The sequence below is a fragment of the Podarcis tiliguerta genome (assembly GCF_965153285.1).
Source record: "Podarcis tiliguerta genome assembly, chromosome: 12".
NCBI classification, from domain to species: Eukaryota; Metazoa; Chordata; class Lepidosauria; order Squamata; family Lacertidae; genus Podarcis; species Podarcis tiliguerta.
In genome coordinates this window covers 28,348,066-28,474,879 of record NC_139545.1, presented here as the reverse complement: position 1 = coordinate 28,474,879, position 126,814 = coordinate 28,348,066, and the positions used below count along the sequence as shown (strand labels likewise).

Sequence of the window (126,814 nt, the reverse complement as noted above, 5' to 3'; positions counted from 1 at the left end):
GGGAGAGGAAGGTCAGGAAGTGTCAGAAATAAACTGGCATGAGGCCAGGAGGAAAAGCTCGTAGTATTAGTGCATGTTGGTTTGGGGATTCAAAAGCTGACACGTCTTCCCCTGAGTCAATATTGATCTAATATCCTGGAGCAACAGAGCATCTCACATAGGAGATGTAAAACTTAAGACCTGGCAAGGCAGGGCTGTTAAGAACACACTGATCATATAATGTCTGGAGTCCTTAACAAACACAGTTGAATTGGTACACTTCCATAAGCTAGTTCACATAGCTCTTATTCCACCCACATACATTGTTTAGTTGGATGAGCAATATAGTGTGAGCCCATAAACCTCGAGTGCAGCAACTTCAAGGTACACAGAAGATCCTGCAGCTGAGAATTGCAAAGATAATAGTCTCGTCATTTTGATTAGTTTACTGCTCAACTCCTACTTTTCCTGTGTCTTCACCCAAAAGCATAGCAGTGCCCAACCTGTTAATAACAGAATAAATGTTGCAAGGAGCTCACTCCCTGCAGCCCAAGATAGGAAAAGATGTGGTAATGGAAAACCTAGCTACTTTAAGTGAATTCAAATCTCCAGGGCCTGATGAGCTGCATCCAAGGGTACTAAAGGAGCTTGCAGATGTAATCACAGAGCCTCTGTCTATAATCTTTCAGACTTTTTGGAAAACAGGTGAGGTTGCTGCATACTGGAGGCAGGCAAATGTTGTCCCAATCTTCAAAAAGGTAGGGGAAGAAAAGTCCCAGGTAATTACTGAGCAGTCAGCTTGATATCGATACCAAGAAAGGTCGCAGAACAGATAATTAAAAGGTTGGTCTGTGAGGACTTAGGAAAGGATGTTGCGATTACTAATACCCAGCATGGGTTTCTCAAAAACAAGTTATGCCAGATGACTTTCATGTCTTTTTTTGATAGCGTATGAAGCTTGGTGAATCAGGGGTATGCTGTGGAAGTAGTGTATCTTTATTTCAGCAAGGCTTTTGACGAAGTCCCCCATGATATTATTGTGGAGAAAGTGGTAAAATGCCAAGGGGATGAGGTAACTGTTAGGTAGCTTTGTAGCTGGTTGATTAACCGAATCCAAAGAGTACTCACTAATGCTTCCTCATAATCCTGGAAAAAAGTGACAAGTGGGGTGCCAAAGGGGTGTCCTGTGCTCATTTTCTCCTGCTCTGGAGGGTAGGACCCAAACAATGGTTTCAATTTACAAGAAAGGAGATACCGACTAAACATCAGGAATAGCTTCCTGACAAGTAGGAGCTGTTCGACAGTGCAACAGACTTCCTTGGATGGTGGTGGACATTAGACATTACGTCTACCAGAAGTTACCATATTTTCACTCCATAAGATGCACCCGACCATAAGACGCACCTAGTTTTTAGAGGAGGAAAACAAGAAAGCAATGCAAAGCCTCTTAAGCAAAGAGGCAGGAGTGCTCCGGCTGCGCTCAAGAGGCTTTGCGTGGCTATCCCTGAAGCCTGAAGAGCAAGAGGCTGGCTCTTCTGGCTTCAGCAATAGCTGCACAGCCTGCATTCGCTCCATAGGATGCACATACATTTCCCCTTACTTTTTTGGAGGGGAAACGTGTGTCTTATAGAGCGAAAAATACAGTATAACGCTGGGAAAACCTCCACACCCTAAACAATGCTGGTGTGCAATCCCGCATTGTTGGTAGACATTGGTAGACATTAGAGGCTTTAAATCAGGGGTTGGATGGTCATCTTTTGTGGATGCTTAGTTGAGATTCCTGCATTGCAGGGGGTTGGACTAGATGACCCTAGTCCCTTCTAACTGTAAAATTCTATCATTCTATGGTTCTTTGATTTATTTACTCAATTTCTCTTTCACCCTTTCCAGCAAAGGAGCGCAAAGTGGCAATGAGAGGGTCCTGTAAATTGAAGAAGCAGCCCTCTAAAAACATGTCAATTAGATCCAAGATTCCAGGAGTAGTGAGGTGGTTTTATTTTGATGAAATTTATGCTGTGCGCTGCCTTGAATATATTTATCTAGAGAAGCAGTGTATAAATTGTAAAATACTTACTTTAGAGTCTGCTCTGTTTTATGGGTGTAGGTCAGCCGTAGAGCCTGTTCTTTTCATGCATGTATCACAAGCAGCAAATTCGCATACTTCAAGGGATTGCAGGGAGGAAGTCTGGAAATATGAATAGCTATGCTTTTGCACATTTATTTGCAGAGGCCCTCCCACCTAGCCAAGTGTTTGGTGAGCAATAGTTTCACACAGTACATGTCCATAAACTCTGGCACACAACAAAAAGTTGCAGCCAATTCTGGGCTCACACTGCACTTACTTAGGTGTACACATGGAAAAGATAATGTCTGAAGAGGCCCTAGGAGTCTTGCATCTGGAGGGTTCCCATTGCTCTCAGAGGAAGCAAAGATTAGACAGTTCCTACCAGCGGAAGAAGCTAAGCCAACTCCTTTGCTAAGGGTAGACAGAAATAAATCAGGTTGGCACAAGTCCATGGCCCGGTGGATACAAAATGCTACCCTGAATCTCAGTCAGGAGGCAGCGGTAGCATCCACATCTAAGGTTTTCTCCCCTGGGAATACTTGATAAGCCAGCCACACCTGGAAGTGGGTGTATGCTGCACTTTCACAATCACTCTGTACAAATGTTAATCTGATAATGTACACAACATTCAATATCCATCTACACTTTACAAGGAATATGAGGGACTCCTCAGCATGTATCTCACTCAGGGTGTACATGAGCCCAGATGGTAATCCTCTCTTTGAAGGTTTTCCCAATCCAGTCTGCGTTTGGGAATTGGCACATTTGACTGATCCTTCCCTGTGTGAGAGAATCAATTAGATGTTACCCCAGCCACATGTAAACTGCTTGCAATAAACTGAAACGGACACAGGGACAAATAGAAGAAGACACCTTCACCCCGGTATCACATACAAAGCCCACCAAGACAACGTCAAAAATCCACCAACAGCATACAAATCAATATGGCTAACCTGATCCAAAACACCCACCCACCCCACTCACACATGAAAACAAAGACCACCACAGCCAACCACAAATGAATAACCACACCCTAGGCCAACCCCAACCTCTCTCACCACCAAAGGAACACGAGTAAACAGCAAAGAACCTGCACAAGCAACACTGACACCAAACCCTACATGTAGTAAGTAAAATAGAAACATCGCCACCTGACCCCACCCATCTTTCCCCCCTCCACCTCTTTCCCCCTTTTCTTCCTAATGTCTCAACAAATGAAATTGATTTGTAAAAATGGTACATGGGGGGGGGAATATATGAGAGAGAGACATTGTACACACTTTTGTAAATTAAGAAAATCTTTAATAAAAATTAAAAATTAAAAATAAACTGCTTGCAGAAAAGCAACTTGCTAGGGTGACCATGGGTCCCACTTTGCAGAGGAAAGTCCTATATTTTAAGGCATCCTCTTGTTTGAAGGTCTGGTCCAAGTCCAACTTAAAGAACCACAAGAAGGGAGAGCAAACAAGGGCCTTGAAATTGCCCATCAGCAGTTACCACCTGCAGAGGCACACAGGTCACCTGGTCACAATCTTCACTACGGTAAGCTGTATTGCTGTTGAAATTCCTTAAATTATATTTATAAATTTGCATCTTCAACAGAAACAAATTATATGCAGACAGATTTCCTGGAGGCGTCATTTCAATCCTTGCTATTTTCCAAAGCTGCAGTAGCAGAAAAGATTATGCAAAATCAGTAAATTTAAATAAAGCCATAGTTCATTTAGTTGACAGAATTCATTCCCCCCCCCCCAGTCCTGTAGCACAGCACAGAACTTGGTTTTGCCCCCCCCCCTTTTATTTTTGTTTAGCAAATAATATATGGTGTGAAGGACATATATTTTTTCTCATTTAGCCATTCTTTCAAAGACCTCATGGCAGCCTGTATGGTTTGCCTCTCTTTATGCTCACAACAACCCTGTGAGGTAGACTAGGCTGCCTGAGGTAACCCAGTGGGCTGTATAGCTGAGTAGAGACTTCACTTGTACTCAGCCAATCCACTTCAAGTGACATTTATTGATGGTATATGTCTGTAAGTCGTAACGTGGAAAGGAGTCATCTGTTGACGGATGCTGGGGCAAGGGTTACCCACATTTTAATTGTTATACAGCTAGGAGAAAATAATCTGATGCATCCATAGTTGCACTAAAAAGTGCACATAAGTAGAATTACTAATAGTTGTGCCCTTGTGAGTGGCCTCAGAAAAGTGAGTTCGCAGGACTCATTCCATAGATATATGTAAATCCTGGTCCCAGCATTTCTCTAGACTATTCTTGGTTTGTTTGATTCAATACCATTGAGGTAATTTGCTAAGTTTATCCTCACGCCGTCTGCATTTAATTTTAGTGAGATCTTGGCTCCTGCTTTAGCCAGGTTGTCTCACCACACATGTTGGCCTTTTTTATTCATGTTTTGCTCATCTTTGAAAAAATTCCATAGTAACTTTGAACAGGAATCTGGCATTGCCAAAAAGGAAACAATCTCAGTTGTGCTGCGTGCCCAGTCCTTTTGTGTACATCTCATTATCACAAGTCACTGAAACATTCAGAGGCTGAGTATATTAAGAACACCAGGGCCCATCCGGCATCGCATAAAAATAAAAAATAAAAATTCACTGAGGGATGGTAGCAATTTGAAATTAACCAGATGTGGGAAGGTAGGGCTAGGCAACAAAACAAACCAGAACCCTGAACTGTGCCTTATACTGTACACAGTAGGCTGAGTTAAATTTGCGAAAAGATAATACAATAAGTGTGTGCAAAACATACGCACCCTGCGCATGTTCAGAGGTTAGTATCCTGCCCTTTCTGTGTTCCACAGCTGAGCACTGAGATTCAAAATAAGTTAGTGGTTAGCCTGACTGGGACATCTTGTAAAACCCACTGACTTCCAGCCTACCTACCTCACATGATTGATTGTTTTGAGAATAAAACTCGGGATAGAGGGAACCATGTTTGCCACTGTGCTTCTCGAAGGAACGGTAGAATAAAAGTGCAATAAATAGTAAATGAGTTCTAGCCTGCTAAACTCTGGTTCAAATGTATTTCTTTGTTAGACTTATGTTCCGCCTTTCTTCCAAGTTTCTTCCCACAACACCCCTGTTGAGTAGACTTATTTGTTTTAGTTAATATATTATTATGTTAACCCTGCCCTTCCTTCAGCTTGCTTGCTTGGGCCTTTTAGCATAACAGCACCCTCATGAGGTGGGTTTAGTATTTTGTTATTTATTATTTTAAATGTTTATAGGCCACGTTTAGGAGTAAGACCCACTCAAGGCTGCTTGCACAAAAATGGATGAAATTGCATTCTCCAACAATAATAAAACAGAATACAATACAAAAATCACAACATTAACAAAACCAGCTGTATTAAACCCATATCTTGTCCAAAGATAAAGGTAAAGGGACCCCTGACCATTAGGTCCAGTCATGACTGACTCTGGGGTTACAGTGCTCATCTCGCTTTATTGGCCGAGGGAGCCGACGTTTGTCCGCAGACAGCTTCCGAGTCATGTGGCCAGCATGACTAAGCCACTTCTGGCGAACCAGAGCAGCGCACGGAAATGCCGTTTACCTTCCCGCCAGAGCAGTACCTATTGATCTACTTGCACTTTGAAGTGCTTTCGAACTGCTAGGTTGGCAGGAGCAGGGACCAAGCAACGGGAGCTCACCCCATCGTGGGGATTCAAACCACCAACCTTCTGATCGGCAAGTGGTTTAACCCACAGTGCCACCCGTGTCCTCTGTCCGAAGATAATAGTCAAAATGTTCTTAAGTGCATCAAACAAAAGGAGCTGAATAGCAGCACAGAATTACAGTTAATAAACCATTGCAAATAAGTGGAGGAGATTGTCAAAAGCACTTTGTGATGTGACCTGTCTAGTCCAGCAGCTTATTCTCACAGTGGCCAACTTCAGAAACTTGCAATCAGGACCTGAAGGCTATTTGAAAGTTTTTAGCAGTTAATTCTTATTTATTATTGCCTTTGATGTATGTGATATTTTGGATTTATTTATTTTTTATTAAAGGCAGTTTTAGACAACAGAAAGGTGGGTTTTAGACTATGGAAAGGAACTGGTGCCATGCTTTCTCCATGCTTCTCATCACTATTCAAGAACAACTATTCGAGGTTCACCTTCCACCTGGAGGGGCACGGCTCTGGGATGCAGGAATTTTATTTTAAGGTTTTTGAGATTCCTTGGAAAGCTCCAGCTGGAAGTTAAAGGAACCAAATTCAAGGATGTAAAAATGAACCAGAAAAGCTTCCTTCCGTGTTGAGAAGCTTACACTTACGAGCCAACTCACATCCTCAAAGTTTATTAACATTTTTTAAATGCATAGTACTCCTCTCCATTCTGTACAGCAGCCTGTCATTGCAGCCCTTTTAAAAAGCTCCCTTTTCTACCCTCTCTTTAATTCCATTTTATGTTCTGCTGTACTTTCCCAACTGAATATGGCAATTTTAGGCAATTCCAAGGTTATACCATGCCTGACACATGACTTCACTTTAACAGCACCTGCCCAGAGAATAATTAGCAGCCCACTTTTTTGTTTAATAACAGGACTTCCATATACTACAGATGGCATTTTTCATACCAGACAGCCAACGCTGTATGTTGGAAACCAGCCAAACTGTCTGCAAAAACTGAGAGAAATTCAAGACAGACATCAGGGTGGAAAGAGAGTTTGACTCCCCCCCCCCCCCCCCGCTTCCTAACTATATGGGAACATATGTTAAAACCTAACCTATTATTATCCTAATGTGAAATGATTTACTCTTTCTTACCTAACACAATACAATGGAAATGATAAGATAGCAGGTTTGTTGACTAATGTTCTTCTAGGCATTACGGTAACTATCTCCCTTATGATGATTCTATGCCAGCCAGGTGACTGCCTAAAGCTAAACTGAGAGTACACTCCTTTCAGTGCTCAAATTATGCAATGGCACAATACAAATTGCTTACACTCTTTAGCCTTTGAAAAACAGGCTATTGCCTAAGGCATGGGTAGGCAAATTAAGGCCCGGGAGCATAGGAATTCATTCATTATTTTTTTCAAAATATAGTCTGCCCCCCACAAGGCCCTCTGCTGAAAGTTTGCTGACCCCTGGCCTAAGGATTCTTAGCCAAAGTTTAGGAGACAGGCCCCCTCTGTCCCCCCTAATTAGAGCACTGGTTTCATTGAACACAGTGTGTCTTACATTTGAGTAAAATGTAGAACAGTGTTTGCTTAGAACAATGGTTTTAATTGCGCGGGTAACAGCCTTACTTGGAAGTATGACCATTTGAAATCACTAGAACTTATTTCCAGGGAAATATATTCAGAGCTGCAATTCCTTTGTAGATCCCACTGAACTCTGAACTGAATGAACTTATTTCTGAATAAATATGCATAGAAGTAAAAGTTCAGACATGAAACACACAACTGCCCCCTGAGGCTACCTGAAAGAAAAGTGGATGCCGGACTCTGCAGGGTTGGGGAGCAAAGTGGTGGGATGTGCCTGCAGTCTGTACTCAGCAGCAATGTCACTATGAATGTCACTAGCAGGTGTAAAACTCCTCACCCCATCCCTGGAAAGGTGCTTTTCAAAAGCGCTTGCAAAAGTTCACGCACGTGGGCCATGCAAATTTTCGCAGCATTAGATTTTGTTTCTGCATTAAAATGGCAAAGTGAAGAAACACATTAACACTTTTTTTAAAAAATTGAGATCTTTTCATGATTTGGAGAATGCATTGTGGTCAATGCATTTTTGACCAGCACAGAGAATGCATTGAAAGCACATTAAAATGCCATATGTGCACAGCCTGTATGTCTGTATTGTTGCTGCTGTTCTCCAAAGGAATTGCCAGATCAGAAAATTCCAAGTCAATTTTCTGAATGGCAAAATTATTGCAGAAATTGCTTCTGGGAGTCTTGTGTGCATGGTACAACCAAATGCTTAGGCAACTATTTTAGCATAGAGCAATAGGAGTAGTGTAATGTTTTCACTTCCAGCTGGAATGCTTTATGAATTAAAAGGTCATGCAAACATTTCCTCTCTAAATTGCTTATGTGTAAGCATTCATAAGAATCACAGAAATATCGTATTCTGTTCCTGTTGGGTCATATTTAGGTTTGGCTCCTTTCCTCAGTGGAATGTATATACTCCTGTGAAAGTTTTTATGAAGGTAATTTGAAAGATAAAATGTATCTTGGCAACCACATATTTCAACTGTTTTGTCAGCTGCACGTGCAAATAAAGTCATAAACGTTCAGAAGATTTTTTTAAAAAAGAAAAATTTATAAGTAAACACAAATAGGCGATACTGTATTACTAAAGAAAACAAGTTTTCTATAGTAATGCAGTTGTGGTAAAATGCCCAGTGAAGGTTATATGTTTGTAGATATGAAGGAAACAATGTTTATAACAAATTACTGGTATTTCTCGGCTGGTCCATGTAAGTACTGGTCAAAAATGAAATGTTGAGTACTGGCCTCCAGATGGCAGGTAAAACTTGCTAGTGAACTTAATAATGATAAAACTTCCAAATTCTGATCAAATTACTTCATATATATTATACACCAGCCCTCCAAAGGAGACCATTGCAATATTTCAGTTGGACATTTAGGGATTCCCCTCACTCTATATTGGAGCAGAGGAGGTCAGATCATTTGTCTATCAATTGCAGTACAGTGGTACCTCGGGTTAAGAACTTAATTTGTTCTGGAGGTCTGTTCTTAACCTGAAACTGTTCTTAAGCTGAAGCACCACTTTAGCTAATGGGGCCTCCCACTGCTGCCGTGCCGCTGGAGCACGATTTCTGTTCTCATTCTGAAGCAAAGTTCTTAACCCGAGGTACTATTCCTGGGTTAGTGGAGTCTGTGACCTGAAGTGAATGTAACCTGAAGCGTATGTAACCTGAGGTACCACTGTATTATCTACACCAGCTAGCAGTGGGTCTCCAGAGTTTCAGAACAGGCACCTCCTATATGAAGATGCTGTGAATTGAATCTGGAATCTTCTGCATTCAAAGCAGATCCTCTAGCACTGAGTTATGGTCCTTCCCTAAACAGGGAAATATAGTGACTGGTTGTATTGCTACACCCGTCTCAAACCATAGTTGCTCTGGGACTAAGGGGAAGAACTATTGATCAATGGGCCAGAAAAGGAGCAGTTGTAGGGAGTTTGCTTTCCTTCCCCCAAAAATAACATTCTCTTCTAAATTTCAGTTGTGCTGAGACTAGGAGAGCACAAGGGAAGTAGATTCTGGTGTCCACCAGTCCGAAAACTAAAGGTTGCTTGATGGTGTGGCTTTGGTATATTGTTTGCGTATTGGATTTCTGTGCATTTTCTGTGCACCCCCTCAACCACTGATTCCGCAAATCTGCATTAGTGGGGAACATGCAGAAAGCACAACACATGAAGTGCCTACGTCATTGTTACAGAGTCTTCATATCAAATGGTTACAAAACAGTTTGACACAATGGAAAATTTACTGGGTAACAAACTTACTGAATAACTAGAGTGATGCTTCACACAGTTAGCTTCACCTCTGCCTGAACACTCTGCAGCAGTGACTGGGACAAACTCAATCAGTAAGTAAGTAAGAAGTAAGTAATTAGAATGGGCATGAGAACAGAGCTTGCCTAAGATGTGTTGCTTGGACAATGGCGCCCCCTCTTCCATTCCACATACAAAAGCCAACTGAACTGGCACACACAACTCTGTGCTCTTGAGGAGGCTCAAGAGGAGTGCCAGGGAGACTGTCCCCCACCATCTTCTGCCTGGTGTAGGGCCAGCTTGAACTGCAACAAATTCAGTAATTCCTATAGCTGGAGAAGGGAAAGCATGCTGTCTTGATCGGAGAGATCACAGCCCCCTATGCTGTTTGTGCAGCCTGCTCTGTAGTGTTGCTCCATTTGTGCAAGAACAGACACCTGGCTGAGAGTGGCTTAACTCTAATGTAAATGAAAGTGACAATCAAAGAACTGACACTAGAATTCCTAAAAAAAAAAAAAAAGTCCTATATTAGCAGTTCAACATATCATTTGGAGTAACATCTATTCCTAGTCGGGGTCTCTCATTTCCACGACCAGTAAAGTCTAATTACAGTTCTGGAAAATATTAGAAAGGGCAATACAGTGGATAGGATCTACTAAAGAATGAAACCTGCTGTCCGCCATTGCACTCAGGGGACCATTAAGGAAAGGCCTGGGGTGCAACTCTCACACAACCTGGCTCATCCAATTTTCACCATTCTCCACCTCCTACTGCAGTCTTCCTCCAGGCCACACGCTGCAGGCCAAGCCTCGTTCTTAACCTTAGACACGACTCCGTATTCCAAATGTGCCGTTATCTCGTATTCAGTCATTTAAAACAAGCTTTAATGTTTATTAGCTTTATTTACATAAAGTATGTCTATCTCACATCTCCATAAATCAGCCAGCAAAGCAGATTAGAAACACTTGTAAATGTTCCAGGCTTTGATAGCTGTATTAGAAGGGGTTGGGTGGGGGGGGGGTTAGAGGGAGGAATTGAGAGCAAAGCAGTTTTGTAAATACTTATTTGACAGTAATTCTGTCTCCAGATGGAAAACTTCCTGTAAATAAGGAGACTTCTCACTCAAGGGGATAGATTTCTTTTTGTGGTTCTCCCAGAGATTTCCATGGAGCACGTGGAATTTGCCTGCCTATAAACTTAGTGGTTCCCTTGGGAGGTGCAAGAGGATTGAAGGAACAACAAAGGGGAAAGGTCGTCCAGATGGAAGGCTTGTGCCTTTGTGTAGTGACTGTGTTTTGGCTCACACTTCCCCCGCCTCCTTTCTCTCTCTCCGTTGGAAATAGCCCTGTTAGGGCTTCTGAAATTAGTAGCTGCATTAGGGACTTCATTGTACCGCTATGCTCAGCAATGCCCTGAAATGTTCATCGGTGTGTGTATATAAAATAAACTTAGTACATTTGCCAATTATGTACAGAATCCATCCAGTATATTTCCTTAAGTAATACATTCAGTCACAGCAGAGAAGTGGTTAAGCTTTACTGCCAATATTGCAAGGTGGTCCTAAATTGTATATGTGCATTGTTTGTGTAGACCAAAATATGTATTGACCCAAGAGAGATTGCCGGACAAAAGCCAGGAAATTCAACATGAATGCTGGGACTAATGCGTGGTTCTTAGCTTGTGTTGTCCGCCTTCCCCAGAAACACTGCATGAGTTCAAGATTTGAAAAACCATGCTGGTTTCATTTCCACTTAGTGATGTGGTGAAATCCTGCATGGATGCTTTGAGATATCTGGAGTTTCAGGCATGCCCACTTCACCAGATCCCAGTACAACTGGGTACAGACCGCTTTATAATGGGATATATGTGGCTGCCGACTCCCACTTGCACACCCAACATGAGATCTTATCTCTCCCTTAAATTACCAATGTGGAGAACATCAGGTTCTGTGGGAAGGACCTGATCTGCTCTGAACCAAAATTAGAGACCCGATAGGTTTTTTTTGACAAAAACAGATGTGGTGTTATTCACACAGCACTGTGCGATTTTGGGGTGTTTGATTTTAGAAAGTGACAGTTCATGAGAATTCGGGGGGGTGGACCCTGATGTGGTGGGATAGGTTGCTGCTGCTGTGGTTGCAGTCTGGACCCTCCCCTGTCCTGCATGCTTCAACTGCTATTTGCATCAGGGTGGCATCTTCCATTGGTGCCCAGGGGACCTCCCTAGAACAGGTATCATGTCAAGGGCAAATTTTTAAAGCCCACCTCCTCACCTTGCCATGGCCCTGATATAGATCAGCTCTTTCCCCTTGCTGCTACATACATACATATATACATGCATACATATATATATATATATACATGCATACATATATACATATACATATACATATACATATACATATACATATACAATTTCCTAGAGAAAAAGAATGAAGGATTTCACCCAGAAAATGACTTTTGAGCCCATATAAAACAGGCTCGTTCCTTTACCGCAAGTCCAATATAGTTTCTGCAACAAGGTTTTCATCCCGAGTATAGGAAAATGTCTTTGGGGTATTAGAAATTCTTTCTGGATTGGTGCTTTTGATTGTCAAAGAGGTTATGCTGCAACTCATGCAGCATAGAAAAGTTTCTGACTTGACTTGACAGAATACAGGTGCAGTGGAGAGCCTCAGACATTGGTTAGATAGATAGGGTGGACAATAAAAGAAAGATATTGGTGATCACCCAAGGTACCATTGTGATGAATGGAGGATTACAAAGGCAGGATGGTTTGTGGTTGATGATGATGATGATGCCTGTTGCCTCCTTGAAGCACTTAGCTTCAATGAGCAAGGACCAGACAGTGGCCAATTTCAAGCTTGGAAGCATGGTGGGGTTGCTAGACTATTGTCACTGTAAGGAGTTTATTTCAGTAGCAGTCAAGTTTTATTAATAATGTTCATCTTATATATTGAGTCTTTATTTGGGTGTGGGGACAATGGCTGTTCAGTGGCAGCAAAAGCATGACAATTGGCAAAAGAGTGAGGAGTATTGTGATAAATTGCTTTTATTTTTAGCATGTTATTCTGCATAATGTATTTGCCTGTTAATATCATCACCTTTTCTTATATGCCTTAGGTACTTATGTATCTTAAATAGTTTAAATTGCAATATATGTTTGCTTGGCCTACATCACATTTTTGAACACTAGCCGTTATTTCTTCTTCTTTTCCACAAGATGCCACAAAAAATATCCATTTAATATTTGCCTTAGATCTGGGAAAACGGTTTAGCGTGTTTCTTGTTGTTCTTGGCTGGAGACTTCTGTAGCTAAGGGTTGCTTTTTCCTGCTACAGGAAAGGATTTCCCCAATGTATCAAGGTAGAAGCCTCATCCAATATGGAAAACCTGGTTTGCACTATCTAAAGCAAACATAGGGTACATTTTTAGAGCATTTTACAGTTCTGACATTTTGAGTTACCTATGAAAACTCCAAAGGAGAGCAAGAATTATTTCCAAAAGGATCATTTATTAAACATTTCCTTTACAAGTACAATCACTGTTTTGTGTAAAATTTGATTGTATTATTCCACTGTATGTACACAAAAGCCTGGAAGGGGGAGGGAATGCCTTGACCTTTGCATTTTCTACACAGAGCTATCTAATAAATTGTGACCATTAATGGAGGCAGTTAACTCTGTCTTTATAATACCTGAATATTATTACATTACTGTAAATAAAGAAACATTCCAATTTATAGCACAGGCTACTATCCACAGTTCTACTGACTTTATCAGGTACTGCTCAAGAGTAGATGAACTGTGGCTAGCAGCTGAAATGAGCCAAGATGTCAACGCATGTAAAACATTTGTGTTAATGAATTCTATAAAAAATATGAATCAATGTTTCTTTTTGTGGACAGGCATGATCCTATTTTTTTTAAAAAAACTTTTGCTGGTATAAGATAAGAAAATTTGAAGAGCAAGGTTTAATAATTTCCTATTAGCAGCAGTTGATAGTAAATGCAACATAAGATTTGTTTTGTCTGTGGTATAAGGACATTCCATAGCAGACTCTTTTCTGAACACAATGGTCTGCATGTAGCTATCTCTGGGACACAAAACAAAATAGAGACAAAAAGAAGCCATTTTAATCTCATGAGTGACTATTGCCGTCAGCTAATATGAATGCGTTGCTAAAAATGAGTGAAAAGTAAAAATGCCGTAAAGTAGATATATACAGAGTTAAAATACATTTCTTACCCACTAGACCATGTTTCTGTTGGCACTGTGTTATTTATTTATTAGAATATTTATTTTGTTGAGAGCAATGGCATTTTTTTTCAGTGCAAGCTAAAGCAAAAAATACCTGCCCATTGTCATTAAAATGACAGTCCAATTTGGAATGTTCAAATGCAAGCTTGTCTTTCTGCTTCTGTTCACAAGGCAACTTTAAGGTGTGGCACTTACTGAATTCATGTAAAAAAAAAAAAATTAATTCAAGAGTAGCAGACACCGTAAGTTCAAGGTTCTGTTAATTGCGAGAGAGTCGCTTGCATCCGTCAATTACGTCCGTGTAAGGCTTCCTGCGTTAGCATGTCTTTCCTGAGAACAGAGCTGCAACTCCTTCGTGTCTTATCATAAGTGCGCATGCTCAGAGCTGTGGTCGCTGTCGTGGCTGTCGTCGTTTGCTAGTGAGTCCCCTGTGTGCTGGAGGCTGGCTGCGCCAATGCCAGAAAGCTCCGAGGGAAGGAGCGTGCCCTTTTTGACGTTCACCAGTTCCTTCTCTCGGGCAGCGGCTCCCTGCTGCCCTCCTTTTACCCGCTTCCATTTCATTCGCCTGTTCTGGAACCAAACTTTTACCTTTGAATCAAAAACAAAAGAAAACGGCAATGTAGGACATCAATAAAATAGTCACAGGACTGATAATGGCATGCTTATAATTTCTAAGAGGGCGGCTGAAGTTCCTTTGTGCCACAGCTGCATTCGGTATATGTTGGCTTACCGTTGATATAACTGGTGCACAGACATTCATTTGCACAGCTGAAATAGACCATTCTTCATCTCATTTAATACACATTTTGCTTACTGCAGTCCTGGAATATCAAAAAATGTTTATTTTCTACAAGGACTGCTGCATGGAAAAGTCTAGTGTGGAAAGTTTTGGGGAGGTTCCTGTCTCCTTGGCTATGGTTCAGACTTTTTGTTTCAGGGTTTTAAAAAGAAACACCAAGGATTAGCCACAGCATGAAACGTTATATGACACCAGTAAATGGAGCCATGGCATATTTTTCATTTTTCATATAGTTGTACTATTTCACAAATAATAAAAAGGAAATCAAGTCAAATTCTGCTGCAGATATTGTTTATAAACCTTTTCCCCCCTATGTAATTTTATGCTAAATTCAAACTGATGGCTTGTGTTGTTTTCATGTTGCTATTTAAACGCAATGTAAGTGTCTGGAATTAGGAGAAGGCGGTTTTGAATTAGTTAGAGGCTTCTCAACCTTGAGCAGCACATCCTTTCTTCTAGACAGCACATCAGAGCCAAAGAAGCAGGCTAGTAAAATAAACCTAATATAAGGAGGAAAGTATTTATTGCTAGTTGCTCTGATGTTAGGAAATATTGTTACGCCATCTGTCAAAAGCTTTCACAAAAACAATGTCAAAGGGCTCATAATGTTTGTACTCTTCATGCAGTCCTTTGTGGAAAATTATATATGACACTTTTCGCAATGAATTTCCTCTAGTAAAATAGCAATGTATTGCTAATGCCAAACACTGTATTAAGCTATACTATGCTTGGGACGATCATTCTGCTATAAATCCGATGAGTTCTTATTTTCTGTAAAATATCAACAGCTTTTTCTCATAAATATTATTTATGCCTAAACATGCATGCACAGAATGTAAAAAAAATTATCTATGGATGGGGGTGACAGAATAATATACAGCTGGGATGAGGAACCTGTGGTGGACTCTTAACTCCCATCATCCCTGACCATTAGTCATAATGGCTGAGGCAGATGGGAACTGTAGTCCAATAACACCCAGAGGGCTACAGATTCCCCATCCCTTTTAAATATTAGTTGTTCAGTGCAACACTCAACTATAACTGAAAGCGAAGGAGAAGCTGGACCAGGGATGCATTGCATCTCAAAAAAACCACATTCATCTGTGTTTAAAATTAGATCTTGCATATTTTATTCTCTGGAGTTGGGGGACATATCTAATCTATGGGGAAAGTACCACAAATTCAAATATCATTTTAGTAAAATTTAGTAGGCAATCAACCACATTTTGTGTAGTGAAACCAGAGCAAGTATACATAGACAGGGCATTTGAGCTAATGCCTATTTAACTCAAGCCCATCGGGTTAGCTGGTTTGTGAATTGCAGCCTTAAATATGTTCAGCAGTAGTTGGAAAGGAATAGTTTATGAAGGCCGATGAAGGCAAATGTGCTCAGTTCAGTGGGGTGGGGGGTCACACATAAAATTCAAGTTCAAGGAAGAAAAATAATATAGACTAGCATGTGAAAATAGAACTAGCACAAGGAAACTATGAATAATGCAATGAACCTAGGGGAAAAATAAGAAAAGATTATCTTAATATGTTAAATGCCTTTCACTCTTGGCTGCAATTTGTGGCACTGCTATATCTGGTCTGATTTGTAGTGTCTGGCAACCAAAGGGTGGCTAAAGATAGGAAAGTTAAATGTACTCTTGCAGGGTGGGGGATAAAATGTAACAAAGGTACACTGAGAATATGGAAATAGGATAGAAGTCTAGACAAATTCATAGGAAAGAAACTGTATGGCATTATTCTACTGGGGGTGGGGACTCTGCAGGTCATACTTATTAGCAATCTTTGTTTCTGCCTATAAGCGTACAAGTGTGTTTGAGTAATTGTATTTTTATTTTAGATTGCAGAGGAATGGCAACGAGAATGGAAAAATAGATAAAACTGCTTGAAACATAATAGGCCCAAATTGCAAAGGTCATATGTAAAAAGAGGTGTAAATTGGCAAGTGCCTGTGAGTCTGAGGAAGTGAGTAAGCCTGAGGGAGTCTAAGTCAATCTAAGGGAATCTACATTGGCTAGCACATACATGTAAGGCTTGGAAGAAAGCATAAGTTAAACCATCTGAGCCTTCCTCTAAATTTAGATGCCTTCTGGCAAAATTAAGAAGTGGTCTGTGTAAGATGAGACAAGCCCTTTCTCCCCAAGCCCTTCTCTTCACTTTTATTTCCATTAGCTTTAAGCTGTGAATAAGATATGTCAATTAGTCTCTTTTTTTTACCTTTTAGGGTGACTTTCGCTAGCATCAATAGGTTGAAGGCAAAAACTACTGGATGGCAAAATAATAATAAATCCCTTTGGTGAATACATCCAAGCAACAGTAAAACACTGTTTCTTTACTGACACCCTGCACCATACCACAGGTGGAAGGAAAGGGAAGAAGAATAGGCAATAAACAACTCTAGTGGGTTGTTGGGGGTCAATAGAAAAGAGGTCTAAAGCAAAATCATCATTTAAATTATCCAAAGCCAAACTGTACCCCACAAAGAGATATGAAGGAGTACAAAAGGGGAGGTTCTCTTATATTTAGGAAGCTGCCCAGCAGTATGTTTGCCAGAAAACTTTAAGGATATCCCCTCCACCAAGGTTCATGAAAAGTTGGCTCTCATAGTTTTAGTTAACATTTTATACTGTTCTTCCTTTTTTAAAAAACAAACAAACTAGAACAGATTACAACATATGCCAGTGCAATAAAAGCAAACAAATAAAGTAAAAGCAATAGCAACTGGACTGTGAATTGATAGCTATACCCAGCAGAGGGATGAGTGAAAATATATTTTTTTGGAGGCACCAAAAACTCAGCATAATTGCTGCTTTGCCTTATTTCTGGTTAGGGAGATAATTCTGCAAGCTAGTCTGCAATAGAAAAGGCCTTCTTGGTTGACACTAGATTGACACTCACGGGTTCCAGCACATCTCATTCTGAGATCTTAAGAACTGGGCAACCAGGTCCCAGGTTGTTTATATGTTTGGTAACTTGGTCTTGGTAGCAAATTGGTAACCAGTACTGTACTTTGAGCAGTGGTTTCATACATTTGCTGTAAACTACTCAAGTTAGCAGATGAACCACTGCATTTTCCACACGTTGCAACATCCACACCAACCTTAAGGATAGCTCCACGTAGAGCACATTGCAGTCTTGAGGTAACTAACACATGAATCACTGCAGCAATACTATCTGGAGCTGGTAAAGGACACTCCTAAAGCCCTCCAGTGGCAGTGATGGATTCAGAAGTGCCCCCAGACACCTACAACCCCAACCGGATCAGGCAATTTGCATAATTCCAGCAGGTGGCACTATGGGTTAAACCACAGAGCCTAGGACTTGCTGATCAGAAGGTTGGCGGTTCAAATCCCCGTGATGGGGTGAGCTCCCGTTGCTCGGTCCCAGCTCCTGCCAACCTAGCAGTTCGAAAGCAAGTCAAACTGCAAGTAGATAAATACATTCTGTATTTTTTTTAAAAAAAATGCATAATGATCAGATGAAGAGAATCAAACTTTATAAATGATGGAAAATCCATCTTTTCCTTTGGGTTTTAATGTATCACTTTTAAAATTCTAGTTTAACAGCTTTTAAAATGCAGTCTTTGTTACAGATGGCTTAAATCATTCGTTTAAAATCCCAGTTTCCTATGTATTTCATTTAGCACCATTAGACTGTCAAGTTCTTGTCTTTTACTTTATAATAAAGAACAACTTACACCATTATACTCTGAAACAGAAATAGTATTGAACTGCATATATCACATGTGCTAAATATAACAACCTGTAAAGGATGTTTCATGTGCTATTTCCTCCACAGATCAAATTCAGAGAGATGAAATCTGAACTTCCTTTGGATTTCATGACAAGTCAATAATGGAACTGATACATGATCCTGTTACATTTTAGCAATAGGAAGGATGTGTGAATTCTGAAAATCAATTCTCTTAAATTCTTAGAAGCCCACACTTTATCCTATTGCTAAAAGTTCCTGCATATCTGAAACAGTTAAGCAGCTTGCTTGAAAGTCAAAATATATATTGATGAGAAGTAGGAGTAGTAATATTAATAGTAGAAGTAAAAGTCGGAATATGAGAAAGAAATACTAACACTTTCTGAAAAATTAAACAGACTTTATTTTTATATAAAGTTTTGTATTCGATTTTGGTAAAGTGTTTGGGGCAAATAGCTGCTTATTAATTTGAAATTGGGATCTTTTCTAATACAAATCTAACTCCCAAATATTTATTTAAATAAAATGTATAAAATGGTATTTCTAAGAACGTTTTTGCTTAAGGCAATTTTACATTTTTAAATAATAATAACAAACCCTACAATTTAAACATGCAAAAGGTTATGGGTGGTATCCAGTATTAGTCATAGAACAGGCCCACTGCAACCAATGGACTTACCGTAATTAAGTCCACTAATCTCAATGGGTCTATTACAAGTATGACTTAGTTTAAGTCATGAAGTTAAACTGATTGACACTTCCCAAACATTTCCAGACCAAAGTGCTGTGCCCTGAATCTGCACATCTTACATCTGCAAACTTAATGTAATTTGTTGTTATTCCAAATGGAACTGCAGGATTAACATGGATAATGGCTATGCCAAACAAACAAACCTGCAGTAGGACCACACCCTAATGCTAGCACTTGCTTGAGATACTTCTTAATTAAGACCATTCATCTGTCTAGATACTTTACTTCCAGTTCAGCTTCCTGTAATGGTACTGAGGTATTGTTTAGTGATTTGGGGTGGGTTGTTGCTCTTATTGATATTAATTATTTTACCTTTATTTTAGATACTATTGTGATTTACGTGGAAACTGTTCAGCTTTCTGATGCTTCATTTATTGTTTATGACCACTCTAGTTATGTTTGTCATTATGTATTTTTTTAAAAATATTGTAAGCTGCCTTGAGCAAGGTTTGAACTATGGAAAGGCGGCATACGGATGAAATATTGACTGAAAGTGTTCCAAGCCTAACACATTTTCTTGGAAATCAATCCCGTTGTTTTTAATGGAACTAAGTACATATTCTTAACATATTAATGCTGTTTTAGCAGGCTTGGCTGCTTCATACCTCCAAAGCATCAAACCCCAGGCAGGTCATGTAGGTCACCATCTGGCATGTTCCAACAGACTATTCTAACCTGGGTTTAGTGGTGGTGAACTAACTTAGAATCAGTCTGTGCAGCAAATGATTCAGAGCACCACTTTGTAATGGTACGAAACAAGCAAGGCACACAGCAATCTTGACAACTGGACTTCCAACTGACAGACACTGTTTTGTGAAGAGAGATGTATGACCTATGGATCTGATTGAACTGGTGCCTGATTGAACCAGGAAAAACATTCCTCTTCTCCCAGGTCTTTGGCTAATTAAACAATATATGGCCTTTCGAACTGTGGGGGTATTGTTTTTGTTTGGTATTATGTTATGTACTTTTGTATTTTTATATTATAAACCGCCTTGTGATCCTTGGGTGAAGGGCAGTACATAAATTTAATTAATAATAGTGTACTGGACTACATGCACTGCCATAGAAGGATGAGAAAGTGACTTTAAAATCATCATATTTCTACATAAGAGGTTTGTGCATTTGACAGAAAAGCATGAGTTGGACCTGGATAAACCTAAACATCTGATGAAATAAAGTCTCCTCTTTCAACCGTTTTATTTTATTTTAATGAGCAGGTTCTTATTGTTTCTTTCAAGCACACATATACTCTACCATGCACAGTGGAAAAGGTGGCTGATCTAGAGAGGAGCTATTGCAGCACGGGGAACTATTTCTAAATCACCAGTTATGGACTGATCTGCTAGGCACATCTGCTCACTGGCGTGGTGTGAAAGCACAGCTTCCTTCCCCTTAGTCAACAACTTGGTTAGTATTTAGGTCTCCCAGACTGATGATTTAGCAGTTGCTTAAATAGGTTGAGGAATATATGACCGCACATTGAACATCTCTTTGGGAGCAGGCACCGGAGGAAAAGTCTCTTAGCTGTATCTGTTTTATTTGGAGGAGAGAGAGGGCTACCGAACTTGGAGGAGTGGGGGAAGAATATGATATGGGTACTAGAAACAAGAGGCATTGTTTCAATGTATACAGGACAACAGTAAAAAGGTAACAGTTTGAATCAAAGCTTTTTTCTACTCAAGACTCAAAAGCTAAGCTCACTTCAATGCAGGTGGCTCCCCTAAAAATAAATAAAGTTGCACGGTGTGTCAGTCGGTGGAGAATTTGCCTCACCGCTTTAAAATCAAGTCTGACATATATGTATATTTACACACACACACGATAGTTTTCTTTTCCTTGGAATAACGACTTTCTTTTAAATCCAGAGAAATAATGTGTTTGTGTATGTGAATATGTAGCTTAAACTGTATTTGACAGCCTCTCTTACAGGCAGCGCTAGCAGACATTTCCACTGGGACCATATCTCACATTCCAAGGCCAGAGCTGCAGGAAACGGACACCGTTTCAGAAACCAAATAAAACATAAAAACCCATACCCCATAATTCTTGTGATCTTTCCTTCAAATGTGGTGGTTTCCTGACCCTCCCAGCAACACATTATAAAAAACCTCCTGTATTGAAGAAGCAGGTGGAGTCTCCGCTCATTTACCAATGGACGGTCACGCAATTTATCAGAGCAGGTAAAACCTGCCTATCAAAAGAAAAAAGAGAGAACTATGTAACTTGAAAACTGGGACATTGTTGTCAGTAGAAAGTGGATCGCCCACCCACAAGCTGAAGAATCTATTTATCAAACAGGGAAGTGTAAAGTCCATTTTCTTTTTTTCTCATTAACTCCAATGAAACATTGATTCTTAATATTCTGTCAAGGGCAAAGCAGATGTGACACAGAAGATCTGTGAAAAGGATCTACAGCTTAAAAAAGCAATCAGAAAGCTGCAGGGGGCAAGGAGGGTGGGCAATGATTTGGATCCTGACCTCTGCATGGGGGTGGGTTGTGTTTTTCCCCCATGCAGCTTTTGGTTAAAATGCTTCCCCCTCATCCAGCTAGCCCAAGTTTCGACTGGGAAAATAGCATAATGGGAAGGGTTCCTATTCATTCTTGGATAGTGATATTACTATTTTTATCAAAAAAAAAATTACATAAAGAGTTTTAAAAGAATTAAAAGTTTTAGTGCTTATTATAGGACATTTTCTGATAGATAAATACATGATGTGTCTCATGGAAATCTGATAAGTTTTTATTCTTTCGCAGACTATGTGAAAAAGTAGTCATGCAGAAATGTATGCCTCCTTTTGTCACCTTTCTCCATCTTCATTTTCCCCTCGTCCAGCACTATGGCTATTATCTGAATTGCCCTCTAGGAAGTTTTGGTCTTTAAATAAACCCCAAAAGCAAGAATCTGTGTTTTCAGATGTCCTGCATCACTTCCGATTGGGCCCTAAAAATCCCTTTGCTTTAAAGCCAAGTGATAATCACAGTTAATACATAATTAAACCACCACAACAATATAATCTGAGAAGGTAGGAATTTGTGTAGGCAAATTAAATAAGTATATATTGGATTTCTGTAAAACACTCTTAGGTGGAGCTTCTCTTGCACCAGAATTGCAGTTAATGCAGAATGCTGCAGCACGGTTGCTATCAGGAGTGAGACCATGACAGCCTGCTAAGAGTTCTGCACTGGCTGCCAATTTGTTGCACAGTCTAGTTCAATATGTTACTTATTGGTATTGTATAAAGATTGCTGACACCTACTCATTTGAACACTGAATATGTCTATTGACACCAGGCAGGCGCTTTCGCTGTATCCTTTTCAGCACCTGCTTAAAACATTTGTTTATCCAGACAAGGGGATGTTGATGTGCTTTAATCTCTTTTTATTCTCAATTTCAATTACCTTTTAAACCTGTTTCCTCCTTTTTCACTTTTGCATTGATCACCTCAATATTTAGAGGTTTTATTACAATAAAATGGTGTGTGTATGTGTGTATATATTAAAACAAATAAGTAAATAATATTAGCTACCATGAAGGCCTAGAACCTTGCTAATTTTTTTATTAAACTTCTTTCATAAAAGGCTTTGTGAGTTTGGGACATTTGCCACCCTTTTCATACTCTGAAGACCCGTCTCTTCTCTTTAGCTCTTAGTAGCTGATGTATAGCACTACTGAAGTAGGAGCATTGGAAACTGCCTTATTATATTGACACAGAGTTGGTCCATCTAGCTCCGTATGGCCTATATTGGTTTCTTCTCTGTGGTGCAATGGGTCAGTGCATCTGGCTGCTAACCAGAAGGTTGGTGGTTCAAACCCACACAGGGATTGGCTGTGGGTAGGATTCCTGCATTGCAGAGGTTGCAAGAGATGATCCTTGGAGTCCCTCCCAAGTCTCTGATTCTGGGAACTGTGTGCTCCCATATATGGTTAGACTACAACCCCCATCATCCCTGGCCAATTTAGCCAAAGGTCGTGGATAATGGTCATTGTAGTCCAACAACATCTAGGGACGCAAGTTTGAAGAGTCTTAATCTGCATTGACTTGTAGCAGCACTCTGGGGTTTCAGGCCCTGGAGAAGCCAAGGTTTGATCCTGCTGGGATCTATGTGCAGAGCATGTGCTCTACCTACCGAGCAAAAGCCCTTCCCTGGACTACTACGCAAGTAAGTGGTTTTGAAGGGGGTTTATAGAAAAAGAAAAAGAAAGAGAAATGTGCAACACTTTAAACTAATTTAGTACAACTGCTATCCACCTTAAAAAGCAAATGAAGAAGAAGAAGCAGAAGAAGCCCAGCTCTTTGCATTCCAGATTTCCCTGGAGGCTGCCACAGCTATATAGCAAAGACAATTTAAGAAGCATCTTTGTCTTGGCAGTTCTGGAGGCTTCCCCCCCACCCCTCTTTTGAGAGCTCCTTTGGTTCTGTCATATCTCAAGCTATGCAGCAAAAATATGATCAATTACTCCTCTGCAGCATATTGAATTGAAGCCTTTGAAGAATTGCCTCTGGGAAACAGAAATCATCTCATCATGCTCTGCTCTTTTTAAGAAGAGACATGAAAAACACCAAGAATGTGCTGTATTAAGTGCCATTACGAAAGCAAAGGCTTTGTGCACATGCAACCTAATTTCCTCAAGCCGCATCAGTGTTGTTTGGTGTGGGACGTAGGTGGCACTGTGGTCTAAACCACCGAGCCTCTTGGGCTTGCCGATCAGAAAGTTGGCAGTTCAGTTCCGTGCCATGGGGTGAGCTCCCGTTGCTCTTCCCCAGCTTCTGCCAACCTAGCAGTTCCAAAGCACATCAGTGCAAGTAGATAAACAGGTACCACTGAGGCAGGAAGGTAAACAGCGTTTCTGTGCGCTCTGACACTCGTCATGGTCCTCCATGCGCCAGAAGTGATTTAGTCATGCTGGCCACATGATCCAGAAAGTGTCTGTGGACAAACACTGTCTCCCTAGGCCTGAAAAGAGAAATGAGCGCCACACCCCATAGTCGCCTTTGACTGGACTTAACCATCCAGGGGTCATTTACCTTTACCTTATATATTATCAGGAGAAGGTGGGGGGTTTTAAGAGAGAGAGAGAGAGAGAGAGAGAGAGAGAGAGAGAGGTGAACATTAAACACAGGATTAAGGGCAGAAACAGGAATGGGGCAGGTAAGCATTATCCACCAGTAGTAGCAGTTGACACCTGTTTTTAATATATATTTGGAGAACTTCCCTGTTTTCTGAAACTGTTCTCCCTATTACAGCACCAGATCATTTCATTTCGGTGTCCACTCTAATATTTCCTCTCACCTTCATTTGTCAAGAATGTTAGCTGTTAGCTGAATGTGAACTGACACACCGGAACAGTGTGCATTTGCAGAGCCTGTGAGCACACAACAGAAAGTGGACCTGTCCTCTATATGCTGGCCTGAAAACACTTGGACTTGCTGCAGCCAAATCACCTCCACGTCTTAACTCAATAAAGGCACCACCTTGCCATCTATGAATTAGTTGCTCACAGCACTGCACTTTTTTGTAATCTTCCCATTCATGTCAAAAACCACAGCCAACCTAAAGTCAAGCATTCCCTTACATCTCCCCTTCTCCCTCCCTTTGACACGCTTTGGACAGAGAATAAGGACAAACAGGGGTATTATTTCACTTAAGCACCACCCATCCCCCACAATTTATTCCCTCTTTCCCCACCTCTCCAGATTTCCAGGTTCTGCCACTTCAGATTCCATTTGTTCTGAACACTGAAGCATAACCATGTAGCCCCTCTTGGCTGGTTAGCATCTCCTCTCTTCCCCACCCCCTCACCATCTCTCTCACCTCCTCCATCCTTTCTGGGACATGCCTTGAGTAAATTTGGCTTTTATTTTACTTTCTCAATAATAACTCCCTGTGTACTTTGATGAATGTGGCCATTTCTGTGGTAGACGTACTGGACTGACAGCAGCCTAATCTCTTGCAGAATAGAATAAGGGCCACTTAGAGGAGAGAGAAAAGATTCTCCTAGCAGTTGCATAATCCTGCTCAGCAGTCATTCACATTCCAGAAGCAGGTTACAGACATGTATGTCCTGAACATGCCTGACAACATCCTACCCTGTTGTCACAGGTCAACATTATCACCAGTTTTGTTTGAATTGCTAGAATTAATAGAGTGTGCGTATGGAGGGATAGGGATTTATTTAAAAACGGGACTGGAGAAGAAGATAAATGCATTCATGTTGTAAATGCTTATAAAACTTAAAAAAAAAAAAAAAACCCCACAGAAGACAGGATGAATGTTAAAAGGACAATCTGAAAATGCATTTGTTCTATTCTGGCAGACACGGAACTGAGCTCATTAATTTTCCATGGCTGTTACAATGTGCTAACTGATTTTATAAGTATCTGTTTCAAAGATAACATTGATGTTATCCAGTACGTATATGCATAACATAAATGTCATGTTAGGATTTTATTCTATTCCACACATTATCATGTCTACTTCTAAATGAGATAGATCTGGTCTGAGGTAATTGCCTGCACTTAGAGCTCCATTAATTTATTTTCCATTCATACCTGTCTTTCAGTAAGATCCAGGTTTACTGCTATCTCATATCTCCGCAGCCTGGTGAGGTAGTTGTGGTGAGCAAACTCTGCTTCTAACTCTCTGATTTGCTCTTTGGTGAAAGCAGTTCTTTCCTTCCTTGGCTTACTGTTGACTTCTGATTTGTAATTTCCTTCTTGAGAATCTGAAATAAATGAAAGATCAAATCAGGAGCCATGATACGTTTATGCTTTATTAGGAAGCAAAGATTTAAGGTGAAAATATCATTCGAGATGGTATTGTACAGATAGGATTCGGAAAGTATTGGTATAGACAGGAAACGTCATGCAGGAGGTATTCTGTCAAATTCATGGGTGCTTGCAATGCTACAGCCTACTGAAGGCACAAGTGGGGCATGCTTCTAACTCTCTGATTTCCTTCTTATGTACTGCAGGTACAGCTCTGGCTGCTAGAGGCAAATACCTTGAATCACCTACACAGATGTCTTTACAAATATATCTCAAATAACCATCATGCAACCACCATTCAAACATCCCCTGTTTAAAATGAGGAAGAGATGTTTTTGTTGTTCGCGTTCTTTGCAATATGCAATATGACTGGATGCAATGATTAGCATCATGCTGTTTTATGTAAAGGTCATTTGGGATATGTCTGATAGAAGTTTAAACTTGCAACATTTAAATATAAGATTGTTCTAATAGTTTTTCCTAAGCATTCCTCCAAAGAAGGGCTCTATAACCTAAAATGCATTGGGATTGTGATCACTTTGGATCAATGAGTTGTCTGCCCATTTTATATTCTCTTTTTACACCAGGCAAGATATCTTCTACTATAAAATAACTTTCTCAATGAAGCAATGTCATAAGAACGGCACCTCCCTGAAGGCCTTTCCCATATTAACATTTGAAAGCTAGCTCATTGCTATTTGACTATTATTAGCTGGCTGCCACTGCTTGAATGAATTGGGATTTTCCTACATGGATATCACTGCCTTGTAGGAAAAACCATGTCCCCTATGACATGTGAAAAATACATACACATTTATTTTTCCACATATATTTTCCTACACATAAGAATCATATGCAAAGTGGCCCTAAAGCAAACTATGACCCATGTATCGGATTACCCTGCCCGCCCCAATTTTATATCCATTTGTTTCTAATCTTGGCATGCTGCGTGCTATAAATCCAAAATTAGCTAACGTTCAGCATGAGAATCACTAGTCAACTTTTGGCTTCATCAACCATCTTAAAAATGTCACAGATAAATTCACACTTCAGCTGCTGATTTAAATAGAAACCTGCATCAACTTCCAAGCAGACAAGCTCATAAGCAGTCTCTTTATGACTTTCGCTGAAGGATGAGTCACTGGCATGCCTGAGATGGCCTTGTTGGCCAAAGAACACCATAACTACAGCAGATCTTATAAGCAGACAAGAATGGTTTGGATTATAACCAGCTCCTATGGAGGGTAGAGTGAAAAGGGTTTAGTTTTCATTGAGAACTTCCAGTAATCATTGTTCCTACTGCCAAAGTCACTGGAAACTTCTATGAAAGAAAATTCATAGGCCTGTCTGCTGATATACATCTTAAAATTAAAAGAAATGTTGAAAGGCAAACAGGATATAAAAAAGACAAATATAACAAACTCTACCAATACGGCATGTAAAATGCTGATTATGAAGGCCAAAGAATGAAATTCAAAGGAACTCTGCACCTCGCCCTCCTCCCTAATGGCATGTACAAATAGAAAGCTTACCATATACTTCCAGGAAATGCCAGTAGGCTTTGGCAGTGCACCAAGGCAAGGCAGTTCCAACAGTGCAGATCGGCCTCCTCGAATGGCTGCCTACAAGCCCTGAGTATGCAGGTTTGCTTTGGGCATCATGATCCTTATCTGTCCTGTAGCTGCAACAACTGCTATGAGATCCTATGGGAACCAAGGAAGGCAGAGCTGGACAGCTCCACCCTGCCTGCCTCTAAATACCAGCGCAAAGATGTGCTTAGGAGCTGACAGACAACTCTGTTGGCCTGAGGGAAGAATGACAGGAACAATCACAGCCCCATCTTCCTCTTCATTCCTAAAAGTTCCTTGTGTTCTAGTGTCTTTGTAAAGGCAGTCCCTTGTGCCCCATTAGGCAATTCTTTGTTGCAGGATGCAACAAAGCCTGTTGAAGTTAGGAAACAGGTAAGCCTGCACCAGCCATTATTTGAGGATGTCTCTCAGGAACAGCTATTGCAATCTGCACTTTATCCTGGGTTGCATTTCTGGTTTGTTAATTATTTATGGGTGTTTTGTTTTGTTTTAATCAGGGAAGCAGGCATTTGATTAACTGTCCTGTCGTATTTTTTCCAAATCTCAGGCAAAGCTTGACAAACACCATTGCCATCCAGAATCTTACTATTTGAAATGGCACACTTATTTACTTAAGAACAGGTGCCCCCAGATTTTACTTTTTTTTCTTTTTATTTGTGTGTGTGTGTTGGTATAGGCAACATGGTGCTCTCCAGAAATTGTCCCATCAGCCCCAGCCAAGATGGCTAGTGGTAAGGGCAATAGGAACTGTAACCCAGTGTCTGATGAAGGGCAGCACATTGGCCATCCCTGCCATAAATGGATCTACGTATGAGTGATGCATTTCCAAGCCTTGTGACTGTTATACCAGATGAGAAACCTACTGGTAAATTCAACCTCCTGGTACGGTCAGCTAGGGAATGCGATGGGCTATCGTCTTCTGTCTGACCTGAACTTACTGGTTCAGATTGTCTCTATCTCAAAAAGGATATTCTAGAGCTGGAAAGCATGCAGAAAAGGGAACTAAAATTATCTGGAGCTGGAGCCCCTTCCCTACAAGGAAAGACTATAATATTTGGGGTTTGTTGTGTGTATGTGTGGGGGGGACTAAATCTTGATGTCATCCAGTGAAACTTAATTGTCAGGACAGACAAGAATAAGCACTTATTCATACCACCACATGACATGCAATTGATTTCTGGCATTGGCTCCCACGAGATGCAATGATGGCCACAAGGCTTGATCATTTTGAAAGGGGATTAGAAAAAAACGAATGGAGGATGCAGTCCCCAATGGATACTAATCATTGCAGGGGTTTATGGAACCTCGCAAGTTCAGAGGTAGCACATCTCTGAAACACAGTTACAGGTGAGCATCAATGGTAAAAGGCTCATGCGCTAGAAATAGCTGGGTAACCAGGATGCTAGACTGGATGGGTCAGCAGTTTTGCTCCTTATGCTCTAGCGCAAGAGTGGGAAAATCTGTGGCTCTCCTGGTATTGCTGGACCTCTGTGCTGGTCCCGGGGGTAAGGTACCTTGGGTGTAGCAGAGTCCACACGAAGAGGGGCAAGGTCCGAGGCAGAGTGCCGGGCGGTGAACAGGAACGCTGGAACAGGAGGCTGTGCAGGGAACAGGAACACCGGTTGGTCGGGGACAGGAGGCCGAGCAGGGAACAGGAGTACCGGATAGTCAGGAACAGGAGGCCGAGCAGGGATCAGGAACGCAGGAAGGTCCGAAGCCAACAACGACGTTGCTCCCGCAACCTGGGGCCGGGCTGACTGGGCTTTTATCCTCTTCTAAGGCCAGGGGCGGTCCCGGCCCCCAGGAGCCCCGCCTCCTCTGGCCTTAAGGCGAGCACTCCTCCTGGGGGCAACCAGTTCCCTTCGCCTCTCTGCTCTAAACCTCTGCAGATCAGGAGAGGCCGAAGGGTTACTGGGCCCTGGAGGAGGCTCACCTGTGGCCACTGAGTCGTCAAGCCTCTCTGGGGCCAGAAGGGCTTCACCTGGGGCCAGCTCCTGATGCACTGCCACAGGTGCAGGCTCTTCAGCATCTAGGCCTTGCCCCAGTTCAGCCGGCCCTGGAGGCGGGGACTCCTGTGCAGGCCGGGATTCCTCTGTTTCATCCTCCGAATCGGAATCCCAGGCCATCACACCATCCCCCCTCCCAGGCCCCCCCCTCAACCGAGGGTCCGGACCCGGCTTGCCGGGGTACGTCGCATGGAACTCTCGGAGGCAGGCAGGTGCGTGGACGTTGGCCGCAGGTTCCCAGGAACGGTCCTCCGGTCCGTACCCCTTCCAGTCAATGAGATACTGCAGCTTTCCCCTGCGGTATCGGGAGTCCAGGATGCGTTCCACCTCGTACTCAGGCTCTCCCCGAACCAACACTGGCTGCGGTCGGGGACGGTTCGGGTGGAACTCGTCGGGTGGGGCCACCGGACTCAAAAGGGACCTGTGGAAGACCGGGTGAACCTTCAGGGTTGCGGGTAACCGGAGACGAAATGCCACAGGAGAGACTTGGTCTACGATAGGGAACGGGCCGGTGAAGCGGGCGTCCAACTTCCGCGAAGGTCGAGAGGGGTGGAGGTGGCGAGTGGAGAGCCAAACCAGGTCACCGACGCGAAGTTCCGGCCCCACCTGGCGGTGGCGGTCGGCCTGGGCCTTGTACGCTTCCTTGGCCCGGTGCAGTTGCTCCACCAAAAGCTGTTGCTGGGACTGGAGCTCTTGAAGCCACTCCGTCACCGCCGGGACTGCGGATGTCGGCAGCACCTCTGGAAACAGCCGTGGATGATAACCATAACTGGCCTGGAACGGGGTCTGCTGGGTGGACGCATTCACCGCGTTATTGTAGGCGAACTCCGCCAATGCCAGGTGGTCGACCCAGTCATCCTGCTGGTAGCTGCAGTAACACCGGAGGTACTGCTCCAGCACCGCGTTCGCCCGTTCCGTCTGGCCATCGGTCTGTGGGTGATAGGCTGACGAGAGGCAGACCTCCGTCCCGAGGGTCTGGTGTAGTGCTTGCCAGAACCGGGATGTGAACTGAACGCCCCGGTCGGACACCACGCGCTCAGGTAGGCCATGCAGGCGGAAGACATGCTGAAGGTACAGCTGAGCAGTTTCCTTGGCTGTGGGTACAGATGGACAGGGAGCGCAGTGCACCATCTTGGTGAAATGGTCGGAGAAAACCAGAAGGCAGGTACAGCCACGAGACGAGGGTAAGTCCACTACAAAGTCCAACGAAACCGTGTGCCAAGGGTGCGGTGGAACTGGCAATGGCTGAAGTAGGCCGGGGGGTCGCCCGGTAGGTCCCTTAGCGCGCCGGCAGACATCACAACCAGCAACGTAGCGAGCCACGTCAGCCTTCAGGCGGGGCCACCAAAACTCTCGACTGACCAGATGGGTGGTCCGATACCGTCCAAAGTGCCCCGCTGCTGGGGCATCATGGGCCATCCGGAGAACCTCCAGCCGTAGTGGCCCTGGCGGGATGTACAGACGACCGTGGTGCAGCAGAAGGCCCTGATGCAGGACCAGCCCCGGATACTGTGGGCTGGACCCTTCAGCCAGCTCCCGGAGTCGTTCCTGGGCCCAAGCGTCGACCCGCTGCTGTTCCCGCACCCGAACCTGCAGTGGCTGCGCCTCCTGGGTGGCCAGGAATGCAGCCGGAGGTAGGATCGTGGTGGGTTCTGCTTGCTGTACCGTGTCTGCGTTGTCTTCAGGTTTCCGGGACAGGGCATCCGCCTTCTGATTCTGAGAGCTAGGGATGTAGCGGATCCGGAACTGGAACCGGGAAAAGAACAACGCCCACCGGATCTGTCTTTGGTTCAGCTTGCGGGTGGTCTGGAGGTACTCCAGGTTCCGGTGGTCGGTTCTCACCTCCACCGGATGTCGTGCCCCCTCAAGATGGTGGCGCCAGACCTCAAAGGCTACCTTGATGGCCAGTAGTTCCCGCTCCCACACAGTATAGTTACGCTCCGCTGGTAGGAGCTGGCGGGAATAGAAGGCACAGGGTAAGAGTGGCGCTTCAGGACCAATCTGTTGAGACAAGACGGCACCGAGAGCCGTACTGGAAGCGTCGGTCTCCACCACAAAGGGTCGAGAGGGGTCAGGATGTTGTAAGATTGGTGCCCTCTGGAAACAGGCCTTCAACCCCTGAAACGCCTCCTCTGCCTCCTTGTCCCAGGAAAACGGCGTCTTTGGGCGCAGTAGCCGGGTCAACGGGGTGGTGCGATGAGCATAATCAGCGATGAAGGTCCGGTAGTAATTGGCGAACCCCAGGAAACGCTGTAGGTCCTTGCGGTTCCGGGGTGCCGCCCATTCTTGAACCGCTGTCACCTTCCCCGGGTCCATTTGCACCCCATCTGGAGAGAGCCGGTGACCAAGGAAGTCCACAGTCCGCTGATGGAACTCGCACTTGCTGAGCTTTGCGTACAAACGGTGCTCACGCAAGCGCTGCAGCACGGTCCGGACATGTCCCTCATGGCGGGCCGGGTCACGGGAGTAAATCAGTATGTCATCCAAATACACCACCACGTACTTGTCTAACAAGTCCTGAAACACGTGGTTGATGTAGCGTTGAAACACAGCAGGCGCGTTGCACAAACCGAAAGGCATAACCAAATATTCGAACTGCCCGTACCGGGTCCCAAACGCGGTCTTCCACTCATCCCCGGCTCGGATCCGAATCAAGTTGTAGGCCCCCCGGAGGTCCAGCTTGGTGAACACCTGTGCCCCTTGCACCCGCTCCAGCAGCTCCGAGATAAGGGGCAAGGGGTACCGGTCTGGGACGGTAATTTTGTTCAGGGCTCGGTAATCATGGCAAGGGTGGAGTTCCCCACATTTCTTCTTAACAAAAAGCACCGGTGCCGCGGTGGGCGAGGTGGAAGGCCTAATGAACCCACGCTCCAGGTTCTTGCGCAAGAAGTCCTGCAAAGCCTCGCGCTCTGGCTCTGTTAGGGAATATAAGCGACTCACTGGTAAAGGCGCTCCGGGTTGGAGGTCTATGCCGCAGTCAAAAGGCCGATGCGGCGGCAGCTGGTCCGCCCCCCGTTCCTCGAACACGTCCTGGTAGTCCTGGTACGCGGCTGGGAGCGTGGGTGCTGCCTCCTCTGAGGGCGCGGACGCCAGCGTTCCGGATTGAGCATGGGAACATGGGACTGGGAAGTGCACGGTCCGTTTGACCCAGTCAATCTGAACGTTGTGGGCTTCCAGCCAGTCCATCCCGAGCACCAGGGGGAAGCGGGGCATAGAGGCAATGTCCAAAGTTCGCAACTCCCGGTGCTGCTGGAGACACAGGACCAGAGGCTGGGTCTCCTGAGTAACGGCACCTGACCGCAGAAGTCGTCCGTCAATCGCTTCCACCTGGACCGGTACTGGCTTGTTCCGAAGTGGCACCTGATGATGGGCGGCAAAAGCAGCGTCCATATAGGAGCGGGTTGCCCCTGAATCTACCAAAGCATGGGTGAGGATCCAGGGCCCACCTGGAGGGTATAAACGTACCGAAACCATAAGATGTTGCAAGTCCATTGGTGCGGGCCCATTCTGTACGGTTTGGGACCCCCGGTAGCTAGGGCCATCAGCTACTGGGGTTGGCGGTTTCCCTGCGGCTGGCGTTTCTCAGGGCAGGACCGAGCGAAGTGTCCACTTCCGCCACAGTAAAGACAGAGATTTCCATCCCGACGCCGCGCCTTCTCTGCGGGGGAAAGGCGTGGCCGCACTGCCCCGAGCTGCATAGGCTCCTCCGTTAAATCAGTTGTGACCGTGGGGCTGCCGGAAAAAGCTGGTGCCGTGAACTGGAAGTGTCGGCGACCCCGGGCCTGACGACGATCCTCCAACCGGTCGTCTATTTGTAGACTCCGTTGAATGAGAGTGTCCAGCGTGGTGGGGCGTTCCATTGTGGCCAACTGGTCCAGTACCTCGTCCGAAAGCCCTTCGAGATACTGGTCCCGCAGTGCCGAGTCATTCCAGGTCAAGTCCTGTGCCAACAGCCGAAACTCCGTGGTATATGTGGCCACCGTGGACTTGCCCTGTTTCAAATGCCGAATCGCCCGGTTGGCTTGACTCTCTTTCTGGGGGTTGCCGAACGCGGCCTCCAAACGATTGCAAAACCCCGTATAGTCTGCCAGCAAGGGGGAGTCTTGCCTGAGTAGCGGCAACGCCCACTTGGCCGCCTGGTCCTTTAACAAGCTAATCAAAAAGTGCACCTTGGTACGGTCGTCAGGAAAGTTCCGGGCTCGTCCCTGAATATACAGTTTGGCCTGGGCCAGGAACATGGGAAAGCTGGCCGGGGCTCCATCAAATTTCTCAGGCAAAGCCACTGGGTACTTGCCCGGAGCCGGGGCGTCGGCCCCAGGAGCCGGTAGGGCTTCCAAGCGTTGCTGAAGTGCCTCAACCGCGTCACTGAGCTGCCGCACGGTGTGAGACAAGGCCTGGTTCTCCTGGGCCAAAGCCACCAGTGCAGCCGCCTGTTCAGCCATGGCCTCTGGCTCTTCCCGAACGCACCCCTACGAAGGGGGAGTGCGGGAGGTGGCGGGAGCAAACTGTGCTGGTCCCGGGGGTAAGGTACCTTGGGTGTAGCAGAGTCCACACGAAGAGGGGCAAGGTCCGAGGCAGAGTGCCGGGCGGTGAACAGGAACGCTGGAACAGGAGGCTGTGCAGGGAACAGGAACACCGGTTGGTCGGGGACAGGAGGCCGAGCAGGGAACAGGAGTACCGGATAGTCAGGAACAGGAGGCCGAGCAGGGATCAGGAACGCAGGAAGGTCCGAAGCCAACAACGACGTTGCTCCCGCAACCTGGGGCCGGGCTGACTGGGCTTTTATCCTCTTCTAAGGCCAGGGGCGGTCCCGGCCCCCAGGAGCCCCGCCTCCTCTGGCCTTAAGGCGAGCACTCCTCCTGGGGGCAACCAGTTCCCTTCGCCTCTCTGCTCTAAACCTCTGCAGATCAGGAGAGGCCGAAGGGTTACTGGGCCCTGGAGGAGGCTCACCTGTGGCCACTGAGTCGTCAAGCCTCTCTGGGGCCAGAAGGGCTTCACCTGGGGCCAGCTCCTGATGCACTGCCACAGGTGCAGGCTCTTCAGCATCTAGGCCTTGCCCCAGTTCAGCCGGCCCTGGAGGCGGGGACTCCTGTGCAGGCCGGGATTCCTCTGTTTCATCCTCCGAATCGGAATCCCAGGCCATCACAACCTCCAATCTCTGGCTATGTTGGCTGGGGTTTATGGGAACTGGAGTCCAACAGCAGCTGGAGGGACTCATGTTCCCCACCCATGCTCTCACAGTATGTCACATTCCTAGATTCTGCTCTGACTCTTTAGTTCGTGCAGCCTGCCATTTTATCTGCTTGCCCAGGCTGTACTTGCCCTGCCTTGCCCAAAGGATGGTCCACTCAGTTACACTTGCCTGGACTGTGTTCAGTCTGCCCGCTGCAGCGTGGATAAAACTCAACGGGTTTTTTTAAAACAAAAATGGATTGTTTTATTTACATCGGATTTTTTAAAATTTAAATTGGATTTTTAAAATAAAATGCTTTGGGCAGAAAAATCTTTCTAAAGATAGTTTTCTATTTAAGTTACATGATAGTCCAAAGGCTATTCATTGAAATAAGGATTTGTTTTAAGTTTTTCATGTGTGCTAAAACTCAGTCTAAGTTTATTAAAAAATATATGTTTAACCACATCAGTTAACAAACATGGATACATGTGCTATAATGTTATTGCTTTAGTTAAATAAATTGCTTAAATTGTTATTAAGGAAATGATTGTTTTTCTTCTACCAATAAAGTACAGCAGAAAATATAAACAGTTAACTTACTAAACCTCACAATTATTTCATAATTATCTGTCTATGTATTTCTAATAGTATAACCAAATCAGTAATTTTTGAGATAACTGTAAAAACTACTCTGAAAATTTATTATTCCAAAAATGAAACCTTCATCTGGTTGTAAATATCAAGATTACACCAACCAGCAAGAATAATTCTTTCTGTAAAATGATTTAAATCAAGTCTGACTCATGATTTAAATCGTGATTTAAATCGATTTGATTTAAATCAAATCCATCCTGGCCAGCTCTGCCACCTACTCCCCCCCCCCCAAAAAAAAAGAACCCGCACAGCATTGCACACATTTCAGCATCTTGCACGAACTGCTTGTTCGGGAAGGCTACGTGGCTGGTGATAGCTTTGCAAGTCTGAAGCATTTTCTCAAGGATAAATAAACTGCTGGTTGGACAGTTACTACAGTTTGAGTGGTTTGGTTGTCACCGAAAAACGCTTTGCATATTGCAAGCAAGACTATTAAACTGAGTTGCATAGCTGGTCAGATTTTGTTAGCCAGAAAGATCCTGCATGAGACCTAAGCAACAGGGGAAGATTAGCTATTCAGACATTCTTGCCATTACTGGATAGAAACTATGCCGTAAAACCATTTTGGCAGCAGTGCTTCTATCAGCAGCAGTAGCTTTCCTTGGCAGACTGGCATATGGGTAAAGTCTGGGTTGCAGTTTTATTGCATATCACTGAATGTACGTGTGTCATACGGCATCTGCTTTTGGCAAAGCCCTCCGGGCTGAACTGTGGTGAGGCTGTTTTACCCAGCCTCATCGTTTGTTGGCTTCCTAGTCTCTCATTTGCTTTATGGGGCTATGTTGGGACACAATGAAATGCCTGGAGTAGAGTAAAATATCTTGCATAAATTATTGCTAAACACTGACTAATGGTAGAATTCAAACTGGTCTCTTTCATGAAAAAACAAATAATCGTCGCATCCACACACAGTTACAGCTACATCTTTTAAATATATCTATCACTATCTAGTCTCGATAAAACAAGAAGAGGAAATTCTTTCGCAATATCTAGCACACGTAAAATATATTAACACATGTTTTCTTGCTGCTAGTTGCTCTCACAAAGTTCTGTGGTGAAGAAAGATTATCACTGTAGAACAAATTATCATTCACTTTAAATGTGGAAGCTACTGGATTATCCTCTGAGATATACCACTATTGTTACATTGGCCGCACTGATTAGGGTGAGATTATAATTTGCCAAAGACCAGCCAGTAAATTCCTGAATAAAACTGGTTATCTCTAACGGCTGCTGACCATACCAAAAACATTATTTTCTATGCCCAGTGTATTAAACACTGACTAATCTATGACCTTATTGAAATGAGTTATTCTTGTGAATGTTTGGGGCTGTTAAATTTTTTAACTATATTTACTTTAATTTAAAATTTTCTGCCTACTTTAACACGTTGTAAAATTCAATACGGCAAGAGAAGAAGGGTATATATAAGGCTAACACAAACAAAATAAATTCTAAAATTGGAAAGGTACATAGAAATGTTAGACATTAACCACAAAGTCCTGGTAACAAGGCTTATGTAACAGAATTATAAAACTTTTAGTGACTGCGTTTCCACAATTATCTGGCTTTCTCTCAAGTTGCAGTCGCACTTAACTACTTCTGTTGCGTTACGCAGAACTTCACAGACCTACAGTACTTACAGGGATGTGCAAGATGTCTGCTTGAGATTCTCCGAGAGAACACTCTAAAAAGAGTGGACTTCAAAACATGATATATCAAAGACTCTTTACTTCCCCTGCCTCACAACACAAAACTTCTAAGCAGCTTCCACCTTTGCATCCCTTATACCTACCTGCCTACAGAAGAACATTTGCATGATGCCCCCATCATCTCTATTTCTTCAATTAACTTCCCAAAATGCCATCTTTCCCACGACCCTTTGCTTTCATCCTTTGAAACAGGTCTAAACTGCAAAGGGGGTCACTTTTCACAAACATCTTTGGCTGCTGTGAAAAGCACTCTAATTTTCAGGAAGATTTGCAAAGAGGAAGAGATGTGTTCGGCTTTCCAGCACCATTCCTGAGTTAGGACAATGCTTCAGCTGGCTTTGTGACATAATAAAATAAAATCTTAATGCTAATGTGGTGTTTAGCAATATCATTACACTGGCTATGTGATTTCTGCATGGCCAGTTATCCTAGGGGGTGGAGTTGGGGGGTAGGATCTGAGTTCAGCAACATCCAGGTTCCTTCCCCATCTCTGCTATATGAGCAGCCTAAGCTACCTCTGGCTAAACCCAGAGAGACTCACAAGCCCCATTAGTACAATATGGTTCACATACCTGACAGCAATAATAATAATGGCAGAATTTCACTTGGATAAATAATTTTTTGTACTGAATGAACAGCAAAAAATGCTATGCAATTACAAGCTATGGGGGAAATGTGCATTTAGCAGATGTCTGATTTTTAAACTCCTGCATACATTTGACTGGTTCCTGTCCTTCGTTTCATGGCCTTGTGTTATGTTATGTGCAACTCTTTCCCCGTTGTTTTCTATTAAAATCAGCTTTCTCTGGATACTCTTTAGGTATGTTGACTCTGTAAAGTTTGATTGTTTTGATTCCCAAAGCAGTATTTTGTTTTATTTTTTGCAGGAATTTATTTTCCACTTTCCTAACAGCCAAGATTAAGAGATTCCATCCCATCTTGAGCTTGGGATCTATATTCATAGTATCACCTAGATTTGTTTTCTCTTTGGTGGAAAATGGGTGGAAAACCTAGAGGAGATTTCTGGCAGATTTCACGTCAGCTTCCCATCTGTTTTGCAGCTGCTGCAACTGAGGCAACCCCCCCTCGAGTTTTCCTCTGCTGCCTGTATCCTATGCCAAATGGTAGGTGTAGCTGCAAAAGGGGGGGGGAATCTGAAAGGGCCCCATAATGCACTCCCTTTTCCCACATAATACTTTAAGTATTAACATATGGTATATAACACCTGAGGTTAAAGGAAAGCATTATGTAAAGCTTGTATTGTTCTCCACACTCGCTGCTATATATTTCATAAAATGCAGATGAGTGATCAGGTGATGCTTAGTTTGATAGCTTTTAGTTCTGTAAAACTTTTGGGGATTTTTGTAATTAAGCTAACTCAAGAAGACAAACAGGAAGTATGGAAAAACATGCACACTTGCTTCCAAGCATTGTTTTCTCTTTCAACACCCAGAGAGGATCTTAAATTTAACAAGTATAGTAAGGGAGAAAGGTTGTAATTATTTGCAGAGGGACATACAGCTTCTTTTAATATAAGGAGCACCAGGTCCTTCATTTGCTAGGGAAATATTCAACCTTTTAAATATATATGAAGAAGTAAAGTATATAGAAAATAGATTATGGTAATGATTGTGAGAAGATTAAACCAGAGTACAGTGGTACCTCAGGTTACAGCTGCTTCAGGTTACAGGCTCCGTTAACCCAGAAATAGTACCTCAGGTTAAGAACTTTGTTTCAGGATGAGAACATAAACCGCGCCGTGGTGGTGCAGTGGCAGCAGGAGGCCCCAGTAGCTAAAGTGGTACCTCAGGTTAAGAGCAGTTTCAGGTTAAGAATGGACCTCCAGAACGAATTAAGTTCTTAACCCGAGGTACCACTGTACTTGGTCGCCACCATTCACAATAACCCTTCTGCCATTTTGATGCAGATATCAACGGCACAACTTCCAGAGTCAAAAATACATAGCATAGTGACAAATAAAAACAATACCCCCCCCCCAGTTTAAAAGGCCATAGTTTATTTAATGAGCCATATGCCTGGGAGAAAAGTTATGTAACGAAGGCATCAGACCTATCAGTTCAATAGCTTGTACTTCTCTGTTCACAAAACTGTGCCTGTTGGTTGGAGGACCAGTTGTCAAGATTGCTCTGTACCATCCTTGCTTCCTCACATTACAATTGGTGATAACGTAGCCTCTGAATCATTTGTCACACACACTCATTCTAATTTGGTTCACCAACACTAAACCCACATTAGAATAATATGTCGGAACATGCCAGGTGGTGCTCTCTGCAACCACTGGTTTGTCAGTATATATTTGGATATGGAGTGAGAATGCACACACCCTTTTCAGAGTTATTCTAAACTTTCTTTGTCTACATTCATAAGAAAGGTCTTTTATTTTCTTAAAATTAACTTTCTTAGACTGTTATGAAGAGCCCTCCTTTCCACAAATACGAGTGTGCATGTTAACTCAGACTTTGCTGGCTTTCAAGTTTCCATTTCTTCCCCATCCACAAATGCACAAGCTCCCATCTGACCAAAAATAATAAATAGCTTGCATGTAAGCCAAGGAATGTAGGCTTTAAGTTTTCCATACTTAGCAATAAAATTGAAAAGCTCACAAAGTTTAAGGCAGGTTGAGTTTCTTTATGGCTTTATTACTTTTTCACTTTTTCCTTTTTGTTCTGTAGAAAGCCAGCTCTTGAGGTTGCATTTTGCAAAGGACAATGGCAGTTTTGTATCGGCAAATCAATTGTGCTCAAAAGCATCAATGCTATACGACAGCAAAGATGGGACTGAATATTGCACAGCTCAGTCCCAATTCTTTGCAAGATGAAACACCCAAGAAAGGAGTCATAAAGTTGCTTCGTTGTGAGCTCTAAGGCTCCAATGGTCAGCACGATGGTTCTTGGAGTCACCAGGAATGGCAGCAGCAACATTCACAATCTAGGCTGGTGGGTTTTCTCAAAATCATATAGTATTCTGCTCCTCTTAAACACTTGCTTATGACCAACAGCATGTTAAGCAGCAAATAAATGGAAGGAGGCTATGAATGAATTAAACCCTTCTGTTTTAGTTGTGAAAACAAATGGGAATGCATATGACTGATTTCCAAATGAAATTTCCATTTGTGACCTGTTAATTTATTCAGAACTCATTCATTTGAACTGGAGTCCTTGCTTGGAAGTGTGCAGGTCATAGAAAGGTTATGGGGAGAGCAATCAAACTGGCTCATTGGAAAAAAAATTGCATCATCTCTAAGGAAGTATCCATAAATCTAATGGTTTGTATCCACATCATTCCACACAGAAAACGCCAATCCCAGTGGCAACAGCAAGGAACGGGAGGGAAGCTATGAAAGAGGTTGTCACAAGCTTCATTGCTTATATTATCCCCCCCCCCCAAATCTGTGGGTTCCCTTTATTTTGTTTTAATAATTTATAAACCACTTAACATAAAATATTTCAGCAGTGATTAAAAGCATATCAATATATGAAAGATAAAAATCAGTTACCACTAATGTTGAAAAGCATTCTCTTAAAGCAAGCAGAACATGAACTCAAAGACACTCCCCACTTGAGCTCCACAGCAAGAGGTATTTGCAGGCATGCTGCCTCTGGTTACTGAAGTAATACAGAGCATTCATTATAATGGATACCCTCCATGACTATCCAATCTCCTTTTTAAAACCATTCAAGATGGCAGCCATCACAACATCCTATGGTAGCAGATTCCATAGTATAGCCATGGTGCTATGTGAAGAAGCACTTCCTTTTGTTTATATACTTGCTTCTGCTTAAGACTAGTAAGGGTAAAGGGACCCCTGACCATTAGGTCCAGTCGTGACCGACTCTGGGGTTGCGACGCTCATCTCGCTTTATTGGCCGAGGGAGCAGATTCCGGGTCATGTGGCCAGCATGACTAAGCTGCTTCTGGCGAACCAGAGCAGCGCATGGAAATGCCGTTTACCTTCCCACCGGAGTGGTACCTATTTATCTACTTGCACTTTGATGTGCTTTTGAACTGCTAGGTTGGCAGGAGCAGGGACCGAACAACGGGAGCTTACCCTGTCACAGGGATTCGAACCGCTGACCTTCTGATTGGCAAATCCTAGGCTCTGTGGTTTAACCCACAGTGCCACCAGCGTTGCTTAAGATGAGCTGGCAGCTAAATCTGCCTTGCTGCTGAGTTCTTCTGCACCTGCAACTCTCTACTCTGGATTATGAGGAATACAGTCTCACAGATCACTTCTTTGCTGTGCCACTCTGTGGTTCTGTTGGTTTAGATAGCAGTTAGGGTACATCTGTCTGCCATTTTATTAAAATGCCCTTAAAATTGGGACCTTTTATTCCATCTGATCTTTGACAGATATGGGCTTTGAGTAGGTTCACAGAATGAAAAAAAAGAGAGGAAAATTAGAGTTAAGAAGAAAGAAACTGGGTCTACCACTGAAAGCAGTAAGGAGCTTTCAGGATGCACACCTTTTAAAATTGCCTCTGAGGGCCAAAGTAAACATGGCGTAAAATGCCACTTTGCATTTAACCTGCACATTGGAAAATTAAAAAGCGCATGACACCTGTTTTGGGGGGTGGATGATAATTAACAGGATTGCCGCAGGCACAGGACAGGGGATGTAACACTTTCCTCTCTTTCCAAAGTCCTAAGGAAAATCCTTCCTTTCAGTCTGTTATTTGCATTGGGAGGAAATTCCACTATTGACACCATTTCTTCCCAGTGCAACTAGTAGTTTTGGAGAAGGGATTTTACTCAAGTCTTCAGCAGTTATGCCTCATGCTACTCCTCCTCCTCCCTTAAACGTGTAGTATAGACATGTTTGTTTTTCTGGTGGAATGTAAAACTGAAATACCTAATCCAGCAAAGAGGTTCAGTACATAGATAAGGGCAAACTGCAGACAAGACAGGACTGGAGCTATAGGCAAACTCAAGCTTTTGAGCCTGATATTTCTGGGCATCTCTGGGAAGGATGTGCCAATACATTACATTAGACTTCACTCACAGAGAACAGTGAGGGAACAGGATTTTCCAACAAGAATGCTTTCAGAAACATGAATGGTTAGGGTATTCTGCATCAGCTGGTGTAACTTTCTGCAATGTTTGTTGGAATTTCCAACCAAATCTGTCAAAAGTGCTTGAAAAATCAAGTGGCTTTCACAAACATGCTACATCCATGGTCTATATTTCAACAATGTCTATATGGCATGAAAAAGAACCTCTTGATATTCTCTTGTTCACTGTATCCTTAACATCCTTTTTCTTATGAAACAAAAAAAATGCCAGTCATTTAATTCCTGGTGTTTGTACTAAAATTTCTGTTAACATGACCTTTATAAAGCCCTTTATATAGCAACCTATTTGCATGTAGGAGTGAGAGGGAAGGTCACTCTTTTTTCCTTCCCCTGGCCTGGTCCTCACATCCTCTCCACCGGGAAAGTGAAGGAGATGGGCTGGTACTATAAACACCCACAAATACTTCACCAAGAAATGTGGCTGCTCCAACTCAGAAGGGTGGCTACAGGGCTGTTCTGATGGAAGCCCAAAGTCTGAAAGAAGCAACAATGCATTGGAGACTATTGTAGCAGCAATTAAACATGAATGGTCTGACTATTATCCAACATTTCCGCATCGCATTGCTTTCTCCGTCTCTATGGTAAGCAGTTTTGCCTGGTGTTTGTTTTCAAAAGCTCAGATTACACATTAGTAGCATACAGAGTATCTAGCTTAACCATGCATTCACAAATCATTTCCCATTTCATGGTCTAGACTCAAGTTATCTGTTTTCTTTCTAAATCCTTTCTTCCTTTCTTCCTTCCTTCCTTTCTTTCTTTCTTTCTTTCTTTCTTTCTTTCTTTCTTTCTGATTTTGTCTGTTGAATCCAAGCTAACCTCTGTAATAGTGCTAGGAAGAATTACTGTAGAAAAGAGTCTGCCTTCTCTGGTTTATCATATATGTGCACCTATGTCCGCTACATGTGCTCTAGCCACATATTTTATGTTTCTTACTACTCCTCAGAAAGCATTAAAACGAAACCTAAAAGGGCCAGCTGTGCTCATAAATGCAGGTTAGTAAATAACCAGACGTTATCTGTTTTTCTTCCTTTTTTCAGACTCCACAGGGCTGCCAGTGTATGTGTATTCTACTATTTCATTCACAGTTTACTTTTACAGCATCATCCCGAAGTGCAACACTCACCATAAAAGAAAAGGAACAGTGGAAAGTGCTTTCCCACCTGCAATTAAATGGAATTACCTGTCTTTTAGGAGAAGGCAAAATAAAAAGGGGTTGTAAAATATTAAGAGTTAAAACATCTGAAAAAAAGATTTTATTGCCCATGTTCATGTGAAAGAGTCACACATTTGTTTTTGGGGTCCCCCCACAAAAAAGACTACCTGCAACTATGAGACAGATAAATCTAATGAATAGACTGGGATTTCAGCAGTGCAGTCCTATACATGTTGACACAAAAAGTAATGTCTCGATACCTTCCTTATAGCAAATTACCTCTTATTTGGCTCAGATTGAATGATAACCTCACAAACTTGTTTCTAGGCTCAGTGGAGGAACAAGCTAGCATACACCCCATGAACGCCTTCCAGACATGCCTATACCCCACCAAGAGCCCCAAATGTCCATATGTAGGCATCATGTTTGAAGAACACGTATGTTTGTAAAATGCACACCTTGAATCATGCAGTCATTTCCCAAATTTAAGTGGAATCTCATTAAAAACAAAAAGATTGTATGGAAGAAGGAAAAAAAGAACAATGATCAGAACTGCCCTGAGAATTGGGGATGTTTTGGATAGAAGCCAAACTCTTCTTCTTCTTCTTCTTATTATTATTATTATTCATTTAATTTCTATATGTTTAAGGAAAAAACACTCAAAGCAGTATACAACCGATATTAGAACATCAAATAAAACAATCCAGAATAAAACAATAATGAAGAAAGCCAAATATAACGTTTACATCCAAAGCAACAAAATTAAAAGGAAATTAAAATATTATCTTAAACATTTCAAAATAAAACATTACTAAAGGAAGTCAAATATAAAATGCTCATTCAAAGCAGCATAATGAGCAAGAGAATAAAATTTGAAATAAAATTGGGACGGGAATAAAACTCTCCCCTGTTCAGTATGTGGTGCTTTTCTTTTCCCTTTCCCTCATCCCATCATGTACCATGAGGCAGAGAAGGAGATATACATCCATTTTGGGGCACAATAGAGAGATCCTGAAAATATTAGTAGCTGATCATTAGCAGTCGATGATGTATCCCTATCTTAATCAGAAGAGAAAGTTCATTCTGTTGACATTCTCATTTACAGCTTTCCCATAGGAAAAACTTTTGGGTAGTTATTAAATCCAGATTTGCATTTGTTTTTATATCATGTGTATCCTTTATTTTCCTGGTATAGTCATTGTAATCTATACTGCAAAGGCATTAAAAACAAATCTTTCTCTGGCAAGTACAGTAAAGTAAAAAACAAACAAACACACTCATCTACTGTTAAGATGCTTTGAAATTTAACAGAAAGCAATATACTAATGCATAAATGCTAAATCAAGTATAATTTACAAAATATATACTCCAAAAGTAATAACTAGCATAATTTTTTTATTAATTGCAAACTTGTACCAGCTTAATCATGCTACACATTTGTCCATTTGGCTCTTATTGGAAGATTTCTTAACTTGTTTTTCCATAAAGAGTTTAGCATTGTCCCTCTGCACATCCCGCTGGGTACTAGGTAAAGGTAAAGGACCCCTGGATGGTTAAAGGCAACTATGCGGTTGGGGCACTCATCTCGCTTTCAGGCTGAGGGAGCCGGCGTTTGTCCACAGACAGCTTTCCAGGTCATGTGGCCAGCATGACTAAACCGCTTCTGGTGCAATGGAACACTGTGACAGAAACCAGAGCGCACGGAAACGCTGTTTACCTTCCTGCTGCAGTGGTACCTATTTATCTATTTGTACTGGCATGCTTTCGAACTGCTAGGTTGGCAGCAGCGGGAACAGAGCAAAAGGAGCTCACCCCATTGGGCAGATTCGAACTACCTCTAGGTACTCCTGCCAATGTGGCAGTAGTGAATCATAATCAAACAAACAGTCATGAATCTCAAATTTTAATATGAATTAGCTATGGGATTGTCCTCCTGACAAACCATGTGCAGACTTTTTAAAAATATAAAAATCTATCTCCCAAGTAACTTGATTCATATTTAATGTCTGTACAGTACCTGTAAAGACCCGTGTGAATTACAGTACATGTATATCTCATGCATTCTGGTTAACACAAGCAACTCGGGGTTAACTTAGCTGCCAAAGTTCAGGAATCGTATGAAGTCCTATGAAATCCTATGGAGACACTGTGAATTTCAATTGTGCAGTTGGCTGTTTGGTTAATTGAAAGTTTTGTCATGTTAATCTGAGGGCCATCCAGGGCTGGCACTGTTTCAGAACAGATTTACACAACTGCACTTCTGCACTTGATGAGTTGCTTTCTCTTTCGGCCTAGATTGTACCTTTCATGTGGCAAATAGCTCATCTGAATCACTCATCAGAACCATAAATCATGATTTGGCACAGCACCAATCAACCCACATTAGGGTCATTCAACCCACATCTTACTCTCTTTAAACTCACTCCAGCTTTTGATTAGCTAGTAAAATATGTCAACAAATTAGAGCTGAGTAAGTTAAAAAGGGTTATTCCAGGATGACTTATCATGTAAATAAGTCATCAGAGCTGCTGACCAGTTCATTATATTCGCCAAGAGGTTTGCTTAGCCTGCCTCACAGATTCACAGGCCTGGAGCCTACAGCAACGCTGTCCAGAGTGTTTAAGGCCCAGCCACATTACATGGCCCCAAAAAGACATTTCCCTGAGAAAGGCTGTTCATCAGTCCTGCCTAATACTTCAGGGCTCTGATCTGCAGGCTATAAACTCTGCCCACAATGCAAATGGCCAGAAGCAGCAAGGCTAACCACTGCTCTATTTCATTTTTCTTGGGACGCTGGGTAGAATTTTACTTGATGGGAGCAATACCCAACATTATACCAATATGTAATAAATTTATGAATTGCAAGATCAGTGAGCTATACAATGGAAATTGTGATTTGCAACCCCAAAATTTAGACTGACAAAATAACAGGAACAACTTGATGTTGATTTGTGTTCAGCTGCTGTCACCTGTGGATCTAAGATTCACAGGAGATCAGCTAACTCAGATTTCCACTGAAGAGCAGAAATTCCTCTGCTCATTTTTTTTACATGGCTTTGTCTCATGTGCCTATGTCTTCTGAGCTTAGCAGAGATTCCGTAAAAAGAATGACACAACTTTTAGAAGACACCTGTATCAGGAGGTTTTTAATGCTTGATATTTTTATGTTTTTAGATATGCTGTAAGCCATCCAGAGTGGCTGGGGAAACCCAGTCAGAGGAGCAAGGTATTATTATTATTATTATTATTATTATTATTATTATTATTATTATTCACAACAATGCTGTCCTCAACTGTGCACCTTCAACTCTGAATGATCCAACTGGCAATCTCAGATCCAAAGCACTTCCACTATATTTTCTCAGCTCTGTCCCACTAATTCTGTCCCACTATGTCCCCCTCCATTGGGTAGTTGGAATGTTCCAATGTGACCAAAATACACCCCTACTCATATACACAGCCCTCTAAAGACCGTGAAAAGCAATGCAAAGGCATAAAGGGAACTTTGGAATGAAGCATCAAACCCCACCCCAAGCTCACAAATTAAAAAGATTATCTCTCTACAGATAAATGTAGGTGTAAATATTATTTGTGTCTCTCTGTGTGTTTATTATATCTATAGCCCACCTTTTTCTCGGCTATGTTTTGAAGCAAGAGGAAGAACAAGGAAGTCCTCTGCATGGAAAGGACTGAGAAATATTCTTGGGTTGGATGGCCATAGCCACTTCCACCCTTCCGCCCAGCCCCCTTGTGATTAGGGGGATTCCTGGCCACGTCACCACCTGGCCAGCCAAGCAGCTGTTTCTGGGGGTGTGGCCTGCCCTATTTAAGGCAGGATGCGGCCGGGGACCTCCCTCTTTGCTGCCCTGCATATTGAAGGGTAGTCCAATAAAGGATTCCGGGGGGCATGGCCCTGTCCGAAGCCTAAGGAGGTGAGGGCCTAAGGCACGCCCCATATCGGTGACCATGGGGGAGTTCCTAGTTGATGTGCATCAGCAGGACTCCCTCTACTGGTGGTTAAACCTTCCCGGACTTCAAGCGGATGGGCTGAAGTCGGATATAGTCGGTTAGGACCAATGCCTAAGCCAATACCGCTCATCACTTGTAACTAATAAAGTTGTGGCCTTTTTTTTAGCCCTTTAACCTTAATAATTGTGTCATTATTTCCACCTGGGGGGGCGGGAATTTGCCACGCAACTGTCAGCGATTCTTTATATGTGATTCCTGCATTGCAGGGAGTTGGAGGAGATGAACCTTGGAGTCCCTTCCAAGTCTATGATTCTATGATAGAACCTGCTCTGCTTCAGCAAGACATCACATGTCATTGTATCCTCCCCTTGGGCCAATATGCCCTTGGGAAAGAGGGTGTGGCCTGGGAAGGGGACATGGTCGTGAAGGTAGGATAGAAAAGCCTGGAGGTACCACCTTTGGACACTGGCTTGGAGGTTTGCCACCCCTACTTAGCATGCAAAGCAAGTGTTCTGCCACTGTGCTATGTTAGACAACTCTATGGAATCACAGAGTTGGAAGGGACCACGAGGGTCATTTAGTTCAACCCTGTGCAATGCAGGAGTCTTTCTCCCAACATGGGCATCAAACCTACGACCTTGAGATTAAATGTAAATGATATTTTCAGGCAATAGTGAACTTTCCGTGCAAGTCTTTTTTTTTTCATTCAGCCGCCTAAGTTCAAAAGCCTGATTTTTCTTTGGAATGCACGGTGTTGTGCATAAATTAGCAAGACCTATGGAGAATTCCTTTTCCTTCTCTCGCTCACACACCCTGCTGCCACCCAACTAACTCTAAAGTTTGTTTAAAGATTTGCTTGAATTTTAATAATACTTCCACAATGCTGAGTGATTGTACTTGGCTTTCGACATTATTTATAGGCCTCTGGAGAAACGAAGAAATGTAGCAACGACTCCTTTTGCAGATGTAAACAAGGCTATGAATAAACAGATTACTTGTATTCCTAGTATTCCACCATTTGTGAGTGGAATTGTAAGGCAAAACATCCCCTTGGCCCTTCCTAATCTGTTTTTTTTTTTTTTTAAGAAATGTTACATTCCCCACCCCCACCCCATCTGAAAATTGTCATTTGTGGAAGAAAAATAACCCCAGATTTTTGTTCATTCAGAACTGATGAAAAAGGAAATAGTAAGATTGGGAAACGTTAAAACAGAAAATCAGAAACAGAAAAAGTTAATAGTTTTGCCTTCACTTACAGCCACACACATGCACCTGTATATATATGTATGTATGTGTGTGTGTGTGTGTGTATATATATATATATATATATATATATATATATATACACACACACACACACACACACACACACACCACCTGAAGTCCTGTCATCAGTTCACTCAACATTCTGGGATTGTGCACATATGTTCTACATCTGACAATTGGTGATTGGCATGTGTGAATATGTTATCACAGATAAACACCACAAACAAAACTTTTACTTCACTCCACCTGACTTCAGTGCTTTCCTATGTGTTACATTGTCAGATCCAGAACTAGAAACATAAACCTAATGCAAGCATGTTGTGCAAGATGTACATCCAGGACTATCTCCTGTAAAATTGGACACCTGGCTTCCTAATGCAACCCATTGCCCAAAACTTTTATGAAATCCAGGGGGGAAATGGATGGTGATGCAGTTCAGAGATGTTCTCACAGTAAACTGATGTAATGGGAATCTGGGAACTAGACCGATAGCATTTGAATGACTCATAATAAATAGAAAAGGTTAAAGGCTTCTTGTAAATAATAATAATAATAATCTAATCTATTAAGCCTCATTACCTAACTTTTAAGTGTGAGTGAAATAAAATCTTTGAATTCTCTATAGCAGAGAAGCAGAACCTGTGGCTGTTTGGATGTTGATGGGCTACAACTCCCAGCATCCTTAATCACTGGCCAGTGCTGGTCAAGGTGATAGGAAATGGAGTACATGTGCAGGATGATACCCTTACTCTCTACCAAATACAATTTGATTTAAGATAGTTACAAACATCTTTGTGCTTCTCTGTGCATTAAAGAAGAACATTATAAGTTACTGTGTTGCTGGTTTTTAAAACTTGCAAGGAAGCACAACAAAATGCAAAAACAATGGCCCAGTTTTGCATTTACCCCTTAACTAAGCCATGGCTAACCATGAACTGGCGAGTGCCCCGCTGCTTTGTTCTTCCTCTGCTGGTGCGGCATTCCTGTAGCCAAGCCAAGGTTTGGATTAGCATTATATTGAAACCCAGGATTCTGGTTTGTCTCTCCGGACAAACCACGAGTAGTAAAGCAGGAAGAAATCTTGTCAATAGCTCATGGTTCATGAGAACTGAATCAGTCGATGTGTGCTTATATCCCTATGAGGCAGCAGGCATCCTTACCTACCGGTCAACGAAAAAGCCAACGTTTTATTCTACTTTTTGTACAAGCAGAGATGTGACAAACTGAACTGTATTATATTTGTTCCCTCAAATAAATATTAGGTAACATATCTTTAAATCTTTGGAAGTAACAAAAACAAGTCAACGCAAAGGACCCATGATGACCCATATCTTTGCCACGTAAGAGTCTGCAGACATACTATAAGGTTTTGTTTTAGAAGAATCTGCAGACATAAGAATCCTCAAGTCTTTTCAATACACTGGCAGCTCTGTGCAGATGAGTGGTTCTGCATATACAGAGACACACAATAAATGCTGAAGGTGTGACCATATTAGAGTAGAAGTTTTTTGAGAAACAAATTATACTTGAAATTTATTGTTTCTGCTTTTCTATATTATTTTCAATCCAATCTATACTATGTTGGGGCGTTTAAGTAACAGAAATCTCATAATTTCTGGAAAAGAAATAATTGCAATGGCCTAGGTCTACTTTTCATTTCTGAGTGGTGAAATTCTTGGAAAATTGCTAGATGGTGAAATTGATGAATTACTTAAGTATGAGGAAAGGTTAAACAAAACACAAAACACTTTGAAAGGGTATGGCTTTTATTAATTGTTGGTCTGTAATTCAAAAACAAACCATTTGTAAATATCTTATCTTTAATTGCAATGTTTTGTTAATTTTTTCTCTTGCATGTATATTGCATATTCTGAGTTCTTAGCCTATATGCTTTAGAAAACAATAAAAGATTTAGGGGGGCATACACATAATTTATTTCAATGTAGAAATCATTCTTTAGATGTAGCTCAGTAGATGAATTGCCTGCACTGGAAAGACAGCCTTTGAGATTATCTAGGTGACATGAAAGCTTTCTGGTGTTTGGAGTATTATGGCTGCTTCACACGCAAGTTGTCACTTGGCAGTGTAGTCAGAAGTCAAGTTTGTATGTAACACTAATTTAATGTTATGTGTGCAAGACCAGCTCATGCATGCTTTCCTTCTCCTCCTCTGACATGATCATGAGGAAGCTTTTGCTTCTGTTTCAACTGGTCATGGTTCCTCATTATGCCTGAACACAGACAAACTATGGTTAGTGTCAACTTTGGTTTCCTGAAATAGAGCAACTTCAAACTGTGGTTAACAATCATAGCCAATTTCAATTGATTATATTTAGTCTTTCCAACAATTACTGGTTTAGAGATAGCAAGACATAATGGTTTGGAGAAAAGGAATAACAAGAAACCATGGTTTGTTCAAAATGGAAGTAGAAGCTTCCAAGCTCATGGCCATGGTGGAAGACAGGAGCACATGAGACCTAGATTTGTGAACATGTTCTGCTATGGTTTAGCGTGTGCAGGCCCTTGAGTGATAAACATGCTTGTGTGAACACATCCATAGAGAAACAGTTTTCAGCTACAGACAAGGTACTCTGAAATAGTGCAGGAATATGTTTCTAAGGAAACCCTTTTCCTTTCCTTTGATTAAAGGATATAGAAATAAGGCTGAATTTGAAAATGTCATTCAAATCTGTTTCCCAATTAAGATTTTAAAATATCTTTACTGATTGTCATCTTTCATGGCCAAGATCCAATTACTCCTTGGCAGAATCCTGATCAGAAAGGAAGAGACTTTGTAGATCTGGTGTATGAAGGCCATCTGTATTTCTCCTTATCCTGACTTTTTAGTAGGCACATATTGATCTCATCATTCCAATAAGCTGAAGGATGAACAGACATCTATAGAAATGACAAGTCCTTCCTCTCAAATCTATTCATTATGAAATCCTGCTAACTGAATCTCTACAAACTCCTTTCCCCAAGTTATCCAACTGCTGAAGTGCTGGAGATAATTCAGCTTCTTGTTTCTTTGTGGCTTTTATATCAAAACCAAACATGCTCTCAGATTCTTCCACTATGGGAAATCAAGAGGAAAAAGCAAGAGGTAAACATAGAAGGAAAGGCCTTGATTCTTGATGCTGGATGCCTGCTCTTGAAGTTTTCTGAAGATCTGTGGCAACTACAGTCTACTTTATATCCATGACACAAAAGAAGTCTCATTTTGCTAAGTTATTGAATGCCATGTCTCTCTGCACATATGCCCAGCACCTGTAATTAGGATTTACTATGGGTTGGCTTCATTACTTGAACACACATCTGGAAATGAAGTCACAAATGCTGAGAAAGTTCCTGCTGATAATAAGAACAACAGAGGTCTGCCAGGCAATATCGCCAACTCTCAGATCTCCTCTCTGTATTCATTGAAAAATGGAGAAAGCTTTCCATTCTAAAGCTTATCCAGGACTCACCAGGTATTTAGTTCTAGAACCAAGACTTGGCCTCAGGTCGTATGAAGGTGCAATAACAAAGAAGTGTTTCTTTTGCCTGTGAATAATCACAACTGGCCTTTGTGTGTCTGGGATTAGAGATAGTGTGGCTTCTAGATCAGAAAGAGGTGATTTTTACAAGCACATCCACACGTCCCCTCTCGCATCTCGGCCTTCCAAAGGTTTGTGTGGCTGTTTGTTACATCAGCCTTGGCTACAAGCTCCCCAGGCATATAGTGCCTCTGGGGCTGGCTGGGGGGGGCTGGTTGCCGGGAGCTGAGGTGCCCAGCGTAAGCAAGTGAATGAGGGAGCTCAGCCAGCCAGCCAGCCAGCCCCAGGCACCTTTCTTTTGGGCAGGGTGGAAGCAGCTCTGAGACCAGAGGTGGCAGCAGTGGTTGCCTGGAGGGTTCCTAAGGAGCGGGGAGAGGAGAAGAAAGGGGTGAGAGGCTGCCAGCTCTGACATAACTGTGCTCCTGAACCCTGCAGGGGTGCCGCAGGGAGAATGCAGTTAGTCAAGGGAGCTGTGAGCTCAAAAGGGTTGAAAACCTCTGGCTTAGCCATTAGGTATGCTTCCTGATTGATACTCCTGCCATTGGCTTGAGATTTTCAGGGTCATGCCTGGGTTAAGGACCACCTCAAGACATGGGTCAAATAAGCTAGGCTCCCCCCCCCCCCAGCCACCATCTAAACATTCTATGGCCCGTTTGCTCCCTTCTGAGATCAGGTTGTGAGTAATGCATGAGAGGTGTTGGCACCCCATTTGTGAAACTCCCTGCCCCAAGAGGTTAGGCCACCTTGCTATTTATTTGTGTTCTACTGAAAACAGAAAACTTTCCTTTTTTAAAGCAAGCTTTTGATTCTCATGCTGTTCTTTCTGTTTTATTTTTTGCTGCTGTTTCTGATCATTTGTGTTTAATAATGTGTGCTTAATTGCGTTGTTTTTACGTTTGCATTTCTATTTGTTAGTTGCTTTAAGCAACTCCTTTGATGGTGGGTATATACCATATATTTTGAATTATAATAAAAAAAAATCTTTAAATATGCTGGTTTTGAAAATAAAATCCAGATACAATGTTATCTTAGAAACAAAATACCCCAACAAGCAAATAAAAAGTTTGCTTAAGAAAGACATTTTTCACAGCTGCCCAGTTTACAGCTTAAAAGATGCATGGCTAAGCACATCAACCGTAAAAAGACACCATTTATACATTTGGTTGAAATTGTGACTGTCCCTTTGTTGTGGTTGTGTGTCCAATGCCCCATGCAGTTCATAAAATAAGATGTTAAGTGTTTAATAGTCCTTAATTTTTTTCTTCCTTCCTGCAGTAAGGTGGTTTAGCAGTTACACAAATAAATCACCCAAGGACATGATTCAAAATCTTTAAAGGATCGCTTTCATACTTCCTGAGAAGTGCACCTGTGCTTATTTAGATTTCTTTGTTCCTTTTTTTCTACATTTATTTTCAAGCCATTTTAAAGAGATCTGGAAATATATGTTTAAATCATTTGATTTGTATTTCAAAATGCCTATAGCAAACACGGCAATGCTCGGTGGAAATAAAAATAAACAGAAAAGAACAAAGAAACTGCAAATGGACATGCTACATATTGAGCAAATTCCAGAGCAATGAAATCATGTACATGAAGCATTCCACAACATCTTTCACAGATTGCATTGCACTGATAACTACCAAAAAAGTTAATGAACATATTCTGCATTTACCTACGTTATAACACCAGGTGAAGTTTATCAAGTGTTTAGCTTCACAGTATCAAATGCCTCAGTGCCTTACTTAGACATGTAAAGTGTATAAAGTTAAACAAAGAAAGAAAGAAGGCAAAAAACAACCATTATAACATTAATTAGAAAATTTATTTCAAGTCTTTCAAAATGTTCCAATGGGCCAAGCTAGATGTGACAGCGTTATATTTTTAAACCCAAGTATGCCTCAATTATGTATAAAGTATTCTTTTTCCTTTTTAAAATGGAAGAATTGTGGTAAATCTTCTCTTGCCTATGGCTGACTTTACAAAAGTCAGTTATATGTGTGTTATAGGCATAGTTGTCTTCTTAGGAGAGGTGCTCCCTTCTGAGTGAGTTGGTAAGCCACAGCTTACCATCTCCAGTTTTTATAAGCACATATATTAAAAAATAATAACTTTTTAAAAATAATTTTTATTAAATTTCCATTTAACAAACCAATCATATCATATTAATTATTCCAAATTATGCCAATACATATCACAAAGTCAAATCAAATTATGCCAATGCATATCACAAAAATAATAACTTTTTAAAAATAAAAATTACCTTTTTTTAAAAAAAAGAAGTCTGATTCATCAGGGGTACTCATGAAAGTTTTTAACCAATTAATACAATTGATCAAACAGTTAAACACTGCAACCTGACTTTGCCCCATGTATTTGTAGTTTCCCGGGATGCTAAATTCTGTATTCAGCATTGTGTTCCATAATTCAGTGGTAAATCAATTGTAAATAAGGGTTGAATATTACTAAACAGGTGATTGCTTTTCATTCAGAACACTAATTTTGGAAACTGTATCACTTGCAATCCATTTTCATTATGTAAAGAAAATAGCACAAGGTAACCAAAACTGGCTCTACTGGAAACATTTGCGTAATGCGATATTAACCAGTGGAAAAGTGGCTAAAGTAAGTATTTAACTTCACAAAGCATATAGAAAGGGAGAACCCAAAACGGACCATCAAAATAATTTCCCAAACATGCAGAGCACCAATGGGCATGTGAAGGTACCTATTATTATCATTAGGCAGAGAAAATTGTGCACTGTTCCAATAAGTCTGATACTGAAATATATGTGAAGGCTCGAATACAGTGTAAAGAAAAGAGCAGCCAGCTCAATGGAAGTGACAGACCTAGCTGGGTTTCCTTTTGGATTCCTTTCCATTTTCACATTTCCTATGGTCCTATGGAATTGGCTTTCTTTTAGTCGTTTTGAAAGCTCTACAATTCATTCCTTTGGCTAGGCAAGTTGACTTTCGCCAAATGCAATGATCTGAGGTTTGTTTGAATTCCTGCTGTGTGGAAACCTACTGTACTTTCCAGCAGGTGCGAGGAACCCTCGGACTCCTTCAGCTGCAGCTCATTTCCACTTACTGACTATTTTATCTCAATGGAAGAAGCAAAAGTGACTTTTGTGTTTCCTGGAAGTCTGCTGCTTCAAAGAGTCTCGTAGTGATTTGTTTATTTCAAAGGAAATGGAGGCCAGTAGGTGATGACAGATTTATTGGTTATGCGGACATCACACACACAAACACACCATCCTGCACAGTCTGGATTCTAACCACACTAATAGCAACTCGCAGTAAAAGTTGGTGCTCTATATCTCTGAAATTCAGCCTTTCCCACTCTTCGCATTCATATAGTAAATTTTTCAGTTTTTCAGAACTCCATAAAAATGCAGTATCCCATATGCTGAAAAATCAAGTTAGCATTTCAGAACCTGTACATTTGAAGCAAAAAAAACCTCTTCCCAGCTGGATGACTAGGTCTCTGCCATGGGCATCTCTTCACTATTATTTTTGTAATCTGCTATTTTCTGTGTTCTTTTCAACTTTTTAAAAGCTGTTTTTATTGCATTTTGTGAATTGCTTGAGAGGTGTATGGAATTATTATTATTAATAATAATTAACTAAATAGCAAACAATATGTGATCTGGCAAAAAAGCAAACATATTGGGATCATTTCAGGCAATAAGGGAAACAACTAGACGCTCAGATTTTTCTTAAGGCACACACACACATACACAGAGATCCTTAATTGTTGGCTATAGACCCTTTCGAATATGGCATGTGTATCAGTAGTTCCTATAGCTAGAGAACCAGACAGTGGAGAATATTACATAGGAGCAATAAAGCGTGAAAATTAATATGAAACCTCTTTGAGAGCCAAGATAAATTGTACAACATAGCTGATCAAATTTAGACCGCAGAAAGCAAAGACCAGAGCTGTCAGCAGTTTTGAGGCGTTAAATGGGCAAAGGCCTATTAAAAGGGGACAGCACATTCTATGCGTATAAATGGCAGAGTGAAGAAAATCTACACTTTAAAGAATGTTTTATTTAGGACCTTATTATTACAGCACTCCAAGGAGAACAGCATGAATATTCCAATAGTTCTATCACTTGGGAAAAGCCAAAGAAGTTGCAGAAGCAACTGCCAGGTCTCCTCTATTTGGCAAGGACCACTTACCACCAGCTGAAGGGGAGCAGTGGCTGCGGTCCGGCGCAGGGGAGGCTATCGATTCCTCTTCCATTTCATTGGCTGTGGCTGCAGCCAATCGTAGGCGAGCTAGGGGGAATAGTTTAAGGAATGGACCAGAAGAAACTTCTTCCCTCTGTTCTGCTCCCAAGCCATGCCCAGGACTCAGCCACAGCTGGCACTGGATTCTACCCTACAGGTTATGTTGTAGGGGCTGCCCGTGGATAAGCAGGCAGGCCTCATGTAAGACTTTGCTATGGAAGTATTTGGTTGCTGTATTCAGGGCCAGAGAGGAATTTGCCTCCAGACAAACTAGGCCTGTCTGGGGGCTTTGCCTACTTCATAGCTCTCACAACTTGATGGCACTGAGATGGATCCTTCGTCAAGGGGGGGTATGTATGTGTTGGGAGCCACTCCACCCCTCCAAAGAATCAGGGTATCATCTTAAAGGGATCCAAGGCAAGGTGCTTCTGTCCAGATGCCCAGATGGAGGCTGATAGGCCATGACCCTTCCAAAATAACCATTTAGGAAGAGTCACTGCAATCTGATGTATGTCATAGGATGATTCTTAACTCTAATGATGCTAAATAATCAAGCAGCAGACAGGCTGATTGATACAAGATACACACCCAATGCCTGCTCCAATAAACCTGCTTAATCCAAAAATGGTTGTACTGTGTTTATTGCAGCTTCCCCTGGCTTGGCCATACTATCCAAGGCTTCACGGCACCTGGCCCAAAACTGCTAGTTTTCACTAAATATGAAGATGCTGTTTGGACCAGGCAATGAAAACCAGTAAGTGAAATAAGTGCTTTTTTCCCCTGGGGCGTACTCAAGGGCACGTAGTACCGGCAGCTCTTCCCCCCTAGAAGAAATACAGAGTGAAATAATCTTTGATTTAGATTAATTTTGTTTTGATGTATGCCTTCTCAACCAAACAACTGCAAAACTGGCATACGCTAGGTCTGCTGGAAATCCTGCATCACATCTATAGATAGGGTTAACTAAATTAGAACAATTCCTACCAACTATCCAAGCACACGGATTAGGAACACTCCAAGACAGACAAAACATTTTCCATATATTTCTTATTGGGTAGAAATTACTCATGCTACATTAGAACCACTTCTTAACTGAGCTAGGTCAGGATGTGGCCAGGACACCACTTCCATTTTCGGCACTTTTGCTAAGAAAGGGGATGGGATGGGGCTTCCCAGCAGCATTTTGGAGTAATTCTGTCATTACATTTTTGAGTTGCAGAAGACTAACCTGGAAGGAATGCTTATGAAAAATGCTCTGTTTAGCTTTGAGCAGCTTGGCTCCACCCCACTTGGCAAGCTTTTGTGTCACAACAAATATCTTCTATTTGCAGCATACTTAGCTTGACTATACTTTCATATTAAAAGCCCTCCATTTCTATCTTATTCCCTTACTATGAAAATTCAATGTAGCAGTATCGTGACAACATTGGCAGCCCTTAGGATAGAGTGCCAGAGACTGCTAGCAGCCTATACTAGCAAGTTTCCCAACAGCGGCACTAGTGCAAGGCAAAGTCCAACACATATGTTTGTTCTGTGACCCTAGTTATCAATTCTAACTACAACTTCAGTTGCAGAATGGAACAAAAGCATAACTAGTGAATGGCAATTCTAATACTTCTGCTTAACTGGTTTCTGGATCTTAAAATGAGGAACTGCGCAAATGGCGGAACTGAAATGTTTGTAAACCTGGCAGAGATCTTTTCCAACCATAAGAACCTGAATATTTAGGCTACTTGCTCATTTTCCAATGCGCCTTCATTTTTTTCTGCCAGCTCCTTCTAGCTTCTCAATTATTTAATACGCCGAGGTGAATAAAAATATTAGTTCAACAGCGTGTCCTTTCAGATATTTCTTTACATTTACTAGTTCTTGCCTATTAGTAGACAGCAAATTCAATAAGTACATAGGCACAGACAATTACAAGCCTTCCAAAATAAGTATTTAAGAGGTGTATAGACTGGTATAAAAAGTCTAAACCCACCTTACTTGGCAAATAACAGGATAAGAAAGTAGGAGGCCGGGTAGACTGAAAATCAACACACAAGAAAAATGCCATAGCTACGAGGCCAGGGAAAAGTCTGCTAAGATCAAAATGTGAAAAATAAGGGATAATATAGTTGCAGCATTTAAAATAAGGGTCAGCTGGAGCTCTGATACTTTGGAAGTACATGTGATGATCTTTTAAAATATGGGGGAAAGGGAAACCATAAAATATATGAAAATGAAAAGATACCATAATGTTAAGTATGCAGGAGTCATTAGTAGCAGATTGTCACATGAATGTGAAGGGAGTGGCTCCTTCTTCATTTCCAGGCTCAATTTAAGGGACTGGTTTTGACTTATAAATCCCGACAGGATTTCAGACCTAGTTATCTGAAGCACCATCTACCCATATAAGCCCTCCAAAACTTTAAGGTCAGTGTCTGAGGCCCTAACCTCAGGTGCACCAGTAAGAAAGTTTCAGTGGTGGCTTAAGAACTTTGGAATTCACTCTCCAGGCTAGAAAGTTATTAAAATAAATAATTGCATAAATAAATAAATATTATAAACCTCTATACATTGATGACAAGGCAAGGGACTGGCAGATTGTTTTTATCATCTATATGTGTTTAAAGATAACACCCTGGGTTCGAGAAGCTAACTATTCTGACAACAAATATTAGCATGAAGGCAAAGTAACAGTAACAAAAGTTACATACCTGAGCAACACTGAACCGCACCTGTAAAAATCACAGTGCAGTTCCTCTTTATAAACAAACTTCTGTCCCCATGAGCCCTTTTAAAATGGTGTTTCTGTCTACCATGTTTGAAAAGTAGAAGGCGCCTGAGAGCATTATTTATGAGAGGGTTGGGTAACCTGTTAAAATCAGTGGGCTTGAACAAATGTCATTCATGACAAAATCTGACAAACCTCCTAGTGAATTATGCATTAGATTTTTCATGATGTGCCTTTACTTATTTGCTCATTTGCTTTAAAGCTGTGAGTATGTGGCAGGGCTTTGTTGTTGCTGTTGTCTGCTTGGTTGCCTGATTATTTTTAAACAGTGATGGCAGAGTGGATGAGGAATGGCTAATTTCAGTATGACTGTGGCGCAGAAGACTACAATAAAGCCCCAAAGTCCTATTTTTTAGCAGGGTACAGATTTGAAAGCAGTGTTTTTCAACCAGGGGAGCATATGAAGCTCTTGGGAGGGGGGTGTTTGAATGTGTCCCCCCCCAAAAAAAACTACAATGTAACTTTTAAAAAATTAAAACACTGTGAGCAAATCATATGCAGCTTATTATGTGATCTGAAAGTAATAATGCATTTAGAAGTATCTCCTGAGCAACATGCTACACAATATACACGGCAGAGCAGTTTGTCATGTGTTGTGCGGTTCATTGATCTCATGTTTATTTGTACAGTTCATTGCCATTAAGTTTGAGAACTTCAAACATACTATAAGCTATTGCTATTACATATCATGTTATCCTCAAATTTAAGGCAAGGTCTTTTTAGTGTGCACTTGGAAGAAAAATGTTAGGAAATGGGCCAGAAAACCATAGAGGAAGTCACAATACCAAATATTTAATCAATGAAAACAGGGTGGGGTTTTCATTTGTTTTTTGCTTTTTTGAAGGAATGCTGCATCCCCCCCTCCCCTCCCCCCCGACACATACAAATGTTAGAGACAGGAGCGAGAACTTTAGCTGGATATGAGAAGCAGAGGAGATCCAGTTAATGAGTCAATCTAGAGATATACTTTTGGCTTTGCTTATTAAACTCCTCTATCTAAGTCAGGGCTTTCAGATTGACCTGGCCAATCATAGGAGTGGACTGAGTCTGAAATAGACAGTCTAGGGGACAGTCTGTCTAGAACAGAGTCTGATGTTTTCTGTGCCTCTCTCCCATCGCCTCTTATTCCTTCTTCTTAACAATGAAGCATACATTTGTGTGGATGTTGCGAGTCCACCAATCCTGTTTTTTCCTTTTCCTTTTGTAATCCCAAGGAAAGGAATTAGCTCCCTTGAACAAACGGCAGGGGGACAAAGAAGATTTACCTTGTCCTTGCTTCCTACTTCTGAAGAAGAGAAAGGAGGATGAGCTGCCTTCACCCAGCACAAACCCATTCTCAACAGCAGCAGCAGCAACAACTACGGGTTATGTTTTAATGCAATTGTCTTTTTCTATCCTTAGCAGCAGCTGCCCTTGCTTAGTCAGGGTAGAACAGCCCTTGTGTGAAATCATCTCCACTGGAAGCAATCTTTTTATAGCATACAGAATTAAGATAACAGGCAAGAGATGAGATGGTTGATAAGATTCATAAGTGGCCTGGCAGTAAATCAACTATCACCCAAGACGTGTCTGGTCTGAATAAAGCTATACTTGAGTGCCTCCCTTGCTTAAGTCCCTTTCATATGGACAAGGTGCCTACAAGAAATCAGTGCAGACCTTAAACATCTGTGAAATCCTTTTATTGTCTTTGGATAATGCCTTGATTTACTATCGTAGGCTGATCCCCGTAAGATTATTATTTTACTTCACAAAAGTTTGGCTTTTTATAAGTAAGATTAATTTAGCATTCATAAAAATTAGGTGATTTATTCCTGGCTAGAGCCAGGTGTAGCTCAGACAAAAAGTTGTAAAAATGTCTCCAAAGAACTGTGGAAATGCATCTCAATTCTGACACTCATTTCTGCCTGCTATTTCTGTCCTGGAACAGAAGCCTCTTGAGCTGAGTCTTTAGTTTGTGCCAAACAGTGTGGCGGGTTTTTGTGAGATGGAAAAAAGTCCTCTAGGGACTAGCAATAGACTAGCCAATGTATAACTCATATGATCTAATTCTCATTTCAGCTACAGTCTTCAGAGCTGAGACTCTTAATACCCTGATCCTAAACAAATTGGCCAGTTAAGTCCCATTGAAATCATTGAAGTACAATCATGTGTAACTCTGGACTGACTTCTGGGCAATCCAGATAAAATTAGGCGTGCCTAAATTATATTGAAATTAATGGATTTCTAGCCCAATCATAACCATTAAACTACAGGATTTACTTCTGAATATAAAAATGTACAGGATCTGGTTATTAGGCACATAGGTCTTATCTGCAAATATCCTAGGCGCTAACAATTTCGGCAGTGGTGGCAAAAATAAAACAATAATGAAGTAGACACAGTGCAGAGGTAGGCAAAGCCCAGGAATCTTATCGGGATGCAAATCACCATCTCCTTAATCATCATATTGATCGTTTGATGAGCAGAGAGGAGCACTAACTCGCCTCCTCAGCTGATCTGTACAGATTATTTATTTTATTCATTTATTTCATACCATTTATAAACCACTTGATTATTTAAAAAAACCCTCAAAGTGGTTTGGAAAAATATTAGCTGAGAAGGAAGGGGGTTGTCCTGTGTGTGCACATGTATGCAAGGTTGTGGTATGGCCACACACACCATTTTAGTCACATCTACCACTCATATGCAGCCCCAGGGGGTTGGCCATGGGTAGATGGGTTGGCCCTCAGGCTGAATCATTTTAGCCACTCCTGCAGCCGAAATGTATTAATGGGGCAATTGCCCAGGGATGGCAAAGTTGATGGGTGGCATTTGCAACAGTGGCAGGGGGACTGAACTCTTAAGCTTTTTGGTTTTATAAGAAAAAAAGTGATGTAAAAAAAAGTAAAGGACCTCTGACAGTTAAGTCCAGTTGCGAACAACTCTGGGGCTGCAGCGCTCATCTCGCTCTATAGGCCGAGGGAGCCGACATTTGCCCGCAGACAGTTTTTCCAGGTCATGTGGCCAGCATAACTAAGCTGCTTCTGGTGAAACCAGAGCAGTGCACGGAAATATCTTTTACCTTCCTGCTGGAGCGGTACCTATTTATCTACTTGCACTTTGATGTGCTTTTGAACTGCTAGGTTGGCAGGAGCAGGGACCGAGCAACGGGAGCTCACCCCATCACGGGGATTTGAACCACTGACCTTCTGATCAGCAAGCCCTAGGCTCAGTGGTTTAGACCACAGCGCCACCCGCGTCCCAAAAAGTGATGTTGGGAAAATGTTATAAGGCTAAATATGAGCCCTGATACCCACAAATTTCTATGAAATGAGCTAGACTAACTGGGCTGCTCTAAATCCCCAACAATGAGTGACACCACTGCTGTGGGCTAAGGGTACAGGAACTCCTCCAAAGGTCAATGGCTGTACACAGGGAGAAGTCAGCCCAGATCATCCTTATTCAGAAAAGCTATTAGTGGAAGAGGAGGCATTTCCTGGGATCCAGATGGGAACTTTGCTGCTTCTGCTTATTCCCTCCCCATTTGGGGAGGGTGGAGTAGAAGAAGCAGTTAAAACAAAAGTGTAGGGAGGGAGAGATTGTCCTGAATGGTGTTGAGTGTGTGAGGGATTATGATATGTATGGGGTTGTCCCAACCCGCCCCACCTAGTGGGAAGATGCGGACCTATGATTCAGGGTCTGCAGGATTGAGTCTCATCTATTTAAATAGTTTCTCTTTGTAGGGACACAGATCTCTTCTGCCCAGGGGTGGCCATACACCACAAATACACCTCCGCCTCGCAGCAGACAATAGGGCTGTGCATATGATTCAGATGAATCCCAAACTACAGCAGGCAGCTTTGGACAGATTCGGGGTTTGTCTGAGATGAAGCAGCGCCCTGAACTGAAGCAGGGACCTCTGATTTAGTGATTGAGGGAATTTCAGAAATTGTGGTATTTATGAAAACAGTGGCTACAGTGCAGCTGCAAAACTGAAACATCTCCCGAAATATGCCATGCAAGAAAAACACCAGAGTGGAGAGAAGGGAATTTTGAGTGGTAGGTGTAGTTTCTAATCAGAGTGAATGTTTTTTTTACCAGGATTCCCCAATCGCAATGCTTTCAGGAAGGAATGCTGAAGCAATGTTGATCTTGTTCTTCCATGTTCTGTGCTCATTGATAGTACTACTAGTGGAACTTGCTTGGAAATTCTAGACAAGCAAAGCCTTCTGCCTTTGTGTCACATACCCTCACACTCCTGTCAAGTCAGCTTTGTATTTACCATGTTTTTTGCTCTATAAGACTCACTTTTTCCCTCCTAAAAAGTAAGGGAAAATGTGTGTGCATCTTATGGAGCGAATGCAGGCTGTGCAGCTATCCCAGAAGCCAGAACAGCAATAGGGATTGCTGCTTTCACTGTGTAGCGATCCCTCTTGCTGTTCTGGCTTCTGAAATTCAGAATATTTTTTTTCTTGTTTTCCTCCTCCAAAAACTAGGTGCGTCTTGTGGTCTGGTGCATCTTATAGAGTGAAAATACGGTAGTTTCTGTGTCTTATGGTGTCAACTCTGCAGAACACCAGTCTGCTCATTCAAGTCCACTCACAAAACCACAGGGAGGAAATGAAATCCTTTTCATCTCTCTCTCTCTCTCTCTCTCTCTCTCACACACACATACACACACACACCCCAACTTTAAAGGTACTTAGCATGTATGCACATGCATGCACAAACCCTGGCAGGAATCTTATCTAGTGGTACCTCTATGATGCACACTATTTTCAATAGTTGGGAATAAGTGATTCCTTTTTTACCACCTCAAGACTGCAAATGCAGCCCTTTCAGGGGGGGGGGGGGGAATGCTGCATTCATCCAGAGCTCTTCACTTCTATGTCCAACCGCTGCAAAGGGCCATGGGGGATTCTGGGAGGAGCTACCTATGCACCAATGTTCATGATAGCATGAGGAAGCTTGGAAATAAAATAATTTATTTTCTGATTATTACTTTGTTAAATGTGTTAGCTTAGCTATTCTGAGCCTATTCTGAGCCAAAATGTGTCAGTTTTCCCATCACTACATATAAGTGTACAATTCTAAATATTTTTTCTCAGTAAGCACCTTGAGCAATTGTTAATTCCTAGCCATATAATGCAGTTCATTTAAACAGATTTTGAAACAGTGTACTGCAACAAAATGGCTTGCAATGTTGATATATAAAGCTGAAGGGATATCCAAATCAGTGCCCTACTTCTTTAATAGGGCCAGACAGTTAAATAGTACAGGGGGGAAAATAATACAGGGGGGGAAATAATACAGGGGGGGAAATGCTTCTAACACAGGAGATTTTATCTCTATTTATATTGAAGCTTCATTTTATGCAGAACATTCTTGTCCTTCTATTTCTAATAAAGAAATTATTCCCAGGCTACATTCTGAGTGGACATCACCTGAAGTCTACGGTAGTCTGCTAAAGCTTGGGAGACATGCTGATTTTTTCCTCTGTATTGTGCAACGCAATGAAAATTAATGAGGCATCATCAAGCTAAAACTATAATCAGCTCTAGAGGATGCCATTTATACCAGTGGGGTTTGAGCAGTCTAACTATACTCAGGTTGGCAGGCAGTTCCTTGCAGTCCTATTTTAATTATGGCTATTTTAATGAAAAACTATGCTGACCTTTCTGAGTTTATTTCCAGCATGCTTTCTAAGAAAGCAATTCTCAAACTGTGAGTGAGTGGATAGTCACAATTAAGCAATAAAGCAAAAAGGAAGTCAGTGACTTCCAGATCAAATAGAAGAGGAGGTGTCAGTCAAAGTGCATGTCCTTCCTTTGCATGCAAAAGATCCCTGGTTTAATTCCAGGAAACTACAGATAGGAGGGCAGGGACCAGGTCCCAGTCTGAGATCCTCTATAACAGCTGCCAGTCAACATAGACAATACTGAGCTACATGGTCCAATGGTCTGACTCTGTATGAAGCAGCTTCTTCCCATGCTTCTAATGTGACTGATCTTACAGTAATATCAAGCACGGCTTCTATAGCTGACCTTTGGGCCCAAACAGGTTCATATGGGGGAGAAATTAGGCAGTGGAGCATAACATAATGTCTCCTTTTGTAGTGGGCTTCAATTTGTGTGTTTCAACAACTCTGTGCAGCCTTGTGCATGGGAACCTGCATGCAATTCCCCCAGTTAACTGAGAATGTCATTTCTTCTTTACAGATGGAGGATTGAGGCTGAGTCAACAACTGGCCTGTGGCTACCAAGTGTGGTGTAGTGGTTAAGAGCGGTGGACTCGTAATCTGGTGAACCGGGTTCGATTCCCTGCTCCTCCACATGCAGCTGCTGGGTGACCTTGGGCTAGTCACACTTCTCTGAAGTCTCTCAGCCCCACTCACCTCACAGAGTGTTTGTTGTGGGGGAGGAAGGGAAAGGAGAATGTTAGCCGCTTTGAGACTCCTTCGGGTAGTGATAAAGTGGAATATCAAATCCAAACTCTTCTCTTCTACCAAGCAAGTCCATTGTCCTCTTATGACTTTGATATATTTCTCTGGCTAACACAGTCCCCATTGGACTACTGCACTAGCTCTCATGAGAAACGGGGACATTCATGCTTCTCCATCTTATAAGTTACGTTAATAAAATTTACTGTTGGGATAACCCCATAATTACTTATGTCAAACTAAGGAGAACAAACTGAATCTTAAATAGGTTTATATAGTGTCAAGTCAAACTTCTGTGGCTTGTATGCTTCTTCTATATACCAGACAAAAGTGAAGAATCTTTCAGATAAGCCATGCCAACACAGGAGAGAGAGAGAGAGAGTGAGTGGGGAAACAGAACAGAAATGCCTGAATTTACTGCCCCCTTTCAAAATGCTATGCTGACATATAATTTCCCTATTCTTTGTACCCAAATAATCAAGGTGGCTAGGAATCCAATAAACTTGTAAAATAAGAATAAAAATAACTGCAATGATAGCAACAGCTATCAAATAGCTGGGCGGGGGGGAGACTTGCTGGGAAATGTTTCATAGCCCTTCAACCATAAAATCCGTGAAATTATTTTGGGAAGGCTGTTGTACATTCTGGGCACCACAATAAAAAAGGGTTTTCTCTTATACCTACTCACCATGTATCAAGCAGCAAGGGTGCCAGGAGAAGGGCCCCAGAGGCAGCAGCGAATGGTGTGATGGGATGCCACTGTTCACCTCATCTCCAGTCAGTTGCATTGCTGCTGCTTACCAGGAGGTAAAGTAGGGAGTCAAGGCAGCAGGAAGTTTGGTATACTGGAAATATATGGTCAGGAGCAGAGGATTACCTTAACTAGTGCCTTTGAACCTCCATGACCTTGCGTCACCTCTGCCTCTGGGTAAGCTGCAGTGGTATGACCAAACAGAGGTCTGGTGATCAGTGGCACCCCACCTAAGCCATCCACTGGTGCTAGGAATAGTTGGATATGTCAATTTCAGTTCTCCAATTTTCTAGTATTAAATTCAGTTACATACATTTCCACAGAAATTTGCTATTTTTATTTTAAAAATTCATCAGCATTCTGGTGTGAATTTCTCCTAATAAACAGATTTTTTATTTTTTTTTTTGCATGTAACTTTGCCTAATGTACACATTTTGCCAAGAAAGTTCCCCTAACACATTTCTGAATGCTATCTTCACTAATACTGCATATGCATTTTATGTGACACTTTACGTAAGTATGTAAGTGTATATGCACACATTACTTGGCTGGAGATCTGCATTGAAAAATTCATAGAAGTTCAAATTTTGAAGGTTGACTGTGTTTTGATTTGCTTATTTCAAGGAGTGCAGGTTCGATAGGTTTACCTTTAAATGAGAACTGAATTGAATTCCTTCCCCTTCCCTAGCTAGAGGCAGATTAAAGTACACAAACTGGATCATATGAGGAGAGCCGTTTTTAAGGTACTATGCCATTTATGGCCTTAATGATTAAAAACAGAAAATTGATCTGAATACAGAAACCAACTGTAGATAATAAATATGATGCACTCTGCTGCCTCCAGTAAATATCCTGGTGTTCAAACTTCGAACCAACTGAAATTTCTGGATTGTCTTCCAAGGCAGCCCAATTACAGTAATTTAACCATGAATGACCGAGGCACTGTCTGATTATTCATATCCTAGTCTCTTTCAGGGAAACCAGAAGAAGGAAGGCAACAGTAATAGGAAAAGGGGGCAGGAGAGGAAATCTCAACGATACACAAAAACAAAGGTTTTTGTTGGCCCAACATGTTTTGATATACACGTTTATCAGGATCACTTAAAAAGCAGGTGACTTCCCCCCCCCCCTTTGGGGTGCTCAGTACCAAATGATTTGATTACAGAACTCACTAGAGAACAGTGGTACATATTTCAAAACATGTTGGACCAATAAAATCTTTTTTTGTGCACCCTTGAGATCTCATCGCTCTCCTTTTTTCTAGTTAAGTTACTGCAATGCCTCTACCCGGGTCTGCCTTTGAAGGCACTTTCAGGAATTTCAACTGGCAGCACGAAGAGAGTGTTCACTGACAAAGCACTCTTTGTTTTTATTGCAGTAGTTCAATAACTGAGAAAATATTTTTGTTTTTTGTTAGCAAATGCTGTGCTTGACTAGTGGTGAGGGTGTGAATCATAATTAAAACAAGAATAAAATACATGAAAATATAGTGTTATATGGGATCATTGCAATTTGCATCCACTTGCTAATTAGTCCACCTGTTCAAATACTCCAAATTAAAACCAATTTACTTAGGGCTACGTAAACCCCACAGCTTCTATTAAAGTTTTAATAGAGTATTAATAAATTCAAAAATAATAAGATATGAAAGGAGAAAATATTTATATTTTACACAGCACACTCACAACGACAACTTCCACATTATCTTAGTGTTTTTCCCCAAACAACATCTTGAAGTTGTGACAATGTAGGAACCCAGGATTCACCATTCACCTGAGAGATAAAGGAAATGTCATGCTGTAGGGTAGCCATTTATTGATCTCAGTAGAACTTACTCACAAGTAAATATGTTTAGGGCAATAGATTAGTTTTCAAACACATGAGTTGTGTTCAGCATTTATTGACCTGGCATTTGTTTTAAAATATAATGCACCAGCAAATTTATTTCCTTTTGTTTGTGCAAATGGGACACTTACATGATCTGGCAGCCCATTTATGAAAGTATGCTCTTTTATCAATGAATCTAACTGGACCTTTGCATCTTTACTCAGAAGTAAGTTCCACTGCCTTCAGTATAGCAGCCTTACAATTTCTCACAGGAACATAGTAATCTTTTCCAGAAAATGCACACAAAAGACTCTAATTTCTCTAGTCCTGGATATTTTGACTTCAAAGCCAGCCCAATGTCTGAAAGCAAAGACTCTTAACTACAGAGCCAAACATTTGCTTGCCCAAGAAAAATATACAATTATAATACATTGATCAATCATCCTATTATTTAAATTTTGTCATATTATTGCTATGATCCCAGAATTTTCAGTGTTCTTCATTTGCACACACGGCAGTCTTTTTTAAAAAGTTTGAAGCATCGTATTAATAGACGTAAAATGCTTCAATTAACATGAACATGTTTCTTTCATATATATCCCCCACCCAGCTTTCTGTTGTATGTTTATACAGAAATCTTATACGGGGCAATACTAACAACTGCTAGTATTGTTGCGGCGATCATGCTGTGCTGCAGTGACTCACCATAGAGAATATGCAGAATAAAATTTAACAGGTTCCATTATCAGCTTGATTCAATGATGGTCTAGGAAAACCAGCTTCATTGCTGTGACTAAATCCACCTTAGTACACACTCAGAATTGCCAACTGAAAGAATGAGCAGCAGGACTCTTAATACCTATGAAAAATACAGTTCGGCTGAGTTACTATGCTTAATTCCACTATCTTCTAATCTTTAATCACCCATCTCTTCAAAGGGTTCCTGTATTTTTCTTAGTATTTTAGGAAGCCATTCAAACCCAATATCCTCTGGGGTGCGTGGAGTTTGGAAGAGAGAGATTTCTGGCTGAGCTGGGATGAGCCTGGGCTCAGCCAAAGCCATACAGGCCGAATTCCTTCATCCACAGGGCTGGCCCTATGATGAGGCAGAGTGAGGCAGCTGCCATGTGGTAAAAAGTTGTGACAGCCATGTGGCCTGTACCCCCTATGCTGCTCCCTATGTGGTGGGCTATATCTTCATCTCACCAGTATTGGATTAAGATTAAATTGCCAGTCCAACTGTCTTCTGTATGGGCCTTGGGGGAGGATGCCATCTTGCCTCAGGCAGCAAAATGTCTTGAGCCAGCCCTCTTCATCTTGTTAAGTGTCAGCTCAGCTGGGGCTCAACCAGGTAATCTGAAAGCGGCTGAGCTAAGTCACCAAAAAGGGGTCTTGTATAGGATAGAACAGGGGGAAATTTACTCCCATCCCAAACCCTATTGAGCTTGGTCACATGACCTAGCAATCCAGTGGAAGCTGCACCGTAAAAAGGATGGCATAAGTCAAATTAGTTTAAAGGCTTGTTTCCCCTCTCCAGGCTCAGGTTGGCTCAGCAGCCAGTTGCCCTGCTCCTGAATGGAGTTTGGAATGTGCTGGGTCCCTACTCTTTTGGATTGCTCTGCCCATTAAAAAGACAAAGGCATTTGTGATAAGTCTATCAGAACTCCTTCGAGATCAGAACACAAAGGTCTATTAAACTGAGAGGTTATGTCTATTATTTAAGATGCACAAAGCTGAAATCAAGGACATTTTTTTTTTTTAAAAAAAAAAGTTGTTTCTAATTTAATATGTTGCTTACATGACATAGGGAAGTGTTTATAGTTTCCTTGGTTACGGGAGATCAATAGCAAAGAGCAATTATAAATCAAAATCCTCCAGTGTCTTTTTTCCAGAAAGCACAGCATGGAAACCATGAAGGACAGCTTTGATAATTAAAAACTGAAGACAAGCATAGAACAGAGTTACAGCACAATGCTAACCATGTCTACTGAGAAGTAATTCCTATTCCATTCTCCCAGGTAACTGGACTCAGGACTGCAGCCTAAGGGAACAATCCCCAAACCACGCTACTGCAGGAGGGTTCTGCTGCCATGAAAGTCCTCGCTGAACTTGCTGAAAGCACAGGCAGTCAGGAAGCTACCACCTGCAAAAGTCAGTAGAAACCACCAACCCACTCAACAAAACAGGTCATTATGGAGTCAAGGAAGAGCTGGCAGTAGATCTACTGGTTCAAAAGCTAGCCCATAACCAGGTGATGACCCTGGCAAAATCTCCTTTATTTTTGAGAACAGAAATGAAAAGAATGGTCTCACTCCCTGCTTCCAGCAGAGATGTTTTAAAAACTATCCATATATTCCTTTCTATGCCATGACCACTTTAGCCTATTTTGAAACTCTTTCTTAGAGGAAGAAACATCTGCTGAATTGTGCACATCCATTTATTTACTAGATTTAAACACATGCACATTGCAATAATACTCAAACTAGAAATAACAAGAAGTTTCTTTATGGAAGTCTTGATGTGTAACTACATTGTTTCCACCTGTATACACACAGAGAAAGCTACTAGATTTCAATCCCATGACAAACTTTGGAGATTTTTAAATACATTGTTGACGATGAGCTACACAGCACAATTTTTCTCCTTTTAAGGGAGTAATGTGGTAGGCTCAATTTCTTGTGCAAATTGTAGTTCTCTTGTCAATGCTGAAAATTATTATAGACCCACTGATTTACTATCTACCTGGAGAGGGGAGATTATTAGTGGCTGGATGTACAACCTCTTGAGGGGTCAAGAATAGAACTGTACAAATATGTGGATAACTCGCTAAGAACAGCACCTGCATTTAGTGGTGCATAGTATTTTCACTCATATTCATTTTCAGTGTACTTAAGTTAGTCGTGCTCCTTGATTCTACTCTGATTATGACTTACTTGGGTACAACCTTGCATGTGTATTTATTAGTTTTTCCTCCTGTCACACCAGAAAGAAGTTTCTTATTAGCAAAATCTTTTCCTTTTAATGCTTATTTGGCTTCCAGGGTAATTTCCCTGGGTGGTATTAGTTGAATCCAAGTATGTTCTTCGGAAGTTGGCTTCAAGCACCAGGCCTGCTGGCAGACATGTTACGAAGATGTCTGCAAACGTGACATGAAGGTTGGCAACCCTGCCATGTGAGAATCTCTTGCAGACAACCGCGGCGCCTAGAGACAGTCAGTTGGGTCATGCCTCCATAGCAGTGACCAGAGGAGGAATGACTGCTGGGAGGAGAGCAAAGAGAAAAAGCACCATGGTACATCTGCAGTAGCACAACTGGGCACCTTCATCTGCCCCCAGCTACAATAAAACATGTTTTCTCCTGTACTAGTATCTACAGCCACAGCAGGCACTGTAACCTTCCAACAGTTTGACTTCACCCCCAAAGGTGCAATCCCTCCTGTCTCCCAAGACAGATGGATGCCAACCAAATTTTAGTTATAATGAGACCATTAAAAAAAATATCTTGCAATATCTGTCAAAAAAACAGCATGAGCTGCGGTGGAGTAGATCCAAATGGGAAAGGATAGCTACTGAAACTAATTCAAATATCCTGGTTTCCTTGCTGTTCTTCTACTGTTTTAAAGGGGTTCTGCAACTTCTGTAAAAGCTGCTTTAATGCTGGCAGACTGAATGATAGGAGGCACAGGCCCCTTCTACTGTAAACAACCGTGGGTTACACGCTCATTAGGAATATACAAACATTAAGCTTTGGAGTTAAAGTCTTTTTACTACTGCCACTGCATAATTACTAGCACGTTTTAAAATAATATTCTGCAGTAAAGAAAATAAATAAACTCTCCACCCTTATTCTCCTGGCTCACCTCAACTCCTACCGCTATTCTCCACCTGTTGCTGAAACTGAAGGCATATCCCAGGTTCACTAAAGCTGCAATCCCAACAGGATCTCCATCTAAAATAAACTTGTTTATAAATATTGGGTTTAATAGCAGAAGGAAAGGACCATCCTGTGTTTTCTGCACCCGTGTACCCAAACAGAACCCCTAAGTCTGACAACTAGGTTCAGTACTGAAAGTCAGATAAACTCTTTCCTACTTTACTCGCTTTCGCATGGCTAAGTCAGTTTACTGCATTAAAATATATTAAAAATGAAGAGCTTCATCAGACTTATTTTTTGGAACCATATGAATAATAAATCCCAAATATGGTCTTTCATCTAGTACAGAAAACTGGCCCTTGCATACCCAGTGGGGAGAAGTGGCTGTTGCCCCTCTTCTTCCCCTTATATCACCAACTGCTATTGAGGATAATTCCTGATCTCTGAGCAAACCTCATGTATGCCAGTAGGTTTGCTCAAAACAGCAACCTATTTGCAGTTGCTAACATTATTTGCCGCAATCCGCGTAAGATTTTCTTCTGAGCACAAAGCAAGCGGATAGAGTTGCATTTAAGCAGCTGCTGCTTACTATGGTTGACTGTTCAACTTGGCTTTTATATGATGGTTGGATGGAAAGAGTACAAGGTAAAATAAAATTCATTGTTTTCATTATGTTCAAAATGCAGTGGAAACTATTTGTAATGGTTAGAAACTGGCCTATATAGCAGATTCCCCCCTCCCCCCGAATTTTCTAATTTTTTTTAATTAAAAAAAAACACTGCAATTTATCCTGACCCTAAAAATATTAAAGAATGCTCAATTTGCTATGGTTCTATTTTCGCTTGCCAACATGACAACGGATAAAGAGAAGTAAGGATAAAACAAAAGGAATTTAAATTGTAAATGATAAGCCTAAAATTATTCTGGGCCAGGAGTATATATAAAATTATACTGTACCACTGTAAAGGTACACATTTTTCTTTAATTACCAGTATGTTTTAAATGTGCAATTGTCTCAATGCAACTTTGCTTGGGTGTGTTACTAGCCATTTCAGATTAAAGATGGAGACTTATTGGCAGTTAAAGGCATTTTACTACAAGACAAACCCAAACTAGATAAGCATTCGAATTCTATAATGCATAAAAACAGAAAGTAATTTGAAGTATCAACACATAAGCAAAACTTAACTTCCCTTTGTCTTATATGGTCTCATACTGAACTAAGTAATCTCGTACTGTTTGCACAGGCCGTGTATTATCTCCTACCCTGATTTGTAAAATTAAGTTCAGTTGAAATCCATGTACGTACTATTCTTCCAAGCAAATGAGATTATACAGCATAATTTTTACTCAAGTTTACTGAGAAGTAAGGATCCTTCCAGACCGGCATTGTTTGCAGGTGAGATTCAGTTCCATACTGGCAAATTTAGCTTACTCAATTATAGTGGATCGGGAAGTCTTCCACAACATATCCTTTCCCCTGAAATATCAGACCTTCTGCAATAAGGAAAGTGTTGGGGAAATGCATTGGAGAGTGTGGGATAACACTTGTTTTGGTGCAACATCATCTAACCTCCTAGTAAACAAATCACAAAGAATGCTGAATAAACAAGTCATCTGGAAGCAGTATAGTCCAACGGAATGCAGTGAGGGCTATTCTCTAGTAAGTGCATTCAGAAGACAACCTAAAAGTTTTTAAAATTAAAATTCCAAAAGTATTTTAATGCACTTCAATTATTTTAAAGCTGTTTTGATGTATCATAGGGAAAAGTCAGAAAAGCACGCAACTTGTTTTTAGTACCTGCATATGCTTTTGAACTGTGCTTTTTTAAAAATCAAAGTTTCTTACACCACATTATAAGACAAGGGACATGGTGGTTAGATGTTGAAACTAAATATAAAAAAAAATCCTATGTATAAATGCAAACAGCCTAATTCAACCCAGTGCTCTCCTGAGGTTCCACAATTCCCATCGTCCCTGATTACGGGGCTGTGCTACTTGGAGCTGATGGGTGTTGTCATCTAACAAAATCTGGAGAATACGAGGTTGAGGAAGACTGCTCTAGAGTATGTCTCAAGTTGTTCTTTGGAAAGTAGTGGGTTTTATCACTCACACAGCATAGTTCCAAGTGTGATCGCGCTGTGTTCAAAATAAGTGAGCACAGAATTGCACATTGATTCAAAAAACACTTCGTACTAAAATGATCTTATCTTCTAATGCGTAATTATAATATTCATGAAAAGCATTAGAAAAATATACTGTAAATAAAAATGTCTTGTTTAGAAACTTAAACTAATACAGTGGTACCTCAGGTTACAGACACTTCAGGTTACAGACTCCACTAATCCAAAAATAGTACCTCGGGTTAGGAACGTTGCTTCAGGATGAGAACAGAAATTGTGTGGCTGCGGCGGTGCAGCGGCAGTGGGAGGCCCCATTAGCTAAAGTGGCAACTCAGGTTAAGAACAGTTTCAGGTTAAGAGTGGACCACCGGAACAAATTAAGTTCTTAAGCCAAGGTACCGCTGTATAGCATTTCATATTTTCATATTAAGAATAATTGCACTATAATTATAAGCATATTCAAAGTAATATTCTTTGCCTTTAAAAGCAGGCACTTGTGTTTTGACTCACAGAAAGAAACTCCAACCCTAAATGTGTCCATCCTAACCTAGAGCTCCATTCAATATACATATAAAGTTCAAGGAAACATGCAGTTTCCACTTTCAGGAGCTCCGACTTATCACAGAGGCGCACACTCTGATAGGTGTTTCATACTATTCTAAATGGGAAATCCCTTCCTTGCATGTTTCAGAGTTCCATACGCCTAGCAGAATACTCACACATACAATGTGCTACTAGAAATAAGTGCTACTGTAATCAATGGGCTTTATTTTCATATCCCACGTTTTGGATTTGGGTTAGTAGGGCTGGCCCGATGCATTTAGCTGCCTCAGGTGGGACAGCAAGTTCCCCATCCCCATCAGGGTTGACCAAGTTATTTTGCTACTTGAGGCAGAAGCTCCCATAAGCCCCTTTCAGCTTCCCCGGCAATAACAACACATAATAGGAGGCTGCCTAATGGTAGGATTTGTATTTGGCCCTGTATTTGTAGGAATTGTTTTAAAGTTACTATGTTATCAGCGAAATATTTGATTAATCTAATTACGCCAAAGTTTTGGCCCGAATCAACGATACAGTCATATCTGTTTAGAATCCTACAGCAAAACGCAGTAAAGCATCGCTCCCTCTCTCTTTCTTTGTGATAACTAGTTTACTTTGGGCTCATGTATATTGGAAAGCAACCCCGAAGACTACAGGAAAAGCTACTTTTGTATTCAGGGAAATTTTCAAAAGCAGCTTGTAATAATATGGTGTTGTAGTCTGCTGCTCAAAAGGGGGGGAGTGGGGGGGGAATACCACTGGGCACACATATGGCCTTGGCTGGGGTTAAAAGAACTAATTTAGGTATGCCAAAGGCTGGGACATGTGGGGATTTTAATTTCTTCTTCTTCTTTGAGCACCAGACCACCCATTGTGCCATATAAAATGTGCTTTTAAAAGTCCCCTTAATTTCAAAAGTGGTTTGCCATTTGGTATGGGGAGGTGATGTTTGAGAAACACAAGCCCAATGTCCCCCATGAGAACACAGAATGAGTTGTGCTATTCTTTGGATTCTAGCTCTTAAGATGCGCCTATATCGCATCTTTGGTTCCTGGCCTGTAGGATTCGGTGTTTTTGTTCAAGATGAATGATATTTTGATAATAATAAAAAAAACAAGCATAATGAACAGATTACCTCTGTCTGAAAGAAAAACACACATAGTAAATATATTGTGCTTGTACTGTAGAAGCATGCTGAAAAGTTTGAGAACTCAGATGAATCCTTTATGCTATGTGTATGCATACGTGTGTATATACACCAAAATGCTTTGTAGAGTAATCATTAAAAGCAACAAAAAAATCACACTATTAGCAGGCATTTATCAAATCATTTTCTCATAAGTGATATTTTTAATAAGTACGCTGGTACATGTATTTTTAAAGGCATTTCTTGGAAATTATCGCAAATATTTTGGAAGTAATCCATCAAATGCTACCACTGCACAATGTTTGGAGTTTATGCAAGACTCCAGGTCACTTAATTCAAATTGTGCAACAGTAGTATGTACCAGGTTCTAAACAGATTATTACAGAATTATCAGTCATTGATTCCAATGGATTTAAGGATACCTAATTCTGTGTGGTGTTAGGATAGCATGTGGTTGTTTAAGCTTGGATCTCAAGTTTGCAAAATAGTTTGTGAACATGGAAAAAATAGTTTCATCATTATTTTAAATAATTAAGAAGCTTTCCCAAATAGCTATAATGGGGAAAAAATCCTACTGATGCCAATGGAAAATAAGTAAGGAAATGTGTTTATTCATCAGTTAATAATGTAGGGAAGTCTAGAATCAAGGTATATGGAAGTGATCAGCAAAACTTACAATATGCAGAGGATATTTTATAAACCTTCCTTGTTATCATTTGTTTACTTTTGAAATTAATATATTTAATATTTCTGAATATTAATTTCTCCTTCCATATCACCCTTCCTCAAATTCTTAGTTGGCACAGCATTCAACAGTTTGCAAATGCCTAATTTTGTTGCCTGTATTAAATGAATTCTAAGAACAGACTTGGAGACTTTTATTTATTTATTTTTAAAATGTTTTTTTCAACATGCATTTTTTTAAATATGTAACTGTTATTGTTCAAAATGCTATCAAATAATATTTCCTTTTTTTAAAAAAAAAGTATTTCCATATTCTTGCTGTATAAAATTGCTTTCTTATTACATTTAGCCATTCAAGTCTCCCTGATAATATCTGATATTTAAGAAGCTCTAAGGACAGCTTATCAGGTGGGTCAAGAAGCAGTCCAAAATAAATAATAAAATGATTTACATTTCAAACTCCATCTTGTTACTTGCAAGGCAAGAAGCACTGAATTAAACAGGCCTGGCTTCATTATAAAGTGCAAGTCCTTTGTAAAAGTGGATTGCTTGTATTCATCTCTAACTATAAACTACATTTTAATCAACAGTGAAATAAAGATAAGTGTAGACAGAAAGCTAGAGATGAAAATTGTTTGATACACTGTAGCATACGTAAGGATTCATTTTGCATGACAGAGCAAATAAATAAATGTTAAATAAAATGAATAAAGGCTTCTACTTGGCCATTGTTATCCTCATTAACATAGGTGAATTAACCCCCGCATTTAAATTTAAATTTGTTTGCAACATATACCCACAATTATTACACAAACGCTCAGCACTACAGTGTTGAATTCAGAGGTTTTGATAAGAAAGAGGTGCAGTGATGGACAACACAGATCATTTAAAAGGAAAGAAGTTAAACTGATTAAAGATTGTTGTTTTTCTCATGCTAGGTTATATTACATCAGCGAAAGATACTATCAAAAGCGAGCTGCTGCGGACACATGGAGGAACTGTCAGCAGTTGTCTGCTAGTTTTGATGACTGAATTTCCCATCATGATATCATGTACAGATCATGTTGGAAACAGATGACAGTTTCCTGTGATGCTACTGCAATCAGTCAAATACAAAGGTCCTTATAACCTGTTGAAAGTCAATACAAGACAAGGGCAAGATTTAAGTCTATTCATTGCTCTGCAAAGGTACCTACTGTTGCAAGTTATAACTACCAGTGTACCAAAACACAAACGCTTTACTTTTGCTACTGATAGGGTTTCTAATGGAAGAAAAATTTGTACAACAGCGATGCCAGATGAAGAAAATTACTTACAATTGTTCATTGTCAGTACCACTGTAAATACACGCAGATACATTTTGGGAAAGACTCTACTGAGTTCTTTGGGATATAGAGGTTCTAACAAATGCAATGGTCTAATTCATGCCTGTTTAGAATCTAACCTTAGGAATTGCCCTAGTTATTTGTACATAAAAATTTTCTAACGTACAAGCGTGATAGACATATGTATAGGTATTAATCCACAGGCGTTCAAGTTTCAAAGAAAATGAAATAGCAATTTGAAATCTAATCTCTATTCGTATGCGAAAGTGACCCCCACAAAAATCATTATTTCAATTATGTCAGAAAGATACACTAATTTGAAGCAGAAAACAAAAATATATAATTTACATATACTGAATAAAATTCTGCCAAAAAACCTTTTGAAATGTTCAAAACTATGTAACTGGACTAATTTAAAATTGGTATTTGCCATCCATTGTTAAGCATGTTTTGTTACATATACTGTTCTGAAATAAGCCGTGATGGCTTCATTTGTATAATGAAGTCTATGATAGTGAAGAATTTCAATAATTTAGATAAATTTATGCCAGCATTCTTATACACATTACTGGGAAGTCAGCTTCACCGAATTGCTTTTTCTAGGTAATGTTTGATATGACATGGATCTAATGCTGTAATCCTAAACAGTATTCCTGTTCCTATGAATATATTTAGGATTGTGTTTTACTTTGGGTTAATTGTATTACAGAATATTACTCACTGCAACTCAACTTTAAATATATGAGTTTTTGGATTTCAATAACAGCTAAATATTAATATTTTCCTTGAATTGTGATGAGCTGTTTTCTTAACATTTTGCATTGTATGAAGTTTTCCTTCTTATTCTTCTGCCAATTAAAAATTATTTCTCCTTGAAATAATAATAATAAATTACCAACTTAAACATGTGAAAAAAATTAATTAATCACTCTTTATATAAATATACAATTTCTGTTTGCAGATAATTCAGTGTTCTCAGATCAACAAGACCTTTTCCTCATAAATCGCAAGATAGAAATAATAAGAAACTACAACACTGTAAAATAATTGGCAACGAAAATTGCTCAAAAAGGATATAAAACTACAAAATGTAGACAATTTCAAGTATGAGTTTTCTACTACTTATTCTAGCAATTATAAATGACACGAGACAAGGTCAAGGCTTTCCTTGTGAACTTTTCATACTGTCTGAACACGCCTATTACTTTCTCTTTCTAAGCATTGCTTCATTTATCTTCCTGTGTGTGTGTGTGTGTGTGTGTGTGTGTGCATGTGTGCGCACAAGCACATCTTACCTTTAGCAGTTTTACTATGGGACTGACATCTTTCATTTCTAGCTTCCCACTTGGAATTTTGTAGCATATTTAAATCATTTTACAGAATCACAGAATTTGTTGTAGAAGATATGCAATCCAGATAAATGCACATGTCAAATGTAGCTTTAAAACTATAGGACGTATAAAATAAACTCTGAAGTGAATGGAACTTCCATGTAAATGCATCTGATCACAGAATACCACTAAATTTAAATATATTGAATTTACTTTCAAGTAAATGTCTTAAGAACTGAAATGTAATTGCAGAAATTCTACACTTTTTGCTTTACATTGTTATTGATCAAAATTGAAATTCACTTCTATTTCTTCCTAAATAATGCTTTATGCTCTTTATACAAGACTATGTACGGTATAAAAAGTGGCATTTATTGTGGGTATTTAAATAGTATACATATTATTCAGTTTATAGTCTCTACCTGAAGAAGTTGCACTATGTGTGTGATATAATTTACATTGTATCTATTACACAAGTAGTACTGTAAACATCTGAAACATCTACTTCTAATTTATCAGTTTATGTGCTTTTCAGAGGCAGGACTCTCATTTTATACATAAAACTGTTTACATATTTGTGTGCGACCCTCTTAATCCATAAAACCAACCCAAAAGAATAACTACAAACTTCTTCCAGGGATAGAACTTGCATGGTTCAGTTATATATTAGGCAGCCCTAAAGAGAAACGGGCTCCATGACTGCTCGTGGCGCTTCTTCCAAAAGCGCGCAGCAGCCTGCGACTCTGAACTGGAGGGAAACAAAAATCTGGGGAAAGGAGGACTGAATGGAAACCCTGGTGTCAGAGATGCACACGCTAATCCGGATTCCGAAGCGAGTCTCTCCACCCCGCCCCGCCGGCCAACGATTTTATGGTCCACCACCTGATGGTCCCTGCATCTCTCTGCCCGCGATGAAAGGTCTAGAAGGCGATGCGAAGCGCTCTCCGCGTCTCCCCAAAAGGTGACTTAACCTCACCAAAGGAGCGCACCAAAGATGAGGCCACTTTCTTCGCCAACAGCCCGATCCACCTGGGGGGTGGGTTTCCCCTTTTCGACCCCCGACCCCACCCACCTACCCACCCAAGAAAAGACACGAGGGGCGCGCTTACCTGAGCTGTCGCTTTTCCGCTTGCCCGCGCGCTTCTCGGTTTCCACCGGGGACAGCGCCTGCCTGCCATAATCTCCCGGAGCGCACGCCGCTCCCGTCGGGGTGCTGGTCCCCAGGCTGGATGAGTTCGAGCACAGTCCCGGGGGGCTACTGCCCAGCTCCGGGGGTCCACCCGAGTCGGGCTGCAGGCACAGGCTGTGCCTGGCCGAGGCGGAGGGCGGCGGAGGGGGAGGCGGCGGCGGCGGCGAAGCCATCTGCGGAATGTGCCAGTTCGTCTGCAATGGCTGGTGTTGCTGCTGCTGCTGCTGCTGCGCCTGGTGGTGGTGGTGATGGTGGTGGTGATGGTGGTGCCCGCGGTGATGCTGGCTGCCGAACATGCCCTCCTCGCTGGGGTATCCCGCGATGATGCAAGAGGAGGCCGAAGGCGAGAGCTCCGGGTAGGACATGTGGTCGGAGCGGCCGTGCAGGGCGAGCGCCGACTGCGAGAAGGGGTGCAAGCCCTGGCCCGGGGCATGGTGCGGGCTGCGCAGGCAGCCGAAGAGCGTGTGATCCATGGCGGCGCGCAAGGCGGCCCCGCTGCCCAGGGAAGCCCGCGGTTCAAGAGGCGCCGGGGCGCTGCGCTCTCCTCCCAGCCAGCCACCCCCCAAGCCACCAGATGCCGCCGCCGCCGCCGCTGCGCGCTCGCCAATAATCCAGGGCTTGTGCGCCCGAGCGGGGCCTCGATCGGATGCTCCCGATCGGCGCGCTGTCCGCCGGCGGCAGAAAGGAGGTGGTCCCGCGCAAGTGCTCCGAGGGGGAAGCGGCTCGCCGAGGTTATAAATACAGGAGTGTGTAACGTGAGCCGGGGGCTGGCTTAGCGGCGGCGCGGCGGCACTGACCACATGCGAGCTGCCTCCGCGCGCCAGCCAGCCCAGCGGCCGCCCGCCCGCGGCTCCCCTCGCCCTGACCCCGGCTCAGCCTCAGAGGCGCGATCGGGAGGCAGGGCGAGCTGCGGCTAAGAGGGAGCCCCGGGCAGGGACAGGGGGGACCCGCTTCCGCCCAGCGTCGCCGCTCCTCCGAGGCAGAGGGGGCCAATGGGGCAGCTGCTCCGGCCAGGGTCCCTCCTTCCGCCCCTTTGGCCCGGAGGGAGAGCGCAGATGAGCAGGTGCCACAAGGAGGAGGTTACTACTCCCTATATCTGGGGGGTACAGCCATCGAAGGGAGGGTGGGACTCAGCCACTGGCGTAGGCAAGGAGGGGGCCAACTGCCTCCACCCCTATATCTAGTAAATCAATAAAAATACTGCTCCCCGCTAACATAAATCCTGGCTACGCCCATGGACCCAGTCTGGCAGGCCAGGATGCGGAAGCCAAGAGGAGAGAGCCAGGATCTCCCTCCGGACAGCCGCCCAGTGCAAAATGGGATTGGGCCTTTGCGCAAGCAGCCGCCTGCCATGACTTTTTTGGTCCACATCTTCTCTCTGGGGGAGAGGATAGGGCTTGCTGGGAGTGGGGCTGGCGGGCAGCAAGATGCAGCATCTCCCGGGGCGGCCTTGCTGGGCCTGCTCCCTCTTAACAGGAGACCAGGACGCGCGGCCTCTTCTTCCCCACTGGCTTGCCCGCTCTCAGCCGCTCACCTGCACTTCCCCATCGAGCCAGCCTCCCTTGCCAGGCCAACCCACAAATAAAGTGGCCGTGTGAAGAGGCTGCCGAGAGCAGCCGGTGTCCCCCTTGGCTCATTTGCCTGCGCTCTCCCTTTGAACAGTAGAAGACGGCACACGGTGGAGGAAGTTGCAGGGGCGCTTCCTACGAGGAGTGCGCCCTCAGTCCCATGTGCGCCCGCTTTCACACCCACACAAGGCGTCCCAAAGTTCCCCACGGGGGAGTCTGTAGCTGGTGGCACTTCAGCAGACCAGTGCTGGGGCCTGACCAGCTGGCCTATGGTCCTGATCCTAGCCCTGCTGAGAGGACACTTAGAAATCTGCAACAGGCAGCATTATCCGCTACAGAGTACCCATTTCACATTGTCAAGGGTTTTATTTGTGCTTTTCTTATCTTTTGAACCAAGCTGAGATCTTTGGATAAAGGGCGGTATATAAATCTAATAAATAAACAATGGCAGACAAATCCATAGAAATAACACAATATCTGCCTTTGGGTTTAGAATCTAAGAAAACATGGCGAAAGGAAAAGGGGGTGAGGAGGGAAGAGGCAAACAAGCAAACTCAGGCATCAAATTCTTAATGTTACAAAATTCTTATAATGATGAGCTTGGATGGAAGTTTTGTGCTACACAACCTCACATATATATCCTGTGTCTTAAAAAAAACAGGATGGAGGATGCCACATGAACATACAATGTTAACATCTACCATTATATGCTTTGTTGGCTAATAAAACTCTGTCTCTGTCATCCCCTCAACAGGATTTCAAAATTAATCTCTCTAGTGCAGTATGTTGGCTGGTTCCCCATCCTCACACTAGTTAATTTGCAATATGGGGAAAGCAACATAATCCGGGGGTTATAAGGAATACTGAAATAAGGTATGTGATCTGTGCTAAACAAATGTTGAGGTTCTCCCCTCCTGGCTAAATATTAGACTTCTCCCTCCCCTCCAATAGATGTGGGTGCTCACACAATGGCTGTAGAACATGTACCAAGGATGGATTTATATGAAGTAAGGTTGTGCTCTGTTTGCCCCACTCTTTTGGCCAAACAGCATTTGTCACAAAGGATACACGAAATGTAAGCTTGATCTGAAGTGATGCTAATGTTGAATAGGGGCACTCTATTTGGAAGTGAATGAAGTTACATCCTTTTGTCAGCCCTTAGGAGCCTGAATGTGTATATATCAATAAAGTGGGTTGTCTCTAACTACCGCTGAGAAGAGGCATCATCCCAGTATCACTCTGGAGCTTTTAATTGTTTCTCCAGGACATGGATAACTTGGGCTGTATATATGAAAAGTAGATTCTTGAGAACAAGACTTTCCTCCAAATCAGCATGCTTTTTGCACTTGCATGTCTCTCAAGAAATGCTTTGACTGAGTGAAGGGAAAACTTATCAGATGGACTAGAATCAAAGTTCACAGCAGAGCCCAATGTAACTTTTTTTTAAAAAAAGTTTGTGTCATCTCCCTCTTTCACTTCTTCAATTGGGGCATTTTCAACAAAGCTAAAAGACTCCCTGTTTGGGCCAATGTGGGGGCCAAGCCTCAGGCCTATTTCAACAAAGTGAATACATTTCAATATGGCAAACAGCTGGTGATCACTTGCTTTATTGAGCAATTGCAGGTGTGGAGAATTCATTTTATGCTACCCATTACTTGATTACCATCTTGATGGGCGTCAGCTCTGTGACTGGAGATTACGAATTTAGTGGCACAAAGCTGTGAGCAGGTTTCTCTGAGGCAAATTCTCCGCCTGCGAAAGTATTCTTAGAGTTGCCTGATCCTAAGAGATAACTGTGGCCACCTGAATCAGTTCGCTGGCTATCAAACTGTGTAGGCTAGGGACCAACTGACAACATATGAATCCTTCAGATACTTGACACCACCCCGCTTTCCCCTTGTAAATTTAGGTCTGTCTCTAAAATAGCTAACCCACCCACGGGATCCAGGTAAGATCTATTGACATTAGATAGGTCCAAACAGTATGGTGATCACCTCACAAAGGTGGAACTGCCTTTCCCTAGAGCTCTTTACAAAGAAAAGAAGAAACTTTTGGCAGATGAGCCTTAAGCAGAAGGGAAGTTTCAGGATCTGAGCGCTTGAATACTTCAGCTTGATTTGGGACTGCTTCGAAGGGCTAGAAATAAATATGTGGAGGAATAAATAAACGCGGATGGAGGAAACAGAAAAGAGTGTTTGGCGCGAGTTTTACTTGAAGTGCACATGAAAAAGGGACGCTTGGGGGGGGGGGGACCTTCGAGGCGGAGGCGCGTTTGGAGTCCGAGGCGCTGCGTCGCGTGAGGCAGAGCGCGGGAGCGACGAGGCGCAAAAGGCGCTCGAGCGCCTTCCCGCCTCAAGCGCCTGACGGGATTCCCTCGCCTGCCCAGCTAGGGGGGCGTGCAGTTGTCGCGCGCCTCTCCGGCGTCCCTGAGGCGCGATCTGATTGGCCGCTTCCCTTGCTTTCCCCCTACCTGACAGAAGTCGAGCCGTCGTGCCCGACGTTGCTTGTTAATAATAACAGCAATAACAATTAGCCATAATCTCACCTAGAGGTGCGAGTGGGGCGGGGAAACCTCTTTTTAATGATAAGGTGCCATGGAGGTTGAGTTAACCTGACAGGATCGACGTGAGGAACTGATGTTCATTTCGGCGCTCGAGTTCGACTGGGAAACAAATCATGGCTTTAGGAGGCAGACCCCTCACGACCCCATATGTCAAAACTTGTGACAAAGCGCCGAGTCTCTCCCCTCCTCCCGCTCCACAGAGCTGATTTCACATCTGAGTAGTAAACAAAGATATTCACAGGGCGCGCAAAAGAGGTCGCAGGTTCTTGCGCTTTCAAAACAAGGCATCCCGCCCTTCCTCATTTTACACACAAACACACGAGACAGTTTGTTCTGTTCCCTTTGGCGAGGGTGTTTGTATTGTCTCAGGTGTCAGGAGAGCCTCCGAGGGCGCTTCGAAACAGCAAACGGCAGAGACAGTTGAGCTGACCGCTGATAAGCAAACGATTTTTTTAAAAAAAGTGTTTCCCGCCTTTTCCCCTTCTGTGTTTGCGCTTGTGAAATCCCAAACATTTAGTCCCCCTTTGTAAATTCTCGGGCGTGTGAAAACGCGCGCGCGCTCTCTCTCTCCCTTTCCCCCTCTTTCTCTCACACAAGTCATTTTCATCTGCCAGTGGGGGAAAAAAGGGTTGTATGAGATTTGCAAGAGGTAGTTGCTTAAACGGAAATTGAGTCCTATTTGTGGGAAATTAGTTTTGCAGACTTTCTCTTTTTTAAAAAAAACACAACACCAACAACTAGAAGTTTTGTTCAGCAGCTGCTGCAGTTTGCCTCGCAGTTTTAGACTGAGCTGGAAACCTGCAGCGCTCTGTGGCCGGTAAGAGTCTTTCCCACTTTTTTTTATATCTGTTTTCTTCTTATATTTATAACTATCTTGAAGCGGGTTTTTTTTTGTCAACTGGCATTTCTCAGAAGTCCTCCTGGAAGGGCCAGCGGTGGCCATAAGTGGCTGGGCAAGGCCAGAGCTGCCCTTCCCCACCCCTTCCTCCAGGAAGGGGGAAAAAAGAGGAAAATCTATGTACTCAACAATCTTGATGAAATATGTTGTGCCTTGTGTTTATCGTTTCAATATGTGCTCTAATATAGACCAAGGCAAAGGAAACACAATGGCTGGACTCTCCGCCAGCCGCCAGCCCCTTTTTTGGTACTTGGAGCTGCTGTTTCTGGGGAAGAAGCCCTGGCCCCATCATGGAACATTTACCAACCATCCATTTAATCTAAAATAGATGAATCTATAGGTATAATGTGGTACCAGATGAATCAAATTATGTAGTAGGACGAAACAAAGATAACCTGAAATACTGAAGTCACTTGCTAAAATTCAGTATGGCCAGAGTCATGTTAAGCTTCCATTATTTAGGAAAACAAATAACAGGGGGATCTAAAGTCCCTTGGTATTTCAGGTGAGCTATAAACATGGTCCTAGCTTTCATCTCTAATAGGTGCGACTTCCCTTAATGTGGCCACTGATGGGACTAAGTTCTCTCCCCTCAAGTGTCAGATCTTAATGTGCCCTGAAATTTCTTCCCAACCTGTCGCTGTCAATCAGTCGCTGTGGATGTGGGACAAGAAGAATCGAAAGGGTGACTGCTCAGTTTGAGCCATAAAATGCTCCAAGCGGCTGGAACAGTTAATGTTCCAGATCAAAGGCAATATGAAATATGGCTCCTTAATTCTATCGTTCGGAAGGACGCCTGTCATGCTTTCTTCCTAATTCATTCTTAAGGCAAACCTAAAAAGGCTTTTGCAAATTGTATGTCAAGAGAAAAAGCAATAGACTGAACCACATTTTTCTATGTGTGTGGTTTGTGTGTGTAAAAGTCAGTAGGTATCACGGAAGAAAATAATAAAAAGACCAACAGTTGAATACTGCACAGATTTAAACATAATGCACATAATCAGAAGCTGCTTTCTTTTATTTTGTTTTCCTAGACATCGCATCAACTGCCCTGCCCCTCTTCTGCCATCTCTTCATTTTTTCTTACAATCAAAACATTATTGTTTAAATGGAACATATTTGCTAGTGCATCAAGCAAGCCATGCAGACCCAAACAATAATTTACAGTGTAAATGTTTCATTAAACAAAATTGGATATATCCATACCTATCAAGGGATTGTTATCTGAATAATATGGTTACTTGTACAGCTTTTCAAATTAGGTTAATTAAATGATAGATTTTAAAAATATTGATTGTTTTTAAAAAAATTCTACTTCCAACATTACTGATTACAGCAAGTCACGGTTTGCCTTTCTGGAATGCTTATTTGATCTGGCTCAGCAAGAAAATAAGCAAACTAGTGTCAGCTTTTTTATAATTACTCCAAATACATAATCATGCAAAATATAAGAAAAAACAGTCTGCTACATTTTTTTAACCTGAGATTAATAAAAAATTATCTAATAAGTAAACTGATTTCCAAAAACAATATTTCCGAACATGTGTGGAAATTCATACATTGGTTCTTATATTCATAGCTTCTTATATTAAGTTGCAGGACTTGGTTCTGTTTAATATAGCTGTTTGCTTTATTGTCACAAAGGATTATCATCCGAAATAGCGTTAATTTATTGTGTCTCCATGTTTAACTATGAATGTGTTTAATTTGCAATGGGTAGTTAGTGGCTGCCATTTAAAACTTTAAATCCAAAACTGTGACTTTTAAAAAATAAAGTAGGTTTCATGAAATGTATTCAGTACCACAAAGCTATTTGCCTTCATTCATTAATTAAACCTTTATTATGTTGAATTGTGAAACGTACTTTTTTGGCCTTCTGTCTGCATTCACTGACTCCAAAAAAATTACCTGGACATATTTGTTTCCATATAACCTCCTGATGCTAAACACATGTACACAGGAGTGAGTTCTGTTGATTCATTAGAGCTCAATTTAGGTAAGCATGCTTAGTTTCACTGACTTTCACCCTGATCCTGTGAACTACTGTGGAAGGCAGAAGGAGGATAATATCAAGTGTGAGGTTAGCTGCCATAATGTGCCAAGACATCAGTGTGGTGATGTATGCACCAACACACAATATCTCGTGCTATTGAAAAAAACAGAGGGCACTGCAGTGGAACTGTTAAAGTTCTTACATGAGTGAGGTGTGGACAAGAAAGAGTCAGGGTATTTAAAGGGAGAAGTTGGATAAGCTGAAACAGCACTATCTTGTCCACACTGACAAGGCAATGGACTCCCTTATACTGAAAAAACCCACACCATGTATGCCTATTGATCCATATGCATGAGTCTTACATACGAAGGCCCATAGCCAAACCCTAAAGAACACAGACTTGACTTATTTGGCATATTCTTTGCATAGGATGCAACTAGCTAATGCCAATGTTTGTGCAGCCATAACCTTTTACAAGCATTCATAGGATGTGGCTACAAGTTTCTTATTCCCAGTTCCCAGCAAAATCCAGGAATCATCACATGCAATTGAAATATTATGGGCCTGAATGATACATACAATTCTCATTTATTATTCTTTTGAACATCTTGTTCATACACTTTATTTCTGAAATAGGCTAGTCATCTAATTTCACACATTCCAGTTTGAAGATGGCTTATTATTTAGAAATATTCCTCTGGAAGAAAGAAAAAAACCTACTGACAAATATCTTGAAACACTGTCTGTAATGAAAAATCTGTCACGCTGTCCATTGGTTTTGTTTTAATTCTCACAGGAAGCAACAATGTACCATACACTTGCAACTTTTGTGAAATTAATGGATATATAATGAGGCGGCGGTGCATTGTGGGTTGCAACCATGATTTCAACAGGCACTGCCTGATTCCCACAGGTATAAATTGATACAAGACCTATAGTAATGGATGGGATTTATACAGTACTTTTGGAATGCAAGTTATGAAAAATAATTAATTTGTGTATGATTATATAAATGTCAAGTTTTCAGGCTTGTAGCATGAATGGAGGAAAAAGAGGGAAGTATCAGTGTGCTTGGGGGAACTCTGAAATTTCCAGTAGTATACACACACACACACAAATCCTAATGAGACAGATGCTCCAATGAAGACTGAGTATGCTTAGTGGCCGCAGAAAGTAAAGTTATGGCTGAGGGGGGAAACAGAACAACAGTGGGGGTGGATTAGAATGCCCTCCTTTTGGGGAATGATGGACTAATATTCTGAATAAGAACACTCCTTTTAGAAGTGGGGAATACACTGCAACATTTTGTTGCAGATCCAACTCGAGTCTTTTCTAAGCACATTTACAAATACCCATTTAGTTCAAAACTTTCACATAAGCATGCTTGAGAACACAGCCTAAAGCAGATGTGTTTTATTTTCCAATTTGATATTATCTGATACCTACCTAGGTTTGGACTGTAAAGTTTTTGGACACTTCTCTTTAATACATTTCTTTGCATGAAGTGAATCAGTAAAACAGTACTAAGTGGGTATTATAAATAAAAGGGTATATTTCTGGGTTATGAGGTTTGGATTTTTGTGTGTGTGTATGAATACTTTTATCCCATTCCAGCTTTCATTAAAATCAAAAGAAAAATTCCTAGCAACTTCAGCAATGCCAAAACGAGTCTTCCTTCAAAATACATATTGCAATCTGCTGCAGCAGGCCCTAAAGCAGAATATTTAAGATCCTCTTCATTTTTAGAAAACTATATATTGATTCTAGGATCTCATCCCATCTCCTCAAATCGATGTTCAATCCTAAAACTGATATTTGAGCCAATTTATATTAGAACTTTGGCAAGAATAATTCAGTTGTACTTTCTTTATTGTGTTAATTGGCTGATTTTTTTTTTTATCATTCTGAAGTTGAATTTGTTCCATATTTGATAGGAGCTTTCAGTATTTCATTTCATTCACAGCATTGAATGCTGTATGGTCCAAAGAGTCCCTCTAGGCAGGCATATTACCACAGCTCCTTGCCCTATATTGGGGAACAATTCTGAAGTGTGTGGCACAGAGGGAGCTACTAGAAGATGATTTAAAAGCCCCAGTACACGAGTTATCATAAAGCTTTTGCTCTCTTGCCTTCCACAATTGGTGTGTTTGTATGTTTAAGGGAGGGTGATACCATCTGGGTACAGCATTCCTAACCCCTTACTGAGGGTTGTATTTCACAGGTCACATTCAAGGTCTGGAAGGCAGCAGGGAGGAAGGAAGTATGAAGACTGCCAAGGAAGTCCTGGGCACAGTCTCTGGCATGAGGAATAATCAGTTTTGGCCATGAAATGAGCAGTTGGATTTTTAGTTCCCAGAAATGTCCGCCATGGCTGTGTCAGTGTTTGTTCCAGGGGTGCACACCTTGCAAGGAAACAACATAAGAAGTCGGAGGTTCATATATAGTCTGGCCTTCAGAGTCCTGGCAGGAAGATAGATTGTACCCAAGCTGGGAATAAAGAGAAGAAGAAGAAGAAGAGTTTGGATTTGATATCCCGCCTTTCACTCCCTTTAAGGAGTCTCAAAGCGGCTAACATTCTCCTTTCCCTTCCTCCCCCACAACAAACACTCTGTGGGGTGAGTGGGGCTGAGAGATTTCAAGGAAGTGTGACTGGCCCAAGGTCACCCAGCAGCTGCATGTGGAGGAGTGGAGACGCGAACCCGGTTCCTCAGATTAGGAGTCCACCGCTCTTAACCACTACACCACACTGGCTAGCTACTTGCTACTTGTCAGGAAGCTACTTGTCAGCGGATTAACTAGGACCATGTTAGGGACATGGGAAGCTGCCTTATACTGGATCAAAGTATTGATTCATCTAGTTTAGAATTATCTACACTGTCAGGCAGCTGGTCAGCATTTCAGACAGAGTTCCCCTGCCCCCAGTCCTGCCTGCAGATACCCCTTGGCATATTGTCACTAAGATGTCTGCCCGAAACGAGGAGATCTGCAGCTGTAAGCTGAGTGAGGACAGTAAGGCAAGGGACACCTTATGACAATTTCTTGCTGCCTAGATAAGGGAGAACACAATCTTTTCCTGAGCTGCAACAAGCTTCTGATAGCCACACCTTTCCAGCTAGACGTTCCTAAGTCACTACCTTTTTAAGTTCCAAGATTTTAGTTGTGTGATCTAGGCAATCCCTAAAGAAAATTCTCCCTTGCTTCTGGCTTTCAAATCCCTGAGTTAGAATGCTCTTTTGCCATCTTGGTGGCTGTGTATACACTCTAGTCTAGTGACTGCTTTTAACTATTCCTTTCCAGCTCTACCTTTTCTGTTGTGATCAGCCTTTTGATACTGTTTATGGCAACACGTCCTAAATTAACACTCAGTTTCCAAAAGAAAACAGTGTGGAGTAGACTTTTTAACAACAACAACTTGTTTTCCTTTGTCAATATGCACACACATCTCCTAAGCAACCAGATGCTTGGTGGGCAGGCACCGAGACAATTGCAAATGTATTGGCGAGGGATGGGCACACCTTTCCTGGACTCATGTCACATTGGATAGCATGTGCATGTTTATGTCTACATGCCAATATCTTCATGCTCCACCTTTGCCAAGTTTGAATGCAACTGCAACAATGGCCTCACCTCCCACACGCTCTGGTTTGGGGGAAGGAGTGGACATCTGGCCAGTTTGGGTCCATGATAACATCCACAGCTGGCCCTCCTTATATGAGTCCAGATTCAGGTTTAATGCAAAAACTTTAAGACATAGAAACCTTTTCTTCATTTCCAAACAGGTTAAATGAAAGTAAGGGCATTTTTAAACTTTTCTGCTGCATATACAGTAAGCAGAATACCAGTATTATTCATAACTGTTAGTGAAGTGGATGGCTTTGTTACCCATATACAGGGCAACAGAAACCTCTTCCCTTTGTGTACCTTGAGTTCTGGTCTTGACTGGGCTTCTAGGCATGTTAAAAAAAGAGAAAAACTTTTGTTTAGTCATGTCCGAATCTTTGTGACCCCATGGACCAGAGCACACCAGGCACTCCTGTCTTCCACTGCCTCCCGCAGTTTGGTCAGACTCATGTTTGTAGCTTCGAGAACACTGTCCAACCATCTCATCCTCTGTCGTCCCCTTCTCCTTGTGCCCTCCATCTTTCCCAACATCAGGGTCTTTTCCAGGGAGTCTTCTCTTCTCACGAGGTGGCCAAAGTATTGGAGCCTCAGCTTCAGAATCTGTCCTTCCAGTGAGCACTCAGGGCTGATTTCCTTAAGAATGGATACGTTTGATCTTCTTACAGTCCATTGGACTCTCAAGAGTCTCCTCCAGCACCATAATTCAAAAGCATCAATTCTTCGGCGATCAGCCTTCTTTATGGTCCAGCTCTCACTTCCATACATCACTACTGGGAAAACCATGGCTTTAACTATACGGACCTTTGTTGGCAAGGTGATGTCTCTGCTTTTTAAGATGCTGTCTAGGTTTGCCATTGCCTTTCTCCCAAGGAGCAGGCGTCTTTTAATTTCGTGACTGCTGTCACCAAAAAAACTTTACAAACATGATATACAAACACGATATGCAGTCCTTCGAAGCATTGCTTGGGTTGCTGGAGGGTAGTGCTGTTGGGTGTTACTGTTCTGAGTGTTCTTGGGTGTTTACTTGCTGTTGTGTCTATACATCTGTAGATTTTTATATTTCATGTCATAGATAGCGAAATACTTCCATATGAGAAACAAAAACAAAGCAAGCGAAAAATCTTTCCATTCCTCTATAACTGCTTCAAAATGGCATTTTTGGGAAAGCACACACCAAATGGAAATAAGTTGCAACATGTGCCATTCTTGAGCTAGCAACGCAGATTTTGCAGGTCCTTTAAGCAAACTGGTTGCAAATGGCACACATCAAACCAAAAGGGAACAATTGTGATGATGCAATAGTGTGTGTGGCCTTGGGTCTTTAGCGTTGCTCCAGTCACCAAACACCAATATTTCTGCCAAACATATAATGGAATAAGCTGTTGATGGATGTTTTTTTAAAGAGAGAAGACATTTGAATATTCTTACTCTTCACAAGCAATAGAATATGTCTATGAAACCCCCCTCCCCAAGTATTTCCAATAGAAACTGCTTTATTAAATTTATAATCTGTTATTGAAAACTGATTTATACTTCAGTCATAAAAAATTCCATTGTATTGTGATATTTGCTGCGAAATTGTTTAGATAAATATGTCACCATACACAGCTTTAAAAATTAGACTATAATTTAAAGGATTTTTTTTTTCCTGGAGACACTGGTTAAGAAATTACATTTTAATATACTAGTAATTTAGTTTTCCTGTATAACCTATGTAGAAATGCTAGACGTGTCTGTTTTTTAAACCAGCAAAACATATTTAGTGCTCTACTAACTGCAAGAACTGTTCGGAAATAATATTCAACAATGAATAGGTAAATTTAAAGCATACTAATTATGTTTAATTACACTATATTTGAAGGATCACTGCTGATATCTCACTTTAAAAAATGCTAGAAAAACAAGATTAGGACTATAAGATGTGAGACATATTTATCCTGCTATTAAATCCTAACATGTTAAGTGGGTTGTGTATCAAACTATGGAACATCTCACAGGAAAAATATACTGCAGGTAAAAACAAATATTTGCATATAAACATATTGTGTTGTGATCATGTTTTTAGTAATGGAAGACATATATTATTGGTATGATTTCTCACACACATATAATTTCATCTCGTGCACAGTCCCTAAACATTTAAGTAAACTCTGCTGAATTCTGATCTTATAGCTTTGTGCAGCTTTGTTGTATGAAGGGGAAAAGATGAACAGTGTACGGCATTTTCAAAAGTTACAGTATATGGTAAAATAATAGATTTGTTATCCAGGTGAATCAAGTAATTCACTGACTCCAAAAAATTGTATTGGAAGGACACAATTTGTCTATCTGTGATGGTACAACAGCAATCAAATGCAACATTGAATCTTATGCTATCATAGTCACAGATCTCTGTGAAAAATTGTAGATATATTTGGATGCAATATCCCAACTTATCATAAGAAGCATATATATATATTACTTCACATAGGTCTTGACCATTTCAGATACATTTTATATTTAGCATTTTCAAATGCATGCCCAGTTCTTTCATTAAACATCACACTGCAGCTGTGGTAACCAGATTCTTTGTTTAAAATATACCTTGACTTGTTGATGAGAATATTTGGCTCTAAAAATAGGACATACATTTCACCGCTGATATGTCAGAAATGGCATGGGTCCAGAGATGTGGGCAAAACATTTATAGTTAACCAAGCATTTCCAGCTAGGTCTCATAAACACAAGCAGGCATGGCTTGTTTGTTTTACATTAAAGTAAAAGTTTCCTCTATCGATTCTTGCAACACTTCATTCCAAATATAAGAAAATAAAACTGTATCACATTAAAATCCAGGGACATGCTTCCAGGCATTTATTGGGTATAGCTAGTAAACATTTCCTGGCAAACAATTTAGTGTCCATAAATTCCATCCTAACACTACTTCCGCAGCTACATGCGTACACCATAATACACAAGGGTATTAGCTCAGACTCTCTTATCCGGAATGTGTGGACTGGAATTGAAAATTCTTCACCACCTTCTTTTCTGCACCACATGCCTTGAAAACTTATCCTTTCTCAGGACAAACTGCGCCTTCTCAGATCCGCTTTGTGCATTGCAAAGAATTCTGCTGCCCTGAAGAATTTAGTCTAGCAGATTTCTAAGTATCTGTTAACATAGCACAATGCAACTTGTATCCCACTAGCATTAGCACAAGCTAAGCGCGCATACAGAGGGAGGCTGGAATGCCAGAGTCGAGACCTATTATGCCAAGCAAATTTGTGGGGAAAATCTTGCTCCGAGGTCATGGGTGGGAAGGGAAGGAAGGGAAGGGTAAAGCGATCACAGCTTCCTGATTCCCTGGATGGTTACTTAGCCAGCTAATGATTCTTATTCAGCCAGCTCCAAAACATCTTCAGTCTAAGAAGACTGCGTCGAAGCCTCAATTTAATTGCGTTTAAAATATTTTGAATATTTTCCACATTTACTACCCGGGTATTGATGAATTCCACAGGTGAAAACATTCTTCCCTCCTTGTGCTAAGTGTCAGTAAAAATGTGGAGGCTTCAGATCAACAGTGAACATTTTAACAATACCATTATCTGAACCTGAGACTTCAGATGTGGTTGGGATAAGTATAATTGTGTAACCTTATGGGCTTCTTCAGCAGCTTCGCTGGGCTGAGTCTTCCTTCAGAAGAATCGGAACGGCTGCAGGGGATGCTGGGATTGCCCACCAGAATTTTGTATTTTGTGGCCCACCAAATTTTTGAATTTTGTAGCCAATCAGGGCCCTAGTGGAGGGCGAAGCTTTTGTAGTGGACAAGCGTGAACAAATCTTCACTTTGGTTTGCCACTGAAGGATAAAAGCCAGCTGCACATAGGATACAATACAGTCAATAAATAATACATTTTCCAGCTTGCTGGTGCCTTTCCCGGGAAAATCAGAGGCTCACTATGTCAGGTTCCTACTGGAAGACCGGACAAAAGCTAGAACGTTGGCAGTGGCAAAGTTTTTATCGGTGGTTGCAAGAACAAATGAGCCCTATATTCTAAACAAATGCTTGATTAACCTGGAGGTAGGCTGTATGAACTGTGTATTGATTTGTAATGTTTTGTTGGGTCTCTGGACCGTAATAAAGATTGTTGTTGATCTTACGTGAATAATACATTTTCCCTCAAGGACATTTAGTGCCCCCCTGAATCAAAATCTTTTCAAAAGGAGATGACTCCTTTAACGGGAATCAGTTCTTAATAATGCTCTTACAGCATGTCTAATTTGAAAATACTAAAACGTCATGAATCTTAGCCGTCCAGTTTGCTGTGCTGTTGAAACTGATCATGTGATAACATTATTCCATTCCTCAACTAGGCCCTCAGTCTAACCAGTTTTCTGTTTTCCCATCAAGGTTAAGGTTGAAAAGTTCGGTCTTAATAATCTGTTTGTATTCTCAGACCAAGAAAATGGCACACTTACATTTTACATGAACAGCTTTACATCCTTATTCTAATAAAATCTTATAGCGTGTTTTTAAAAGACAAAGTAATGTCACCTTACTGAATTTTACATAAAGCAGATTTTTTCAACCACCCTTTCGTATTCGCCAAACAGGCTGCTGGATAATATTAGGGAGTTCACATTTAGGCAGTTTAATTCCACCCTGGTTGTAATGCAGAAGATGCTATCCTGGCAGGTTTTACAGACCATATGACTTTTCTATGTAGTTTTTGTCATGCTTGTAAAATTGATTTAAACAAGTGCATGGTCTTGCCTGAAATGGCCCAGTTCACTGAATTTCCAGTACACTTGTCTTTCTGCAGTGTAGGCTGTTTGTAAAAGTCTTTGCTTTGCCTCAATTGGACTTTTCTAGCTTTCTGCATAGTGGTGGTGTTTCAGGACTGTTGTTGTCGCTCTTGAAGTTTTGCTGCTTCCCTGGTGCAGTTTTTCCACACTTTTAACTGTTTTGTCAGTACCCTCATCTGAATCACAGGTACCCTGAGTATTATGGTCTCAAAATCCTTCCATGTATAACATAAATATATATTACAACATAATTCAGCCAGGATAAGAACCATTTCCAGAGCCACACCATTCCTTTAGTTTCCAGGCACAACTCAGAGTTTGACCTTTAATATCCTACAGGATTTTGGACCAGGCCATATAAACTTTCCAATATATTAATATCTGCTGCAGACACCTGCTTCAGACACCTGAACCACCCTTCCTGTGATGGCCTGGGATTCCGATTCGGAGGATGAAACAGAGGAATCCCGGCCTGCACAGGAGTCCCCGCCTCCAGGGCCGGCTGAACTGGGGCCAGGCCTAGATGCTGAAGAGCCTGCACCTGTGGCAGTGAATCAGGAGCTGGCCCCAGGTGAAGCCCTTCTGGCCCCAGAGAGGCTTGACGACTCAGTGGCCACAGGTGAGCCTCCTCCAGGGCCCAGTAACCCTTCGGCCTCTCCTGATCTGCAGAGGTTTAGAGCAGAGAGGCGAAGGGAACTGGTTGCCCCCAGGAGGAGTGCTCGCCTTAAGGCCAGAGGAGGCGGGGCTCCTGGGGGCCGGGACCGCCCCTGGCCTTAGAAGAGGATAAAAGCCCAGTCAGCCCGGCCCCAGGTTGCGGGAGCAACGTCGTTGTTGGCTTCGGACCTTCCTGCGTTCCTGATCCCTGCTCGGCCTCCTGTTCCTGACTATCCGGTACTCCTGTTCCCTGCTCGGCCTCCTGTTCCCGACCATCCGGTGTTCCTGTTCCCTGCACAGCCTCCTGTTCCAGCATTCCTGTTCACCGCCCGGCACTCTGCCTCGGACCTTGCCCCTCTTCGTGTGGACTTTGCTACACCCAAGGTACCTTACCCCCGGGACCAGCACAGTTTGCTCCCGCCCCCTCCCGCACTCCCCCTTCGTCGGGGTGCGTTCGGGAAGAGCCAGAGGCCATGGCTGAACAGGCGGCTGCACTGGTGGCTTTGGCCCAGGAGAACCAGGCCTTGTCTCACACCGTGCAGCAGCTCAGTGACGCGGTTGAGGCACTTCAGCAACGCTTGGAAGCCCTACCGGCTCCTGGGGCCGACGCCCCGGCTCCGGGCAAATACCCAGTGGCTTTGCCTGAGAAATTTGATGGAGCCCCGGCCAGCTTTCCCATGTTCCTGGCCCAGGCCAAACTGTATATTCAGGGGCGAGCCCGGAACTTTCCTGACGACCGTACCAAGGTGCACTTTTTGATTAGCTTGTTAAAGGACCAGGCGGCCAAGTGGGCGTTGCCGCTACTCAGGCAAGACTCCCCCTTGCTGGCAGACTATACGGGGTTTTGCAATCGTTTGGAGGCCGCGTTCGGCAACCCCCAGAAAGAGAGTCAAGCCAACCGGGCGATTCGGCATTTGAAACAGGGCAAGTCCGCGGTGGCCACATATACCACGGAGTTCCGGCTGTTGGCACAGGACTTGACCTGGAATGACTCGGCACTGCGGGACCAGTATCTCGAAGGGCTTTCGGACGAGGTACTGGACCAGTTGGCCACAATGGAACGCCCCACCACGCTGGACACTCTCATTCAACGGAGTCTACAAATAGGCGACCGGTTGGAGGATCGTCGTCAGGCCCGGGGTCGCCGACACTTCCAGTTCACGGCACCAGCTTTTTCCGGCAGCCCCACGGTCACAACTGATTTAACGGAGGAGCCTATGCAGCTCGGGGCAGTGCGGCCACGCCTTTCCCCCGCAGAGAAGGCGCGGCGTCGGGATGGAAATCTCTGTCTTTACTGTGGCGGAAGTGGACACTTCGCTCGGTCCTGCCCTGAGAAACGCCAGCCGCAGGGAAACCGCCAACCCCAGTAGCTGATGGCCCTAGCTACCGGGGGTCCCAAACCGTACAGAATGGGCCCGCACCAATGGACTTGCAACATCTTATGGTTTCGGTACGTTTATACCCTCCAGGTGGGCCCTGGATCCTCACCCATGCTTTGGTAGATTCAGGGGCAACCCGCTCCTATATGGACGCTGCTTTTGCCGCCCATCATCAGGTGCCACTTCGGAACAAGCCAGTACCGGTCCAGGTGGAAGCGATTGACGGACGACTTCTGCGTTCAGGTGCCGTTACTCAGGAGACCCAGCCTCTGGTCCTGTGTCTCCAGCAGCACCGGGAGTTGCGAACTTTGGACATTGCCTCTATGCCCCGCTTCCCCCTGGTGCTCGGGATGGACTGGCTGGAAGCCCACAACGTTCAGATTGACTGGGTCAAACGGACCGTGCACTTCCCAGACCCATGTTCCCATGCTCAATCCGGAACGCTGGCGGCCGCGCCCTCAGAGGAGGCAGCACCCACGCTCCCAGCCGTGTACCAGGACTACCAGGACGTGTTCGAGGAACGGGGGGCAGACCAGCTGCCGCCGCATCGGCCTTTTGACTGCGGCATAGACCTCCAACCCGGAGCGCCTTTACCAGTGAGTCGCTTATATTCCCTAACAGAGCCAGAGCGCGAGGCTTTGCAGGACTTCTTGCGCAAAAACCTGGAGCGTGGGTTCATTAGGCCTTCCACCTCGCCCACCGCGGCGCCGGTGCTTTTTGTTAAGAAGAAATGTGGGGAACTCCGCCCTTGCCATGATTACCGAGCCCTGAACAAAATTACCGTCCCAGACCGGTACCCCTTGCCCCTTATCTCGGAGCTGCTGGAGCGGGTGCAAGGGGCACAGGTGTTCACCAAGCTGGACCTCCGGGGGGCCTACAACTTGATTCGGATCCGAGCCGGGGATGAGTGGAAGACAGCGTTTGGGACCCGGTACGGGCAGTTCGAATATTTGGTTATGCCTTTCGGTTTGTGCAACGCGCCTGCTGTGTTTCAACGCTACATCAACCACGTGTTTCAGGACCTGTTAGACAAGTACGTGGTGGTGTATTTGGATGACATACTGATTTACTCCCGTGACCCGGCTCGCCATGAGGGACATGTCCGGACCGTGCTGCAGCGCTTGCGTGAGCACCGTTTGTACGCAAAGCTCAGCAAGTGCGAGTTCCATCAGCGGACTGTGGACTTCCTTGGTCACCGGCTCTCTCCAGATGGGGTGCAAATGGACCCGGGGAAGGTGACAGCGGTTCAAGAATGGGCGGCACCCCGGAACCGCAAGGACCTACAGCGTTTCCTGGGGTTCGCCAATTACTACCGGTCCTTCATCGCTGATTATGCTCATCGCACCACCCCGTTGACCCGGCTACTGCGCCCAAAGACGCCGTTTTCCTGGGACAAGGAGGCAGAGGAGGCGTTTCAGGGGTTGAAGGCCTGTTTCCAGAGGGCACCAATCTTACAACATCCTGACCCCTCTCGACCCTTTGTGGTGGAGACCGACGCTTCCAGTACGGCTCTCGGTGCCGTCTTGTCTCAACAGATTGGTCCTGAAGCGCCACTCTTACCCTGTGCCTTCTATTCCCGCCAGCTCCTACCAGCGGAGCGTAACTATACTGTGTGGGAGCGGGAACTACTGGCCATCAAGGTAGCCTTTGAGGTCTGGCGCCACCATCTTGAGGGGGCACGACATCCGGTGGAGGTGAGAACCGACCACCGGAACCTGGAGTACCTCCAGACCACCCGCAAGCTGAACCAAAGGCAGATCCGGTGGGCGTTGTTCTTTTCCCGGTTCCAGTTCCGGATCCGCTACATCCCTAGCTCTCAGAATCAGAAGGCGGATGCCCTGTCCCGGAAACCTGACGACAACGCAGACACGGTACAGCAAGCAGAACCCACCACGATCCTACCTCCGGCTGCATTCCTGGCCACCCAGGAGGCGCAGCCACTGCAGGTTCGGGTGCGGGAACAGCAGCGGGTCGACGCTTGGGCCCAGGAACGACTCCGGGAGCTGGCTGAAGGGTCCAGCCCACAGTATCCGGGGCTGGTCCTGCATCAGGGCCTGCTGCTGCACCACGGTCGTCTGTACATCCCGCCAGGGCCACTACGGCTGGAGGTTCTCCGGATGGCCCATGATGCCCCAGCAGCGGGGCACTTTGGACGGTATCGGACCACCCATCTGGTCAGTCGAGAGTTTTGGTGGCCCCGCCTGAAGGCTGACGTGGCTCGCTACGTTGCTGGTTGTGATGTCTGCCGGCGCGCCAAGGGACCTACCGGGCGACCCCCCGGCCTACTTCAGCCATTGCCAGTTCCACCGCACCCTTGGCACACGGTTTCGTTGGACTTTGTAGTGGACTTACCCTCGTCTCGTGGCTGTACCTGCCTTCTGGTTTTCTCCGACCATTTCACCAAGATGGTGCACTGCGCTCCCTGTCCATCTGTACCCACAGCCAAGGAAACTGCTCAGCTGTACCTTCAGCATGTCTTCCGCCTGCATGGCCTACCTGAGCGCGTGGTGTCCGACCGGGGCGTTCAGTTCACATCCCGGTTCTGGCAAGCACTACACCAGACCCTCGGGACGGAGGTCTGCCTCTCGTCAGCCTACCACCCACAGACCGATGGCCAGACGGAACGGGCGAACGCGGTGCTGGAGCAGTACCTCCGGTGTTACTGCAGCTACCAGCAGGATGACTGGGTCGACCACCTGGCGTTGGCGGAGTTCGCCTACAATAACGCGGTGAATGCGTCCACCCAGCAGACCCCGTTCCAGGCCAGTTATGGTTATCATCCACGGCTGTTTCCAGAGGTGCTGCCGACATCCGCAGTCCCGGCGGTGACGGAGTGGCTTCAAGAGCTCCAGTCCCAGCAACAGCTTTTGGTGGAGCAACTGCACCAGGCCAAGGAAGCGTACAAGGCCCAGGCCGACCGCCACCGCCAGGTGGGGCCGGAACTTCGCGTCGGTGACCTGGTTTGGCTCTCCACTCGCCACCTTCACCCCTCTCGACCTTCGCGGAAGTTGGACGCCCGCTTCACCGGCCCGTTCCCTATCGTAGACCAAGTCTCTCCTGTGGCATTTCGTCTCCGGTTACCCGCAACCCTGAAGGTTCACCCGGTCTTCCACGGGTCCCTTTTGAGTCCGGTGGCCCCACCCGACGAGTTCCACCCGAACCGTCCCCGACCGCAGCCAGTGTTGGTTCGGGGAGAGCCTGAGTACGAGGTGGAACGCATCCTGGACTCCCGATACCGCAGGGGAAAGCTGCAGTATCTCATTGACTGGAAGGGGTACGGACCGGAGGACCGTTCCTGGGAACCAGCGGCCAACGTCCACGCACCTGCCTGCCTCCGAGAGTTCCATGCGACGTACCCCGGCAAGCCGGGTCCGGACCCTCGGTTGAGGGGGGGGCCTGGGAGGGGGGATGGTGTGATGGCCTGGGATTCCGATTCGGAGGATGAAACAGAGGAATCCCGGCCTGCACAGGAGTCCCCGCCTCCAGGGCCGGCTGAACTGGGGCCAGGCCTAGATGCTGAAGAGCCTGCACCTGTGGCAGTGAATCAGGAGCTGGCCCCAGGTGAAGCCCTTCTGGCCCCAGAGAGGCTTGACGACTCAGTGGCCACAGGTGAGCCTCCTCCAGGGCCCAGTAACCCTTCGGCCTCTCCTGATCTGCAGAGGTTTAGAGCAGAGAGGCGAAGGGAACTGGTTGCCCCCAGGAGGAGTGCTCGCCTTAAGGCCAGAGGAGGCGGGGCTCCTGGGGGCCGGGACCGCCCCTGGCCTTAGAAGAGGATAAAAGCCCAGTCAGCCCGGCCCCAGGTTGCGGGAGCAACGTCGTTGTTGGCTTCGGACCTTCCTGCGTTCCTGATCCCTGCTCGGCCTCCTGTTCCTGACTATCCGGTACTCCTGTTCCCTGCTCGGCCTCCTGTTCCCGACCATCCGGTGTTCCTGTTCCCTGCACAGCCTCCTGTTCCAGCATTCCTGTTCACCGCCCGGCACTCTGCCTCGGACCTTGCCCCTCTTCGTGTGGACTTTGCTACACCCAAGGTACCTTACCCCCGGGACCAGCACACTTCCAGTTGAGGGGCACTCTAGCTTTCTGCTAGCTTTCTGACAATTTGGACCCCTTTGACCTGCTGTATTAGGCATCATGCTGTTGGCGTATTTGCTGATGTGTTGATGCTTTTAGCTTGTTTTTGTAAAAATAAATAAATTAAAATAAGTATTTGGTGTTCTTTGTTGTGAGCCACATAACAATGGCAGGCTATATGCTTTAATCTCCCTTCCTTCCCTCATTAACCCCTTGAGCTTATCTTCTGTTCTCCTCCATGGCTGTTGAAATAAATCATTGGGTTTTATATCCATGAAAATGACTGACATCTTTTCAGGGTTAGCAAGCTGGGGATCGGCTTAGGGGTGAATCGATCACTTCCACCTCTTCCTGCAATCCCTCAAGCCACTAGGGGGAGTTCTCATTGCAGCTTAGGAGATCTATGGAGGATACTGTTCAACCTGGGGAAACAAGTGCTTGAGGTAGGGACAGTTCAGCCTGTTTTGCCACCTGAAGTGAAGTGGAGCGGTGCTGCCCTGCATTCCCAACTCACTCCCCTGCTGCCTCCACCCAAGTTGTTTACTGGGGTCACACGGCTGTGGCTTCCGAGTTCTGGTGAGACAAGAGACCTGTGGAATCTTGCAAGATCTCACCTGAACTCAGAAGCCTCTACAGCCTCTTCTCCTTGCTTCTCTAGTGGTGACAGGGAGGCATGCCTATGGATTCCACTGCCTGAGGCAGCTGTCTCAGTCTGTCTCATGGACAGCCCGGCCCTTACTTGAAGACTTACATTTGCTCAGTCCTTCAGGTGGAAAGTAGGTATGCTATCCTTCAGCCCAGCAACTACCCAGTGACAGGGAGCTTTTAACCAGCATGCAAGTCTCTGCTGCCATGATTCCATGGCAACGTGAAGACTAGAGACTATGGGTGCAAGTTTATTCATTTATTTACTTTTTAAACAACTCAAACTTTTATTGCACCCTAGGGATGCAGAAACACCACCCTGTTTTCTCACCAGGGTTCATCTGAGTGTCCATATGTAGGATACTCTCATGAGAGAGAGGCCTGAACCTGTCAAAACCAGGTCCCTGCCCCAAGGAGTTGCAATCAAAATTGACAGAGGGCTGTGTTTTAGATCTCATATTGTTCCAGAAAGTGTGGACTTCATAGATTCACCTTTAAATGGGAGTTTGAATTGAATTGCGCCCCATCTTTAAGTACCATGTTAAATCAGATTACAAAATTTAAAAACAGCAGAGTAAATTAACAGAGCCTAGAGTGCCCAGTTAAAACAGCTTCCTGTAGAGCCGAGGTACTAATGTTTAAAAAACTTTCTTTAAAATTACAATAACAACAGTTTTTTTAACATGTGGCAAAAAAACACGCCATTAATGACAGGTAAGGCAGGCTTTCCTTGAGATGGAGTTCCGGAGCCTTTGTGCAGCTATTGTGTAGGCCCTCCCTGGTCACAACCAGATGCAATTGTATGGGATTATTTCAGTTTATGAATAGCTGAGGTTTTGTAGAAGAGATTGTGATAATATCCTGTTAATAGAACATAGAAAAAGCAATTGATAATTAAGAAACAGAACAGTTTGTGGTATGGCATGGGGCTGTGGATGTGATATGAATTTGTGGAAATTCAGTTTCAAATCTTCTTTTCAGCCTACTGAGTGTCTTTGGCCATGTGTCATGCATGCCATTATCTCTCAGTTTAATCTACCTGTCTGGATTGCTCTGATATTTAAAAGGCTGTTTTAATTTCCTTGGAGGAAGGATGAGATGATGGTGTAGCAAAATGAAAATAAATAAATAAGCAAACAAACATTTTACATGCACTTATTGTATATTTTATCATTAACAACCAGAGTAAACAAATTATGCCTTTTTGAAAACAGCTAAAATATTGGAGTGTTCCCAGGTTTCTAAATTAATTTCTTAGGAGAACTTATTAACCGTTATCCTTTCTCTCTTCAAGGATTTTTTATTTTAACTTTCTTATCTCCTGTGCCCCCACTCCAGTGCAATCTTGCAGTATAAGGACCATTTAGCTTTTGTTAGGGAGAATATTGCAGACTTAATGTAATTTATCAAAATAATGTTTGCAGGACTGCCAGATCCCTTTTCTTGATTTATATGACAGAGGTGAGACTTACAAACATAAGGATTTTGTTTTTACTCTGATACTTAAAAGCTCACTTTTCGCTGGCTACTTTTCAAATCTGTCCTGCTCTATATTGTGCTAACTGTTCCCTGTTTTATCTTATTAATACAGGTTGGTTGCTGGATCAAAAAACCCCAAATAATTGGGCTTCACTCTATCCTAGTAATTACAGATTTATGCTTTTTGTTCAGAATGTGCACCAACCACAAGATTAGGTTTGGACCTGGTTTCAGCACTTCAAAAAACAGCCCACCCCAGTCCAAAATGCATTGGAGGCTGCCCAACTCAGCTCGGGAGCTAAGTATGCTTTGGAAAAAATGAGGCTTCATTTCCACCCCATTCACTATTGGGAAAACAAAGCCAGCTATAATTTTCCCCCCTTTTGACAGTAGGTAAAATTTGTACACATAGCAATCCCTCCAGAGTGAATAAAGGCTGCCAAATTACAGAGAAATAGGTCCAGGGTGTTCATGCTGGGCAGTTCTGCATTTTTAAAGTTTTTCATTGGCAGAAGTGCGTGAAATTTGCAGGAATGCTTTCCCTTTCTGAGGGGATGAATCCTGCCAAATTTCAGATGTATAGCTATAGTAGTGACAGGCGTGGAGTATTCTCTCCTCCCCCGCTAGCCTCAGAGTCAAGAAGAACAAACAGTTCGTATTTTATGGCTTTTTATTCAGGCATCTGGTTGCAAGACAGAAGATCCATGTCTCCACGCACGGGAGACGTTGGCTACTCTGAGTCCCTCCTCTTCCATCTCCCACAACATCCTGGAAACCTATGGGAAGGCATAGGAGTCACATCCCTCTGCATTCTCTGTTCCTGAATGCAGAGGGACCTTCTAGCCCTTGGACTAGGAGGGTCTCCCATACTCTCCAGGGAGGTCTCTGCTGGCTGCTCTCTAACTTCCCCCTTCTCATAACTAGGGATTTCCTCATTCAGCTGTACATCACCCCTGTCTCCTTCTCCCAGGGGCACAGGAAGGGGAGCGTGGTGGAGGCAGACCGCCCCGAGTGACCTCACTGGGGGGGGGTGACATTCAGTGCACCGCTCTCATCCTGCACTATCTCATAACTAGGGATTTCCTCATTCAGCTGTACATCACCCCTGTCTCCTTCTCCTCCTGAAACTTCTGGAGAATGGGAGGGTGAAACTTCCCACTCCTCCCAGGGGCACAGGAAGGGGAGCGTGGTGGAGGCGGACCGCCCCGAGTGACCTCACTGAGGGGGGTGACATTCAGCGCACCGCACACCCATGACTCCCAAACCTACCTCAAGCCCTCGGGGTGAGGAGGGGGAGCTGCACCGCTTTGCCAGCAGCATTCCCCCCTTCCCCCTTCATTTTGACAGCTTGGGGGAGGCTTGGGAGTTGCGGGTGGGCAGTGCGCCAAATGTCCACCATGGGCAGCTCACTCCGCCCATGGCTGCAGGGTGTGCGTGCTGCTCCAGACACCCAAGCGGCTATCCCGCAGCTGGGAGGGCAACCTCCACACCACACCCCCCCTTGGGAGCATGCCTGCCAAGGGCAGGGCAGACATATGCTCTGCCACTGACTCCTCCTCTCTTCTGAGAGGAGCTGATCAGGCTGAGGGCTCAATTCCCATTCCTCCTGCTCAGTCCAGTCCCTGACAAGTAGCTTCCCATAAGGTAAACCTTTAAAGTTTGGCTTGTTGGTGGTAAAAATCGATGTTCCCCAGGGCTTTGTGGGCAATTTCTCCTAAAGAAGAGCAGAGAGAGTTGTCTCTCAGTCAGAAACCTGCCAAATTATAAAAACCTGCTGCCACCTATTTCTTATGACTTGTCCATTGGAGTGGGAAGGCAACACCAACAGTGCCATCAATGCTGTATGTTGGAGGGAGTGAGGGGTGAGGAAGAAGGGAGGTCAGCACCTTGCGACAGCGGCAGTGATAACACTATATTGCGTCCACCAGTGCAACCTCACAGCATCCATTTCCTGCCACTCCATCCTTCCCAGTAACTGGCAATGACACCACTACTGGAACGCCAGGGGCGTGGTGGGCCAGCCCTCCCAAGCAGCTGCTTCTGGTTTGCTGCCGGAATTGAAAATATTCCTCGTTGTCAGAAACAATGTGAGATGAACCGGGGTGTAAAAGGCAAAAGGTAAAGGGACCCCTGACGATTAAGTCCAGTCGCAGACGACTCTGGGGTTGCGGTGCTCATCTTGCTTTACTGGCTGAGGGAGCCAACATTTCTCCTCTGAGAGCCTCTGAGTCATGTGGCCAGCATGACTAAGCCGCTCCTGGCGAAACCAGAGCAGCTCACGGAAACGCCGTTTACCTTCCTGCCAGAGTGGTACCTATTATCTACTTGCACTTTGACATGCTTTCGAACTGCTAGGTTGGCAGGAGCAGGGACTGAACAACTGGAGCTCACCCCGTTGTGGGGATTCGAACCGCCGACCTTCCGATCGGCAAGTCCTAGACTCCGTGGTTTAGACCACAGCGCCACCTGCATCCCTGAACCCGGGTGTAATTGTGTTAAATCCTAGAGTTGGAAGGGACCCTGAGGATCATCAAGTCCAACCCCCTGCAATGCAGGACTGTGCAACTGTCCTATACGGGAATCGAATCTGCAACCTTGGTGTTATCAGCACAGTACTCTAACCAACTGAGCTGTGTGTGTTCTTGTTATGTTCCGCTTTGCTGCTTGAACACTGCAGTCTAGTAACAGGCAATTTGTGCGCATGTGGAAAACAGGCACCCTAAAGACACCAATAATAATGATGAAGATAAATAGATATTCATTTGGACACACAGACGGTGACACTAATTGTGGCAAGCACGCAGAGACAGAAAGCAATAATTAATAATAATGATAATAACTGATGAATAAAAAAATACTTGGCGCATACACAAAGCAATAAAAATAAGGAATGAAAAAGGCTCTGTGATACATATATAAAATAACTCAGAGTGATTAAAACAGACTTCACAGAGTCACACAGAAGCAACGCCGTTAGGCCTAGAACTGGAATAACACTGCATACCATGAAACAGACTAAGTACAGTTCTAACAACAGCAAATAAAATCAAAAGTAAATGAAGGACTGTTAATGATAAGAAGGGGGAAATAAGGTGGAAAAAGAGGGTAATAAAAATGAAAAAAAAAAGGATTAAAGAAGATAGCTGAAGAAAGTCTGCTGCAGGTATCCTTTTACCTCAAATGTTAGGCAAAATGCCAAATATTGAGGTAAATCATCAGCTACACCCTCCCCACATACATAAAGCTTTAAACTGAATGGAATATACTTGAAATGGTCGTCCAAAACTGCAGATTTTTTTAGAAGAGACAACCTTCCTAATAGGGAACTTCATGAGTTCTTTTTTAATGGCTTCCGTAATCGAGATTGAATTGAATCATACAATATCAAGAGGTTCCTTTAACCTCGGAGATCAAGGATAAGTCAGTCTGTGCCAAAATGCCTTTTAGTCTATTTTTAAAGGCCACTTTAGCTGCCACTGTTCTGAGAGAGATAAGCTTGAGAAAAGCTGTAAGATCAAATCAATCATTCAGTTTTCTGAAGCCATGCATCCCTTCTAAAGGGCCGATGGAACTCATCCCCTACAAACAACTTTTGGGTAATCTCTTCTGATTTAATTTTAATCCAATAATTGAAAAGATGAGGAAACATTCCAAGCACCATGGGTAATATTCCTGTTTCCACTCTGAAGGATAATTGAGGATATACATTTGAGATCACCCTCAATAGTTCTAGGTGTCATAGGCCCCATCTGCACTAGACATTTAAAGCAGTATTACTCCACTTTAAACTGTCCAATTCCGGTAAATTGTAATTGGCTCCAAATGCTGGAGCCACACAGTAAGTGAGAATAGTCTTGGATTTTACCAACCTGTCTTATAAATGGTTCAAGAAATGTGCATCAGCCATTGAATTTGGCTATCATGACGACTTCCTTAGGCTAACTTTGTCTAAAACTGATCTTGGGAGCCAGCGGTGTGAAAAATGGATATGCTGGACCTTAGATTCCATACCCATACTCAGGGTGAACTCCAATAGCATCCCTGGAGAAGGTTGGAAGAGCCTTATTTGTAGTATAAAAAAAGGACCTAGAACAGGATGCGGCCTGGAAGACTCGCCACTCTTCCTTTCCTTTAATCAACGTATGCAGCACCCTGATTTGGGACACTATCCTTCTGAAGTCAGAAAAAAACAGAACCAGAAAAAATATTCCAGGTGCAGTGGTACCTCAGGTTAAGTACTTAATTCGTTCCAGAGGTCCGTTCTTAACCTGAAACTGTTCTTAACCTGAAGCACCACTTTAGCTAATGGGGCTCCTGCTGCCGCCATGCCACCGAAGCACAATTTCTGTTCTCATCCTGAAGCAACGTTCTTAACCCGAGGTACTATTTCTGGGTTAGCAGACTCTGTAACCTGATGTGTATGTAACCTGAAGCGTATGTACCCCGAGGTACCACTGTACACAGAAGAGGCAAAGTTAATTTGGGAAAGGGGCATGTGAAAAATGACTTTCTTTTAAGTTGTCAGAGATTCAGCATGGGAGAAGTGGAAGAGAGGAACTAGTTGTTGGGGTGGGGTTTACTCTGCCCCACTCTGACTCTGCCTATGGGGAACAATTTTTTGAAATGACCGTGAGTCTAAGACACCAAAAAGGGGGAAGTTATTTCCAAAATGATAGGGAGAGCCTTTATTGATTTAATTCATTCCTGTTCCATTAAATATATTCAGCCATTGCTCTCATGCTTGCCCTGCACTGTAGACTAAATTTTGTATCCAATTAGACCCACTGAAATCTGTGCACGTGACTAACTTAGGTCTATTAACTTCAGTGCATTTAAGTTTAACTCGGTCAGATGCAACTCTAAGCTTTTAATTTGCAAAACCACGGTGAGAACTGTATTTATTGATCATTTTAATTGACCCTGCTTGACAGCAAAACCCTACAGGCAAATAAATAAACAAATTTCAGTAGCTCTCAACTACTTCAAACTTCACTATTGGCTCCCTGAACTTCTCTGAAGGCTCTTTTGTCCTCCTTAGATGAGAAAGAGTTCTGCTGCTCATATCCACAATAAATAGGATAAGAGGAAGAAGCAGAATAGCTTTCAGGGGATTTTTTTCCATGGGCAGTCTGCCTGGAGAATGTGACAGTTCCTGCTGGTCGATGGAAGAGACTAGGAAAAATCAACACAGGCAGTATAGTCCACATTCTTTCAAGTGACACTTTTTCTTTTTTGCTTTAATGGTAAATGGCCAGTGGGGGGGAAACTGACATATGGACACACAGCTTAACTAAAACTGTGTGGGTTTTGTGCTTCATTAAATGTTTTTCCCTCCACATGCAGGTAATGGCTTTTCCACCGTGCATCCAACAAGTATAAGGTCATGGGGGCAGGAGAGTAGATTGGATGAGGGTGGATACCAAAAGAGTCCACAAGGAATGTAAGACTTTGGTGTGTTTTTTAATGTCCTTAACACTTTTCCTTGCAAGAATGGCAGACTAATAAGCAAACAAATAAAAAAATAAAAATGAAAGACTGAATCAAACGAGAAAAGTGTGCAGGGATATCAGTGCTGCTTGGCTGTTTTTGAATTTCCACCTTTGGAGAGGAAGGGCAGAGCGGAACTTTGAATGTTGGAGAAAAAGTGGGGCTGGCTATGGTTCCTGAAAGCTGCTGAACAAAGATGGTTCTGGTGTGGGATTGGTCTCCTTTTGGGAGTGGGATGGTTAACAAGAGAGTTGTAGATATCTAGCAAAACGGTAAGGCTTCAAGTTTCATTTGCTTTTTCAAAACTAGGAAACAACAGAGGGGGGGACGATAACAGAGGGAAAGTTTGCAATTTGATTTGAGAGAAAATCTAACTCTCTTCTCCCTTGCTGCAGTCCTGATGAAAATCTCTGAAGGTGCTATTTTCATAGAATCAGAGTTGTAGAGTTAGAAGGGATTCTGAGGGCCCCTTCATTAGGAGGAGTTCCCCCATCAACACTGATGTGCATTTCTACCCAAACCAAAGCAGCTAGCAGCTTCAGAAGAGTCCCTGCAGCAGGACTATAGAAAGAGGGGAAAGGGTTAAATTTCCTCTGAATCCATAAAATGTCATTAATGAAATATATGTCACAAGACCACCACATGGAGCAGCTTTTTTTGCTTAGTAGCTGTCTTCTGTATTTCAGCCAATCTCTTGATTATTTCAGGCCAATATTTGATGGCTGTTCTCCCCCCTCCACATCTCAACCTTTCTCTTAAGGTAAAGGGATCCCTGACCATTAGGTCCAGTCGCGGATGACTCTGATTTATTGGCCAAGGGAGCCAGTGTACAGCTTCCGGGTCATGTGGCCAGCATGACTAAGCCGCTTCTGGTGAACCAGAGCAGTGCACGGAAATGCCGTTTACCTTCCCGCCGGAGCGGTACCTATTTATCTACTTGCACCTTGATGTGCTTTCGAACTGCTAGGTTGGCAGAAGCAGGGACCGAGCAAAGGGAGCTCACCGCATCATGGGGATTTGAACCGCTGACCTTCTGATTGGCAAGTCCTAGGCTCTGTGGTTTAACCCACAGCGCCACCCGTGTCTTATTCCTGGATAAATATGTTTGACGGAGGGACCAATTAAATTTCTAAGAAGCATGTCAGCTACTGCTGCAGCAGAGTAAAGCAGGTGAAACCAAACCAAGTGGTCTCCAACTTTATTCATACTCAGAGTAGACCCACTGAAATCAACTGACTTAAGTACAGCTTCTTTGGATATCGCTCTGGGAGTCCATGGGGTGGAGAGCCCATGGGGTGCATGTATGGGATACCATCAGTGCACACGAACCAGTATTTTAAACTGGAAAAGGACTATCAGAAAACAGATGAGCTTCTTCTGAATGCTTGCCAAGAAATCCCATAAATATTGAGATGACTACAAATTGAGGCTGTGAGAGTTCTACTCTCCCTACTGAAAGTATAGCATTGCTGCTTTTTCATTTGACACAGTAATTGCTGTTTAAAATTAGTTTACAAGGAGTTTGCCTTTACATTGATATAACATGTAAGACTAAGGAAAATTAATGCTTAAAAATATGAATTATCTGGAAAAAGTGCATTTATATGTAATAGAGTATCACTATGACTAGCGGAAGAGGCCAAGGTGTTTTATGAGACCATGCAGTTGCAGCAAAGGCTGGCATGTGGCCCAATCAACTAGCTGTTCTTTTCCGGTGTATTTCTACATCAGACTTTAGCTGAAATGCCCACAAGAGACTTGGATAACTGTACAAGTACTTTTTGCAAGTAGTGAGTGTTAATATAATTTTAAAAGTCCAACGTTTTTCTCTTCCCCGCCACCTTATTCTGTAAATTGTAAATCATTTATAGGCAAACACCTTGTGGGAATTGCAGAATGGGCCACAATAAGACTTTTTCTCTCTTCGGCATAATGCTAAGTAATGCAGTGTGGAATTTTGAAGTGACTGTTTATTAGTTCTTATTTATTGAAACTGTACACTATTCATCAAAATATAATGAATCTCCTTAAAATGAATAATAACCTCAGCAGTAGACATATGTAGATTCCACATTTTTACACATTGGTTTCAGGATAAAGTTCCCATGAAGTGTTTTATTTTTCAGTGGCTCTGAATGTGCTTGCCATTTTTGTGAAAGTTTTAGACTATGACAAGGTTATCAAGTCTTCAAGAAGAAGTTGTCAAAAAGAAGCAATAAATTATCACCGTGACAAATTTTGAGCCACTCAACCTAGCTTTGGCTACCTGGTCTGCTGAATGCTGATCACACACATATAGAGACTTCGCTTTCAGAGCTGTAAGATAACTTTGGGAGAAAGCAGCACTCGATTCATAATAGAAGAAGGAGGAGTGGAGACCCAAACCCCGTTCACCAGTTTACGAGTCTGTCACTCTTAACCACTACACCACACCAATACAGCCAAGTATTGTGAGCTAGATGTTCATATACAAATTTGAGTCGTTATGAACTTGGACATCATCACCAACTTAAAGATGTGAGTTTATTCTGTGATGCCTACTTCAGGCCTCACAGGGGTGCAGAGGCTGTGGTGATGACAGTACACAATTGTTTGATGTGTTGCATTGTAACCCAGGCAAAAAGTTCAGATCATGGACCACCAAAGAGGATGGTGGTGGAATCTATAAGGCTGTTCTCCTGTTCTGCCCCATTAACTTCAGGGATGCCTACATTGGGCATGCCTGTTCTCTTTCAGACCTGCTTGCCACGAACAAGTGGCCATTTCAGGTGCTAGCACTTGTATAACATAAGTGAAGAGATGTTAAGGGAGGTGATAACAACTTCTAAACACATTTCTGACTGGTTGCATAGAGTGCTGACATCAGAGACAGAGCAGATCATTGTACAGAACAACATCTTCCATAAAGAGGCCAGCTTTTACTCGTCTTACATTCCCATCAAAATTTGGAGCTTCATACCTTGTATCTTGGAACCATCTAGCCAGGTGACCAAAGATGGGCAGAACCTCCCTTTTGCAAGAATATACCCTGAAATTCAAGACTTTCCTCTGAAACCCAACATTCAAGCAGTTAAGTTAGCTAAGTTAGATTGACTTTATTTTATTTTCTAGTCTGTATGTTCCTTCCTGCCATCCCTTCCAAATAAAATCTTTTGGACTCTGGCATTTGGCTTTAAAATGAATTTCTCTTGAATTTTTCACTAGAATTTTTCCTGTGTGCTACACTGCATAAGTGTTAAGCTATCTCTTGTATTCTAAGGATATCCCATCATGTTTCATCAAGTTTGTGTTCCCTGGGGTTTGGGGAAATAAATTCAATTTGTCTCTCTTTGTTTTACCCCCCCCCCCGCCCACCTTAGAGCTGGTTGAAGAAAGAGCCTTAGCAATTCCCCAAGAAAGATGAGCATGTCAGGAGGTTCACGGTGTGGTGACAGCCTATTGTAACTGCATTTTGCGGGGAACTGTAATACAAAAAGAAGTTCTGGAGGTGAGGAAATGCCATTCCCAGAGCCACCATGATGTCTAGTGTGGCAGCACACATACTTGCAAAGGCTCACTTCCAGAGTAAACATGCATAGGAGCCCTCTCTAAAATTATCATGGGTTTTATAGCAGCTTTTCTAGCAGAAAAGGCAAAAGCAGGGCTGGCGGGAACCTGTGGCCTTCAAAAGGTTTCTTGATTGCAAATCCCATCATTTGTGATTGCTGACAATGCTGGCTGGGGCTGATGGGTGTTGGAGTCCAAAAACTTCCTGTGGGTCAAAGCATTTGAGGTTTTTTAACGGACTAAGGGCAGTGGAGGTTGATATTTGTTTGTTTTTATCAACTTTTGTTGAAGCAGATGACAATCATTCTACATTAGGCTCAATGCTGATAGAGGTTATCTGCTTGATAATCTCCAAAGGACTGTGCAAATCAAGGAGACACCTTTTCGTTCTTCTTTAAAATTTTATTTAAAACAAAGATAAAACAAATACAATCAACACATATTTTAGATATTTTAGTTATTACTATTTTCTCCTTCCCTCACACCTTTGTATAATAAACCCTGCAGACAAGCATTGCTGCTGATACAACATATCTTTTTAGTTGTGGATAATAGTCCAAGCAATGGAGGTTATTATGTATCATTTGGTGTTTGTTAAGATTGTGGTGATTTTAGCCTACACACTTTTACAAAGCTCTGTGGAGAAGTCAGATGTTGATATTTATTACATAATATGATTATTAACATTTTCCCTCCACCCACTGGGCAACCAATGAAAGTTGATTGGCAGCTAGTTCAAAACCAAAGAAGGTACCATTCTGTATACTACATTGTTAACCTATGGAATGCCAGCAGCTTAGATAAGCTTTAAAAATGGTTGACAAATTCTTGGTGGCGAGTCCATCAATGATCACCAGCCATGAGAGCTAAAGAGAACCTCCATCTGCAGTGGCAGTATACCCATCAATATGAGTTGGGTGAAGGATGTTATAGATTTCCCATTAAGTTGGCCAGTGCTGGAAACACAATGTTTAAATAAGTACATTCAAAGGACAAGAAGGAATGTCAGTTTCGAAATACGAAATTGAAAAAAGTCAAAATATGATATATGTAATAACTTGATTTTTAAGAGTTTTTTGCTTTTTGTTTGTTATAAAATGAAAAATATAATTATTATTTTTTTAAAAAAGGAATATCAGTTTGATACAGTAGAGATCTTCTTATGTCCCATATTCACATTGGTCCTGGACTTTATTTCTGTTTCTCCATCTATACACTTTTCCCCTCACAAACAAAGGAAACCTCTAGCTTGCTGGCTGATGAAGATAGCCTTCATAATGTAAACAAAGTCCATTTGTCTTGCGGGGTTGGCATTACTATCAGCTAAAACAATAGCTTCAAGAGAAATTAATACCCCCATTCATCATAGAGGCCTTGTCATTTACGAAGCATAAATATAGTGAAGAACCAACACTGTTAACTACTTCGTTATCTGTTTGCCTTTCTTCTTTTTTAGTCTATTCCTGGTGTTAGATTTATTCTATTTATTCCAGGCGTTAGATTTTATTTTATTTAGGTTTGTGCTATTGCTCTTTCACCCATTTGTTGATGTGTTGTTATTGTTGCTTATCATAAAAACCCCAGTTATAAGTTGGGGCCATTAAGGAATATTATTTTAAAAATGAGAACAATCTAGGAGAAGAAATCTTGGAGAGAAGAAAGCCTGAGGATCAACACCGTCTTGCAAATGACCTCCTCCTCTTAGGCAGTGGTGGTTAGTCCATTATGGCAAATGAGGCACTGCCCCAGTAACCACAGTCTTGATTCCTCCAAACCAATCTGCCACTTAATCATATCCACTCAGCAGAGTGGTCCTGGCTGTCTCCTCCCTCCTCCCTAGTCTCTGTTTTCTCCTTGTAGAACTCAGGAGGTAGGAGGATGCAGCCAAAGCAGAATTGGTAGACTCCCCAATTTGGTAGGGCCCCCAATTTGGATTTTGATCGTTGGAGGTATTGGGCAGGAGGATTTCAACCTTCTGCCTCCTGTCGTCCTGATGTAGATTAGGCCCCTGTTACCTGTATTTGAAGAATAGCTTCTGTTGGTGAGTGGGTGGGGGACACAGTTAAAAGCACAAGATCCCAAACCAGGTTGATACCCCCACACCCACCATTTACCTATTAAAATGCAATAGCTAAATGCCTGGATGATGTCTCATATTGTTTGGCCCTTAGAATAAGAAAGAAGAGGAAATAAATTTTCTGATCAAAGTGTACTAGTCATTATGATGGCTCTCTTACATCATAATGCTGTGCTGGTAATTTCAACCTTTCTTTCTTTCTTTCTTTCTTTCTTTCTTTCTTTCTTTCTTTCTTTCAATTTGCTTTCTGTAATATAATGGATTTATCCAAAGTTTACAGTGCAATCATAGCTCCTTGCTGTTGGGGAATGATTTATTTGACTAGCTTTAGCTTTTATTCCAAAAGGCAGAATGCCAAATCATTACAGTCTATCTGGTGTTCTATTGTTAAAATATATGATCTAGCATTACGATGCTATGCAGAGATTCAAAGAGCCAGAGAAAAGAATTGTGGTAAATCAAAACCTCATAAATACTTTATAAAGTTCTTTTTAATCTCTACCCTGATGTGCAACAAAAAGTAGTACTTTATTTGCCATTATAATGGCAGGGTCTTGAGACCTTATCCTCCCACCTTTGTTTTATAACCAAATGCGTACATTTATCCTTTGTAGGGACTTGGAAAAAAGCAGCAATTGCTTGTTGTCACATTACATTTCCTGGACTACTGCGCTGTTAATATTTTATTTTGCTTCTAACCTTTCCTGTCCCATAGGCTCCTTGCACCTAATGAAAGTTGTACAATACCAACTACATGAAACATAGTAAATACATAAATACATGCAAATATATTGATAAAATATACAACTACCTGTGAAATTTTATAGACTGGGTTTTAAAAACTTTTTTTTACAAAAGATAATTCAAATACATTCTTGTCACTGCCTCCTCAACAACAATTTATATCAGATATGTATATACTGCTTAATAGCAGTATATACATATCTGATATACATTTCTGCAAAAAGTTGCAAATGTCTCCCTAGCCTGGATCAGTTGAATGACAACAATAGGTATAATATCTGGGATGGCCAAGGAAATTATGCAATATTTTACTATTCTTACAGACTTTGGAATTTCCACACTAATAAGGATCAAATGAAATGCAACAGTAAAACCTATTTGAATTCCTTTGATGCTTTCCCCCCCCTTTAAAAGGGGGTCTGTGAGGGATTCAAATCAGGAGATGGGAGGGGAGAGATGGGTAACCCTTGAATCCATCAGTAGCTTTGAGGGCAAATGCCAACTTTGGGACACATTCAGTTGAAAGATGGCAGAGTGAGGAAGGGTTAAACTTCACTTCCCTATAGACCTGATCTGTGTTGCCCTACCTGCTTCCTGATGCTACAACTAAAAATAAAATAAAAATAAAACGACAAGAGTTTTAAATCCACAGGGCTCAAAAATGTGTTTAGCTTTGCTTGTAATCTGACCCTTATTTTCTTGCAATATCCAAAACACTAACATAGAAAGGCCCAAACTATGAGGATGAAAATCAGACCCAATCATGTTCCATGCAGTGAACATGCTGGGTGGGTGGCGCTGTGGTCTAAACCACTGAGCCTCTTGGGCTTGCCAATCGGAAGGTTAGTGGTTTGAACCCCCCAACAGAGTGAGCTCCCGTTGCTCTTTCCCAGCTCCTGCCAACCTAGCGGTTTGAAAGCACACCAGTGCAAGCAGATAAATAGGTAGCACTGTGGTGGGAAGGTAAACAAGGTTTCCGTGCACTCTGGTTTCCATCACAGTGTTCCGTTTTGCCAGAAGTGGTTTAGTCATGCTGGCCACACAACCCGGAAAGCTGATTGTGGACAAACGCCAGCTCCCTTGGCCTGAAAGCGAGATGAGCACCTCATAGTCGCCTTTGACTGGACTTAACCGCCCAGAGGACCTTTACCTGTACCTTATAGGGTAAGGCAGCACTTTGGATCTTAGGCAAATCAATTGAAAATGCAATTGAAATGCAAACAGGGGACACAGAAAGGGCTGAACTCCTCAATGCCTTCTTTGCCTCAGTCTTCTCCGATAAAGAAAACAATGCCCGACCTGAAGAATTTGGAGGAAATGATTCAGCAGAGGAAACACAGCCCAGAATAACTAAGGAGATAGTACAAGAATACTTGGCTAGTTTAGATGTATTCAAGTCTCCAGGGCCAGATGAACTGCATCCAAGAGTATTAAAAGAACTGGCAGATGTGATCTCAGAACCACTGGCAGTCATCTTTGAGAATTCCTGGAGAACAGGCGAAGTCCCGGCAGACTGGAGGAGGGCAAATGTTGTCCCTATTTTCAAAAAGGGGAAAAGAGAGGACCCAAATAATTACCGCCCAGTCAGTCTAACATCAATACCAGGGAAGATTCTGGAGCAGATCATTAAGCAAACAATCTGTGAGCACCTAGAAAGGAATGCTGTGATCACCAATAGTCAGCATGGATTTCTGAAAAATAAGTCATGTCAGACTAACCTGATCTCATTTTTTGACAGAATTACAAGCCTGGTAGATGAAGGGAACGCAGTGGATGTAGTCTACCTTGATTTCAGCAAGGCATTTGACAAGGTGCCCCATGATATTCTTGTAAAGAAGCTGGTAAAATGCGGTCTTGACTATGCTACCACTCAGTGGATTTGTAACTGGCTGACTGACCGGACCCAAAGGGTGCTCATCAATGGTTCCTCTTCATCCTGGAGAAGAGTGACTAGTGGGGTGCCACAGGGTTCTGTCTTGGGCCCGGTCTTATTCAACATCTTTATCAACGACTTGGATGATGGACTCAAGGGCATCCTGATCAAATTTGCAGATGACACCAAACTGGGAGGGGTGGCTAACACCCCAGAAGACAGGATCACACTTCAAAACGACCTTGACAGATTAGAGAACTGGGCCAAAACAAACAAGATGAATTTTAACAGGGAGAAATGTAAAGTATTGCACTTGGGCAAAAAAAATGAGAGGCACAAATACAAGATGGGTGACACCTGGCTTGAGAGCAGTACATGTGAAAAGGATCTAGGAGTCTTGGTTGACCACAAACTTAACATGAGCCAACAGTGTGACGCGGCAGCTAAAAAAGCCAATGCAATTCTGGGCTGCATCAATAGGAGTATAGCATCTAGATCAAGGGAAGTTATAGTGCCACTGTATTCTGCTCTGGTCAGACCTCACCTGGAGTACTGTGTCCAGTTCTGGGCACCACAGTTCAAGAAGGACACTGACAAACTAGAACGTGTACAGAGGAGGGCAACCAAAATGGTCAAAGGCCTGGAAACAATGCCTTATGAGGATCGGCTAAGGGAGCTGGGCATGTTTAGCCTGGAGAAGAGGAGGTTAAGGGGTGATATGATAGCCATGTTCAAATATATAAAAGGATGTCACATAGAGGAGGGAGAAAGGTTGTTTTCTGCTGCTCCAGAGAAGCGGACACGGAGCAATGGATACAAACTACAAGAAAGAAGATTCCACCTAAACATTAGGAAGAACTTCCTGACAGTAAGAGCTGTTCGACAGTGGAATTTGCTGCCAAGGAGTGTGGTGGAGTCTCCTTCTTTGGAGGTCTTTAAGCAGAGGCTTGACAACCACATGTCAGGAGTGCTCTGATGGTGTTTCCTGCTTGGCAGGGGGTTGGACTCGATGGCCCTTGTGGTCTCTTCCAACTCTATGATTCTATGATTCTATGATTCTATGAAAAATCATGGTTATTTGGGCATTTTTTGTAACAAAAAGCTCAACAATTTGGAGGGTTTCCTAAAAACCTACAGATGGTTATGCACCAACTAGTCTGATTGTTCCATTCTTCTGTACGTATAAATTTATTTGTTTGTCAATGCATGGCGATACTCCTCACACTGAAAATAAAACTTATCCAGCTAAGCAGCAAAATAATCATTTTGCAGAAACACTATATAGTGCACACTGAATTTGGCACATATATGTGGCCTAATTTCCATTTGCGTGATTAGTCCATAATATTACTCTTGCAAACACAAACAGCTTAGAAGAGGAAGCATTAAGCAGAGTGAACATAGATATAGCCCATGAAACCTCATGTTTTCCTAATAAGAAATGAAATTTTGAAATAAAATAATACAGCTATTTTTGTCCATGAAATAACAGGTCCCTCGGCCTGAAAAAAGGTTCCCCATCCCTGAACTTAACATCCTGATGACTTCAGAATTTTAAATTACTTTAAAAGGAAAACAAGGTTGCATCTCTTTTCTACCCACCACCTGAATTGTTGTATGGTGTAAGGCAGGCATAGGCAAACTCGGCCCTCTAGACGTTTTGGGACTACAACTCCCATCATCCCTAGCTAATAGGACCAGTGGTCAGAGATGATGTGAATGATAGTTCCAAAACATCTGGAGGGCTGAGTTTGCCTATGCCTGCGTTAGGTGTATTTTTCTTTTTTATGGATGTGTTTTGAGTCTCTTTGGTAACCCCCATCAAAAAGCGGGATACACAAATCTCTTGAATAAATAGTAGTATTTATTTGCTTGTTTGTCTAATGGCTTCCCATGAAATATCCTGAAGCGATTAACAACACAAACATCAATTTAAAAAAGCAATACACAAACAAACAAACAACAAGCAAAATTTCAGATCCATTGCAAAGCACTTCAATCCGGTCAGCATCTGATCACAAATTGGTGTACTACAAGTGGACATGAAGCATAGTCAGATAAAAACAGCTGAAAAGCACAATATTTGCTCACATTCTCCCATGAATTAAGACAGGTTTAGGGCGTGTGGGATGTAACTGCCTTAAAGGCATGTTCTGTGAAATAATCTTGGCTTACTTTTGTTGGTTTGCCAAAAGCTACCTACGTTTATTAACAGCCAGTTGTGATCAGGATGCTGATTTTAAAACCCAAATTAGACTGGCACTTGTCTTAACAGCATGCATCTTAAGTCAAAACCAGAAATCTCAGTAGGTGGTCTTTGTGCTTAATTTATACAGCATCTGTATTTTCCTTGGAGTTCTACCCAAAACTTGACAAGGTCCAGCCCTGCCTTTAATTTATGATACAAGATCACAACCCATGGTGATAGGAATTCTGGCACGGATTTGTAAAGAAAGCTAGGACTAGTTAACAAATATGTTTTATGTTACAGTTCAATATTCAAACTTGCACAATGTGAAATATAGAGATCAAAGAGACATTCAGCACAAAGGACCTCTTGTGTGAGATTCATGTCTATTCTATGGCTGGGGGCAGGGGGGTGGGATATTGTTGTTTTTGAATTCAGTTTTCCGATTAAGAGCTGATTCAAATATGAAATGTGGTGAGTTTGCTGTTTTCCAGTAAATCAACTCTTATACTTTGTTACTAGTGATTTATATCTCCTTTGAGCTCTATTTATGGGATGCCGTTTAATCATGTGAGGGTGGGGGAGGGCAGTTCTGGGGAAGACTCTAACTGAAGTGGGAGATCACACACTTTGCTTATAAACATGGATATAAAATTGTATTTGTTTTTAAAAAAATATTTTTAAGCACAGTAATAAATTAAGAAAACACAAAGTAAATCCTCTGAAATAAATTTTCAGATAGTTAACATAGTAGCATACAGAGAAAGGGATAGCTTGAAATTGTTCAAAATGTTCAACTATTACCTTAAACATAATAGTTGCACTTTATGTTGTACATGTACAGTGAATGTACATTCCGTTTATGTGAAAATGCTATTATTAATTCCATAGAATTGAAAGTTGGTGTCGAAACTTCTTTTTCACCGTGTAAGGTGTATGGATTTATTGCAGCTTAGACTTTATTATTCCAACAAGAAATAAAAAGACTCCGTTTCTATGAGTTGTATCTAAGGTTTGTCCTATGGCTTTAAACTCATGGTTTGTTGGGAACAACCAAACCATGACAGATGACACGCTAAGCCCAACAACAACTTAGTTCAGCAGAGCACAGCAGCAGTACAACTGGGAAAAGCAAAACTTTCAAGGAGCCTGCACACTCTTGCATTCATGCTAAACCCTGGTTTGACTTAGTGCGGCTTGTGAACCAGGTTGTGGAAAGGGGGCACACAAAGGTCTAAATATAATACGATAAAACAAATTTTCCAGATGTGGATGAAATCCCAATGGAGGCTGCTGGGTGACCAGTGTGGTGTAGTGGTTAAGAGCGATAGATTCGTAATCTGGGGAACCGGGTTCGCGTCTCCGCTCCTCCACATGCAGCTGCTGGGTGACCTTGGGCTAGTCACACTTCTCTGAAGTCTCTCAGCCCCACTCACCTCACAGAGTGTTTGTTGTGGGGGAGGAAGGGAAAGGAGAATGTTAGCCGCTTTGAGACTCCTTCGGGTAGTGATAAAGTGGGATATCAAATCCAAACTCTTCTTCTTCTTCTAGGACAAATGGGGCACTGCCTCACCAAGCTCAGTCTCCACTCAGCTAGCTCCCCACCAGCTTGTCTTCTTACTTACTACTAGTCCAGGTGTGGCACTGGCTATCTGCTTTCTCTTCCTAAGTCTCACTGTGGTCTGTAAAGAACTTAGGAGCATGAAGGCTACAGATAAAACGGGAGTTATTTGCCCAGATTTATTTACTGCTGGTCTTCTGGTCTTCCACCCTACCAGTCCCAATGGGTTCCAGCCACCTCTGTGACACGGACAGGTAGCAACTGCTGTCTGATGCTGAAGTAATTCTAGCAAAGGGTTAATTTGGCCAGCTTCACAAACAGGGTGAGTTTATGTGTTAATGGCTCTTCCCTTTGCCAGAGATCTTATTTTGGAAAAAAAAGAAAAGAAAAAAGAAAGTCTTCCAAGATCTAATGTAACATCTATTTTCTAGGAAGAAAACAGGTTAATAAATAATATTGTCTGAGGTTTATTGGCCTTTTTTGTCATTCATCCCCAGTGGGAATTACAGCAAGGAACCGTTGCCCTTGTTAACCTGCAAACATTTTTCACTCAGTTAGATCATTGACTCTGACTCCAGGGTCCAATTTTCTTTTTATTCATTAAGCACATTGGGAAGTGGAGTTCCTAACCCTTTCCAGTCTAAATGTGGAACAATCACATCCCCTCACAATCAAACGCCAATGTGCTGGGACCTCCACATTTCAGTGCAATCTCTCAGTGACGCAAGTTTTTAACAATTGAAGGATATTAAGTCAAAAAGTTGTTTTCTAATTGGAGGCGCTCAGGGGAATTCAAAAACACACTGGAAGTTGGTACATGTGCCTTTCCAATTATCTTTGTTGAAATCAGGGGAGAGGGCATCATAAATCTCAGGCAGCAGCTTCCAGAAGCTGGGTTTGGGAATTAAAGCCTGTTAGGATAACACATCTGATGCTTTGGAGAGCTGACACGACATGGTGGAATATGTCGTTTCCGTGGGTGGTGTAATATTGACATTGCAATTCCACTTTAGGATAAAAGAAAAATAGACGCTGTACAGAAAGTCAAAGGTGTTGACATGCACAGAGGGTGGCAAGGGCCCTCAGTTTTAGCCAAATTCCCCTTTCATGTTGCAGTCCTCTACAGTCTATGCCATTCTGGAAGGTTTCCCAACCCATTTTTTGAGAGTGCAGATGTGTTGCAGGAGGAGAGAAGAAGCCCCGTTTCGTGTGCAGAAGACCATTTGTTGTACTTGGGATTCTATCTGACATGTCTGGTTGTGTTTCTGTTTCATATCATGTGTATTACATCAACTTCAAACTCCTGTCTTAAGCGCAATAACTGGTGCCTACAAATATGTCAGATTAAACGTGTGCTGTAATAGCCAAGTCAACTCCTGAGCATAGCTCGAACCTGCATATATAGGGAAATTTATTTGGGACTAGTGAAAGAATTGAGCTACAGTCCCAAGTTACCCAACCGTCGTCATCCAATGCAGTTTAAAATGACACTCCCCACTTTGAGTATGCCCAACAAAGTCATGGACCTTAATAGAAGGCCCCAGGGGAAAGAGAAAAAGGAAGTGGAACTTAATAAAGTTCCCAGGCCCTCATGGGAGCATCAAGGTTTGACTCATTTGGGATGTAAACCAATAAACAAGCTTCAAGATGATAACACTCACATGCTGCCAGATCTATTCATGTGTCCACACAGACATACATGTGATCCTGTACCTTACATGTATGTACACAGAATAATTACTTTGAGAACCTCCACTTATATGCCACAAATATGTGATGGGCTCAATTGCTCTGTGCACACCAATATTGACTTTTTTGGGGGGAAATTAGCAAAACCATTAAATGCCAATCTAAATGAATATCAACGTTAATTTAGAACAAAATAGCAGCCAACAAGTGAAATGGCTTTGTGGCTTCAAGTGCCATACAAAAACATAAAAGGTCAAGCTGGTTAGCTGTTGCAAACTATCCAAACCCACATTCTCTGGAACATAAACCTCATATCACAGAGGCAGAGGTGGGGAGAGATGTTGTCTTATATGGAGTTTAAGTTCAGTTCTTTTTTAAAAAATATTTTTATTAAAGATTTTTTTGGTTTACAAAAGTACCTGCATTGTTCATAAACCTTCCCCAATGACAACAGGGTCTAAATTCAACTATATCACAAAATTAAAATAAACTGGCCTGTTTAGAGGCAAAAATATGAAGAAGGTTTTAAGTTCGGCCACATAAAAGCATAGCCTTGATTTATGAACTGGAAAAAATAATATGCCAGTCTGTGATATGCCTTTTTATACATAAGAATTTGCAGAGTGTTGTGGTTGCATTTTAAAAAGGAGCTAGCCATTCACACATACACAACATTCCTGCAAGGGTAAGAAGCAAGGGTTTGTTTGTTTGTTTGTTTGTTTGTTTGTTTACAGAAGAGAGAGCCAAATAAAGGTGAGATTCTCATGACTTCCGCAATGGTAATTTTAAGAAAATCCCTAATAATGAGAAACATGGTGAAATGGCTGAAACTGGTTATCATTGCTGCTATCTGACATGACATCATTGTGTGAGAGGCTTTGACTCTCAGTTGAGACATCAATTAGGCTGGGACAAAACTGTCAATTCCAGTTTTTCCTCAATTCCTTGTTGCTTGTATATAGAGTCTGAATGAAAATTCATCATGAATTTAGTGCAAATTTCTTCTGAAATATAATTTGTTTGCAATTTGCCTGGTAGTCACATTTCCGCAAACAATTTCCCTTAACACAACACATTTTTATGTTACTTTTACTAATATCTGTGCTTTTATGCATTTCAAAATTCAGTGAATTGCTTTGCTTCACAACTTGTTTCAGCAACTGTGAATTAGGCAGGCTCACTTTAAAACCCTAAATAAACCAAATTTCTCTTCCACCTCTCATGCGACTCGAACATACTCAGAACAGTGCTCTCTCCTTCCTATTTTCCATCACACAAGACTGTCCCAAATCCCAGCTCAGGGCCCCTGCAGTAGCTATATATTTGTAGCCTGCCAGAGACAACCGTGTTGGAAGGTAGTGAAAAGCAAAGAAATTAGATCACAAGGTCCGAAGAGGAAGCCCAGAGTACAGTGTCATCGATGTGCTCCACATAGTCCCTAACACCTCATAACTTCAGTGAGTAAACCATGTGGTACAATACATCTCTGTCCAGGTGTCTCCCTTGTCCAATGTCAATATCCTCATAAACTTCATGGCCAAGAACATTTTTCATTGTCTTGGTTTCATGTTTTCAGTCCAAACCCTTAAGAACTTTTTTAAAAAAAATAAAAGCATGCATTTGAATAACTACATTTCTGTAACTGTGTTGGTTCTTTTTTTTTAAAAAAAACTCACTATAAATAAAGAGTGACATTTACATATATTGGGAATGGCAAAGAAAAGTCCAGCTATACCACAACTCTTTACAGGCAGATTGACTCACGACTGTTACCTACTGATGCCAGAAATACTTCATGATGGAGTATTGTTCCTGCATTGACCAAGTTTTGTTTGTTTGTTTGTTTGTTTGTTTGTTTGTTTATTACAATAGCTTTGTTTTGAGGGGGGAGCCTTCAGCCACTTCATCCTTAATGGTAAGCCCCTTCCACCAAAATTATTAGAATTTACTCCTCCACATGTCACCAACAATCCCCTCACTTTCATACGGCACAAATAGTCACACACATGTGTGCATGGGAAAGGACGCCTCCTTCAGCCCAGCTCTAGAGTAAGTCAAATTTATATAATCAGCTTCATAAGTTGAAAAGCCTGGGAGACATAAGGTGTTGTTGAGCGATTCATGCTTTATTGAAATGCTGGCACATTATATCTTGCTGATTTGAGAGTTTCCCACTACCTACCCCCACCCCCTTTTCAGCTATACCCCTATGCCCTTGGTCAGGGGTAGTCAATGAGGCACTTTCCAGATATTGTAGGACTACAACTCCCATCATTCCACACATGACCAATGATCGGGGATGATGGGGTATCTTTGTTTGTTTGTTTGTTGTTTTGTTTTGTTTGATTTCATTGTGCATTCGGTCCAATTCCCCTCCCCTCCATAGCATTAAATGTTCATCTTTACATGTACAGTGGTGCCTCGCAAGACAAAAAGAATCCGTTCTGCGAGTCTCTTCGTCTAGCTGTTTTTTCGTCTTGCGAAGCAACCCTATTAGCGGATTAGCGCTATTAGCGGTTTAGCGGCTATTAGCGGCTATTAAAGGCTTAAGGGATTAGCGGATTAGCTGCTAAAAGGCTATTAGCAGTTTAGTGCCTTAGAAAAAGGGGGTGGGGAGCGAAAAAAAATCGCAAGAATCGCAAGACATTTTCGTCTTGCGAAGCAAGCCCATAGAGAAATTCGTCCTGCGAAGCGCATTGAAAAACGGAAAACCCTTTCGTCTAGCGGGTTTTCCGTCTTGCGAGGCATTCGTCTTGCGGGGCACCACTGTATCTATAATAAAACTATAGATTTTTTTTTTAAAAGGATCTATGAGCTTCAAGGTTTTACAGAACGTTCATGACTGTTGAGTCTCTAACATGTTCAGGAAATGTTAAAGTAACTCACACCATTGTCTGGAGATAGAATGTCCTGCTTCACCCCGACCATTGACAAAAACAACAACTCCTGTTCTTGCTTCTTGCTTTGTTGGTGGGGCTGCTGCTGTCCAATCACAGCTGTTTTAAAACCCCAGATTCTGATATTATTTCACATGGATGGTTTTAATTTCTGTCCTGGAAAGGAAAAAAAAAAGCAATTTAAGGGAACCAGAAGTTGGGCCGATTCTGTGAGATTAGCATATGTCTATGGTCGACAGCAGTTGAAACAGAGAATGTTAGCATACTCCACAACTGTTCCGTTTTAAGCAGGGCATCCTGGAATCACAGATGGCAATCCTGGCTTCTGATTGGATCCTAGAATGTTCTGTTTTGGTTCTGTGTTCTGGCATGAGACGCCGACCCAAAAGATGCTCACTCTGGGTCACACCAGAACAAAAGCTGCTCAGTTTTTGGTCTTGCGAGACCAAGAAAAAAGCGTCTTTGGGTCTTGTGCTCTTACGCAAGTGCAAGAGCTCAGGACCAAAATAGGAGCATCCTGACTTTGGTCCCAGGAATGTTGGGGGGGGGGTATGTGTTAGGGTATCGGTTGAGAAAGAGAAAGGAGGCAAGAATGAAAGGCAGAGGCCAAGAGAGCAAATTGGCTGACTAAAGCCACTAGCAGCCCATAATAAGCATCCTGGATGGGGCTCATTAGGGGTGGGAGGATGAATTCATGTTGTGAGGTTAACAAACTCCTTTCCCTGCACCATTCAGGAGGAAGGAAAGGAAAAAACACCCCTTTCCCCTTTCCATTTATGTAGAACCACCACCAACAACCTTCCATAGTAATAAATTGCTAAGATTTTGGCAGCCTGGCAGCCAATCTCATGCCCAAGGCCTCTGTTGCAGTAGAGGAAGGTACCAGGGGAGGGAGGGACGGAGGAA

At 42.6% G+C, this 126,814-nt stretch overlaps 1 protein-coding gene and 2 long non-coding RNA genes across 3 annotated transcripts in view; 1 reads left to right on the top strand and 2 right to left on the bottom strand.

The window, feature by feature from the left end:
- Positions 1-13,019: 13,019 nt before the first annotated feature.
- MEOX2 (mesenchyme homeobox 2) lies at positions 13,020-81,260 on the bottom strand. Its single transcript, XM_083405509.1, has 3 exons — positions 80,111-81,260; positions 25,610-25,782; positions 13,020-14,372 (listed from the first exon to the last, which is right to left on the bottom strand). Exons 1-3 carry the CDS (start codon positions 80,661-80,663, stop codon positions 14,148-14,150), a joined length of 951 nt encoding a protein of 316 aa, XP_083261635.1. The 5' UTR covers positions 80,664-81,260; the 3' UTR covers positions 13,020-14,147.
- Positions 70,006-77,303, top strand: LOC310660664. Its single transcript, XR_014503590.1, has 3 exons — positions 70,006-70,128; positions 76,695-76,753; positions 77,284-77,303. It is a non-coding gene; the product is annotated as an uncharacterized lncRNA (long non-coding RNA).
- Positions 81,261-125,813: 44,553 nt separating the features above from the next.
- The window catches only part of LOC310660659, a 3,322-nt gene continuing 2,321 nt past the window's right edge, over positions 125,814-126,814 (bottom strand). The window contains exon 3 of the long non-coding RNA XR_014503585.1: positions 125,814-126,064. This is a non-coding gene — a long non-coding RNA (uncharacterized lncRNA). The remainder of the gene's footprint in view (positions 126,065-126,814) is intronic.

Coding starts and splice junctions, on each gene's coding strand:
- MEOX2 (XM_083405509.1), bottom strand. CDS start 80,663: ATGGATCACACGCTCTTCGGCTGCCTGCGCAGCCCGCACCATGCCCCG. Junction 25,783..80,110: donor GCGGAAAAGCGACAGCTCAG/GTAAGCGCGCCC, acceptor CATTTATTTCAG/ATTCTCAAGAAGGAAATTAC. Junction 14,373..25,609: donor TGGATCTTACTGAAAGACAG/GTATGAATGGAA, acceptor TTTGATTCAAAG/GTAAAAGTTTGGTTCCAGAA.